General features: G+C 37.5%; 4 protein-coding genes across 12 annotated transcripts; 3 read left to right on the plus strand and 1 right to left on the minus strand.

The window, feature by feature from the left end:
- Window positions 1-5,067: 5,067 nt before the first annotated feature.
- On the plus strand, window positions 5,068-49,295 carry LOC580458 (sushi domain-containing protein 2). 8 transcript variants are annotated; one of them, XM_030977979.1, is made up of 23 exons: window positions 5,068-5,520; window positions 11,828-11,946; window positions 14,377-14,469; window positions 15,172-15,411; window positions 16,095-16,244; window positions 17,702-17,870; window positions 18,345-18,608; window positions 20,179-20,488; window positions 21,223-21,364; window positions 22,115-22,263; window positions 23,016-23,290; window positions 24,261-24,425; window positions 24,936-25,112; window positions 25,526-25,671; window positions 26,634-26,760; window positions 27,790-28,029; window positions 28,663-28,869; window positions 29,881-30,045; window positions 34,342-34,347; window positions 41,151-41,260; window positions 42,832-42,855; window positions 46,074-46,244; window positions 47,776-49,295. In XM_030977979.1, exons 1-23 carry the CDS (start codon window positions 5,433-5,435, stop codon window positions 48,118-48,120), a joined length of 3,882 nt encoding a protein of 1,293 aa, XP_030833839.1. In that variant the 5' UTR covers window positions 5,068-5,432; the 3' UTR covers window positions 48,121-49,295. The 8 variants fall into 8 exon arrangements, with proteins under 8 accessions (XP_030833839.1, XP_030833837.1, XP_030833842.1 ...); XM_030977977.1 differs by lacking the exon at window positions 42,832-42,855 and adding an exon at window positions 42,979-43,008; XM_030977982.1 differs by lacking the exons at window positions 42,832-42,855; window positions 46,074-46,244 and adding an exon at window positions 42,979-43,008.
- Window positions 49,296-55,057: 5,762 nt separating this feature from the next.
- Window positions 55,058-57,385, plus strand: LOC105438647 (toll-like receptor 4). The gene is made up of 2 exons (XM_030978666.1): window positions 55,058-55,484; window positions 56,706-57,385. Exons 1-2 carry the CDS (start codon window positions 55,058-55,060, stop codon window positions 57,383-57,385), a joined length of 1,107 nt encoding a protein of 368 aa, XP_030834526.1.
- A 3,116-nt stretch (window positions 57,386-60,501) lies between these two features.
- On the plus strand, window positions 60,502-89,226 carry LOC583122 (uncharacterized protein K03H1.5). Of its 2 annotated transcripts, XM_030977986.1 has the most exons (17): window positions 60,502-60,747; window positions 62,504-62,628; window positions 65,013-65,102; window positions 65,781-65,914; window positions 66,519-66,615; window positions 67,152-67,289; window positions 68,686-68,851; window positions 69,858-69,904; window positions 70,064-70,280; window positions 70,815-70,952; window positions 72,679-72,838; window positions 74,238-74,385; window positions 75,072-75,235; window positions 76,164-76,429; window positions 76,769-76,920; window positions 77,658-77,813; window positions 78,873-78,905. In XM_030977986.1, exons 1-16 carry the CDS (start codon window positions 60,675-60,677, stop codon window positions 77,697-77,699), a joined length of 2,157 nt encoding a protein of 718 aa, XP_030833846.1. In that variant the 5' UTR covers window positions 60,502-60,674; the 3' UTR covers window positions 77,700-77,813; window positions 78,873-78,905. The 2 variants fall into 2 exon arrangements, with proteins under 2 accessions (XP_030833846.1, XP_030833847.1); XM_030977987.1 differs by lacking the exons at window positions 60,502-60,747; window positions 62,504-62,628; window positions 65,013-65,102; ... (8 more) ...; window positions 74,238-74,385; window positions 75,072-75,235 and adding exons at window positions 79,656-79,782; window positions 80,645-80,908; window positions 81,737-81,937; ... (1 more) ...; window positions 84,860-85,004; window positions 86,877-89,226 and having other exon boundaries at window positions 76,251-76,429; window positions 78,873-79,018.
- Window positions 89,227-90,998: 1,772 nt separating this feature from the next.
- On the minus strand, window positions 90,999-92,546 carry LOC100890854 (helix-loop-helix protein 1). Its single transcript, XM_003729756.2, has one exon. The coding sequence runs from the start codon at window positions 92,240-92,242 to the stop codon at window positions 91,799-91,801; it is 444 nt and encodes a 147-aa protein (XP_003729804.1). The 5' UTR covers window positions 92,243-92,546; the 3' UTR covers window positions 90,999-91,798.
- Window positions 92,547-106,043: the final 13,497 nt, after the last annotated feature.

A 106,043-nucleotide genomic window follows, 5' to 3' on the forward strand; every position in this document is an offset into this window, starting at 1 on the left:
TTAACTACGTTTTATTTCTTGTATTTTATTTTACGAGGGTTGATAAACCGCTGTTAAAGATTAACTTTTAAATACACAAAAGATGACGACGCGGTATGGTATTTGTTTGTTGAGTGGTCTGTGAGTGATCTTTGAATGAATAAGAGTTCGTTCTAAATTGGTCCAAGACCAGGCCTACAGCCTGTGTAGTAATTTTGATTCGTGTACTAAAGCTAGGTGGCGTAGCACGAGTTTACCCATTGATGGGGGCACTCGAACAAAAAAGGGGGCGTCGGTCTTATTTGGGAAATGGGAAAGCGAAATAACAAGGTGATTTAGGAGAGGGTGCGGGAGATGGATAGTGCATGTGTCTTCTTTTCTCGTCATATTCCTTTCACCAATACTTTTTTTTTGGTGCAACCTAACTGATTATATCTCATATCTCTAAATTCCAGGGATCAAAAAGTGATCTTTCACTCGAAGTCTGCAACTATCCTCTTCTGTACAAGTCAATTGACATTATATTGGAATCATATGTTACTTCAATAATTACAAGACTAGTTTTAAAAGCTTTTTTTAACAGGCTTAAATGTATTATACGTTTGGAACGAGAATTCTTCAACGTGCCATGAATTGGTCACAAACATTTTTTTCTTCCAGTGACTATAATTGTTATCACTCTAATAATATCGCCCGTTTCGATTTCATTTTCATCCGGCGTTCCTGGCACTGACTGATGTTTGTCTACCACGATGCTATTGCAAATAAATGTCTAAATACGTCGATTCAATAACAAGCTCATACGAACAAAACAACTTGTTCCCAATATCTGGATGAACTTTAGCATTAATATTTTTTGTATAACTGGCACTGCTCTTGATTTTGTTTAATAACCAAGTCATCCAATAGAGTCTTCTACTACTACTACTAGTACTACTACTACTACTACTACTACTACTACTCCTACTACTCCTACTACTACTACTACTACTACTACTACTACTACTACTACTACTACTACTACGACTACTACGACTACGACTACTACATCTACTACGACTACTACTACTACTACTACTACTACTACTACTACTACGACTACTACTACTATTACTACTACTACGACTACTACGACTACGACTACTACATCTACTACTACTACTACTACTACTACTACTACTTCGACTACGACTTCGACTACTACTACTACTACTACTGCTACTACTACTACTACTAGGGGGTCAACAAAACTATCAGATTAGCTGTACTGGTTCGAATTACATACCGAATGCAGGGAAAAGATAATTTTAAACTTTGGAACCGAAAGACAACAAATTCGCAAATAATTTCGAAAGTCCACTTTAGTAAATTATGCAATTCCACTAGCCTACAAGACCTATTGAAATGAAAGAACGTTAGAATGACTTAATTCGTAATTCGAAATTCAAGTTCAAGATTTTCATAGGATATACAATATGGTATTCAAATTGATATTCAGTTGGTTTCTCGAGAAAAAAAATTACGATTTGATTTGCAGGTACAGCGTCGTAGTGTTAGCCCAATTACCTCTTAGAGAAATTGAATAGTCATTTCTGTTCAGTTCTGCGCTCACGATTTGAGGGGGCTTATTTTTATTTTTTATTCATGCAAAGGGCCATTTTCATAATGTAACAAATTATATACTTAAGTGCTTCGATACGACTTATTCATTCATCTGTTACGAATAATTGTAGTTCAATTATAAAAACTTAATTACATGTATGACCTCTTGTTGGGTAGGCCAAGGCATAATGTTTGTCATTTTGAAAATTTGAATTTTGACTATTGAGAACATATTATACTTATTCGTAACAGGTCAATAAATAATTAGTATCGAGACGCTTCACAAGTGCATTAAGCATACATTGGTTACATTACGAAAATGGCCTGTTAAAGCTTATCAAACACATGTCCGTCATCTGAATCTGAAAGCTTTTTCTTTATCTTTTTATATTAAAAAAGTAACGAAGCGTTGCAAATGACAATACCCCTTTCATTACCTTTTATATAATGTTTGAAAACATATTCACCTATGTTCTATAATGACAGTTAAAGTTACAATAATGACATGACGAACAACATCTAAAACCAATTTCGACAGCTTTGAGTTTGTTTCTATTTCTTAAAATAAGAAAATTATGTATATTTAATCGTTTCCTGATTTCTATCAAACCAAGATAATGGGTGCAATGTCTTAATTAATCCCACGCAATGGTTTCCGTGTTTGCTTTTTGGTGACACACTCACTAGGTTAACAATCCGACATGAGATAGAAACCGGTTTTTGTGGTGCTACATTAAAGGGAGAGTTTGAGTTTTACAATAATAAGGTCATGCGATTAAAGATAGCAAAAAATGAACCGGGTCAATGAAAGTTGAAGAAATATTGTCAAGGATGAAATGGCATAATTCAGGTATTAATAATATTAGAATAATTTGTATACGCTTGAAGATCGCTATATCAAAACATATCGGCAACTATGGAATTAAAAAAAAAGAATCGGTCTCCTTTTGTTTTGTAGTTTGAGATAAACATTAGTCATTTTTTCCATTTTGGTTGGTGACAGAATCTTATTTCAGAAAAGTTTATCCAAAACAAAACCTTGATATTTTCCCAATGATTTTAGTTGTACAATGGTATGATAAAACATTTTCTGGTATAAAGTAAAGAAATTTAGGAAGTTCGTAAAAGCCTAATCGAGAGCAGTTTTGAAATTCAATCGCAACTTTGTTCTTCGAAGGTCACAACTGCCAAAATCACACTTTTTGTACTTAATGATCTTATCAATTCTTTTATTGAATGTAATTATTTCATGTAGGTTTTAGCTTCAAGCCTTATTATCATAATTTGGGGTATTATATGAATCACATTTTCTACAAAACAAAAATTTGACGATATCACCTAGTGATTTATCATCAATGATACTGCGAATTATATTGTAACCGCGATGACGTACATGGTGTATAAACACTTTAAGGAGGTGTGTTATCTTTAAAATCAGCCGAGAATATTTATTGTTTTCCCTATCATTTTCATCTCATCGATTATACCATGCCTTAATTACTTTTTCATAATACTGACAGACATACCGTGTGCTCTGAATCATACTCAGTTTAGATTGTATGACGAGATCCCTGATTTTAGTTCAAGAAATAAAACTTGTTTCGAGTGGACTTGTATATTATAACATTATTATAGGTCATGTTTTTAAATGTTGCGTTCATAATTTGTGGTGACCTAAGGTGAAATATCTGGGGGGGGGGGGAACTTCTGATTGATATATCTTCGTATAGCCCCCGCCCCCCCCCCCCTCTTTCTTCCCTCATTTCATAGAGTTAGATCATTCCCATGGCATGGATAAAGGCCGCACCAAGGATATGCTTTTATTATCAGTTTAAATTTAAAAGTGCTTATCCTTTGGAATCATATCTTATTTCAAAACAAATATCATTCGAAGTCTAGGGGCTACTCTAGACCTTATCGCTGGCATTATCTTAACGACAGGCAGGAAATACTGCAACTACCAACAATTTTGAGTGGAGGCATGTTTTAGATTTTAAATTTTAAAAGACCAAAGACAACAGAGTAAGACTTATGTAATTTCAAATTGCTTCTTAAAGTTTTACCTGTCAAGGAAAATCTTTATAAGTGGAAAATATATATGCGATATGCTTTGTACATAGCGTAATAAATCAGAATCGTTTGTAACAAAATTGCTTAGATGTCGTTAAGTCGCACTCTTTTGGGAAAAAAATAATCGCCTGGTAATGAACTTGTTCTTAAAAGATATTGTGTTGGGAGAAAAACTCATAATAATTGGTTTTAACATTAATGACGCGGAGTCTGTGGTCACGCATGTACTACTTGTTTACGCACCGTATGCAATTTATAAGGTGTATGTGCTTAATCAGCTTAGAAGTAAATCCTTCAATAGTCATTCTATTTTGATGACTTTCAAAAGCGATTTTATGTTTCATGTCAAATGGTAATAGAGAAACCAAGAATCAGTATTAAGTAATATTAAGATGTATCTTCCTTAGTTAAGCCTTTAACGCATTTCTATTCATGCCTTGATCTTTCTCTTCCACGTTCGTTTCGTCTCCCCTATTTTATTTTATCCGTCTGTTGATTTTGTGTATATACTGTTACAACATTCTATAGGCAATGTTGTTAAAATGATATAAAGTGATAAACTGCTTCGTAGGAGGAAAAGAGAAGAATAAATCGCATTGGCAGGCTGAATCAAATGGTTTTCCATAAATATCCTCCTATGTATATTTATATAAATCAACAAAAATTCCTTATACATATAACATATAATGAATTTGTGGAGCATACAATCTAAGACTGTGGAGACTGGTGTCCACTCACATTGGAAAAGGCGACATGGTATGACATAAAGGAAACTGCAAATACAAACAAACATTGCCCCATAAAACAAGGAGAAGAATTTAAATTAAAAAAATAAAGTAATATTAAAAAAGGACGGGAAAGGTGGAGAGGGGGAATGCAAGATGAAAAGTAAGAGCATACGACCCCTCCCTCATTTGATGCCCTTGATCTATCACATGTCATCCTCCTCGTAAAGCCGGTCCCGCCCGCGTCCGCCCCCTCCTCTTAGATAGTAGTGTTCTATCAAAGCCTGGCCCCACGCTAGCCCAAATAATTATGATCTCACTAAAATCTTTATGTAAACCTAAATATGCTGATAGGCCTACATATTGACGTTATATGACATCATATTGATCCGGAAACTGTTTATGCTCGACAGTGCATCATTACATCATTGCTAACGATTTAAAAACATTCTACACAATATCGTGAGTCAGATTCATAAACACAGTCGGCATTCCATAGTTAAGCGTTACTCATATAGGTTACTCATTAACTCAACACGCCCTTGTAAACAAACGCATCCCCATCGCGAACATGGTACGTTCCAAAGTTGAACGCATCTTTAATGAGATATAAGGCATACATGCCCTGTAGCACAGATCCAACAGATAAACCGCCAGTACACACACACCTTACACACTCACCACCGAATCAAACTTATCATCATAAAAATTGATAATTGTTTGCTCAATTACCAAAGTCCGATTTACTTGCCCTCTAACCTTCGTGGAGGCTTGTATTAGCCCGCCATTTTATTTTCGTTCTCCCTCTCAGCACATTTCCTTATGATCGGAGAAGAACCGATCAAATCGCGTCGTCTGTATATTAATCAACGATAATTTTTATTTTGTAGGCGCCAACGAACACTACCCCATCGATTACTTGTTTCGGCGTATGGTGTTTAACACAGGGAACCTTTATCAAGATGTGTTGAAGCAACCAATTGGAATATTTCAACCAGAGACTTTAAATCTATGCATCCGTCTTTGGGAATCTGTCTGAAATTTTAAGCTGACATCATGATTGGGGAGAGGAGAAAGAACTCATTTTGTACTAGCCTTGTTTTAATTTTATGTTTAACCTGGGCTGCCGAGTCTCAAGCTGAATGTGAGTATACTTGATACAATGACATCTGTGTCCATTTAATGTTGAACTGAATCGCAAATTCATCATTTATTTTCACAAATTGAATCATCTCTAAACCTACTCGTAAATCACACGACTTGGTAGACTATGAACCGCAGAACCTTATTACAATTAAGGAAGAGTAAACCAGTTTGTTTCCAAGCAAAATCCGAAATAATTATTTTTAAAATGCTATATCAGGAAATATATGATGAGTATGCACTAACCCCTCATAAGAATGCCCGCAAGATGCTGTAGATAAATACCCAGCAAGCAAAGATGTCAGAATAAGAACAAATTTAGCTGAAAAGATAAATCTATTTGAGCTTTAATAATTTTGAAGTAAACGAGTCGAAGCAAATGAACGTAACATATGGGAAACAAATTATATACTCTTGAAAAATTGGGAAAAACAAGGAGAGGTATGGTTTTCAGTTGTGTGATCTTTACTGTAAAATTGTTACAATTTCACCTAAAGTATTAAGGCCCCCAATGATCCCTTGATTTGCCAACAGTGAAGAAACTACAACGATAGAGTAAAATCATCCAATAATTACATTTCAAAGAAAATCAGAAAATCCTCAACCATATAAACTGAGGAAAAAATGAGTAGAGATAGAAGGGGAGCGGTAGACTGGCATCATAAAATGGTTGACTTAACGGTTTTGTCACATGCACGGCGTTCACTATGAGGTCAGGTAGCTCAATGATTAGTGAATCCAGAATTATACTGAAGTTACTTTCATCATTTCGATTTCGGAGAAGTGAATGATGAAGCCATAAGGTTCTTAAAAGCTGAATATAAAACACTCGCGATCAATTATACCACCCAGATAAATTAAGGCCCACACTCTTTACTGTCACGAATAAATGCGTGAACGTGATTGTGATGTTAACGATCGTAACGACTTCCACCAACTCAACCCAAGGAAATTAAAAAGCCTTAAAGCCTGTCTGCACTAGTTTGGCCAGGAGGGATTAGACCTCCGCTTCTACTGTCACACACCGCGTCCCAGGCCGACGGACCCGGCGTAGCATCAAATCAGCTCTCAATTAACATAAGAAAAAGGGGATCATGGGGGTCCAACGGGTACCGTTTAGGCATTGCTTGCTATATAGAGGGCGCAAGTAGCTACAAGTAGTGCGGTTCTGCTTTAATTGTGCGTCACCTTTCGATTTATGCAAACACTAGAATTGACGACATTATTATTAATATTACAATCTTAATATGATTTATACAGGTAGTTCATTAGGATGTAGACATTGAACCTTGTGTCAAGTTCTTTAAAGGCAGGCTTTACTACTTCAGCCAGAAGGGATTAGACCACCCAGTGAGCCAGCGAGGTCACTGTGACAGGTGGCTATCTCATTAACCCAGCTCTCATTTAACATAAGAAAAAGAGGATCATGGGGGACCAACAGGCACCGATTGGGGAAGTTTTCTATATAGAGGGAGCAAGTAGCTACAAGTATGCAGTGTGCCTTTAAAGGACTAAGGTTCGGCACTTTTAGGACTATTTGTTCAATTTAGTTCAATTCAACGAACATTAATTTCCTTAAAAAACACACACAAATTAAATTATCATGAAATATCTACAATATTTACAGTGTATAAAAGAGGCTACATTTTGTTTTTAAAGATAGGTCTTGAAGTGGGGTCGCCATAACAAAACAGACCTATAATTCATAAGAAGTACATGATAACTATACCATCTACATAAAATACCTTTACAAATCAAGAAATGGAGGAGAAGGGAACAAAAGAAATAATTTAAACAAACGATACCGAAAGAATGTAAAAACAACTTTGATAATATGTGTTACGAATTGTAATTTACAGAAATTATTTTCTTTATAGTAGGAGTGAATGAAGGATGAGATGGGCATATTTTGATAGAACCATTTCAATAGTTTCAGAGTTTGGGTCCAATAAATAGAATATTTTGTTGAAATGAGATTGTTCTGTTATTGCCCAAGCACAAAACATAGGTCATCTAATGCGGGAGATATTTTACTTTCAAAAGTTTATTGATTAAGAAACAAGTATATATCAGTGTATACTGTAAAGAATAAACACTGATATACACCCTTGCCGTTTGTGTTTCGAGAATACTTAAATGGCTACCCTGTATTAATTATTTTACATACTATATCCTCGGCATGAAAAATGGTTAATAGGTGATATTACCCAATTATGAGCATGTTAATGTACTATTAAGCAATTAATAATAATAATAGTAACAGTGATATATAGCACTTACTATCAATGTTTCTATAAGCGCTTTATTATCATTGCCCAAGCAACAGCCGAACGGCCTTGATAAGAAGCTCTAACATTGTAGGGTTTTATTCCTACCGGGTACCCATTTACATCACCCGGGTGGAGAGTGGCAACTGTAGATTAATGTATTGTCCGGTCCAGTGACGTACCCACTAGACTACGACACCTCTATAGTTTTATGCATCTATAGATCCTGCCGGAGTACATGTACTCGACCAATTCTTACTAAAAACATCCTTCATTAAATAGATGGCGCCGCGTGTGTTCAGCCGTTAAGGGGGATTGCTATCATAGGGGAGAGGTGTGGTTGGGGAGGGTGTGGCTGGAGGCAGGGGGCTTACTCGACATATTAGATGCGAATTTGTAAGGCTCGCTGATAGGGCAGGGTGTGCGGGGAGGGGTTCCATCCGCTTCCATTCTCCCATTCTCGTCCCCCCCCCCCCCTCCCTTTCATTTTCTCCCCTTTCTCTTTTCCCCCTTCTTCATTCGATTGAAGAGGCACGTGCCCTGTTGGGCCGTTTCGTTACATTACTGCTATTTTCAATTACATTCATCAGAAATTAATATTCATGTATGGATAACATATCAAAAATTTGGCTTCACATCTGGCCTTGAAAATAAACATGAAAATGACACGAGCCAAACACAATAACAAAGTCACAAAGCACTACTTTCTTATAAATATATATTTAAGAACATTCTTTATTTCTTTCAGTTTTTAAAAGAAAAAGGCTCTAGCTACACTGAGTAGAATTGAAGCATGTTAATATAAGAAGAATGCAAGAAAGAAAGGAAGGAAGGAAGGAAGGACAAAATAAACAAACAAGGAATAAGAGACTTAAAAGGATTCATCAGAATGGAATGCAACGAGAGTTTACAGAATATGTCCAAATTTTAGTGGCTCATAAAAGCGCCGGACACAGAAGTGCATAATTGTCACCGAGGTGAGGTTTTGGTATAGCGCCACAACGTTATTCGTGCGCCAACCATTGTCATATTGCACAGAGATGAACGCTCACTCGCTGGTTCATTTATAATACTTCTCGAAAACGAAAAAAAAAAGGGGGTGAAATACACGGCATTAGGATAAGAGGTAAGGAATGAAGCATACGCAAATGGATATTATTAAATAGTAAACTTTCTTTGATTTAACGTTATGGACACGTCCTTTGGCAAGACGTTAATCTACACTTGCCACACTCCACCCAGGTGAGGTAAATGGGTACCTGGTAGGATTACTCCTTGAAATGCACTGTGTGCTGATAACGGCTACCGGTGCTAAAGCTAGGGTAATGATTTCTAAAGTTCTTTGGAAACGCATAGGGACGTTATATCATAATGTTCTATGCGCTTTACAAGAACGCATTATTTTAATTATCATTATCAGTTTCAAATGAACAACGAAATTATAAGGGTATCAAATTGACAGTGCCTACTGTTCAGCTGTGTGTATAATTTGTGGACTCATTACGTTTTTCTTTTAATGAGATATGCAAATATGATTTCCAGTTTAGTTTGATAGTGTAAATAATTCATAAAAATAGATGCTAAAGGGACGTTTAGTCGGTTTCTCCAAAAGTTTCTCAGAAGTGAGGGGAGCTTTCACATCTCCAGTTATGATCTCATGTGTAACATTTGCCATTAATGTATTACAGCACAATATTTTGAGAGAATATAAACATGTCTGAGTTCTGGTAAATGTGAAAATAACTTTTTTCTTCCAGTATTTTTTGTCTGCATTTTCTTCTATATTTAAAGATAAAGTTGAGTTCTGGTCATGTGATTGCATTATGAAAGAAACGTTGTGGAATCGTTCATAAAATGGTTGCTCATCATTGCATAAAAGTATTGGTGTGTACTGCAAGGCTCTGAAATCATCAAAATGTTAAGAAATTTGGCCCAGTCTTGGTAAATTACCAGCACTGTACACACAAATATGGGACTACACGAATATGTGGCATAAGAATCTGTCCAGATTGTTTTGATGTTACATACCATATTAGGCATTTGATGAGCCATGCTTTTCAGGGAACATTTTTGTATCTGATGTTCTTCCACACTTGCATAATACAATGATAACGCTCACAAATTATTTGTCACTTCTTCCCAGAACTCAACCTTCTCTTCAAGAGTATCATACAATGATAAAAAAATGCTTGGCAGTCAAAATTATGTCTTAAGATATCGTTTAAACATTTGGACCAAATTTTGCTCAAACTGTATGTGTGTAGTGCCACTTACTCATATCTATGTGCGGTTCTCTCAGTGTGTCAGTTTCCTGTTGTGCATGTATCTTTATTCTAATTGGATTCAATCTTATTTTGTTCTTACAGTATCTTTTGCTCTTGTCGTAATGCCATTTAAATCTCGTTATCGCTTTATACAAATTGTATTATTGTTATTATTATCATTATCATTATTAGTAGTATTATCAATATTATTAGTAGTACTATTATTATTATTAGGATTCCGAAACCTCATACCGTAGGTCCATGCGCATACATATCACATATTATGCACTACAAAACGAAAGCTTCAATCACTTAGTAATCGCACCGCCAGTAAGCCTACTAAATTTTATTTTCAATCTTTATCTATAGGCTTGATGAGACAAAAATGTTTGAGCTACTTTTAGCAATGACTATCTTGTTCACGTACGTTAGTGGTCCAATGTCCAGGATCCGTACACATTTTGAATATTTGAATTTGGTACAAAACAAAACTTATCAACAACACGATTGACCTTTGAGCGACCGTTAAGTGTTTATTCTACGTGAATGATTCGAACCCATTTGAATAGATTAATATCAGGCTAAAGTCAACAGTACCACTTAGATTTATATCGATACGAAACGTGTCTTCAATATGGATAGAAATTAAAACATAAATTTCACCACTCCTGCTCTCTTCTTTCCCTGCACGTGCTCATACATTTATTCCAGCGACAATTGCTCAAAGCTTTATTTCATCAAAAGTTAAGGGTCAGCGTTAGAGTGCAATTGGGTTTTAAAGGTACTATGTCCCATTTGCAGCCAACATCAAATTCTGTACAAGTTTGCAGGAATTATGAATATGTCACGCATGTCCTATCTGTATAATTTAAACGTTAGCAGTGTCCTACTACTCACATTTTGCAAGGAAACCCGTTTACTTTTAAGACTTCACTGTCGGACACAATTTAGTGACTGACTTCATTTTTTATGTGGTAATAACATACATAAAATGAGCTGTGAAGGGGACATAAGCATTTGTTTACACCAATAACCCACTTATAGTAAAGGCCAGAATTAAACTGATTGAATCTTTGCGCATCACAAGACGTTCACCACTCGCTACAAGGGTCTAAAAATCAGACTGTTCACTAAAGGATTGCAATCCTTAAAGTAGATTCGTCATTTTCCCACAAAAAGAAGACATTTCAAAGCCATTTTGTTTTGAAGGAACTTCTAAATGTGTATTATCTTTCAAATGCCGTTGGAATTGAACCTTTTCATTTTTTTAAATTTTTTAATTTTTTTTATTTTTTTTTATTTTTTGGAGTGGGGAGGGGGGGGGGGCTGCAAATGGGACATAGGCATAGTACCTGTAAGTGAGGGTCAAGGTTAGCGTTAGGTATAGCGTTTGCTCCAGGGTTGACGTTATGAATACGGTTGACTTAGGAATTTAACGCGGATCAATTGTTGCGGGATAAAATGTCGTACAACCACTAGGTAATTTTGAGGGGTTTTGTTTGTCTGTGGTCATACAGTGGATTAGGGAGTTAGGGTAGCCTTCCGTGTTCCTTATTATTATATTCATATGGAATTCCTTAGCTTTTTCTGCTCTATAAAAGCGTAACAAACGGGGACTTTAAAGCAAAAGTTGAGCTCTGGCAGAGGTAAGAGTAATCGCCCTGTATTAATCTATGGGAATAAGATAAGTGTGGACTCGTGTAGGACGCTTTTTGCGTTTCCTTATTTCATAAAATAAGAAATAATCGTTAGTCATTTCTTTTTTCTTCCTCGCTAGTATACCCTTATGGCACCGGCAATGCTGATACTGCACTCAGCAAACAGAATGACTTTGCACTACGCGTGACATTGGACAGAGCCTTTCCTTTCGGTGGGAAATACTACAGCACATTATATGTAAGTATACCTACTTAAGATTACGACATTTTAACACTTTTTTCTTCCTGTTTGGCCATTGCTCGCCCTCCCCCACTATGGTGCCTGTGGAGTGGACCTGTCAGTTGGCAGCCTCCGAATTAGCCTTCAGAGAAGGCCTCGTGTCTGATAATGATATCTGACGCCGAGCGACTAATAAGAGACTAATCGCGAAAACCCGAGTGAACGCCAGAGCGAGTGGCGTCAACAAAGAGGACTTTAGTAATCTGGTTTAGATTTCTTGTGTTAAATTTTGTTTCCGACTGGGGTTCTCTGCCGAAATGGTAGCGTCCAATCAGTGAACGTATCACCATGGGACGTTAGCATATATTGTCCATCACGCACACAGTAAACTCTACGTAATACGAATGACGTAAGGACTAAAACCACTGACCTCTACATAGAACGAAAACGAGTTGGATTGGTTCATTTTAAATATAGGGAGAGTCCAAGTATCTCACTTTCAATTGTTTGCTTAAGTCATCTAATGCTTCCTATATTTTTGTAATTTGCCTGTAAAATAGATTTGAATGTGATATTTTGTATTTACCATTGATATGCTCATCTCATGCAGAGCAGTAAAAGGCAAAGTCCAAAAGTCCTCGCGGCTATACGCCACTTGATCGCGCGTTCACCCCGGGTCTCTAGATCTCTCTTCTTCGCCGGCTAGACTCATCTCAACCGCTGATTGGGGTGGAAAATAGCCAGAGTCACGAGGCCTTGTCAAAAGGCTACCTCCGAATTAGACCCCACCCCTCTGCTTTGTTAAGAGCTCATTATTGAAATGAACTTGTAACCAGAGTGGAAGTTTCCTTTCCCTCGCCCCCCCCCCAAGCTCAAATGCTATGTACATTTTGATATTTCAAGGAGCAAAATTGTCCCATGCATTAAGGACCACACTGTGTCAGGAGATCCCATGATTTGCCAGATCACCATGACTACAGCTTGCATCAAACATGCACAATCACATTCGTAATTCAACAATACTTGTTTTCTAATCGGATACCAAATGACCACATTCCTTGGTCGTAATTAGTGAATACGGAAAAATTACATGCACCTCATTATTGCCACTGTAGCCAATAATGAATACATAATTATTTTCTTACCTCTTTCCATGAAATGATTGTGACAATATTATTTATTCTTGATTAATAAACTTCTCAGCACGTTATTGAAATTTGAAATTTGAAATTTATTTGATTTCCAGGTACATGTATAAACAAAATAGGAATGACAACACAGAGCATATAACATTAAGAGTAACAAGACAGTGAAAAAGCCACCAGCGGACACCTGAGGATTACCTAAAAGAATTTCCATTCTGTCAAGAGGTTCTCCACATCCACTGGTGTTACATATAAATAGATTTAAGAAGTAACGGTAAAATAACATAACATAATTCAAGGTCATCCATCAAGCATAATAACAAATAGAATGATTGCATGTATGTTGAACTTTGCGGCATGAAGAAAATAACAATCATGTACGGCATGTAACTGTAAAATAAAATAACATAATTCAAGTTCATTCATCAAGCATAATAACTAATAGAAACTAATAGAAGGATTGCATGTATGTTGAACTTTGTGGCATGAAGAAAATAACAATCATGTACGGCATGGAACGGTAAAAGTAAAATTTATCAATATTCTTTGACTATTAAGAATGAGAAATAAAATCTGAAAAGATATAAAATTTATCTTAAACAATAAATCACGTTGTCACAATCGCATTATGAAAAGAGTAACAAAAGTGATTCCAACTTTATGGTCAATAGTCTATCAGTTAATTGTCTTATTGTTTGTATTATATTTTATTGTTTATCAAAAAATTGAGACTTTCAATAACACCATGTGGTAGCCTTACAGAAAAGGCTGCTGATATATTCCCTCGCAAAAAGAAACCGCTTATGGGGTTATAGGCTAAACAGGAATACTGGGAGAAGTATATAGGAAATGGACGGATAGGAAGAGATGATAATGGAATGAAATTTTACTAAACACTTTCACGATACTATTTTTGATACAGAAAACTTTCATTGGTTTGGGGTAATAATAACATGTATGAGCACCACAGCGGATAAGATGATGCCCATACCATTGACTTTGAAACACACTTCTGATCATGAAAGGTGAAATAATCCATCAGGATAAAAAGGAATAATCCTTCCCTGCATGGGAACTCTGGCTATTCAATATTGTCATCTATCTTTGCTCCAGTGATCTCAAGGCAGCAGACAGCAAGAAACTGTGTAAATAATCGCTCGAGAAAGTCCACAAGGGTGGATGAAAGCCCGACTAATAAATTTGGAGGTTGTTAGAAGCAAAGAGATATCATTGCTGGTATCTCCTTGGTACAGGCTTAATATTTTCATGAGACTATTTCTTTTTGTTTTTTGTTTATATTCAGATAGGTGACAATGGAATTATTTCTTTCGATGAAGAAGTTTCCGAAGAGTCGGATGAAGCCAGAAACAGAAATTTGCCGTATTACTACGACGTTGTAAGTAGATCTTCAACTGTTATGCATGTCTATTAAAAACGTTGAAATTAAAAGCTTTTGGAATCAATATTTGTATATTAACGCGACGGAGGAATTTCAAAATTGAAATATTTGTTTATGTATGTATATATCTATATATATATATTTATATGTAACTAAAATGATAATAATGATAATCAAAACAGTTGAAATAAAAAATACTTTAATAACAGTTACATCTTTTACAATTACATCTTTCAATTTATTTCGTCAGATATTGAATTGAAAAGCCATTTTTTGCTTTAAAAAAAACCTCTTGATATGGAATAAATATATTATCCTTTGTCACTTTCGATTTTGTAATACCTCACCTGGTCCAAATACAACCCCACCCACACTCGCACACACAGACACACCATACTGGAAAACAACCTCCGCCATGAAGCGGGGAGCGGGGGGGGGGGGTCGTCTCACATTTCAAGGTGTTTTTTTTTGGTCCAAACAACTCTCTGACAATCAAATAAATAAGAAAAAAATTCTACTTTCCCCCCAATTTGTTGACAAATCTCGACAAATACATACACAAAATATACCGGGCCTATAAATGAATACAAAATTCTACTAAGTTCACGTGTATTGTTAAAGCGTGCCTCTTAATCTCTGACAAGTATAGACAACAAATTATAAACAAGAGAAAACGTTTACCAATTTCTCCTTAAAAAGGACGGCGACGGGCGAATTGAGGACCCGGATACAATCTTTGCATTTTGGGCCGATGTAGATATTACAGGTGACGGAGGTAACGTATATTACCGCGTAACAACCAGCACTACAACACTCAACCAAGCGACTACAGACGTCCAAACTTACTTCCGGAGCAATGTCGACTTTAGCGCTCAAGTCGTCATTGTGGTCACGTGGGACGATGTCTCGTTCTTCGATCAAACAGGTGCCTCGGATCCAGTAAGTTTCATTTCCATTTTTTAAAATAATAAATCAATTTACTTAATGCATTTATTAATCTACTTATTTATTCATTCATTTGGTATCAACTCATGTTTATTTAATCTATTTACCTATTTTAGTTATGAATTAATTAATCTATTTTGTGTATATATTTATTCATGTATTAATCAATTAATTAATTTATTTATTTATTTTTTGCGTGCCAGTCCAAAATCAATTTTTAAGGGCGCACTATTTCCGACAATTTGCGAGGAATGATTTTACCCAGAAAGCTCTTTCCTGTAGGTTACTGGTTTAAGATTTGTTTTCTCAACTTTTTCATACTGCCCTGTTTTATTCCTCAGATAAAGACATTTCAGGAGATTGAATCTAATATTTGTTTTGCTCCCTCTTCTAAAACCACTTTGAAAGATTTAATGATCAAGTGTACAAATTATTCATCGAACGTTTATGTATTAACAATGTTCACATACCCAATAATGCAACAAAATGTAATGCTTTTGAAAATGTAATCTCTTTATGCATATAATAATGATACTCAGCAATTCAGTCTTTTGACTGCTAATGTGAATGATTTTTATTTCGAACTTTTGTTGTGTTTACTCGAATAAATCATTCATTAAATCTCTCAATCTACAGCTCACACTTTCTCTTCTCCCTATCTCGTTCTACCCCTAAAGCGAAATACATTTCAGGCGGTCCTTATTCACGACGGGCAGGAATCTTTCGTCCTGCTTAACTATGGATCTATCACTTGGGTCGTTGGGACAAGGATGGATGGAGATCCCAATACTGGTCTCTACACTGATACACAAATTGGCATTGCAATCGTAAGTAGGCGCTACTAGACGCACTTTTGACTGGAGCATGGTTAAAGCAATTGTTCCCAGGTTATGTCGAAGTTATGCTGGGCCCCGAGACGAAGTCTGTCATTAGGTTTTAATATGTAGAGGAAAAGAAAAAGCAATCAAATAGTGCATGGACATGATGGAGATAACTAGATTTGATTTATATCCGTTTCAATATAAGCATATTCAATAAATATATATATATATATACATTCAATAATTGCTTTAAGACAATGTAATGCGTGTGTTTGTAAAAAAAAAAATGAAAAAGAAATATCGAAGAAGTGAAATTGATGACCTTTAATGGTGGTCCATTCACTTGACTTTCAAACCTAGGGTTGAGGGTTCGAGTCCTAGCCTGGGACTAACGGCTTCGTAAAATCAAGATATCGATAAATATTTACCACTCTACACCAAGGTAAAGTCAACCTAAGGCCATTTCAATGGCACTGTACAACACATTTTGACAGGTGCGAATATTACAATGACATACTATGTAATCCTAACATAATTTCTGTGAGACATACAAAAGAGTATTCCAACTGAACTTGAGTTCGTTTTTTCAAAAGTAGTTGCGATCGTCATGGGTACCTGGCAAGTGCTGGGGTAATAATGACTGCAGAACCCTCAGTAAGAACTAGACCCTGTTTCATAAAACTTGTCCTCAATAACGAATGCTCGATTTCTATGACAAATTTGCTCTCAACGAAGTAAAAGTCACGATTTCAGTAGCTTACAACAGTCATTGTAACTTGTTATTGATAAGAAGACGTTATATGAAACAGGGCCCAGGTTGATCCTGAAGGGGCTTCTCTGGAAAAACAAAAATAGTAGTAAGCAAATAATTACCGTTGGTGAAGGTGATGGGACAAACTATCACTTCCGAGGCGATCTAGATGTAGCTATCTTTCCGAAGCGAAGCTGAGGAAAGATAGCGTATACATTTAGATTGCCGAGGAAGCGATAGTTTGCCATCGCCTGAAACCAAAAGGTGATTATTTGCTTTATATTCCACATCGGAAACATTTCATTTCTTTCGTCATTTTAGACCAACAAGTCACCAATTAATAGCTAGCAAATGGTGTACGATACGCACAGTGCATGCAGCATGGTGGTGTGACCATATTATCGTTTGCGCGTGACCAAAGTTTGCGTACTAACACTAAAAGCGCTTAAAGAGGAGAGCAATACGCAGCGTATACAATTAAAGTGCGTTGCCCTGTGTAGATAGGACTTCTATCTTCAGTGAAAGTGCATTGCCCTGTGTAGATAGTACTAATATCTACACAGTGTAACGAACTTTTTGCTTCTCCCAGCAATGATGGGCGAACTATCTTTCATCACGTGATTTACTTTTGACCAATCGTAGAGCAAGATTCTTAGTATGTGGAATATGATATTAAATAATGCAAACTGGGCGATTTCGGTTTCTTCAATAGGTTGGTTTTCTAATGGGTGACGGTACGATTGTAAAAAACTTCGCCTACGAACAAGATACACTGCGGTCATTGAGCGCAGACAGCAACGTCGAAGTTGAAGGAGTGTATGCCTACAAGGTTGACGGTAATTCGGTTATTGATCCGGTCTGCAATGCTGCACCTGGAGCAGGTAAACCACTGTAGAGATACTACTAGTATACATGTACGACCAATACTACTACTACTACTACTACTCCTACTACTACTACTACTACTACTACTACTATTACTACTACTACTACTACTATTACTACTACCACTTCTACTACTACTACTACAACTGCTACTACTACCACTACCACTACTGCTACTACTACTACTACTACTACTTCGACGTAACTACTACTACTACTACTACTTCTACTAATGATAGTGATAATGATGATAATAATAATAACAACAAATAATGACAATATCATTGATACTACTACTACTACTACTACTACTTCTCATACTGAAAATAGTAATACAAATAAACAAAAAAAATAAAAATGATAATAATAATAGTAATAATAATGATAATAACGTGTCATATGGGGCGGTTGAGACGGATTATACATGGGCATTTACCTATGACAACATATCATTCCTCAACTTCTTCCAGAGTTGTCCATCACACCAGCCCGGTGTGGAATGATGGGAGGCGAGAAAATCTACCTCTACGGACCATGCTGGGCGGTGGAGAAAGTTCAGACCTGTGTCTTCTCTTATGGCGGAGAGATCATTCAGCAAGTCAACGCTACAGTCATCAACACCAATGAAGCCTACTGTGTCCCAGATCCTTTCTTTCTCGTTGGTGAAGTCACCGTCACGGTGTTAGAGGCAGGCGATGAGCTCGCAAACTCGCCCTCAACAATCTACTCCGTCAGTAAGTATCAAATGGAATTCCCAGTGTTGTTCATGGCAGCCACATTATAGTAGTCGTTGTCCATGCGTATTGCATCATAATTCGCTGACACCAGGTTTGCTTGAATTACCAATTGATATGTTTTTGCGTGCACAGGTCTCTCAGACAGCGTCCCTGTTGTCCTACTACAAAAAATACTCAAGCTTTTTGCCTTAAAGGTAAAGACCAGTTATGGTCATGCGATTGCATTGTGAAAGAAACGTTGTGGAATCGATCAGAAAAGGTTGATCATCTAGCATCTAGCATCTGCAAGGTTCTGGAATCATCAAAATGATAAGAAATTTGGCCCATTCTTCGTAAAGTTACAAGCACTATACACAGAAAGATGTATATGGGACTACCCTATATCTCTCACAGACCATGAGAGAGACAAATTTACCAAATATATGAATTAGTAGGCGGTTTCCCGGCAAATTTTTTATCATCATGTATTAGTCAAAACATATTCTTTCACATGATTGGTAATGAGAGCTTCCATTTCATTTTTGAAATTGGGGCGTTTCCAATACTGGTCTTTACCTTTAATCTCTCAAGGGTGGGAAAAACTGTGCTAGGCACAGTGCTTTACACAAGACCTGACGGAAAGTGAAGTCCACTCTTGGTGATTTACAATACCTTTTATAGGGTACACATCCGAATTGTGTCAAATTCCCCATGAAAAACAATTACTATGCGCCTTTAACCCACTGCTTTTACGGGTACCAGGTGATCCCTGTAGTATGGCTACGGGAATTAGGTCTAGAGAGAATTCAATAGAAAACGGTTTAACAAAGCTACAGTCTGACGGGGCAAGTTTAATTCAGGTGAACATGACAAATATTTTTAAAGCTAACTCTTTGTTTCATATTAGCAAAGAAGCAAATGACAAAAGAGGGTTTTCCCCTAAAAAAATGAGTACTCTCCAAAGCTCTCATGCTGAAAAGCTGAACTGTTTGGATCAAACTTTCATAACACATTTGTTGTAGTCTTAGATTTCTGTGCGAAGTGCATTTGACTTTCAGCATGATTTGACTCCATCCCCTTCCAATCTGATCAGAACCTTAAAACGTCCATCAGTATTTACCACCGTACATCAGGAACCTTCCCCGTTAGTTTCCAGACAGTGTTTTCTCAATGCAAAGGAATGACCAGAACTCAACACCTAACTAGCCATTCTGCCTTTCATGTCTTTTCTCTCTTGTTGATTAGTTAGAGGCATTGATTAAACCCGTAGTAGGTTTTGTAAATGAAAACGAAATGAAAGGAAGATCTTGTTAAGGGGTCTTAAATTATATATTAGCAGAAGTTGGGACATTTTTGAAATTTGGAATAGGAAGTTTAAAAACGGAAGCTGTGGGATCAGGATGGTGTTACTTTGACAGACATCTGATAGAAACAGATTGTCTCATCATGCCAACCGAAACTGCCATTTAGGGAGACGTGCACCAACATTTTTGATGAGTTTTCAAATCATCCAGGTTTTGCCACGCGGACACCATCCCAAATTAATCTCCTACAAAGTAACCACATTGTTTCCACCTTTTGTTTCTAGTTGAAAGTGGGAGAGTCACTCCAACTGTCACTAGGCAAAACTCTGGTACTTCCTCGTGGGACAAAGCCGGAAACTCCCTACAAATCACTTGGGACGTAGATCAAGAAAGCTTTGGCCCCTCCGACAGCGCTCTCTCGATAACTGTTCTAGCATACCGCGAGGACAACCCTGGGCCTCGGTGGGTAAACGTATACATGATAACAAACGCCACTGCAGATGATGGCTCGTTTACGTTCATTCCGACGGCACAGGTGGACGTGACAGAGGCGAATGCATTCGGTGTCATTCGAATTACCGGAATGGATAACGGGTAGGTCGTACTATGGAATAACCACAGGTCTACTGTTTGGCCGCACAAAGAGGGAAACCCTTTTGTCCGATGAAGGTCACACTTCCCCACAATCGAAGGTCACCAAAGTAAAATACATATGATGACCTTCATGTAAGGCAATTTACCACCCCCCCCCCCCCCAATTTTTCTGGTTTAGGTCATTCCATTCCTACAATATGGTCTAGGGGAGATTTAAAATATATATATATATATATTTGGTCTAACCAGAAAAGTACCCCTGTGCCCGCACAAAATCGTTCTAACATTGTTGTATTTTTACTCCTCCTCCTTCGAAAATAGAAATGTATGAAAAGCATTTAGTAGTGTGACGAGAACGATCTTAGTTTTCGTTTTGAAAAGTAGCCATTTGAAGGAAAAAAAACACTTTGAGGCTCAAGAACTTATCCATATGAAACGATACAATTCTTTTATAATGATGCAATGTATATGTTCACTATTAAAAAAGTATGTACATCATTTAATGATTGCAATATTTATGTTCTACCGATTTTGGTAATGCACAGTTTGTTTTGTTTATGGTTTATGAAACATGTATATGTGACACGAGAAAATGGAAATAAATTTGAATCATTGATTCATTGAACCATTTAACCATTCATACAAAAGAACAATGTCAATTATAATATTTACCATATTGTGCCCTTTAATCCTCCTGCTGACCGGATATTCCAACTGTTTTTGTTTCCATGTAGTCGTCAACGTGTTCTCTGGAGTGACATACACCCTCTTGGCTACCTTTTGGAACAGTCTTACCAGGACGATTCTGTCCAGTGGGCCACGGAGAAATGCAATGAGTGGATTACAGCAGACATCGCCAAGGGCGCCTTTCTTAGTGTAAGAAATCCAAATTCGTCTCAATTCGTCACTTAGTCTGACAGACCTACAGCTTACGAGATCTAAAGAACCCTCAAAAAAGTTTTCAGAAGGCATACGACACTCACATGTGCGTCGCGTCGGCCTTCGTATTACAATTTATCACTTAGATATGTCGGTATCTTGGGTTGTCGGCCTAATGGGATGTCGGTCGTATGAACCGTATCAGCTTTTACTTTCTTATATGTTCCTTTCATATGTAGTGCCCTATTTAAAATTTGACTTGATCTATAAGAAATATGGACGTATAAGGCGGGAATGGCTGGGGGGAGATGGGCCCTTTTCTAAGAAGTCTTGGGAATGAACGACAACAAATCGGAATTTTTTTCATTTTCTTAATGCCAGTTTGGAAGAATATTATTGGAGCAATGACCCCAATAGGCATGATAAGGATTTCTTCTTAAAAAAACATTTTCAAAATACGTCAAGATGATTTTTCATTTCTGATTTTGTGTATATATTTTTCATCTTTATGGTTGCTATGCCTTTTGCATTCTTTAGTAATCGACAACAGGATTGACAATACCACTTAAAACATTTACTTTTACATTCGTTTTTTCACAAACATTTATTAGTTTTATTTTGTATAAATTATGTAGGCCTATATATAATTTCTGCTTCGTTACCTCGTAATGGATGTATTTTCTGTCCTTTGTTATCTTTAACTTACCCCAATCCTTATGACCATCTTGCTTTATCCTTCCCCCTCAGAACCTACCGGCTTGCCCGTGCACCCTTGACCAGGCTGAGCAGGACGTCGGGAACTTCATCACTGATCCATCATGCTACCCAGAAGGCGGAGTAGACACTTGCGCCGAGAACGAAGGAGCCATACACTGCCTCCTCAGCGCTTATGCAAGGTTAATAAACCATGGGGAATGTTTCACAAAAACTAAGATCAATGTTCAGCTGGACTTAACTATGGCAGGCTATTCATGCCACTATTTTCTCTCACCATTTAATGACATTGGTTTCTCAAGGGACGTACCAATCGTGTTCACAAATCAACAGAATTTTCTTCTTTTTTTGTGTTGATAGTTCATTATTGTAGGCAAAATTATTATCTAAAGACCATAATTGAGAGACCAATGGTGAGAGCAAGTAGTGGCATGAACGGCCTGTCATAGTTAAGTCAAAATTCGATCTTAGTCTTTGTGAAACACTCCTTTGCTTGCCTGTCATCTACTTTAAGCTTTTTATCCCGAATTCCCGATGCTTTACTTTTTTCACTCTTCATTACTTCATTTTCTCCCTTTTCCTTTGTTTACAATTCCTTTGCTTTTCTTCTTCTATTTCCTTTGCATTCCTTACCTTCACTTTTCTTTTCTTTCCTTTCGATCACTATGCCTTCCTTTCGTTTGTCTTTCTTTTCTTTGCTTTCGTCCCTTTTCTACTTTTTCCTTTGCTTACTCATGTTAAGTACCCTGGTCGTCTTATTATTATCGTCATTATTATTAGTATGAATATTATTGTTATCATTATCGTTTAAGTATTATTATTATATTATCATTATCATTTTTTTTATTACTGTTATTCTTATTATTGTGTTATTATTATTATTATTATTATTATTATTATTATTATAATTATTACTATTGTGCTCTGGTCTTAGCCCTAACACTATGTCTGGAACCAAATGCTGCTACGATGCCAACCGTCTCCTGATGAACACCGGGGATACCAGGTATGCCGGTATGGCCGGTCGGTCCCATATTCGCGGTTCCAGTCCCTACATGGCGAGGAACCTAATCCCAGAACTGTCCCATTGGTCTAATGACGTCATCGCCAAACACTTTTGTTGTGATTGGGCCGAGGACAAGGAATGCTTTGACTACATCACATTGAGACCTACCACCGATTGCGCCGCTTACGAACCCCCGAACAATGGTAGGTGACTCTCTCTTAACGGGAGGGGTTGAATTTGAGTTTAATTTTAAAAAATTATTCACGGTTAAAAAGGATGCTTTCATCCGAGACTCACTTTCCAGCAGGGCCTTTAGAATAGCTTGTAAGACATCCTAGTAAACCGAAAATCCGCAAGACCAATGGCTACTAAGATTGACAGCCTACAGGACCAACAGTTTGTGTCACTTACATCTCAGAAAAGCTTTGGAAGATCAATAAGGTCGTCACGTCGGTTGTCGGTCTCGCGGACCATCACAACTACCTTTCCGAAGGCCTGTGAGCCCGACATCGTCTGCCTTCTGAACTACAGCCATCTTGTCAAGTTTACGACTTTTTTCCGTCTGTCCACATGCATTCTCACATGCCCTCCCAACAAGCGGTTGGTCCAAAGCCACAGCCATTGGAAACTATAACCTCCGTAGGCTTTCATGCTTGCTGACATAACGGGAACATAATGCCTTTAGGCCACCGTGTGTCCCAACACATTTTTTACTTTCATGTTTTCCAATCACGCATGATTGGAATCAAATTCGATGTGTATGCTGTAAGATATCTCGGCGTGATATAGAGAAACAACATGGCATCTGAGATATGACTGCAGGGAAATGAAAATTCATTCCTGTTGTATATAACTGAAAACAAAGAAAGCGTTTTAACTACGGCCGCCGCCAAAAATATTGAAACAATCAAAGGGACAGTGTTAATATATATACCAAAGGCAAAAGGTGGTTTTAAAACTCCTTCCAGTGCAAGATTACCCTTTGCAGGAGTTAACATGATTCATGGAGCCAATTAAACCGGAAATGGGTAATTATGCAAAGCCATTGTGTTGCACAAAGTAATTCTTCCGTCAATTGGTTCCTATCATTTTGTGAAAATGTGCACGTGTGTCAAACGAGCGACCGTGCAGAGAGGGCAATCAAAGTGTTAAATTGTTTCCTTTCTTTTAAAGCATTATCGTTTGGAGATCCCCACTTCATCACGATGGATAGGTACAACTATACATTCAATGGTTTAGGCGAGTTCACCCTTCTCCGTTACGCTACAAGTGGGACTGAGACCGGTGCTTCTGACTTTGAGCTTCAAGCAAGGCAGATAAAGACTATGGATAGTAATGGTAAGAGGATAGTGTATTAATGCAAATGGAATGATATTAATATGATGCTTTTTTCTTCAGGGTAGACACATCAGTAGTAATACAAATAGATTAAATTTAGTGTCTTTATTTTCAACATCACCAGCTTTCCATGAACACCATTTATTTTTTGGGCTACTTTCGGCATTAACATGATCAGTGGAATCATATAATAATTTCCTTGATTTATAAAAACTACGCAGAAACAATTGCTTCTTTCTTATTCAAAGCCCTATAGACAAAAGGCTAGGCCATCAGTTCACCAATACATCTCAGTCACATCACAGAAAGTGCGATGGCTCAGTGGTAGAACAGTGGTCTCTTTACAGGGAGGTTCCGGGTTCGAAACCCAGTCGATGCTATCATGCCCTTTGGTAAGGCATGATATTAATCCTCAATATCAAGTCAAACTAAACCAATACTACAATCAAATCATTCCAATCACATCCGCATAAATTAATATTTTCTTTTCATTTCAAATCAAATCACCAGGTCAACAGGTGGACGTTACACAGCTGTCGTCGGTAGCAATGAAGGACAGCGGCTCGGACAGTATCTTCGTTGAGGCGAGCGCAACCAGCGGAATGGACGTCTACAGGAGGAGCATGGATGAAAACGACGAATGGCAATCGGTGTACTTCTCACAGCAGACCTTCACCGATTTACAAGGTGAGGAGGAGATCGAGAACCTTTCTAGAACTTTGATGATCGAGTCTTCTTCATGCAGGCATTATGAAAGATTTGTGGGGAAGCATTACTGATAGAAGGCCTAGATCTGGAATACCCTCAAAAGCTTTCTCTTTTGTCTCCATAAAGCTCAATCTAAGTTTATCAAGTTAACGCCACATTTTATCTTATTTATACATGATAGGCCTATTTAAACAAATCACAGGTACCCATTGGAAGATACTTCTGACTTCCTAAGGAAATAATTTTCCTATTTCAAAAAAATCGTCAAAAGTAAAAGATAAATGATCAATCATTTGTTTTCTTCATGTGTAAAAGCGCCATGAGCGTCAGAACCTGGCGGATACTGGCGCCATATAAATAACCATAATATTATTATTATTCATATTTTTCAGGATGTGCCGTGGGTGTCACGAGCTTTGAGAACGAAGTCGAAATCCACGGTGTGGTCGTCATGTTTAAAGAAACCAGCATTGGTGTTCACGTAACCTATGGCTATGGAATGCTTGCTGTACGACCGATCCTTCCGTCAACGTTAAATGTAAGCATAATAATGGTCTCAGTCGTGTCAGAACAACTATGGGGTTGTCGGGGGTACAATGGTTTAGTCACTTGACTATTAATCCAAGGGTTCAAGGTTCGAACCCCTGCCCGGCACTAATGTCTTTTGGCAAGATATTGATCACGTTTGCCACTATCCACCTGGTATAAAAGGGTTCCTGGGTAATAATAATTGCAGGGCCCGCATGAAGAGCGGTAATAATAGTGATCTGGCTAAACCGAAGAAAAAAAAGGATCGGAAAGTCTTAAATAATTGGAAAACTTGAACTACCTGAAAAACTTACTCTATCAGAATCCAACCCTCGAATACTCTAGCAACTCTAGCAAAATGTGTCCCTTAGGTCAAGTATCTCTAGACGACTACCTCTTGGTCAAGTACAGAATAGTTTATCCCCTGACAACTATTCCCGGAAAAATACCCCCTTGAAATTGTCCAACTGAAACCATCCCAAAGCAACTAACAAGGGGGTAATTGAAGTAAGTATCTGTAACTTACAAGCATAGCTTTCTTTATAGCTAGGCCCTTTCATATTTCACCTTTCTTTGTAGTTCAGTCTTTTGCATTTGAACAATTGATATGAGGTACTCACTTTCTGTTTTGTTTTGTCTAACAAAATCCACGTTTATTTGTATCATTTACTTTGTGAAAAAAAAATCATCGCAAATGTTAAAATATGAGAAATATTAAACAATAATTCTGAATCTTAAGGGCAAATGTCATGGGTGATAGTACAGAAGGTAGTTCTCCTAAAACAGATCTCGAGGTAGCGAGCACTCATTTGGTCAAAATTAATACGTCACTTAGCACTTGTCCAAAAAGAATTCAGCAAATTCCTTCGAGGACTGACTTTAAATAAACATACAACAGACTTTCTCAAAGTATGCATTTGACTTCATGTGGTAACTCTTTATTAATTCGTAACAAATATTTTTCTTTCGTAGAGCGATCATCTGTCTGGGTTGCTAGGCAACATGGATGGTGACCCTAGCAACGACCTGATGAGTAGAAACAATAACAACCCTCTTGATGACCCGACCGATGAAGAGATATTCCAGTTCGGTCAAACATGTAAGATTTATTAGATTGCATTCAATCGAACAATGGTGTAATTTATTGATCACGATTTTGATGGAAACCCTGACATAAATGTATTGATATTGTCAGTAATATACCAATGGATATATGTAGACCCCTTTAGACATGAAAAGCTAGACCATTAAAACGATATAAGAGAGAGAGAGAGAGAGAGAGAAAGAGAAAGAGAGAGAGAGACAACGTTTAAAAGGCTGAAATTTCTTTTCCTTTTACGGTGTGAAATCCTCGAATGTAAAGATTGTGTAACAACATTTTTCAATATTTGACAAAGTTTTTGGATTAAACAGGGTTGATTGTTAACAGTGTTTATACTAAAAACAATGAAAAAAATATAACACTTGAATGAATGGGACACGTTTCGTGGTTTCATCCTCCATCCTCGTCATAAATTGTACAACAGAATTGAACCTTTATGTATACATACTCTCTGATTACAAGGAACTTTGAATCATCAGATTATTAAAGCTTGGGTATATGTCATTAAAGATAAACTTGAGTTCTGGCAATGCGATTGCATTATGAAAGAAAAGGTGTGGAATGGATCAGAGAAGTTGATCATATAGCATGTAAGTAATGGTGTGTAATGCAAGGTTCTGGAGTCATCAAAATCATCATAAATTTGACAGAGTCTTGGTAAAGTAACAATCACTTACACAGAAAGATGTATATGGGACAACACACATGGTGTCGGGGCTAGTACTACCCTGATGTCCTTATCTTTCTATGCTCATTACTCAGCCAGTATATATTTTCTTTCAAAATTGTTTGGCACATGACATTTATTTGTAATCTTGAACATTCAGTGTAAGTTTCGTTACATTCTGCGAGAATTCATTTTCTTTTTTTTACCAGTACTCAAGTTTATCTTTAATTGTGAAATAGGGTGGAGGACTTGTCTGGTAAAGGATCTAAGTGAACACTGTTGTCCACCTAGATCCGTGACCAGTAAGGTCCAGACATGTATATGATGGGGATCTACCACTTTGTTCTTCAACCTTCCAGGGGAGATCGAAACTGAATACAGCCTTTTCCGTTATGTGTCTGGCCGCACCCACGTCGATTACCACAACTCGACCTTCGTACCCCTTATGAACGTCAACCTCCCGACACTTTACCCAGCCTGTAACGAGGTCAGCCAGTGTCTGTTCGACTACGAGGTGTCTAACGATGACACAGACCTTGCCATGGCTACGCTGGGTGCCTTCGAAGCCTTCGAGAGCAGCTCTGAAAATATTAGGAAAAGTGAGTGGATGTCTTTTGAAATATGCAAGGAAATGTAGTGCAACTGCACAAAGACATCAAATCTTACCTTATAAGTAATGGGAGATAAATTTGAAATCGCACCGTGTCTCTCTAAATACGAGGTGTCCAACGATTACCAAGAGCTTGCCATGGGCACGCTGGGGGCTTTCGAAGCCTCCAACCGCAGCTCTGAAAATATTAGAACAAATGAGTTGAGAGAGAAATGATGGAAAGTGTTGGTGATGCACTGAGAATTAATGCGGACCTTTATAATAAAGGCAAGTAATGAACAAATCCCAAATTTAAGACGCTTGTAGTCCTGTAAAAGACTGTGTAGGAAATCGAAATTTATGAAATGAAGTGTCATTTATACCAAGTACAACCATTTTATTTTGGCATTTCAATGAATGGCGATCTTTTTTCCTCTCCCACAGTTGTCTATATTCGATTCCCCCCCCCCCCCCCCTACAACGTCACTCAGACAAACTCGTCAGACCCGAAAAAAAACTTCGAAACGTTCTAAACATAATTCCACAACTCTGGCCTTTCTTGTAGAAAATATAAAGATGAAAAACCTATTTTATATCTTATTTTTTGTTGCATTTCTATTGATTACGTTTGCTTTTTCCCCAGTCGACGCATGTCCAAATCAAATTACACCCTATAATGGTACGAAGACGTACTCTTCAGATGCGAATAGATACTTCGAGGACGCCGAGGTCTCATTCACCTGTGACGAGGGTTTGATTATGGTCGGGTCATCCTACAAGCGATGTGCGTACAGCGCAGAGGAGGGAAGCTTGATGTGGACCGGATCAACAGGCGATAACGCATGCATTGGTAAGAGTGATTAGCGTATGATGATGACAAATACTGGCAGAAAGAAGGCGAGATTTTTCAGTGGTGGAGCAGTGGTCTCGTAAGCGGGAGGACCCGGGTTCGAGACCAATTCGATGTCCTTTGATAAAGCATTAATCCTCATTACCAAGTCCCTTTGGAAAGGATTTATAGCCGTTATCCCACTGGTTGCTTATCCACAAGCATTCGTATCCTTTCTTAGCAGTCAGGTAAAACTAACCAACCAAACAACCGAAGCAACATTAGGTAATTTCAGTAGCTTCGATCATCGCTCTCGAAATTTGGGAGCATTGCATTGGCATAAATATTCCATCATCCGTAGCGGAGGTAGGCAATGCAAAAGGGTTTTGCGATTGCACTTGAGTTGTTTTCCCGAAGTCTGTGTTATCATCTTACAAGCTAGAACTCCGGCTAGAACCGGCCAAACCCAGTTGCGCGCTACGCCATTTACTAACGCAGGAGTGCGTCAGTGTATTGTAGTTTTTGATGATTAATGTAAGGTGGCACTGTACATCAAGTCAGTACTACTTTGTGCCAGGTGGTTGCGCAAACTTTTCGTCCCTTTAATGCCGCATAAATTGATTGACGAACTTAAGGTAATGAGACGATTGAAACAATGACATGATTTTTAGATTTTGAGGACAGTCTGTGTTGCTTGTCATGGGAAAATCGTGGCATCCACTTGTCTGTACGGCGTATCATGTTGTTTGTTATGAGCTATAAGGATTATCTTTTCGTTAACTATCTTCAGTGACGTAAGTATATAATTCCTGCAAACAAAGGATTCAGATTTTACATATTAAACATTGAGTGACTGCTTTAGAAAAAGGTGGTAATAATGATGTTAGTACGTAGTTACTCGTATATGTATGATACTGATAGAACAAGGCATTAAATGAGGTTTCTGTATAAATTGAGGGAATACGTCATCCTGTCACCCCTGTGTCATGGAAGATACAACATTTACAAATACTTGTTCGCTTTTATTTGCAGAATCTTCATGCGGCTTCCTGGACACACCATCCAATGGCTCGATCTCTCTCAGCGAAGATGGCCTAACAGCGACATTTGAATGCCAGGAAGGGTTTACCATGAGCGGCGGAAGTGAATCGTTATGCCAAAACGCGGTATGGAGCAACGGCGCCCCGACTTGCACCGGTGAGTATTATCCCCCCCCCCCTCCCCATGTCGCGCTTACACCCTTTGTGTGGTCGTACCCGTGACGAGCATTCAGCGCGGAATAATCATCTGTAAACCAGTCCATTTGAAGGGAAAATATTAACAGACTTGAACTCCAAGACATTGGGTCGATGCTTTTAAGCTGCTGGATTCGTTTGCATATTTACAGCTATCTATTTCGTATGATCGTGCATCATTTACATAAGTACATTAACACAGAATCGATTTCGAAGAATGATGTGCGTGAGTGTGTTTGTGTGTTTAGGTGTTTACCGGTGTGCGTGATGGTACGTTGTGTGTACAACAGTGTAACAGATCCGAGAGTGGAACATTTAGAGAAATATAGATTGAGAAAGGAAAAGTAAGGGACAGAGAAAGAAAGAACCATCCAGTTATACACATTTATCAATGATAAAAGAGAATACAAAACTTAATTTGCCTTTATGCTAAAGTATGACACATCAAAACGTCTTCATCTAGAAAACAAAAATCTGATCAGTAGAAAGTGTCATTTAAGTTTGAGGGGACTATTCAAACAGGAAAGTAGAGGGGGACGGAAAAAGGGATTTAAATCATACAGAAAAGGGAAAATATTTTCTTGGGACTTGTAACATAACTCACAGTTAAATCAAAATACAATAAACTCGGTTGAAAAACTAGGCGGTCGAATCGTTTGAAATAACCTCACTTTCAACTTATCCCAATCATCAACCAACCCCACCATGCTCAGTTTGATAACACCACCCGGTTGATTCTAGCCTTTCTCTGTCCCCCTTTCTCTGCCCTGCCGCTGACCCAGACAACGATCTCATCTCCGGCGACAATAACGCCGTCGTCATCGCCCTCAGTGTGGTCTTTTCCATTATCTTTATCGTACTCCTCGTCGTCGGCATCTTCGTGTTCATGCGATATTGGCAATCGGGCACGTTCAATACCGACAAACAAGAGTGAGTCCATTTTCTTTTTATTTTACTCAGTATTAACGTCAGGTTGTACCCCATTTTCGGGGACATTGAAAGTCCTCCGTTATTGATATGTTTGGAGGCTTGCAATTTAAGATGGATTTGTAAACGGCCAAATTTCCAAACAGGCTTTATACACCTCCTGAGCTTAATGAAGCCAATTGATTTGGTGAAGGAGAACTCAATATGTCCCTAAGATCACGACAATAATTAACTTTACCCAGGGAATCTCAAACGTTTTAAAGAGTTAAATACATAGATGTAGTGCAATGAAAGTGCATTTGGAAGAATTTAACACTTTTGAAAATATCACTAAATGAAGCAAATGAAAACAGTTTGAAAACGGTAGTTTTGTATAGGTTAGTGAAATTTCTCCGGTATAATAAGAATATCTATTATTTAAGTGACACGTTTTAACGTAAATATTACATATTTAATAAACTTGATGTCGACTTGTATTTCCAATTTGAAGAATTCGTATTTATTCAATTAGTAGCAACTGCACTTTTGCTTCATTTTCCATCGCCTTTCTCTGCAACTCCCACAACATTTTATCTTCCCCTTTCCTCTTCCATTCCCTCATCGTACCACGCTTCGACCACGAAACAGGCCTAAGATTTCCACCAAGGGAGCGGAGGTCAACTGGGGAATGGAGGATGACACCGGCAATCTCGAGCATGTCTATACTGCAGACGTGCCATCGAAAACACCCCAGCCATCGAGCGAAACACCCTATTTATAGTTTTTATTATGAAGACCCCCCTTTTCCAACGAAGATACACGTACTCTCCTTTTGAGCAACTGGGTGCACTTAACTTGCTAAGGACACTGTAATAGATATTCAAATGTTTTTATAGTCAAATTATTTCTCTGTGAAAGAAATGTCCGATGACCGTTGCACACGAGGCATCATTTTCCTGACGTAGGAGTGCGTCAAAGACTGACGCAATCTTGCGCTATTTGAGAGTGTCAAAATTCAAGATTTATTTTTAAAAAAGAAACTTTTCACACACTTCGTTGAATCACGAGCGTAAGGGTTGATTTTTTTTTCTTGCGGAGGTATGTCGCCTCGCGTGCAACGATTATAAATAATACATACCGGATAAGTGACGTCTAGGCAGCAAATGTATTCACCGAAGCTCTCATCCTGTTTTTGTTTTGAACAGTGCGCACTCGTAATTATCAAATCATAACAAGAACAAGAACTAATGCAAAACTAGTCGAAAATCGTGAAGAAATAATTCTGATTGAAGTAATGTCACAACTTGGGGAAGTTTGTAACTTTGAATCTTGAAAATGCATTCTGGAACTTGCGTTATCGTGAGTTCGTTCGGCTTTGTACAGACGATTGGCATTAACAATGGTGTAAAAATGAGTGCCCACGATGACTATGTAGTCACTCTCGAAATGAGTGTCTGGCTCGCAAAAGCCCAAGGGAAGAAATCTAAATTTAAAAAATGGTATTCAATTTCACTCGAAGATTATCTACCAAAGTTCATCAGGTACTCGGGTATGATTCGGAAAATATTACGAACACTTTCAGTGTATTTTCAAAGAAAAAAACAGAACGTTTTGTATATTTAATAAATGAAATCGTTTATAATTCAGGTTTGCCACGTATGACTTATAAAATGCAATGTTTGTTATAGTTATTTTGATATGTATCATTAATTTTATAAGTTCGATTGTTTTGTTAATGCATCAGTATTGCCTTGATTATCAGAAGAAAACAAAATATCAATAGATAGGAGACGTTAAAAAGGAGTTATACATATTTACATAAACATTCCAGTTTTACCAAAGATTTTTCCAAATAGGTTTAGGCCATTAGTGTTGTGCCTTAGAACGTGCTATATATTCTAACCTTCTTTCATGTATCAGTAATGGCCAGTTTCTTCTTTCACTTTTCTTCAGTATCAGTAGTCCTATTACCTGAAAATAAGACGCTTTTGTAGAAGTGCTTTTCATCATTTCTCAAGGATGTCTTTTTAATCGCAGGTTTTGAGGAAAGTAGTTGTTATTGCTTGTCATTAATTTAAAGAAGTAGTCCATTGCAATATCTCTCTTCAGCCATGAATGGAATAGGGAAGATTAGTTTGCATTTAAGAAAAATCTTAAAAGTGTAACCGTAATGGTCATAGTATATTCTGCATGTTCTGTTCACTCCAAGGGTATCTTGATTATGTGGCTCAAGAAACGTTAGATATGATACGTCAGTCATACCACTACGTCTATAGACCGACTCCAAAACCGACCAAATTTTGGCCATTCGAGATAAGATGTAACTTTTGGTCGGTCTGTTGTTGGTGTGGATTAAATTATCAATGTATCTAGAGAGATTTGACATTTAGTATGTATATTTGCAGTCACTTTTCACATGTGATGATTTCACCTGATTTTTTGCAACTATTTGAAGAAATAGATGATAGGCAAGCTGCATTCTATTTCCTTTCCAAGCTCATATTTTCTTATATAATATATACTGAAACATAATATACTTGTATATACTTACATTTTCCTACATTCGTATTTCAGCTAATTAATTAATCAGATTTAAGTATTGCAAAATTACAGCCTTTGTACATGTAAGTAGGTAGCTCCCAAGGGTATGAGTCTACTGCTATAGTGTAGAATTAAAACATTTGAAGCAGTTACGCTATGATTTGTTTTGAAAAAGAGATATATTTCTTTAAATATTATCTGTAGATAGATTAGCAAAAGAGTATACAAAATAATCACACCGTATCACGACCCTTGCCATGAATAATGTCAATCACATGTTATACTGATTTGGAAAAGCACTAATAAATTTGATGGATTTTTCTATTGAAAACAAGAAATACTCAGTTTTCTTTGTCTTTACAATCTTATTCTAATATGATGAGCCTGATGGTTACATTTTAAAGAGGCTCGATACTCTTTTACTTTTCGCAACTTTTCGCTTTCTTTTCATTGATGTTTTTATTTTCATCCTTTGATTTGGATTGTATTTAATGTTACCTCTTTAACGAGCCTTCCAAGTTTTTCAACTCCCTCCCCTGCCATGACTAGTCTTAACTTTAATATGTATTGTCTTTTTATGTACATAATAATGATGACAATTCTTATATTTGGAACAGTTGAGAGGAATAAGATTTTTTTGTTATCGTTTCCATCAAAGTTACGTTTAAAGTTTGTATACGACAATCAAATCTAGCAGTAATTCATGTTAAAAATGTTTTACCTCGATTTCTATGTTTCAAGAAAATATTCACCGTTTTTCTTTTCCTTCTCTGTTTGTATTTGTCTTGTTGTTAATTTGTATTTGTTACAGACTCAGGTAATTAATTAATTTGCTTTTTTAATAACCGATGATAACATTAAAGTCAGACTATATCCTATTTCGCTTTCATAGACTGAACAGAATATAGCCAAATTCTTCATGTGTGTCAGTCGTTCATACATAAAAGCGACAAATTTTTACACAAGCTATATTGGAAGGGACCTTTTCCGGGAATACAAATATAATGTAATAATGGATTTTCATTTAACATATGAATTATTACACAAATTAATTACACATTTATCTTACAAAAATGTATATGAGAATATTATGTTGCAAATAATGAAGAATAATTCCTTAATACATACATGTACATGTACATGTGACTTGTTTTTTTCTGTTTGTATGCCTTTATATAGCTATATTTCATTTCACATCATTTAACATGAATTTTGGGTTATATGGGGACATTCCTGTAGACCTACAATGCACGAGGCCAGCAGCCCACGAGACCGACATCAACAAAAGGGACACTTTACTGATAGCCCTTGAGAGGGTTACAAAACATAAAATAAATCAAGAAAATGTAGAAATTAGAAGAAAGTTCGCTATTTTTGTCCCGAGATCGGCGGTCCAAGAGATCGACAACATATAATGGGACTGACAAATATAATAGATATATAGATAAATATATAAAAAGATATATTGGTCTTATGGACTGTCGAATTCGTGGGTTGTTGGTCTGTTGAACAGTTTAAAGGTGTTATAAGAAATTGAAACTTACATTGTCGGTTTGGTGGGCCGTCGGGCTCGCGGGCTGCAGGCGGGTAACGCATTTCCACTGCAATCAGGCTGCATGTTTTAGTTTATACCATTTGATTCAGGATAGTGCACAGCAATGCCTCTTTATATACTCATACACACTTTTATTCTTTTAAATGCTCATCACATTGCTTAAAGTACTACATTACAATATTACATATAAATGGATATTATATTAGTCTGAACAGTCGGTCGGCAACCCCGAAAAAACACGGCTAGTTTATCCAAGTCCTCGCGAGCGTGACCTCGATTTGACCTCAGAAGTCGCGAAAGAAGACTCGTTTTGAAATGCTTGTAGCTCCGTTATAAAATAAGATTTTTAAATGATTGTTTTTGTTTTGAAGAGTTGAAAGTTAAAATCACGGGAAAAGCAACTTTATATTTTCAGACAAGAGCAAACAAACCATGAATTCGGTAGTTAGAACGGTGACGTACTTTCGGTAATTTGAATTTGTGATTTTCGCCTTAAATTCCTCAATATTTCCCGAAGGCCCCCAAAGTAGCTGGAAATTATGAAAGGAAATTTGTTAAGCTGTAAAGATATGGTAAAATAGTAACTTGATGACTTTTAGATGGGTCAGCAGCCAGCTAAACACATACCGATGTCGATTTTAATTGGAGGGGAGTCGCACAGAGCGTTCGTACGGTCGGAATCTCTATCCGTACAAAATGGCGTCATCTTACATTTAGCAATATTCGTATTTGTCCTTAAAACGTCCTCTAATCCTTACAATTCGGGTAGATCCCCTTAAATTAGTTTGGATACGATCACTTCTCAATGCTCTTTTATTATATTTACACAAGTGCGATAATAAGTCGTCATTCCTTGTCCCTAAATATACATCGGTCCCAGGTGTTCAATTTCATTGATACATTACCTCTGCCCATTGTTCCACGTCCACCTACACGTCGCTCATAATTGTCTCGCACTCTCTCTTCCCTCTCTTTCCCTTTTTTGTTTTAAATCGCTCGCTCTTTCCCGTTTATGTAATATATATATTTCCCTTTTATCTCCCACTATCTCAATGTCGTACGCAGCATAGAGGTAGGGGTGGCAATTGCCCCCAGAAATTTTCAAACCTTTTTATGTTTTCGTTCAAAAGTTCAAATATCAGTTGGCCCCCAGAAATGTTCAAAACCTTTTTCTTTTTTCGTTCAAAAATTCAAATAGCGTTCAATTTCAATCTTTTTTAAATGCATTCTTGTCCCCCTCCCCCCCCCCGGAGTTCGAGCCTTGCTCTCTCTCTCTCTCTCTCTCTATGACTTCTCTTTGTCTGTCTGGCTTTCTTTTTATTAAACTGTCTTACTTTCTCAATCTCTCTCTCTCTCTACCGACTTCACTCTCTCTCTCTCTGTATGGCTCTCTTATAAAAAAAAAAAAAGGGTTTCTCTCTCTCTCTCTTTAAATTCTCCTTTTCTCCAAATTACTTGCTTTGAGTTTTCTCCTTCAGTCAGATGCATAAATTATCTTAAACTTACTCACTTGTAACTCATTTGATCCAGGATTATTCAGTCTTTAGACTGTTGTCCCTATCCATGGTTTCCTTTGGTTGGGGGTTGTCGTCATATTTATCTGGGGCATCTTTCCACCATTTCTCAAGTCCAGATTTCAAATGATTGATAGTGGTACTCTCCACAACATCGCCTGGAAGACCATTCCGCACGTTGATTATTCTCTGACTGAATGAGTTTTTCCTTGGTGTCTTCCGGCATTTTAGCTTGTAAAGCCCAAGTGAGTGACCACGGGTGTGACTGCACTTTGTTCTGCTGAAGAAGTGTTGTTCTTGAAGATTGTCAAACTGGTGCACTATTCTGAACCTTAAATCATATCAGATCGTTTCCGTCTGAACTGTAGAAAGGGGATTTTCAGCGCTTTGAGTCTCTCTGAGTAGTTTAAGTGTCTCACACTTTTGACAAGTTTTGTAGCCTTCCTCTGCACCTTTTCCAACTTATCCTTGTCCTTATTCAAAAGATGGTTCCATACTGTTTAGCAGTACTCTTAAACGTTTGTCGTACCAGGGTTATATACAGGAGAACTAATGACTTGCCATCAAGATGATGACATTTTCTCTCGAGGAGCCCAAGGATGGAATTGGCCATGGCTGTAGTTTTTCCGACATGCAGGCTAAATTTCAAGGATGGGTCAAAGGTGACTCCCAGGTCTTCTTCCTCAGTTACGTTTTTTATCATAGAGTTTGTCTCTTTGTTGATGGAATATCTTGCTCTTGGGTTTTTGTGTCCATATACGATAACCTTGCACTTGGATTCGTTGAAAGGTACCTGCCATCTTTTTGACCATTCCATCAGAGCATCAATATCATGTTGCAATTTGTTGACATCTGCAGCACCCTATACCGGTCCAAATAATTTGGTGTCATCGGCACATACCTACTACATCTGCATCAAGGCATACCTCATATTTCCATCTTTCAACACTTTCAGTAACTGCACAGAGACACCAACAAAGCCAACAACTTAAGTTTGTTTTAAAGTAGATATACATCCATGTATATTTATTAATAGTACCAAGTTACATGGCAAGGTCAATAACATCAACTTCATAGGGGAAGCTACTGTATAGAATGCTAAGACATAACATTTGTACGCAAGTATCTTCAAGTTCCATGTACAACTAAACTTACGTAATGGTGCCCTGTAGTACGTGAAATATACACACATCTCTCAAGCCTTCTTCTGCATAGCTTGAGAAGAAATATCAATATGTATATTGGTTTTTAAAAGAAGCAGATGAGGTAAAACCAGTTGAAGAAGCAGATGAGATAGAAGCAGTTGAAGAAGCAGTCGCAGAAACAGATGAGGTAGAAGCAGTTGAAAAAGAAGCGGACGGCAGAGAAGCAGGTGCAGTAGAAAGAGGCATATTTATCTTCTGTTTTTTGCGTCCAGTTGTCAACAACATCTTGAGTTCCGAAGGAACATACTTGCTAGCATATGTTTGACGTCGCACATGTATACATTTGATTATTGCAGCGTTGACATTCTCTGACAAAATCTTCTTTGCGAAGAAATTGAGATGTGGTCCAGCATGCAAAAACAGGTCACTGTATGTACAATAGCTTGAAGTCAGATCAACAAAATAAAAGTTAGAGAATATAAAGTGGTGAGAGAATGAAGCTTAAAGGTATCGTTTATCAATGTTACATCTGAGATGCATGGCCCTGCATGTTATAAGTATGTAATATTGAAGCGCATTTTAGGGCTTCAATATTACACCATATCACAGACACTGATAACACGTAGGGCAATGCATCTCAGATTTAACATTGTTAAACGATGCTTTTTAAGATTATAGAAAACACTGGCTTCGTACAGAAGCTGACATTCTCAGTGAGATAAAAGAATTCTCCCTAACTGTAAAGTATAAATCTATGTAGGCACTGCTATCCCAATCTTAGACACTCGTAGACAAATTGCTGGTTCCAACGTGGATAAAAACAACTTCAAAATCTTCAATAGTTACAAATATTCCATCTGATATATGATCTCAAGGACTGAAGGCACGTTACGGCCAGTAACAAAAAAACTGTTTCTGTTCACTCTGCAGTTCCAAATTGTCCTAAAGACCATGAAGAATTGAATTCCCTTACACATGCACTTTCCCAAAAAGTAAAGATGTGTCTTGGGGATACCTGTAACGTGTCATGATATAAAATAGAAAGAAAATTAGAAAAATGTAAAAAATGAAATCTAGCTAATTTTTAAAGATTTGACCATGGTTGAGTAAATTCAAGTTTTATCAGTACGCTAGAACAATGCAGGTAAGGACAAGTGTGGTACACGATGTACATCTTCATTGCCATAATAATAATCAACGGAATTGGTTGTATGAGTTCACGCCAGAAAGACAAGACCCCTGTTTATAAAAAATATTAAATTGCAAAGTAGTGTAGATTTAGGAGAAAAATTTATAGCCCAAGTCACAGGAAAAAAAAATTGACCAAATTCTATAATCTATATTCAGAGAAAGGAATGAATGAAAATTTAAATTGATATATGAATTATTCATAAATAAGGTAATACTCTGATTTTAGGTGGAGTTGTGAACCTTCAATACGTCAAATTGTGCTTAACTACGTGTAAGATTATTTTTGTGAATGTCCGGTGGATTTGTATTCAAATCACCGAACGTGAGATCAAGAAAAACTAACACAGATTTATACATGTGGGACTGTTTTGTTTTTTGTTTACCACGTACCGCACCGATTGCAAACATCCGCGCATTTACGGCCCAAAATAACTCCTTATCCCCAAAACTCGACCACGTGACCGTCCTAGCACCCAAGAAAAACATAATCGACCTCAAAATATGCAATTTTTAAGCCTAATTTTAAATAAGTTATAGTCCAAAGGCACCTTAAAATCTAGTGTCTTTGGTAAGGCCGGAGTCTGGAGAATACGAGGGAAAAAAAACCAATTATTTGCGTTTTTAGATGGGTCAGCAGCCACTTACAAACTCAGGTATGTTGAAATAAGAAAAAATATACTAATGCCACTTCCAGACACATTTTCAGTGGTAAAAAATACTCATTTTAAACGGGAAAAAATACATTTTCAATCACGAGAATGTAGTCATGAATTCAGCTGTGTATTATCTCGCAAACGGCGAGACCCGAACAAAGCCCGAGAGACGTACGAGACGACTTGGATAAATATTACGCATGTGCTCATTATCATACGGACTTGCCGACTGACTGTGAAAATCAACTATATATATTAAAAAATAATACATTATCACACTACCACACGATATATTTCTGTATTAAATGCATGCAAAGTATTTGGTAAAAGGATGAAGGCCAGCACAATATAAACGTAAAGAACATTTATCAATAAACTGCATGTTAGCCTGGGTGAACTTCACTTCTATATAACGAATTTTTATTTGTGGTTCGAATACGTCACATTCAAATACAAATGAACATTGAAAATTCAAATAAATCTCTTTTTTAGATCAGATAAGGATGCTATGTCAATATACTTAGGATATACATAATTTTTGTCTATGAAATGAATATATAGGGGTGTTGCATTAATATTTTTCAAAATTGTAAAATAGTTTGATGGTAACATTGGAGAACTAATTGAATTTCTTTTCAGCCTCATACCTAGTCGTCGTCATCCCCTTTAGTCAATGTGTGTGCTATATAGAACTATTAGTCATCTTTTAATATCTATAATCATGGAACATAAACATCATCAAGTTATCTTTATATATACGAGTTTAGTCGGACTAGAAATGGGATTCCGGGTAAACTAATTTGGTTTTAATGATTTAAACAGGAGAGAACGATAACATCATATTCAATATTGATATTTTACTTCAACAGTAGGAATTTTACTTCAACAAAAATATCAAAATCATCTATTAGTTGGGATATTTTAGATTGTGTGTTTTGTTAATTACTGGTTTATGACACAGCTAAGCCCAAAACTTTTGTGTTGGCCATTCAAACTACCTCTGATCGAGAAGACCAGTTATTCCCAAAACAGTGATTAATGGAATATCTAAATTTATGATATAATAATAAAAGCATGTTCATTATTATCACTCTTACCAATTCAGTATAAACATACAACGTCTTTTGGCAAGATATTATCCTACATTTGCCACTCTCCACCCAGGTGAGGTCAATGGGTACCCGGCATAGGAAAACATTCCTTGAATTCTTGAGCTCCTTTTCGTGGTAGCTTGGCTTAAGCCATTGTAATCATATAATCGCAGAGCCTTGATGTTATTATCAGTAAAATTATTATTCATATTATTATTAGCAGTAGTATTACTTGGCCTAATATTATTATCATTATTCTATCATATTAAAAAATATAATATTAAAGTCTTAAATTCATGCTTGCAGGAGAATATATTTTGTTTGAAACGTGAAGTACATGTAGTATATGCATGCCATTATTCTATAATTGCTATCAGTGCTGTTAATGTTAATGTTAATGACGATCATACCTTTTGCCATTGTCATACCATAAATTGACTTTGTTTCTTGTTTTTCTACCGTGGTCATCAGCTGGAAGCGAGATCAACGTCGTGGGCATCGCAGTTGGAGTCACGTTTGCCATCATCATCATCGTTCTCATAGTCGTCCTTGGCATCTTATACTACATGAAAACCAAAAAGGTAGGTTTCTAAAAAGAAATATTACAAAATATGGGTTTTACACGATCGCAAAGAACTTTTAAAAAGTTATAACCTTGTGGGACACCCTAAAATATATGAACTTTATAATCATCATGACTTCTAAAGGTAATACAATAGGTTAGTTAAATTGCCCCTTAATTTTATTTATTAAAAATCTTTGCGATCGTGTTTTAAATACCACCCCCTCCCCCACCCCCTCCCCCTGACTAAAGAAAATACTTCCTGTAACTTCCTGAATCACTCGTAGCCGCGAACAATTCCTTTTGACCTCTTTTGATCCCCAATTTTCATTCTGTTACGAACTATGTTTAGAATTGCACACATTTTTCAGAATGTCATTTATATAATTCCAATCCTTTCCTTCCGTTTGTCTCTATTATTATCATGATAATGCCTTTTACAATACGCACGGAGATTACAGTACTTGTGTAATAGGCATACATGAGGATTTCCGTGAATTCCCTAAAGTTGAAGAGCTAATGCAGGCTTTTGGTCTTCCCCTGTTGCCTATTCTTTTAATTTCATGATATAAAATCAAATACATCATTGCACGATGGCACGATAGCACGATAGCACGTTCGTTAGAGGCGTTCTACATAATTATATTGCATGGTGCATGGCTTTGTAGTCAATATCATATACTTGATTTTGTAGTTCCATTTGTCATTGCAGTGGTAGTATCAATATTACCATTATTATTTACTTCTAGTGGTGTATCATCAGCAGCATAAACATTGATTTAGTAGTGATCGTTTTGTTCATAGCATTTTTCCCTTCAACTATTTATTCACCATGAACCCTAAGTGCATGAAACATCTTCCAGTAGAAAAAAAAGAGCTTGAAGAGATGATGATATCCCAAACTATTTCATTTCAGATCTATGTCATGTAGGATTCAATGTTTATTGTGATGATTTCAACCATGTAATGGAGTGTAGTATTTTACGCATCCGATTGATTTTCAGTAGTTTCTACCAGTCATATTACACTTAAAAAGAGTTGAGTTAAAAATGTTCAGGATACATTTTTACTCAATATGGTTCAAGTGATATTTACTAGAAAACAAAAGCATGCTCCTCTTTTTTTCCTAATATTCGGTATAAATGTAAAAAAATTATTAAAGCTGCATGTCTAGAATCTTTAGTTTGTTGCAGGATTTGTAATTGATTCTAACGCTGCGGTACATCATTTGGCAAGCTATGAATCTACATGTGTCGCTCTACACCCAAGTGTAGTAAAAGGGTACCCGGTAGGAAGCAATTCCTTGGATGCTTGAGCGTTCTCTCGTGGTAGATCGGCTAAAGCCAAAGTTATAATATGATTGCAGGAACCTCGGGGAAACAATATCAATATTGCTGAGGCCACCATGGGAAAAGAAGACATACTATTATTATCATTATATGTATTATTATTATTAGTGTTATTATTATTATTATCATTATCATTATTCAAATATATTTCATTTTTTGTCGAGGGCAAATGGTATTCATTGTCCATCATATTCTGAGTATTGTATTCATCGATATATTATTACTACTAATCGCTTCACAGAAAACCAATAGCAGCTACCCAAGGGTAAGTTATCGACGTTGTTAACAATTAAAACAAAATAAATAGTGAATACAATTATACAAACCGCTTATGTCAGTATCCATTCATATGTGTTCGATTTATTTATTATCATAACTCAATACGCAGGGCACGAAAGGGCGTTACGCTGTTAAAAACGTAAGTAATAGTTATAGAGAAACAACAAAACATGTGCAGAAAGCAATTGACAGCATGAAGTCATCAATATTTAGCGTGATAAGTTATCTGCAGCCATCTGCAGGGTGCGAAATAAAGGGAAATCACAAGTTAGATAATTGTTAGTCAGTTGTGAGTCTCGTATTTTCTTGCATTAGACAATAAATGTATTCGGACTTGCAGCAGGTATAAATATGAATTGTTGGCATAATTAACAATAATGTCTCTTGTTCTGGCAAAACTGAGCTAGACATGCAAAGAAAGAAGGAATAGCGTCACGCTCACGCATACTTTTCAATCTGAAAAGGAAATTGGCCAATACTTGCAATTTCTGTTTGCGAGCGTTAAAAAAATCATCAAAGAACAAAAACAAAAAACAAAACAGTAGCAAGATAATGATTTTAATTGATCCTTTTTTTTTCTACTTCAAATATACTGTTTTAAAGTAGTTACGATCTATGGTTAAATCGCTTTAATCGGTTTCTGGAAAGACAGTAGTTCATTGATTGAGCAATTATTTTCTCCCTAAAAGAGTGTTGATTGCATTATTATGCATACAAAAAAAGACATAAAAATCTGCTTTGTTTTGGGGGAAACTGTATACACTAGTAGTGAACAGATTGATAAATAGTTGCATCTGTTTCAAAATAATTACTTATTCATGACTCAGAAAATTAAATGAAGGAAATGGTTTAGGAGTCTCTTTAACAAACAATTTCACGAAAAATAATGAGAATTGAGGGGGGGGGCGCTGCTCCGCTATCATCCTCTTCCCAAATAAAAAAAATCATGACTTCATTCTTTTCATTTCATTTGCGGTCGGAAAGTCTTTTTTCCATTGCATGTGACAAACTGACCACCATATTTTCTTTCAAAATTCGCCAACAAAATAGAAATCCTTCGAGGTCGCTAAATAATTTGTAAGAATCCATGGCTCTCATTTTTCTCCATCGCAGCCATCCGTTGTTTTATGAAATAATTTACAAATCGGTCAAAGAAGAAGACAGGCCTAAAACAAACTAATTGTAGTGAAGGGGAAGAGAAAGTGAGAGAGATGGGAGGGGGTCGGGAGAAAGAGAGAGAGAGAGTGTGTGTGTGTGTGTGTGTGTGTGTGAGTGCGTGTGTGTGTGTGTATTTTCTTAATTTAAAAACGCATAGTAGTGAGGTGTTGTCAATCACTAGGATTCGCTTTCAGTCTTATGACCAATATGCTGTATGTAATGCTTTGCATTTTCCACCCATTCCTCATTATATTGTGCAGACTTGTACACCGATTAAAGGTATTTTCAACACGTCTGGGGTCAGCAAATTAGGGTCATCTGCACATGGCCACTGACGATCGACCCTCTTCATTTATCTTCATTATTCATGCTTGCTTACCGCGAATCTATCACTGTTTGTTCGTTCGTTTGAGTTGATTTGAGGGCTTTGTCGTTCATATTTCTATTGACATTTCACCGTACATGCCATGAGGGGGGAAAGGGTCATGTTAGGACCAATATTGTGGTCACTAATTCTTTTGTAATCATCACCCCATTTCGTGTTAAAGACCAAAGAGCATGTCGTCGTACATATATCCATCCTAACTATTAATATCACCACCAGCGGTTTGTCTAACCTTTAGATTCATTTGTTTATCATAATTGCCTCCATTTAAAAGCAATAACTAAGTAAACCCTTGTATGTGTACAGTTAAAGTTTAAATAATTGCTTTTTGTCGAGAAGAATATTATTGCTAACCTTCCCCAGCTAAATCACCAAAATCTTACTTTGTATTTGTTTACTTTTAAAATTCGAAGGAAGTAGTTAATAAAGCAGGAGAGGGAGGGGGAGTTTTTAAGTGATGGAAATGGGTTTGTTCGCATGTGCTTCTTTGAAAGTCAATTTCAAACGTTCTGTATAATATCAATGATAGTATATAGTATTTGCTATTTACGCTAATGAAATGGGAGTGGAGATTCATAACTGATATTTTAAAGCAAGAAGTTAAAACATGTTTGATTTTAATATCCTATTAGAGGCCGAACAATTACTCATTATAAGTAAGGGAATATCCCGATTTTCACAGACATTGAGAATCCCTGTTTATCGAGACATTTTGCCAGTTTTTAACTGTCCATGACCATGCCCTTGGGTCGACCCACCTTACATTAGAGAGGCACTAAGTATTTTCCTACAGGCCTAATCATAGTTATTCTAACCCTTCCGTCACTTATAAAATATAATATTAACAATGAAAACGTATTTTATACGTTAACGTGATAAAGGTTTAAGCTATGGTATTGTTCTCACAATGGTGCCGCACTATGGAACCAACTTCTATTTTGTCTTCGACAGGCCTAGTTAAAACAGTCATTTGCAAATCTGTTCTGGAGAACACTTAACTGTAATAATTTTCCAACAGCTAGTGAAACAAAATTATCCAAGAGTTTGTCCAAAACAAAAACAATTATTCGTCTTTCCTGATTTATTTTTGTATTTATGTTTTAAAAGCTGGTCAAATAATTCCTTTTTTTCTCGTGTTTATATCATGGTGTATGAAAACAAAAGCAAAAACAAATAATTCCTGATTTGGTATGTATTCAAACTTTGTTCAAATTCCTCTATATTTGTAACTTATAATTTGTCCAGGACTTTTCAGGATACCAGTTACAGTACTGAAAACGTAAAACGAATAAATAAATATTATATACAAAAATCTTGGACTTAGTGATTAGAATTTATGATGGGGGTAGTTGACACCATTATTCTTTTTTACCCAAACGTTTGCATTTCAAAGGGGAACCCAAAACGACCAAGAAACAGGGAAAATTTAAGGGGGCTCGTGACTCATAACCCCCGAAACGCCCAAAAGAGCCCCACAAATATGCATAGAATTCAATGCAAAACAAATTGAAGAGTGTTATTTTCATGCAAGCCCCGGAAATTGTATATTATTTTTTGTTCCTGCCAAGAAATCATGGCCTAGAGATCATGGGGATGTCTTAGGGTGGCTGTGACCTTTACCAATAGAGTGCATGACCTTTGACCTCCAATTAATCTCACAGAAATCGAAAAAGCCCAAGACCACTGACGACCGGGACGCCGAGCTCTCCATACCTCTGAATAAGAACCCGACCGAAGTGCGAGCGTCCACCAGATCGTCGTCCTCCCAAAAGTCCAACGAGGGGAACACGGGCCCGTCCGCTCAAATCTTCAAACCCACCGCGATCTCCCAGGTAGTTCGACTCAAAATATTTGGTTTTGCAAAGATTCCTGTATTTTTCAAAACATCGGTAGTTCGACTCAAAATATTTGGTTTTGCAGAGATTCCTGTATTTTTTTAAACATCGGTAGTTCGAGTCAAAATAGGTGGTTTTGCAGATATTCATGTATTTTTCAAAACATCGGTAGCTCGGCTCAAAATATTTTGTTTTGCAAAGATTCATATATTTTTCAAAACATCGTTAGCTCGACTCAAAATATTTGGTTTTGCAAAGATTCATGTATTTTTCAAAACATGGGAAGTTCGACTCAAAATATGTAGTTTTGCAAAGATTCATGTATTTTTCAAAACATGGGAAGTTCGACTCAAAATATGTGGTTTTGCAGAGATTCATTTGCTTTTCAAAACATCGGTAGTTTGACTCAAAACATTTGGTTTTGCAAAGATTCATGTATTTTTTCAAAAACATCGTGTTTTGGGGGGTGATCAATACAAACACTGTTTTTCAATCACCTGTTATTAATTGGGTTTGGTCGTTTTAATATGTTAATTCAGGTTAGGCCTATGTTTTATTTAACTGGGTTTTAAAACCCTCAAAATCAGAATCACTACAAATAATTGATTTTCCACTTTCGTTTTAAGTTTGATTCGTGATTGGTCATGTACATAAATAATCATACATGTTGGTACAAGACAAAAATTGCTTCCTGGCTTTGTCTAGCTGTAACGGTAAAGATGAAACAATACTCGTTAAAAGATTGATATGAAATATGTCAAATAAAACATCCATGATAATATCATTCAATTTCACTTGTACCATCTGTTTGCCAGTTATTTGGATGATAAAAATAATTAACATTGATACAGCTTACCAAACGTCATGAACAAGTTACAAAACGCAATATAACCAGCGACAATCAGGTTACAAATGATTACTGTTTAGAGCATGTCGTGCATTATCTTCTTCACTACCAAACATTCTCTGTTGCTTTCACGCACGCTTCCTATTATATATCACTCATGCACTTTTTTCCTTCATGTGGCACTGTTCTTAATGCGACCCTTAGAACTTTCGTAGTTTATGCATATCCAAATTGTTCAATAAACCGTTCCTTGCATTAATCGCTTTCAAAATACCTTGGAATAAAATGGTGTTTTCTTCAACAATATACCAATCTTGTCCTACCTTTCATGCTAAATGTATACCTCCTGACAATCATGCGAAAGCACATGGACGCCCTCATTCGTTCACTTACACCATTGAGTTATCTAATTGTTTTTAAGTATGATAATCTACGATCTCTCAATCCAAGATATTAAAAAAATATATGAATGTATTTAGAACGCAAATCTATACTGTAATAGTGGAGGATATCGTTAATGTTTGATTTGGGTGATTGGTTTTTTTTGATAACATGTAGAGGTGAAATCACGAACATTATTTTTTATTTTTATCTGGACCGATTGTTCAAAGTTGAACTATTGTAGTTGTGGTTAAATTACATGTGACATGGATTTTGTTTGGCTTCTTCTCTTACTTACAGGCAAGCACGAAAGGTAACTCTAAGAAGCCGAGCTCAAAGCCACCCAAACCAGTCAAGAAGGAAACGAAACCGGAACCGAAGCCCGCCCAACCGACTCCAGTAACGGAAGATATCCCGATCAAGCTGGAGCTTGCAACGGCAGAGAATTCTGCCCCACCACCGGTGTCGGTGCGGGGAGATACAAGCCTTTACGACTCTGCGGATGGCAGCCAAGCTGGTAGCCACGCTGGTAGCACAGCGCCCTCTGTTACCTACAAGACACCCTCACGCGACCAGACCGATGTAGTAAAGGGAACTGGTTTGCTACAAAACACTACCATCAAAGGTACTGGTGGGTGGATTTAGAGTGGCAAATTATTGTTTTCGTCAAAATTTCAAAGAAAAGGAACGGCACTGATGTTAGAATCGATTGCATGTCACGTGTGCCGCCTTTATTCTATTGACCAATCAGGATTAGGCTTTTAAGTTTGACAAATGCGAAGAGCCGTATGTTGATTGGCCAATAGCATTTTGGTTTAACTTTTAGAATCAATTGCATATCACGTGTGCCGCCTTTCTTTTATTGGCCAATCAGGATTAGGTTTTTAAGTTTGACAAATGTTAAGTGCCGTATGTTGATTGGCTAATAGCACTTTAGTGTAAATATTAGAATCGATTGCATGTCACGTGTGCCACCTTTCTTCTATTGACCAATCATGATCAGGCTTTTAAGAATGACATATGTTAAGAGCCGTATGTTGATTGGCTTATAGATGAATATTTAGCTATTTGGTGTAAATGTTCATAAACAGGCCAAAGATCCTGTAAGCAGTATATATATTTTCAATGTCAAAATAACCATAACAATAATTGGACACTGGAACCCATTATTACAGAGAAAAACAATACGTAGACTGCAACCTAACATTCATTAAGGCGTCTAATTCACTGTTGTATAAGCCTAATAAAATGATAATAGTGATACAAATCATATCACCTAAATGGTTTAGTTTGATTTAAAAAAAAAGAATATGTTAATTTTTGGGCAAGTCTAAGGATTCGAGACGCAAAATTAATTTCGAGGGATTAAATGAATAAAAAGAAAGGAAATAATTATGTCCCTGATCAAGGGGAAGTTTGATCACATATGATCACGACAGATGGTTCTAGCGTGGACTGCAATATTTAGATAATTAGCTGTGTGTGAAACAGATCATTTTGCTTTCTTTGTAACTTTCCGCTTCATCGTTCTTTCAAAACTAAACTTGTTTCTTATAATATAGTCTTTAGAAAGTCTATATATTGTTAATAATTGTGCTCACCTATGATTTGTATGTGATATGCTGTCTTTAGTTGCATGTATATCTTCACTCGTTGCTTCTTCTTTAGCAAAAATTTGATGTCATGCCTATTTTATTTGTCTTACAAAAGATACATGAACATGATAATAAATGTAATGTAGCTTATTGAACCGAAGAAAATGTGAAGAAAAAAAAACGAAAGTATATTCATTGTTATTTTTTCTTCCTATATATAGAAAATACATAACACAACATTAAAGGCACACTGCCATACTTGTAGCTCCTTGCTCCCTCTATATAGAAAACTTCCCCAATCGGTGCCTGTTGGTCCCCCATGATCCTCTTTTTCTTATGTTAAATGAGAGCTGAGTTAATGAGATAGCCACCTGTCACAGTGACCTCGATGGCTCTCTGTGTGGTCTAATCCCTTCTGGCCCAGTAGTGGTGACGGTCTTTAAACTCTTACAGCATTGTTTATTCAGACGCATAAACAAATCATGTATATAGTTTTGGTAGTGTAAGAAAATTGTATTTTTGAGAGATTTTTCAAAAAAAGCATCGAGTATAATTCAAATCAATTCAATTCAAGGTTGATTAAAACATGTCTGTACAGCCGGATGGCGAAATCGTGCAAATGTTTTAAAGAAAATAATAGTTTTTTAGAAAAAGATGAACAATATACGAAATTGAATAATAATGAATGTATACATAAACGGCCACATAAACACAATTTCGTTTAAAAAATATTGTAAAACTGTTATTACTCTGTACTGTTGAATATTTTTTAAATCTTGACATGTTGCGTGTACAAAGCACTATAACAATTGCGTGCATGCAGCCTTATGGCAGGCTATGAGTTTTAAAGCCTCATTGAATAATTTTTCTACTACGCTTATACTTCATGTTAGAAACGATTGTGTTTCTACTTATGTCGACTTTTCACATTGGACATTAATTACATATTACTCTATTAGGTACTTGCCTTCGTGTTGTCAAGTATGAGATTGCTATTGCTATGAGACCGACAATGTTGTGAATCTTCCTCATAAGAATATAGCTCATAAGAAGGAAGGCCGACGAGACCGTCAATTTTAGTCTAATGGTTTTGTTATAGCTTAACTGAGGGACGGAGATCCAATGAGACCTAGGTCTTGTGACAACTTTTTAAAGCGTCCATCAGAACGATTGTTAGAATCGTACGTGAGCTTTCGTTCTCGCGGCCTGTTAGACTACTTGGAATGTCACGGAGTGTGGAAATTTGCGCCAGATTTCTTGCATGAGAACAATTTAGTTTTAACAAAATATAATTTTCTTTTATAATTGTATAAGATAACTTTTACATATGTCTGATTATGACAGGCCTGATAATTCATTTTTAATCATTGATATACCGAGCAGGGCTTAGAACATTATTTTGATTTTTAAAAGATTCCGAAATATTTGTTTAGCTATGATGTTGTCGTTGTAGTCTTTTATAGTTAAACTTTAATAATTTGAGAGATGAAATAAACCAACAAGTTAAATTTGTTGCCTTGCTCGTTGTGCTTGCAAAGTCCAATCAAGAAAAATATATGTTTGTTTTCTATCATTACATTTATAAACTTTGTGGGAAGAATTATTGTATCGATTTAGCCTTATGAAATAAATATTCAAATTTACGTTAGCCTTATCACTTTTGAATTTGAATGAATAGAATTGAAATGTATGTGGAAATGAACTTTCTTAACCACAAATTTGTCTCTTTGCAGTAGACATAATAAACATTTTTAGAAAATAAATTATTGATGTTGTGTCCTATTGTTGTGTTTCGTGTTATACAACCCCCCCCCCCCCCCCGTAACGCAAAGGTTTTGCAATCAACTGCACATTTCTTAACATCTATTCTAAATGCTTAATGGTCAGCCTCTTGGAAAACATGTGCATGCGACCATGAGCGGATCCACCGGGGGAGGGGGGGGGCCGACGGGCCCGGACCCCCCCCCCCCTGTTTTTTCTTTAAAAGGCCTAATTTAATATATATATATATATATATATATATAACATTTTTTAAGTAAGTGAACACACAACACACCCCTCCCCCCCCCCCCCCCCCCAATGAGCGAAATATCGGTCGGCGCGATTTTCAAATTTTAGGCCCCCCCCCCTCCCCCCCCCCCCCCCCCTCCTTATCGGCAAATCCTGGATCCGCCACTGCATGCAACGGTGATCTAAATTGGTCATTGCGATTTTGCGATTGATTGCAGACCTATGTCTAACGGAGCCCTGAATAATCAAGGATACTTGGGAGCCCCTTAAAGGGATCCGGTAACTTTATCTCAGATTCTGAAACAACATTCTGGATTTAGCTCATGATGCAATGATAATTATAAACCTTTAGGTAAGTCAGGAACCCCATGACTTTTACAAGCCGATCGCCTGTCTGAATATCAAGATATTTATGATTCGAATTACAAATTTTGAAAACCGTTCGCCTGACGGTTTTCATAACACTACAGTCTATTGGGGAAAACGAGTATGGTAAAAACCGGTCACTCAATGATTTTTACTTTTTTGAGGCACTTCTTGATCATTTTGAAGCGCAATTTTTCTAGGGCTTTTAATATTACACCATATCACAGACACTGATAACACGTAGGGCCGTGTATCTCAGATTTAACATTGTTAAACGATCCCTTTAACTCTTAGATTTACCAAACATGTCGACCAGAAAAACCAATATGCAATAATGAAATTTAGCAATTGGATAAACCAATTGTGTTGTAAATGCAAATCCTAATATATCTTTTGCTTTTTTAACCCCTGTTATCTAATTATATCATAATGCTTAAAATATTTGTTTGAACTGTTCCAGAGCAGGTGATCTTGCAAATAAAGACTTAAATAAGAGGTGTGAAATTTAAGCCAATGGGGTTCAAGACGTTTAGTTGTTGTTGTTTATAAGTGGTTTTAGGAGCTACAATAAATAAGGGGAAGAGATATCAAAGTGCATTTCAAAATAAAGTTTTCAGCAATAATCATGCACTCAATGTGATCTATTGTTAGCCAGGGAATATCTTCAATTAGAGTCAAATAAACATATTCAAGGCAATCCTAATTCCCTTGCTTGGGATACAGTGATTGTTTAAATTAACTTTCAAAAATTGTTGCACAATATGACGTGAACCGTGTGTTCAACCAACCTTTTGGGAACAAGGCACTAATTTTTGCAAAAGTTAGTCAAACGCACCCTATAGTGTAATACTGCAAGTTTTTTCTGCTATTTTGAAATGTTCAAATTAAGTAAAGGTTTACCAAATAAATCACGCACAGAATCAGGTCATTTCCTCGGGCAGATTTTGATGGTATCATTTAATGTTTAATAGGTATGTAAAATAATGCATTCATATATCAACACAATGAGTGCAAATACATAATTAAGTTCCACTCTAGCAGGGGTATTTACTTGTAAGATTAGTACACTAACAGCAAAGTGAAAGTTAAAATATAAAATTTAATTTCTGGTACAGATGAAAACATAATTTGTAGGCTTCCCCCATTTTGTTTACGAAATTTTGGAAGAATATCATTGTAGAAATGTCCCATATACAGATTCCTCTTCAAATGTTCTCATACTCGAGATATGACGATACGTATCTAAATTTTGTAAACCAAAATATCATGGCACAGCTGCGTGTAGTCCCATGAATTAATTCTCGTGTGCAATACATGTGACTTCCAGGAGCACGATTGAGTCAATGTTTTTACAGTTTGATTCTTGCAAAACCTCATAATATACCCCGAATTCTTATGTTCTGGCAAATCACCCCTTTTAAAATCTCTTCCAGACCATTGTATATCATTATCATCATTTTTTTTAAATTGTCGTTATTTTCATTATTATTATTATTAATATCATTATCATTATCGATATTCATTATGATGGTTATTTATGTGGCAAAGATAAAATCAAGAAACAGTGAATGCGAAACAACGATAAGATATGACATCAATCACACGGATGCCGGGAAAAGAAGAAAGATTAGTTTAATATTATTAACCTGAAGGACTTCTAATCCTATCAATGCGAATTTACATCCGCAAATAGCACGGTATTGCAAAAGCAACATATAATCAATTGTATGTATATAAAAGCAGATAATAATTAGGTAAGAAAAAACAATCAATGTCGCATTATGTACGTGTCTTTAAAAAAAGATTATCACATGACGAGTACTCGAGTTTTGTTTCATAGATACTGGAATGAAAAATGGCTGAAACCAATTCATCCATTATAAAAATTAACACCCACACGCAATCCTAATCTAGGTCAAAAGTTATTAGTTACTTGCATTGCTAAAGCAAAAGAAAGTTCATGCGTTCGGTAGCTAGCTAATGACAGATTGCTGAAACTAAATTTATGATAGCTAAATAAGTAGAAGTCATTAAAGACCATATACGAACTGATAAATGAAATGGATGAATTATATATCAAAGGAAAGCTTATAAGCCATAGATTACAATACTACTTGGTGACATCATCTTATGGAGTACGCATACTCACAATGACTTTGCATTAATTAAGCACGGCTCATCGCCTCAGCTATATAGCTGAACCTATGGGGTCCACATGTTATATCGTCACTGTAACTTTGGCAAACTCGACCCCTGTTGACCCGTCATTTAGAGGGTGTGAAAAATGAGATTTCATTTTGCGTTTGTGCAATGATGAAAGGGTAAATACTTTTTATTCCTTTATACATGGTTATTTGTATTCTACAGTCATTTAGTTTTCCATTTATATCAAGTTGATTTTCATCGGATAAGGTCTTTAAACATCCTATGCTAAGATAATTGATGGTAATAAAAACAGCTGAGTTGGTTTAGTTTCATATTGCAGACATTTATGATACGAACATATTGCTCGTTCTAGGCTTCTAGGTCCAGCCAGAAGAAGACATTCAGACAGTCGCAGTCATTGCGTTTATCCATAACGTTGTTGTTGGGTACATCAAATTTTAGTGGCATATTTACAACCGCTATCCACAGATTTGACGTCTGCTTTACTTCGTAATTAGCAATCATAAAGTTAACATTCAATGAAGGTAAGATATTAATTTATTTCTTTTTCCTTACCTTTAGTTGGGTCGGTCGTGAATATTTTTAGGGGCGCGAAATGAAATCGATATACTGCAATGAGAATGTGCGATTTATTATTTTAAATAATTTTTGTATTCATTTTGACATGTTTCATACGGTAGGATCAATTTGGATTTAATTTTTTTTTTGGAAGCAATTTAAAACAGAGTTAAAAGATGAAACCATGCCTATGTTTGCATTAATTTGGTGTCTAGTTGCCTTAAGTATGAACCCCCGAGTTGAAAATAAGGGAACTGTGTTACATGTGTTATTCCTAATAGAGAAATAAGTTTGCAATAGGGTATCTTGATATTCCGTGATAAATTTATTGAAAATTTTAACAAATCATAATTATTAACTTTCTACAAAAGTATTATATTATGTCATTGTTGTTGGAAAGGTGGAGCAAAGCCTCATGGGGCATTCATTGATAAGTTTGAAAGTAGAAAGATAAAATAAATAATTTGTTCCCCTTTTTCCAACAGAAATCGTTCGTTATGGCTTACAAACACCGAATGCTTCTGGACCCTTTGTTTTTCCTGGTAATCATAAGCTTTTCGCAAGCACTTCCTGCAGATACGGCAGCCTTGCCCTACACTCTAGGAGATATCGAAACCTCTTTCGAGGGTTGTACATTTGAAATTAAATCGTATACTGCTTTTTGCGAGAGACTCGGGTTAACTCACGTTCCCAGAGAGCTCCCAGAGGTTGTTGAAATCCTGAGGATCGGTGACAACAGTATTAAGTCTCTCTTGAACTCCTCGTTTGAAAGGTACCCGTATGTCACCTACCTAGACGTCTCCCAAAACGACATCAGAGTGATAGAAACCGCAACTTTCTATCCCCTTAAAGAATTAGCCCTCCTACGTATATCCTTGAACCGGCGTATGGTACTTCCGGCTAAAGGTCTACTCAGATGGAACACCAAGTTGTCCTACCTTGATGTGTCCGGGTCAAGCTTGAAATCACTTCCGGGTGACATTCTAAGATGGAACCTATTGTTAGATACGGTATTTCTCAGCGGCAACAAGCTGTCCTCTGTGCATATCACCCAGTGTGGCACGGTGCGTGTCGTCGACTTGTCTAGTAACAATATTGACCAGCTCACAAATGATACTTTTACCTTCACTTGTCAAACGGATGTACTCTACCTCACATACAATCCCATCCGAACAGTTGATCCTGGTGTAATTGCATCACTACAAGTCCGAGCATTAGTGCTAGGAGGAAACAAACTGACTGTAGAGGTGGTTAAAGATATCTTTACTGGCATCTCTGGATCGACGATCGAGAACCTCGCAATCATAGCAGCAGGCCTTGGCAGCTCTGGGGAAATTCCTAGGCATTTATTTGATCCACTGCGGAATCGCACTCTTTCAACACTTGACTTGTCCAAAAATCCTATGAAACTTCATTCTTCCATATTCTCGAGTTTGAAAAGGGTCTCCAGGTTAATTCTCAATAGTAACAACATAGACAGAATCGAACCTGATTTCTTTGAAGGTATGCAAGAAATAAGAGTCTTGAACTTGGAATCCAATCGAATAGGAACCATCAACACAAATGGTTCTACATGGGAAAGTGACTTGGTTGAGATGCACTTATCTGACAATTCTTTAACCAAAATTTCACCTTCCACATTCCGCGGTTTGTGGAATTTGAGGCTTTTAGACCTGACGAATAATCAAGCCCTCGCAATACTAGAACTGACATCCTTTTCGGGACTAAAACGAATCGAGACCATTAAACTTTCCTATAGCAATCTTGTAAAATTTGGTTTGTTAACCCCTAGCTTAAGATCTCTTTCCTTGGACAGTTTCGGCTTCCCTCTAATTTTGATGCCTGAATCGTCGTTCCAAAATTTAAGTTCTCTTGAATATTTGAGAATTACGGATTCTTGGGTTTCCAATTATAACCTGTGGGATCGGAGAGTGAATGTTTCTCTCTTTGATGGGTTGTTTAATCTTACGAATTTGAATCTGAGTAAAAATCCCAAGATGTCGGCAATTTTCAAGGAGTCACAACCGCGAATCTTTCGATCTCTCTCGGCTCTACAAACCCTTCGTCTCGAACACTGCAACATCTCAACGATTTATTCATCAGCCTTCGCAGGATTGGAATCGCTCCAAGTGCTGAATTTAAAAGGGAACATAATTCAACAACTTCATTTTGATTTACTGAAGGGCTTAGGTCAACTACTTAGTATAAGTCTTGCTGACAATCGCATAGCATACCTCGACAAGGAAGTGTTTTCCAATAACCATAGATTGAAAACTCTTCTCTTGTCAAACAACGAATTAACGCTCTTAAACCAAAGTACTTTTAAACCAATTGAGTCTTCGCTTTCCTCTATCGATCTTTCGTTGAATAAAATAATATGTGACTGTGATTTAAGTTGGCTTCTCGATTGGATCGGTCGTTCAAGAACATTCGTCAACGAGAGTACAACTCTCCTCAACGAGAATACCACTCTCTGTTCGCCAGCCTCTTTAAAGCCGTTACAAAACAAACCTCTCCTTGATTTTAATCCCTCAGAGCTTTGTAGCCTCAGCTTCCCCCTCGTCTGTTTGCTTCCCCTCGCTGTCATTAGCCTGGTGGTCATTGTCGTGCTCGTTTACCACTATCGATGGCAGTTGAGGCACAGGCTCTTTCTCCTGAGACTGGCCGCCATTGGGTACAAGGAGATACAAGACGCCCGGGAACACGATGATTACGAGTTCGACTTGAACATCATTTTCTACGACGATGACGAAGAATGGGTCCGTGAACACCTTCGGTTAGCCATCAGAGACCGGCTCCCGCAGTACCAGAGGAACGTCTTTGGTGATGAGGACCTCGTCTTGGGTATGCACTACTTGGAGTCGGTCGACTATGTGGTGAGGGGTAGTTACAAGACCGTTGTGCTGCTCAGCAGGGCCGCTGTCGGTGATCGCTGGTTCATGCTCAAGTTCCGTACGGCCATGGACCAAGTGAGTGATACCCAGACCGAGTTTGTCCTCGTAATTTTCCTGGAAGACATCCCTGACGAAGAACTACCCTTCTTGGCAAGGTTGTACCTAAGTGATGGCAGACCCTATCTGCATTGGCCTGAAGACGTTAGGGGACAGGAATATTTCCTTGATGAACTGACCAAGAACCTGACCATTAATCTAAAGACGAACGATTTGATTCCTAACGCTTTGTATCCGTTTCCACGATGTTACACGACGGAGTAAAAGAAACCTTCTAATAGCCCGTGGTCGTTTTTTCACTATTGAAGACAAACCTGGGCCCTTTTTCATAAACCTGCTATCAGTTACAAATTGCAATAACTGTCATAAGTTACCGCGAGATCATTGCATTTGATTGGCTGAGAGCACATTTGTCATTGAATTTAAAGGTATAGACCAGTTTTGGAAGCGCCCTCTCTCAAAAATATGTAATGGAAGCTTTTATTACCAATCATTTGAAAGAATATCTCTCCCTCTTTCTCTCCTTTGAATAGTACTCGATTCTAGGGAATAGCTGGTACCCCTTTATATTTTCTCCTTTTTCTATTACCTCAGTTTATTCAAACCCAAATAAATTAAAGGACATGTATTGTCTGCCAGTAAAGATTCCTATGTTGAGGAATGCAACATGGCGTATATGCTTTTGTTTTGTACTTGCCCAACCAAGCAGATTACGCATTTACGGTTATTGTAACAAATTAGAAACGGGTTGGCCCAACTCTGTGAATTGATGGCTCCCAGTGCATTGGTCGAAGGTTACACGATAGGTGGCGCTCTTTTGTTATATTTCAAGGTTCATTTTTCAAGGTTCATTTTATTTCTTTCTTTCACAACATTTTTACATATAATAATAGAACAAAAAACAGCATAAGAAAAAACAATTATTTATGCGCAAGAAGAGTATTTTAGTCAAGCACAACGTTTTTATATGCGACCCGATATGTGAGCTTATTGTAAGTTTTCATAGAAATCGTTGAAAGAAAATACATATTACAAGCAGGTTTCGATTCAGTATCTTATCTGGGCACATCGTTGGTTCAAACACAAGTTAGGGAACCAGCGAGAGAGAGAGAGAGAGAGAGAGAGAGAGAGAGAGAGAGGGGCAGAGAGAGAAGGATGATTCGCAAAAACAAGGATAGATATAGTTAGAGCTTGCTGGAGAAGGAGGGGGTGAAGTGAGATAGAGAAAGAAAATAAAGAGATAGAGAGGATAAGAGTGTGTGTAAGAGAGACAGAGACAGAGACAGAGAGACAGAGACAGACAGAGACAGACAGAGATAGACAGAGACAAAGAGAAACAGACAGACAGACAGAATACATAGAGAGAGAGATGGGGAGAGGGAATGGCAGAGTAGACAGACAGACAGTCGAAGCAGAAAGAGAGAGGTGGGGCAGCTAGGAAAGTAGAGTCCAATCTCATCCTATCCTTTACAAATTGCTACGTGCGGCGTTCCATAGGTAGACTATAACTAACATGTCAATATGCCTTCTGCACAAACCGTCCACTTGAGACCACAATAGGCTTACATGATCATCAAAGTTAAATGCATTTCCTACTGCTGACAAAACGTACACTGGTACATGGAAGACTGTCTTATCGCAACTTTGCCCCCACGCCGTTAATACTTTACTAGATGGTAAACACTTTGTTTTTTCCTCAAACAACACGGACAAGTGTCAATACATTCCTTTGCTATTACAAATCTGTTTGCTCTATTAGAGCTATCGCGTACGTGAATGAGTAATCAAAGTTTGTTCATTGACTGTTCAAGTGAATCAGATATGCGACGGCAGATTTTTTTACACTTTATGGTCAAACTTCTTTTCGTTTTTTTCGTTTTGGGCTTGAGTTAAATTGATGTTATTTCGTACTGAAACGCAGACTGTATTTTATCACCTCATGACATCCTCTGAATATATCATTATTTCTTTTAATCTTCAATATGATATGTCAAATGTGATTGTTTTAAATTCATGTACAGTTGACAACTAAACTATTCATATCCTTACCAAATTTTGTAATTTGTTAAATATATGACAAATTGATTGCCCCTGATTTCATATTTTTTGAGAATGTGACATATGTAAGTTTACCTCTAAAAGTATTCACAAAACATCTAATTTACAAGGGGTATAAGTCGTTTATTTGTTAACTGCATTTTTTACATTTACCTTATATCTTGCTTTAAAATGTACATGTTCAGTCTAAATTGATATAATTCATATTTACAATTGTCCCACTACCGGATTTGTTTTTCTTCTAAATTTCTAAAGTAAAATAGAAAAAATATACCATTAAAGTTTGTAATACTTTAAATAACATGTCTGAAAATTAATCTAACTTTGACGATTTAAGAATTTAAGACCATTGCTAAAATCTGGGATCTACAATTTAACTCTTTTGTCATTTCTGGGATAACAGTTACACTTTAAGAGGGCATGGGAATTGTATTCTAGTAAGGCAGCTTTAAGACAATTAATAAATTTGAGATGAACATTGTGAACTGCACCTTAAATTGTCACCGTACCATGATCCTCGCCAAAACTGTTTGAATTATAAGATAAATTGTACGTAGTGATCCATATTAGTATTTCTCTAAACAATTCTGCGGAAGAAAAGAATAATATTTTGTGTTGCTAACGATTATACGATTGGTTCATTTTCGCAGAAGCATAATAAAACATTCGTGCTCGAAAGTTATATTTCAATGAAAATTGAATAGCCCTTGTATTGTTATGTTTTTATGTCACGCATTAAAAATGGATCGTTTCGAAACAGAATGAATACTTGGTCATGAAAGAAAAATATGTTGTTAATTTTCAGCATAACCTCAGCCAAAACAAGAGTAACATCTCAGCCCGGCATCATGTTTGTTCGTTAAAAAACCAATGACATTGTTTGCTCCCTAGTTAATCTTTACCAAGGTCACGTGATGTCTGTAAATCATAATTATGCGTGCATCATCTTTTATCCTCAACCCCCCCCCCCTCCCTCCCCTAATCGCCATCTTGGTTTTAGATGTTAATGCTAATAATATGAATATTGTATTACAGGGGGAAGAAAAAATCTCATCATATTGAGGGCATAAATTGACTAGAGAGCCATTTTAAGAGTCAAACAAATTGTAAAGCAGGGAACAATTTTAAGGTATTTGCACCCTCCAAGAACAATGGAATTGTCCTTGCGGGCGCACCCTTTGCCTGGTACAGCGTTATGCATCATCATGTTAATCTTTAACTATCTATTGACAAAAGCCCTGCAATAATTTTGTTTGCACATTTCCAATACATCGGGGTCAAAGGTCACCACCCAAGATGCATTGCGAGCATTTTTTCTGTTCATCACGTCTGTGCAGTAACACACCCAAGCGGTACAGAGATATAATAGTATACGAATAATACACATACATTTAGGCGGGAAGTGTAGACAATGATATAAACTGCTGGAAAGATTTTAATATTTTTCGAGGAGGATTTACGGTGATTTTTCTTGGTGCAATATTTCCAAACCAAGATGGCTAAAGGGACCCTGGTTCTGTTATGCTGCTTGCTTTGTGCGATGCAAGCCTATGCAGTAAATCAAGAAAGTGAGTATATTTTCTTCACCAATATTTCTCTTACAAAAGGTGCTGCTTTTTGTCGGTAACGGATGCACTTTGTTGACTCGGTGAAGGCTGAAATCCAAAATGGCGCTCTTTAATGTGCCTGCAAATGTGGAACTTAATCTGGCATATTTTCGTTTCTTTTTATTAGTTATTCTGAATGTTTTCCTTAAAAACATCACATTTTGAATGTATCGACAACCACTACAATTCTTTGGGCATTAAACATGAGCATTATTCATTATTAATGTAACTATATGGTATCATGTAAATGGATCAATATGTATAAACTTGTTTCGAGAACAGGATATTTCAATTTGTTTCGATGTCGGCTTATTGACTTTTTATCAAATGTTGTACGCCTGTTTTATACCTCATTCTCTATTTTAATGATATAAATTGATCATCAATTTGATGACGTTTCGCAATAGCCGAGGTATGATAATTTCCAAAGCTCTATGGAAGCACGTAGTGACGTTAGATCATAACGTTATATGCGCTTACAAGAATGGCATATTATTATTGTCATTATTAAATTCTAGAACATTTTTTTTTGTTGGTTTTGTTACCATTCTTTATTGCTACTGTAATCCTGTGTAGAATGTCGTATATACTTGTTATCTCTATCTGGTAACGAGTTGTTAAGACCATTCGAATAAAAGAATCATATGCATTTGTATGTTAAAGGAACTTTAATACTCACCAAATATCAGTTACTTTTTTACCGACATCTACTGTATAAGTCCGAATTAATTACCTATTTTGGTCTTAATTACATGCTTTTATAAGGGTACTTTATATATCATTTATCAGCATGACGTATTAATAAATCTATTTGAGACAACCGTACAAATTATTGCATACACTACTTTGATTTTCCAAGTTATGATTGCTACTCATGTTTGTCATTTAACAACAAAATCGACATGTTCTCACAAAGCATTCGATGACATACTGAAACGAGCTTACAAAATGAGTTTGAAATTATTTTCCTTGGACAAAATATTTATTATGTATTCAAAAGGGTTTCGACACTGCTAATTCGCGAGATCTAATAAAGAAAATAGGTAGGATTAGTGACATGTAAACGCATACAATGACAATGCAGGTAGTGATTTACAGTATTGGTTTCATTGCCAAATGAATATCTTGCACGATTTTATTAAAAGGAAATCGTGTTATTTGTTCTTTACACTTTTTATAGGGTGAACAACTTTCTGGCTTCTAATGATGACAATTCAATTGTTTTTGTTAATGTAGCACGAACGTTGTTGTTATCTTTAAAACAATAATGTTTAAATGAGGAAAAAAAATGATGATGATCATGATGATGATAATGATGATGATTAGAACAATGATGATTATGATGATAACATAACAACAATGACACTAACAAGGATATGATACGAAATTCTAATAATTCAATATGATTATATTATTGTTATTATTACTATCATCATTATCATTATTAATATTATTATTATCATCGAGATTGTCATTATAATTGTTATTATTTTTTAAGTAGTAGTATTATTATCGTTATTATTATTATTATTATTATTATTATTATTATTATCATTATTATTATTATTATCATATATTGTCAATGTTATTATCATCATTATCATCATCATCATCAGTCATCATCATTATCATTATTCTTTCTGTACGAGAACTAACGAACATTTTTAGTCTGAATATTTGATCCTAGCCTTCTTTCTTGATTCTCTCTGATCTCCAGACTTCTATCCCTTCGGTGAGGGTAATCGTGATGATTTCCTGAGACAAGACAACGACGTCGCCTCCCCTGCCATCGACTTGAGATGGGGCATCCCTTTCTACAACAAGAAATACTGGAAGATTTTCGTACGTAGTCATTTTTTCTTTATTTGTTTAATATTTGTCATTTTTATGAAGATCTTCGTGATGGTGGTGGTGGTGATGATGATGGTGGTGGTTGTGGTACACAGTTAAAATTTTTGTGAACAAGTTGTTTAAAAGTTTAAACAACCTCGGATTAACGGGTGACCTGATCTGAGAGTTGCTTAAAATGTTAAGCATCTCGAGTTGTTTAAAATTTAAACACTTAGTTAATCAACATTTTGAACAACTTGTTTAAAATCACAATTTAAACAACCGGTGTTGTTTAAAGACGGTTGTTTAAAAAAGAGCTGTTGTTCAGTGGGGGCTGTTTACACCAACTGTGTTGTTTAAAGAAAGTTGTTTAAAAAGGAGCTGTTGTTCAGTGGGGGTTGTTTACACCAACTGAGTTATTTAAAGAAAGTTGTTTAAAAAGGAGCTGTTGTTCAGTGGGGGTTGTTTACAACAAAAGGGTTGTACATTGGGGTAGAATTTGGGTTTGATACTCTGAATAAGTGCACCACTACTTCTGGGTATCTATATAGGTTTATAAAGACTAACAATATGGTACGGTAATTCTGCAATTCATGAATTAGCGCCAAAACAGTGCCCATTTTGCATGAGCGCATGCACGCACGTATAAACTGCATATATAGGGGTGCATGCAATTTCTATGGCAAGGATTTTAGCACACGTTATAACCGAGTGCGCGATCAGTGCCGCACTGCATGACGCGACGATTTTAAGTCTACCTATGTTCTGACATTTGCGTACAGATACTGACAAGTTTAACTGTAGTGATTTCATATTTCAAACAATCATAACTTTCTTTTTGTTGGTCCCATATATTTCAAACTTTCGCCGTTTTGTTTCTCTGAAAATTACTACTTTCATTCAAATGAACTTATTACAAGGGTTTAAATGCCCTTTGTATTTAATTTTTGTCTCAGTTTTTCTTCTTGATCTTCTTCTTTTCAGTGTATTTCCATTCAGTTCTTAATTCAGTTGATTCCTTTTAACATTGCTGTTAAGCTTATTTCAGTTTAGTGTACTTAGTTAATTATGTAAGTCAAGTTTACTTTCGTTTAGGCAAACCGTGCCACTTCCAGATGATGAATAGTTCGCATAAAATGTTTAAGTCTAACAAAGGGTAAAACGTGCGACTGAAAGCGACGGTTTCAATTTCTACATTCGATTTCCCAAGGTCGATTAACGTATCTTTCGCAGTATTTTTTGTTATTCAAAGAAACTCTACATTTTTTATTTTCAGTGTAGCCTACACAGTCAAAGATCAATTGGATAATGTATGTTTAGTTGACTCAATGTTTGAACAATATAAACACATACATATGTGAAACCGAAACAGTTCTCTTAAACAGTACAAAGTAAAACAAAGATTTATTAATGGATATTTATCAAAGCGCATGTTTTTCTTCTTCAGATAACGGTGCTCCGACATATCAGGCTTCGGTAGCAATTGCTCCGCGCAATTATAGTTCCACCAGTAGAGACTTTGCGCTCTGTGTGGGACGTAAGGGAGGGAAAAATGATGATTGAAGAAGGGAAATTCTGTAAAAACGGACAGAATCTGGACTAACTAGATATATATGTAAGAGATTGACTTACGCATACACATCTAGGGCTGGTGAATCAATAAGTTAAATTTGTGTGTGGGGGGGGGGGGGGGGGTGCACGCGCCCGCACTAAAAGGAAAGGTGATAAAAATTGACCAGAATCTGGACTACGCCCCCTACCCTCCCCCCTCCCTTTCGTTTTTGTTGTTGCTTTGAAACCTGATTTTTTATTTATTTTTTTTACTTTACGCATAAAGTCACTGATTTCGAGTGTATAACTTTCCATCTGCCTCGAGTGTTGATTGGGCGCTGCGCTGATCGGCACAAATTTCGTTTCATTTCATTTATTGGTTCAACCATTTTTTTAAAGGCATATGCAAATATCCCTGTATATTACATTAGTTTGTGGAACAGTCCGAAGTTGGACGTGTCGTGGTCGTCGTTTATTCACTTGACTCGCAATCCAAGGGTCTAGATACCAGGGCAGCGTCTCACGAAACCGTCATAAGAACAAGTTCAACGACATCCCATTGAAATGCGTGTATCATGGTTAACACGCGTTTCAATGAGATGTCGGTGAACTTGTATTAATGATGGTTTTGTGAGTCCCAACCCTGGCAACTGCTGGGATAATTATAATTGTAGGGCCCTCAGGAGGAACAGCATTAATTCCCTGGGGGAAATATATTATTATCATTATAACCATGAATATTATTATTTCATTGTTTTATTATTATTACAAATGTATGCAGTTATTCCCCCCCCCCCCCCCTCCTTCCCCCTCTCTCATCCTCTCTTGTCTTCTTTTTTCAACAGGTAAACGATAACGGAGTGCTCTCCTTCGAAAATAAATACACGATATACACCGAGGCACAACCTGTGTTTCCCATTGGACCTAATCTTGAAGTAAGTTCACTATTTTCTCGCATTATATTGATTTAATTTCTTTATTTCAACTCAAGACTGTTATTTAAAAGCCTATCTGCACTAGTTTGACCAAGAGGGGTAAGAGCACCCTGCAAGGTCACTGGCAGGTGGTTATTTCGTTAAAATCAGCTCTCGATTGAAATAAGAAAAAGGGTACCATGGGGGACCAACATGAACCGCTTTAGACCGACATTTCTGTCTCTTTCGTTCGTCAGCCTCTGATGTGGGTAGGGTCGGCTCAAGGAGGAGTCGACCCTACCTAAATCAGAGGGCTAACGAACGAAAGAGACAGAAATTGTTGGTTTAGAACCGCTTAGGCATTGCTGGCTATATAGAGGGTGCAAGTAGCTAGAAGTAGTGCAGTCCAGCTCTTTAATAAGGTCCGAAATCCTAACATTGTTTATGAATACCAAACACTATATGATCGCAAGAACATACACATTTGACAAAGGTATGCGCATAAATCTTTGAAAAGTAATCCCAATGCTACCGTGTGGAATCTGTATACATTTTATCTGTCCGTTCCTACAATGGAGCGTAATGGAGCCAAGTTATATTCAAGCATCATTGAATTTGGCATGGATGAACATTATTACATTTTAGCTTTTAAGCAGGTCCACTAAAATAAAATATAATTCTACGTATTTTATCGTATAGGAAACGACGGACAGGGAGAGAATTCTGATAGCTCCATTCTGGGGTAACGTGGACATGACACAGCGTGGCTATGTTTACTACCGCCAAACCACCGAGCAAGATCTGCTGGACAGAGCTTCGGGAGAAATACACAAGTAGGTCTTCTGGACCCGATAATGGTGGATGTGGTGGTGGTGGTGGTGGTAGTGACGGTTGTGTTGGTGGTATTGGTGGTGGTCATGGTGATGATGATCATGATATTTATGATGTTGAAGAGAAAGATGATGATGATGATGATGATGATGATGACGATGATGATGATGTTGAAGATGATGATAATGATGATGTTGAAGATGATGATGATGGTGATGATACTGTAGTGATGATGATGATGATGATGATGATGATGACGACGCTGCTGATGATGATGATGACGAAGACGAAGATGACGATGATGATGATGATGATGAAAAAGATGATGATGATGATGATGATGAGGATGATGATGATGATGATGAAGATGATGATGATGATGATGATGAGAAAGATGATTTTAATGATGATGATGATGATGATGATGATGATGCTGATGCTGCTGCTGATGGTGATGACGATGATGTTGATGATGCTTGTAGGAGAAAATGACGGTGATGATGATGGGGATGGCCTTCGTTTCTTTCCTCTGAATATGATATAACTTTTGGGCACTAACTGCATTTCTTTCTTCTTCTTTTGTTGTAATTGTTTTTTCCTTCAAAGGGGTTTCGTGGAATGGGACGATTTTCAGGCTAAAGTTCTCATCATTGCTACTTGGATGGAGGTCGGTTTCTTCGGAATTGCTGACGGATACAATTTGGTAAGTAATAGCCGGTTACAGCATGCATAGCATAGAAAGTGATAGCACACATGTACCAAGGTCACATTGACATGACCGATACAGAACCGACAACAGACTGAACGAATAACCGCGGATATGAACTCTGATTCAAATCAAATAAAATCTGTACTTCCCGCACTTTAATACCTCACTTCTACCTTCTACGTAATTCCATTAAATATCTTCAGCACAACTATCGCATTCAATCGCTCTATTTACCATCTTCCCCTTTCATGTTCTTATACACCTTTTTCACTCACATCCCCAAAACAATTTTTGTTTGTAGGAATTAACAAATGTATAAAGGATTACCACGCCTTCAATATTATGTGGCGATCCTTCGTCATGATTATTTTATGTTAGTATTACAATTCAATTAGTTCACGTTGATGGTGTATTAACTAGAGAATTTGTTAATCATCATGACATGTGTTGTAATTATTTAGTAACTTTGGAAAAATACCATGAATTAAAAGAAATATATCAAATGGTTTAACGTTTGCTTTACACACCAGAAAAACACGTTCCAATGCATTATCGCCAGTGACGAATTCGAAACGTTCGCTATCTTCATCTACGACCAATTGGACTGGACAACGGGTACGGAGAGTAACGGAGGTGCCGACAACGGTATCGGCGGAACACCGGCACAGGTGGGATGTTGTTTTTTATTTCGTTATTCTCTTCCCTTTTCTTCTCCTCCTTTTTCTGCTTCGTCTTCGTCTTCTCATTCTGCTTCCTCTTCTTTTTTTTCTTTGTTTTCTTCTGCTCCCTCTTCTTCTTTTTTTCTTCTTCTTCTTCTTCTTCTTCTTCTTCTTCTTCGTCTCTTTTTTTTCTTTTTCTTCTTCTTCTTCTTCTTCTTCTTCGTCTTCGTCTTTTCATTGTGCTTCTTCTTTTTTTTCTTTTTCTTCTTCTGCTTCTACTTCTTCTTCTTCTTCTTCTTCTTCTTCTTCTTCTTCTCCTCCTCTATCTTCCTCTTCCTCTTCTTCTTCTTCTTCTTCTTCTTCTTTTTCTTCTTTTTGTTGTTGTTGTTGTTCTTCTTCTTCTTATTCTTCGTCTTCTTCGTCTTCGCCGTCGTCTTCTTCCTCGTCTTCTTCATTTACTTCTTCGTCTTCTTTTTCCTCTTCTTCTTCTTCTTCTTCTTCCTCTTCTTCTTCTTCGCCGTCGTCTTTACTTCCTCTTCTTTTTCGTCTTCTTTTTCTTCTGCAATAATTTTTCAATAATTTATTGCATTTTGCCCCGACCCCCAACATAAAACAAATCTTCTATGTGGGCATGCCTTGAATCATAATGCATGGCCCTACAGAGGAATTTTTCCTGTTGGGGACTGGGGGAAAAATGCAATGAATTATTGAAAATTTATTGCATTTTCTTTGTGTGTTTTTTTTGTGTGGGGGCGTCGACGTACCCTAGCGCCCGCTTCGTACAGTTATGATTCATTGGCTAAGCAATGGCCTCGTTACTTTGAGCCCCCAGGATCAAAAACGTGTCGATGTGCTATATTAGTGCCCTTTTATGAGGCATTAATCCCCATTACTGTCAGTTATGACTTAAGGACGTAGGTCCCCTAGTTGATTAGCATAGTAGCACACACATGATTTAGCAGTCACGCAAAACAAACACTCCCCAATTGTCTTTCAATAAAATCTGAGAATGTATACTATTATCTAGACCTATTAGGAATAAATCATTGTCAAAATCATTCAATAAATTGGGGTAAAAATAATTATTCCACCATTATGACCAACAGTGTATATTTGGTAAATTATCATATCTATCCGGACTGGATAGATATCGCGTAGTCCCATATAGGCTATATATTTCTATGTACAGTGCTTGTAACGTTACCAAGACTGGGCAAAATTTCTTATCATGTTGATGATTCCAGAACCTTGTAGTACACACCAATACTTATACACTAGATGATCAACCTTCTCTTATCGATTCCACAACGTTTCTTTCACAATGCAATCGCATGACCAAAATTGGTCTATACCTTTAAACTAAAATAATATGACCCTGTCCCTGTCTGTCGTCACTCATAATCAGGTCGGTTTCAACGCTGGCGATGGTTCGAAGTCGATGTCCCATCAGTACTCCCGTGACGGTACTTTCTTGGGAGGCCTCGTCACCGAATCCAACATCGAAATCGCCGGACTCTGGGCCTACTACATTAGTTCCGTGAGCGTTGACATTGGCGGCTGCACTACAGCAGGTGAGTTTCGACATCACTAGGGCTAACGGGTTCCAATCACTAACGTGATATGTTGTGTTGTATTGGAATTACATATGTCATAATGCTGTATTGAAGAAAATAAATATGTTTGATCATTCCAATTCAAATTCTAAATTTAAATTTCATTTCAAATTCAACTTAATTTTCAATTTTAATTCCAACTTCAAACTCAATTTCAATTTTAATTCTAAATTTTACTTAATTGACGAAAAGACAAACCTCGCTACGAGACCATGTTTAGCAATCAGTCCAATGCTCTTGTTTGAATCCCGATTCCAACTCCAATTTCTGTTTTGAATCTTTCTTGCTGAGGTACAGACATTCCCACGCTTTTACTCATTGGTCGGCTACCAGTCCCTATATACATCAAATGCTCTTGTTGCAATTTCAAGTTCAATTCCAATCCCAATTTCAAATTTAAATTTCGCTTAGATGAGGGAAAGATATTTCACGCTACGACTCCATGCTTGGCCACCAACCCCTTTACAGCCAATACTCTTGTTTCAATTCCAACTCCAATTCCAATTTCAATTTCATTTGTTCTCATTTTTCGTGGTGAGGTTAAGACATTCCCATTCTTTGACTCAATGCTTGGCGAACAGTTCCTTTACATCCGATGCTTCTGTTTCAATTTCAATTCCAATTTCAATTCCAATTCCAATTATAAATTTTACATAGGTGAGGTAAAGACGTTCCTGCGCTACGACTCAATGCTTGGCCAACAATTCCTTTACATCCAATGCTCCTGTTTCAATTTAAATTCCACTTTCGATTTAAATTCCAATTGCAATTCCAAATTTCCATTCCGATTATAAATTTTGCTTAGGTGAGGTAAAGACGTTCCCGCGCTACGATTCAATGCTCGGCCACCAGTTCCTTTACAGCCAAGGCCCATGTTTCAATTCAAATTCCAATTCCACTTCCTATTTCGATTGCAATTCCGATTGCAATTCCAATTTCAATTCCGATTACAAATTTTGCTTAGGTGAGGTAAAGACGTTCCCGCGGTACGATTCAATGCTCGGCCACCAGTTCCTTTACAGCCAAGGCCCATGTTTCAATTCAAATTCCAATTCCACTTCCAATTTCGATTTCAATTCCGATTGCAATTCCAATTTCAATTCCGATTACAAATTTTGCTTAGGTGAGGTAAAGACGTTCCCGCGCTACGATTCAATGCTCGGCCACCAGTTCCTATACATCCAAGGCCCCTGTTTCACCCTTGAAGACGACATCTGGCTCCAGTTTGGACCGGCTGATGACCCCATCGCTCTCACTAACTGTACCTGGATGAGTGCACAGCGAGCTTGGTGCGTCGTACCTACGTTCTTCCAAGTTGGTCGTATCGAGACGCGTGTGTCGAACAACGATGCTATTACGTTTCCGTTCACCGGGACATTTGATATAGGTATGGATGAAAATGAAATGTCTTTCTTTACTTTTATCGTATTCTTAGTTCATTTTAATCTTCACACTTTCTCTATTCTTATTTCCTTTTCATGCCCTTGGTACTTATCCTCCTTTACTTCTTCTTCTTTTTCTTCAATTTTCTACTTCTTTTCCCACTTTTTTCACTCTTTGTTTCTCTCTTCCTCCTGCTGTTGGTCCCCGATTTCTACTGCTAGTTCTTCTAATTCTTCTTTCCTTGTTATGCTACAATGTCGCTCTTCGTGTTCTACTTTTTCATCACATTAATCATCAGGTGTGATGTTTTTCTTCCGCTAGGAATCCACCCCCCCCCCCCCGAGTTCTTTTCCACCTCCTTCATCATCGTCATCTTCCTCAAGCCTCCTCCTCCTGTTCTTGTTCTTCATTCTTGTCTGCCTTCCTTCTTTCTTGCCTTCGTTCCTCCTCTCGTCACTCGTTCGTATTCTACTACTCATTCTTTCCCATTTTTGTCTCCCTCTTATTTATCAACATTATGGTATGTTTCCCTTCTCAGTTGACGTCGGAGACGTCCCTGCTGGAATCCAGAGAATAAACCCCCACAGCGAGGCCTGGATGTTGGCTGATAGGCCCGTAGCCATTGAATGGGATGCCAGCCTGATAAACTACACGCAGATAAACATTGATTTATTAAGTGAGTGATTACCGGTTATGATTTATTGGATCTGGATTTTTGACCTCAATAACCACATGACCCCCATTTGACCCCACCCATGCTTATAAAGAATGATTATGCGACAAGAATGTTTTCCTGTAAATAAAAGAAATATTTGTTACTATCATTATTATTATTATTAGTAGTAGTAGTAGTAGTAGTAGTAGTAGTAGTAGTATTGGTAGTAGTAGTAGTAGTAGTAGTAGTAGTGTAGTAGAATTAGTAGTATAGTAGTAGTAATAGTAGTAGTAGTAGTAGAAGTAGTAGTAGTAGTAGAATAGCAGTAGTAGTAGTAGTAGTAGTAGTAGTAGAATAACAGTAGTATTATTATTATTATTAGTAGTAGTAGTAGTAGTAGTAGTAGTAGTAGTAGTAGTAGTAGAATAGCAGTATTAATATTATTATTATTATTTGTAGTAGTAGTAGTAGTAGTAGTAGAATAGCAGTATTATTATTATTATTAGTAGTAGTAGTAGTAGTAGTAGAAGTAGTAGTAGTAATAGGAGTATATGCATGCATCTTTATGTCTTCATTACCACTTGAAATACGATCGGAAAGACTTTCAAGAAATAATTAACTCAAGGTCAATTCCAATACATATGATACGTCATTGAATGTTAATAGGGACTTTAAGATTTGCGTTGACTAATACGTGTGACGTCCATTCAAGGCAGTGCATTAAAAGGACGTCGATCGTAGCAATCCACGTTGTCGTTGTGCAAACCTAAAAGTCCCTACTAATGTGATGGACTGGGCCAGTGAAATGTAATCAATAAATAGTCACTGCAATAATCTAGTTAATGATGATCAAAAGTGGTCTATCGATACATTGGTGAGGGGATTGCCTTGGGATGCCTTCCCAATTTAAGGCATCGTTTAAAAATGTTAAAGCTGAGATGCACGGCCCTACGTGTTATCAGTGTCTGTGATATGGTGTAATATTGAAGCCCTACAAAAATTGCGCTTCAAAATGATCAAGAAGTGCCTCAAAAAAGTAAACATCTTTGAGTGACCGGTTTTAACATACACGTTTTCCCCAATATACTGTAGTGTAATGAAAACCGTTTGGCAAACGGTTTTCAAAATTTGTAATTCCAATCATAAATATCTTGATAACCAGTCAGGCGATCGGCTTGTAAAATTCTTGGAGTTCCTGACTGACCTAAAGGTTTATAATTAGCATTGCAGCAAGAGCTAAATCCAGGATTTTGTTTTAGAATCTGAGACAAAGTTACCGGATCCTTTTAAAAATAAATTATGCGGCCATCCCTTTTTTGTATAGAATAGTAGAGAAGACGGACTGGGGTGTGCAAGGTGGATGGGCTGGTCAGTGGGTTGTCGTTTTTAAACAGTAGCCACGTCTACTTCATCTATGAAACTCGTTTCAAGTATCCTTCATAGTTCTAGGCGTCTACGTATGAAGAAGAAGAAGAACAAATGACCATGACGTAACAATGTCTGCAGCGACATTTTATCCAGGTTTTGTTTTGTCATAGACTTATGGTAATATAATTATTCATGGTAATTGTTTAGGTAAAGGACAGGGTTGTGGTTCGAATGAGGTATAGCGTTTGGCTCCGGTAACAAGTTAGGAATTGGATCAGTGGACGAAATTTACGGTAGGGTAATACCCCCCTCAGAGTGTGAGACTGTGTAGCAAATTGTCAATTCAATCGTGTTGCATTGTCCCTTTCGACATCGACAGCGTATAGTGAGACGGACGGAGTTCCGAGCTGGGAGGAGCAGGAAGACATTGAACATGACGCGCCAAACACTGGACGTTATGAATGGATACCTTCCGCCATAGGTGGCATCACGCCAGACAACGCCGTTGGCGTTCTCAGAATCACTCGAAGATACAAGAGGTTGGTAATTTTTTTTTTTTTTTCTTCTTCTTCTTCTTCTCCGTTTCAGTTTCATTTATTTCTCCTCAGGAGATCAACAGATCAAAATACATATATTATTTTTTTTATTTTTTTATTTAGGTTTTATTTCCACATTAACTGCATATGAAAAGAATTTACAAAGTAAGGCATATACAAGGTAACAAAACATGTACATAATATTCGATTGATACAACAGTAATAAAAACAATGTAATGGCAAGTCATTAATTACATATGATGCTAACAATTATCTGTAGTAATGAGGAGGAAACCTTGGAAGCATAATGCTTGTAATTAAGGTTCCCTTTACATAATACATTTGTTACATAATATATGAAACAAAAAAACAAAACAAAAGAACAAAAACGGGTGTGTGGTGCAGCCAGCCAACAAGTGTTGATAATACCGATGGTCTCTATCATGATGACCTTACTCATGTTCATACTGGAGTAGAAGTTTATGTTTCAAGTGATATTTAAAAGTAGCTGGCAGCTGTTTGAGCGAAATGTCTAACGAGTTCCAGTACACAGGACCAGTATAAATCAAAGTTTTTTGTTTTAGTATATAAACAGACATAGGCGTACATGTAAATATTCTAAAAAAGAATGAAACGCAGATAAAACCAAACAACAACAATAAAAAGCGAGGAAGTCAGTGGCCAGAGAGGAAACAAACCTTGTAAGAGGCCAACCCTTTAAGTAAACAAGATATACATTATACAGTAGGCTTGCGGGTGCACCATGTGAGAGAGAGAGGGGGGGTTGAGGAGTCCTGGAAAGGACTACTAGTCTACTGTATATCTACATCACCATGCAAGCCGACACTTACAAGCAGCATCTAAGATATACAATATGTAACATAAAAACACATGAAAATCGTGACTTTTTGTTGATTCCCCCTTTTTTTTTAAGTGCATGAAGAATGACCAACAGTTCAGGAGAAGACGGCCACTAACTCACTATTCAAAGTAATAACATGAAACAAAGTCAATTGACATCATATATTAAACAGGTTTTAAACAGCATATGTCAGAGAAACGGTTACAAATCTACCTATTATAACCAGAGTTATTGTAAATCTAAAGTACTGCATATCGCAATTTCTTTCTTTTCTTTCTTTTTCTTTTTTCTTTTATATGTGAGAGCGAGTGAACCTTGGTCGGTTGTTCGTTCCCTTGGCTAGTCTTGCTATGGATTTTCTGCACTTTTTTTTATTTTAAATTTGTATGATAAATCAGAATCAATTGACGTACCCCAGAGATTAAGTCTGTGATGCCTGATTGTGAGTAAATATTTATGTTATATGGCCCAGATGATTCCATGAAGCACCAATAATTCGAAGAAGTAAAAATTTATATATATTTTCCCCTTTCCCTGCAGATCACTCTTTGCTATATGGAGCGACGTCCATTGGCTGGGGTATATGATGAACGATAAATTTCAACGGTCGCCCGCTACCTACTCGAATCAGCAATGCGAGATCTGGAACGAAAAGATGAACAATGAACCGGTCTGGAATTATGACCAGGTTTGTCATACTCTATATTTCATTCAAAAAAGGATACATCTTTTATTCAGTATTTTTTTCCGTACAGCTGTATAATGACTGAATTGTTTAGAGCGATTGTCTCGAGATAAAGGTTTATTATGGAATGAAAATATGCTATGGCAGGGAATAACAAATATTAAACGCGATCGCAAGTAAAATCAATTAAAGCCCCACTGTCCTACTTGTAGCTACTTGCTCCCTCTATATAGAAAACAATGCCTAATCGGTGACTATTGGTCCCCCATGATCCTCTTTTTCTTATGTTAATCGAGAGCTGAGTTGATGAGAAAGTTACATGTCAGTGACCCCATGGGGTGGTCTAATCCCGCCTAGGCAAACTAGTACAGACGGCCTTTAAAGGCAACTCCAATTGAAACGTGCGAAAGGAAAATAACGTGTTACACGTAATCCGTACATGATTTATGTTTTAACTCTCCCCCCCCCCCCAGAAAAAAAGGACACACACACACACGATTTTACAATTCAGTTTGACTGATAACCATGAATGTATAAATGTAGATCTTGTATACAATAACATTTCAGTTCCTTGGTACGCTTCCTTAATTCATTGTCACTGAGTTTGTGTCTTCATTTCCTTAATACCTCATCACTCAGAGTCATTATATGCATGTGCAAACGTTTTCCTTCTCTGAAATCTCTTCTAGGATTTGAACCCGTGTCCTTGTGACTTGAGCCAGGCCCTGGCGGACCGCGCCCGTTTCCGGCCCGTCGACTTCTGCGACATGTCGACGGCGGGCTTCGATGACAATGAAGACTACTGCTTCCTCCGTGAGGGTATCAAGCACTGTGTCATCAATATCATCAACAGGTATGGAGAAAAGAGAGGGAGAGAGAGAGAGAGAGAGGGAGAGAGAGAGAGATAGGGGCGAGAAGGAAAGAAAGGAAGGAATGCAACACTTAAAACGATTTCGTTACATCCACCGGCGTATAGAGTGGTGAAGTGTGACGTCATCAACAATCTATTTTTAGAATTTCTCAATTTTTTCTTCATATTCCAAAAGAACATCAAAAATAATGTCCAAATGTCGAAAAACCAATTGAATATGTTGAGTATTGGCTGAGATATGACCATCTGAATGAATATATGTCCTATGGGAACTCAGTGTTATATGCTCTGGCTCCTAACCATTAGGAGCCAGAGCATATAACACTGAGTTCCTATGGGCAGTATATTTATTCAGATGGTCATATCTCAGCCATTACTTAACATATTCAATTGGTTTTTCGACATTTGGACATTATTTTCGATGTTCTTTCGGAATATGAAGACAAAATTGAGAAATTCTAAAAATAGATTTTTATGACGTCACAGCTTCGGTACTCTATTGGCAAAATCGCTGGAGAGGCGGGGAGTGGGGAGGTGGGGGGGGGGGAAGCTGGCATGTCTTGCTTGGATATTCATTTTGCGGTTTCCAAATTTTGCAATAGAGAGAAGCAAACTAGTAAAAAAAAAAATAAGATTGCACTAGAAATATTAAGATGTAAAGAGTTTTAAAGATCACGCTACTGCCCAAATATGACGTGACTGGTAACTGAGTATTGGTTGGCAGCTGCCTTTGATATTAATGGTAATGTCAAAATATTGGGAGAGGGGGAGGAGAGACTGCTCCCTTCGCCCTTTACCCCACCTTGTACGCCCATAATAACAATAAAATGAAGAAGATATTAGATGCAATAATAGTAACGACAATAAACGGAAGAAACGTGAATATTATGCTGTACGTTATTTTCATTAGCCCCCAGAACGCTGATTCAGTTTGTTGCTATGACTACGAGGAAAACCTGGTTTATGCAGGCGACAGTTTCTCGGGCAGCTTCTCCCACCGAACGACCGTCAACGGAGTGCCGCCCTACAACGCCCCCAAAGCTGTCCCGGTGCTTTCCACCTGGATAAACGACATCATACCCTACTATTCGTGCTGTGTGTGGGGTGATCTCTGCGAGTACTACCAGGTGCACCGCCCCACCAGGGACTGCCGCTGGTACGACTCGCCGAGAATGGGTAGGTTTCGGACATCTCAGAAAACAAGAAGACAATTATGAAATAATAAAATATTGATAATCATAATAATCTTTGTATGTTTTTTGTGTTTCCTATCGTCATTATATTTTCAAGTGGCTATGGTAATATTCTGTTTATTGTAAATTTTTCACTCTTTGAATAGAATTTCTGTATTTGTTTGGTCTATTCAGGGAGAGTGTAAGTTCCCCCTGGTCTATTTATATTGTTTTTATTTTAACTCTAAACTCAGACCAAAAACATGAATCATCCAAACTATACTGCATTTGCATATCCATAGCATTGCCAAAACCCAATCTTTTATATTTTGCTATGTAACAGCCGTGGTTTTTGGAGATCCGCACTTCGTAACTTTCGACGGCGTGGAATACTCCTTCAACGGCAAGGGGAATGGACACTCATGCGGTCTACGACGGGAGCCCAGAACCGGTTCTTACTGCAGGGTAGGACCGAACAGATGCCGGATTGGGAAGGTGAGAAAACCGCCTTTGAGATCGGATGGGTTATTCTGCGTTCATACTAGCGATTTAATCGGGGTTAGATTAGATTAAGGAGCGGTGGAAGGGGGAGGTGAACTGTAATCAAAGTGTGATTGACGCCTAAGATGAAAAGGGATTTTTCGATTTCCTTTTCCCGTGAAAAGGTTATCTAGAAAGCAGGCACGTAGCCAGAGTTCGATGTTTGGGGGGGGGGGGGCACATACATGTAATCGATCGAGGTAAAAATAAAGGGTCTAAAAAAGTTCAACCGATCTTGGAAATTTTAGGGGGCACGTGCTTTTTCACAACAGTTTTCATAACACCAGGCCCGTAGCCAGAATTTGATTGGGGGGGGGGGCACATACATGTAATTGATCGACGTCCTGGGGAGGGGTGTCAAAAAGTTCAACCGATCTTGGAAAGAAAATTGGGGGCACGTGCCCCCGTGGCTACGTGCCTGCATAACACTACGGTCTATTGGGGAAAACGAGTATGGTAAATCCGGTCACTTAAAGATTTTTACTTTTTTTAGGCACTTCTTGATAAATTTGAAGCGATTTTTTTTTGTTTAGGGCTTCAATATTAAACCATATCACAGACACTGATAACACGTTGGGCCGTGCATCTCAGATTTAACATTGTTAAACGATGCCTTTAAAACCAATTTGATATCAGGCTGGATTTCCCCTTTAAATACAACTGACTTAATTTCTATTTCTCCTATTCTGCAGGAAATAGGGTCCAAGCCACTCGACTCACCTCCGTGGCCATGAAGGAAGAGGATCGGAGCAACATTGAGATCCAGCACAGCTCGAAGACAGTTCTTCAGATCGTTTACCAGGGAAAATATCTCAAGATAGATTCGCAGACCAGACTTGCTTTGGATGGTAAGTTTAAAGGGGCTGTAGCATGGGAAATACTGGTTGACGCCATCTATGTCTTCTTTTGGACAACTGCGCGTTAACGAATGGACTTGATTAACTGGGTCAGCGCGCGCTAGCGCTCGCGAAGCAGACCGAAGTTCTCCTCACGCTTCGGTTTCGCGTATGTTGCACGCACATGAACACGTAGGCCTCATGTGGTCGCGTCGTCCGTAGTTGTATTCTACCCGATTTTCCCCGAGTGGGCCTCAGGAAAGACGCATAGTCTCGTCATTTTTAGATCAGTGCCCCGTCTGACAAAAAGTTGATAGTAATCGCAACTATGTACATAAAAGAAAGGAGCATGCCAATTTGCGTTTGATTGGAGGAATTGCGATTGATTTGGATCAATCGCAACGTTTTATGAGACGGGGCCCTAGTAACGTAAAGGAAGTTTTAACAAAATTGTATAATATACGATATCTCATATTGTATCAAACGTGCAAAAATTTAATGACGAAGGTACCATTTTAAATGATAATCTTCGCCGAAATTGGAGTGTCAGCTAAATTCAATGAGTTTTTAAGAAATCAAATCGAAACCCCCCCCCCCACCCCCCTCCCCCCCCCCCCCCAAAAAAAAAACGAAATCGGTGGGGGAAATCTTCATCTTCCCAACACAGAGGGTAAATATTATATCTTTCTAAGCTGAAGGTAACCTCATCGCGTTCTCACTGACGGGATCACAGTGGCCATTTAGTATAATATATGTCGCACGGGGCCATTGAAAAATAAGGGTAGCATTGAAGACAGGGTAAAGATTGTAAAAGCAATCGCAAAAAACTTTTGAAGAAAACAAAATCAACTATTTTATTCCCATATTGTATTGGCTATAGAAATTGTGTTTGGATAACGTCATATATCATTCTCATTTCCGGTTAATATGTCAATGGGTGACGCACACGGCTACTGAAAATAACCGGAGATGCTTTTTGACAGTCTTCACGATCGCCTCGTAAGCAATTTTTCAAAAAAATTAGAAAAGCTGATCTGTTTTTACCTTCTTTTATTTTCTTCTCTATGTCAGGGTTCTACCTCTCCTTCCCGAAGAAGTACGAAGGCGGCAACGTGACCCAGGTCATTATCACCTTCCAGGATTCGGAAATGGGCGTGGTCGTCAACGGCACCGCCGAGGGCATGTTCATCCAAGTTGTCATCCCCGATGAATTCAAGGTATAGAATTGACCGTAATCGTGGTGGCAGACCTGCCTCATATGGCGGGCCCCACATGCCATCAAGTTCAATCAATAAAAAAGACCAACCTTTTTGTTTTTGTTGTTGCTGTTGTTCCTGTTATAGTTGGTGTTGTTGATATAAATAATAATATATATCAATAAAGTTGTGGGGTTTTTTAGGGGCGGGGGCTTTAATGGGCAGTAATGACCAATCGAAGAGAGCGAAAGCTCTAACGAAGGCTTTTACCCTCTGCGTCTCTGTTCTGAATTTATTGCAATCGAAACCCACTATTGGGCATCAACTTTTGTTCAAAATTGATGTCAACGAAGGATAATTTGTATCATTGCCACAATGCCATTGTTAAACGGGCTCTTATGATCCAAGGTCGGGTTTAACTTATACTTTTATAATAATACGGGCCCTTCTCTTTTCACCTTCGACCTATGGAATCCTATGTTATTGTTTCTGCCTTCGTCTTCTAACCCCCCCCCCCCCCTTTTTTTCCTATTCCGCTCTCTCTCTCTCTTCCCCCCCCCCCCTCTCCTCTCTCTTGTAACTCTTTCTCTATAAGTAAACCCCACCCCCTCTTCCCGATTCTTCCCTGATGCATGATGTTATGGTATATCTTATCTAGGGCTACGTCGAGGGGTTGCTAGGCAACTGGGATGAGGTGCCAGACAACGACTTGACCTCTAATGGAGGAACATCCGTTGACCCCAACGCGACCGCGGAAGTAATCTATAACCAGTTTGGCAAATCATGTAAGTTTTGTATTATTTGTTTTATTAATTCTATGATTTTGTGGAAATTGTGGAAAAATTCGCAAATAGATTTACCAAGCCATATAAGCTCGGAATTAGCTACGGTAGTTTTAAATGTATAAATTATGGTTTACGCTGCTAAATTTTCTAGATCGCAATGTCCCCAATTTAATCATAACTTTGTAAAAAGAAATCAGAGGAAAAGGGAGATGTTTAAAGCTTATCTGTACTAGTTTTCAGGAGGGATTATACCACACTGCAAGGTCACTGGACAGGTGGTTATCTCATCAACTCAGCTCTCAATTAACATAAGAAAAAGAGGATCATGGGGGGGGGGGTCAATGGTCACCGATTAGGCATTGTGTGTTATATAGAGGGCGCAAGTAGCTACAAGTAGTGCAGTGGACCTTTAAGGCCATGTGAACATATTAGAAAGGTGTTCTGGGATTTGATTCTGGGACCTGCAATACCCTCTGGAATTTGGTGTCTGCTAAGGAAATTGAAAAGGATTTCAAAAAGAATAGCTGACTAAATAACGAAAGAAAAATCCCACGATTATGATGAAAGGATCTTTAATTCATTTGGTACGCTTAAAGCCCGTCTGCTCTAGTTTGGCCTGGGGGATTAGACCTCCCTGCAAGGTCACTAACAGGTGGTTATCTCATCAAATCAGCTCTCAATTAACATAGGAAAAAAGGATCATGGGGGATCAACAGGCACCGATTAAGCATTGTTTGCTACATAGATGGCGCAAGTAGCATTAAGTTGTGCAGTGAGGATTTAAGAGATGATTTAATCATTCAAATCAACTGATTTCAGTCAAGTCAAACTAAGTCAAAGAAATATTCAAATATCTCACCAGGGGAGATCAACCCGGTGGACAGTTTATTCCTCTACGACCAGGGCCAAAACCACGATTACTTCCAGGACAACGACTTCGTACCTGACTTCACTGCTCCTGATGGCAACCTGCCGACGTACCTCGACTCCCAGACCGTCGTCGATACGTGCGACGGCAACACGTACTGCATCTACGACATCCAGTCGACAGGGTTACTACAGCTGGGCAAGGCGACCAAGAAGGCGTACGACGACTATAAGCAAGCGCAGAGGGCGCTGCGTGATCGTGAGTATACTATGAAAGACACAACACGATCGCAAACACCAGAGAGAGAGAGAGCTCAGGACCCGGTTTCATCAAACTTGATATCAATAACAAGTTACAAGCTACTGTTATAAGCTACTGAAATCATGGCATCTGATTGGCTGAGAGCAGTTTTGTTATAGAAATTTAGCATTTGTTATAGATAAAATGTTTTATGAAACGGGGCCTTGAATCAACCAAAGTCAATATCAATTAACCTGTCCATGAACTTGTGAAAGGTGCGAATGTAGCAAAGTCCTATCAAGAAATTCCGGTGTGAAATATACTGGACAACAATTATATGTTACACAAATTGAGCTTAGTCCTTCACGATCAACTTACAGATCGGTTTTCCACTTATTCCACGCACGGACTAAAGATATGTTAATCAGAAGGAAAAAAATTGATCTAGGTGTTACTTTGGGGGGGGGGGGTCACTCAACCCGACTGTTCTGCTTATATTCTCCCTTAGTTTATTGATTAATCAAAGAGTTTTTTTTTTTTTAGATGGTAGGGGTCAGTATCGTTTATGCAGCCGATTATATACAGCAAAAACGACGGTTCTCCTCTATAAGTAGGGAATCATGAAAGAAGAGGAAAATGTACCGGTTCTGGAAATAAATGTAATCCATTCTCTTCCTCCTCCTCGTCTTCTATCTTTGTTTCTTTCTTTCATTCTTAGTTGATTGATTTGTTTATTTATTCATCCATCTATTATTCGTCCACTCATATTTTATCTGCTTTAATGTCTTGTTTTCCCCCCCCCCCCCCCCCCCCCCCTCTGTCTGTCTCTCTCTCTCTCTCTCTCAGTCACCACGTGCCAGTACATCATGACCCCCAAGAACGGCACCAAGACTTTCCTGCGTGAGAAGAACCACTTGGTCGGTTCGGAGCTTGAGTTCCGATGCGATGACGACTTCATTCCGATCGGTCCCGAGTACAGGGTGTGTCAGTCGACCGGGGATTGGAGCGGAGGCGCGCAGGAAGACGACATCGTCAACGAATGCCTGGGTAAGATACAGGAGCCCGGGGGGTGTTTCACAAAGATCCTAAGTTAAACTTATCCCTAAGTTGGACTTAAAATTTATGGAAAGCCGTTAGCATCTTTGAAAAAAATTTGTCTAAGTTATTTTAAAAGGCATAACATGTTGATTCAAATCATTCATATTTTCTAGTATTATCAAGGAGATTTCACGTTCTTAATGTGGAATTTATAAAAAGTCTTAATACTTCAATTTTGCTTTTGAATATATTTTATTTTAAGGCTACAAATGGCTCTCCATCATATTTAAGTCCAACTTAGAGTTAAGTTTCGACTTAGGATCTTTATGAAACAACTCCCTGATCGCAAAGACTTTCGAGAAACCTATCAGTAAAAGAGTACCATATAGCCCATAGAAATCCTGTCAGGATTGTGTAGTGTCGCATTGTCGTGTTCGCCTTTTTATAGTGCATGTAGGTAATGTGCAAGGCTATTTTAACATGCTTTAGGTGGAATTTTCTTTTTCAATTTCAATTAATTTATGTTTCCAACAAAACATTACAAATCAGTTATAAACATATATAACATATTATGTCGAAATAAATATTGGAAACAGAGGGGTCCACTAAAAAGCAATGCTTGTACGAGTGTGAACACCTCAAATGAGTAATTGTTTTAACAAGTCCGTAACTTTTAATTGGTTGCGATTGTGATGTGGACGATTCGCGAGAGAGCGAGGTCGTACCATCTTCTCTTGACACTGTCTTCTCCCACCCCCCCCCCCCGAAAGGGGGGGGGGGAGGGGGTGACAAACTTTGCTCCTGTATTCACATTTTCCCGATCCTGATACGATTTGGAATTTTCCTCAATTCGCATGTGGAAGAGCTACGAAGTCTCGCAGTATCAATATTCTACTCATGTGACCAATCGAATACGTTAGGGATGAATATCTCATTCGTGTTTCAACTTACATGGGGCTCATAACCGGTTCATAAATGATGTTTGTTTTCTTATACCTCCCGAATAATCAAATCAAACGTAATTTCCATTTACAAATGTTCTTCTGCAGAGAGTCTGCTATGCGGCGGCTTGGAGACGCCCATTCACGGGTCCATCTCGGCGGTTGACCGCGCTCCAGAGCGTATCGAGGTGGCATACAGTTGCGACATCGGGTACGAACGGTACGGTAACCAGTACAGACATTGCCGCCAAGAGTATGAGCATTGGACCGGCTATAAACCAGGCTGCTACCGTAAGTATCTAGGACGCCATTTTGGAAATAAAGTTCAGTATCGAGTTTAACAGCGAAGAGTCTTTTAATATGAGACATTGAAATAGGCCATTCTCGTAATGTAACCATGATGCACACGTCTTTCTGAAGTGCCTCGAACAAATTAATTTATTCACTTGTTAAGAATAATTGTATTTCAATAGCCAGAATGCAAACTGTATATACTATTTGTTGTGACAAATGCTACCGTAAGTATCGAGGACGGCATTTTGAAATTGAAGTTTAGTATCGAGTGAACTAAGAGTCTTTTTATGAGACATTGAAAAAGGACATTCTCGTAATGTAATCAAGTTTAATGCATACGTCTTTGTGCCTCGAACAAATTTTTGTATTCCGAATACAATTCCGGCATTCTTAACAAGTGAGTCACTTGTTAAGAATGCCGGAGTGTTGGCTCAGTCAGTAGAGCGCCCGCCTCACAACCGGGAGGTCGTGGGTTCGAACCCCGGCCGCGTCATACCAAAAGACGTTAACAGATGGGAGTTGTTGCTACCTTGTTTGGCGTTCAACAATAAGGGATAGAGCAACGTCGATCTGGCGCTGCTCAGTGGCTGCCGGGCTCACGATCAATTGGGCAAAAAGAATTTCCGTTTCGGTTTAATAAAATTTGGAGAGGACTATTAGGCTATTATTATTATTATTTCAATAGCCAAAATGCAAATTGTTTATACTATTTGTTGTTACAAATGTAGGTAGGGCACGCCATGATGCTTGTACTACCTACCTAGCGACATAAACTGTATGCAATTCGCAATTCTGATTATTGAGATGCAAATATTTGTATGAAGGCACTTCACTAAGACATATACATTAAAGGTTACTACATTTAATAAATGTAGTAACATTAATTAAATAAACAGAATGAACACGTTTGATTGAAGCATACAACAAATTACTCGGTGAAACCTGGGCCCTGTTTCATAAAACTTGATATCAATAACAAGTTACAGGCTACTGTTATAAGCTACTGAAATCATGGCATCTGATTGGCTGAGAGCAAATTTGCCATAGAGATTTAGCATTTGTTAAAGATAACGAGTTTTATGAAACAGGCCCCCCGGCCAGGCTAGTGTTTCATGAAACAATCGTACGTACAAGTTTGCCGATAATTCATTGAGATGTGTGTATTAAGTTTAACACTCGTTTCAATGGGATGTCTGTGATGTTGTTTCTATGGCAGTTTCTTGAAACGGTGTCATTTTGAAATAAATCACAGCTTCTCTTATTGTTTTCCTTCAGTTGAATCGATTAAGTTTAATTATTCAAGTTTATTGCACGCTATTAACCTGGATTATTCATTTTTAAATTATGAATCTATTACACTCGAAATTCATTCCGAATTTACAGTGTTAGGAGAATCTTAAAGCTTATCAGTACTAGTTTACAGGAGGGATAAGACCTCCCTGCAAGGTCACTGGACAGCTGGTTATCTCATCAACTCAGCTCTCAGTTAACATAAGAAAAGGAGGATCATGGGGGACCAATAGTCACCGATTAGGCATTGTTTGTTATATAGAGGGCGCAAGTAGCTACAAGTAGTGCAGTGTGCCTTAACAGAGACGATAATTAGTTGTTGCACTCATGGCTCAAAATAGTTGGGTTATAGGATGGGATAAGTTGGTTCCGCGACTATGGTTTTCTCTTCTTCTTTTTTTGGCAGAACAACTGAACCCGTTGGAGTTGGCCATGGCTATCGTCGGCGGGGTGGTCGGCGCCATACTTCTCGTCGCTGCCGCTATCTTCATCTTCCTGTGGGCAGCTAAGAAAGACAGGAAGGATGACAGGCTCAAGCGAGAAAAAGAGATGTAAGGAACATTATCCATGCTGCCATGGGCGTAAATCCTTACGTAATACCTATTGTTCAGGGGGATGATCTATTCATTCACCCCCCCCCCCCTGAACAATATGTATTACGTAAGGATTTACGCCTATGCATGCTGCTGCTGCTGCTGATGATGATGCTCATAAAGATGATCATCGTCGTCCTTATAATCATGAACATGATTGGTGATAAGGTCATGATGGTTATGATGATGGTTACGGTGTTGGCGTTGGTGTTAGTCATGAAGATGATGATGATAGGATTGATGGTGGTGTTTAACTCTTATCCTGCCATAATGAATACAGCCCAGTGCCACAGGGCTAATCCCCATAGTGCCAAGCCACAAATCCCCCTGTGCCAAGTTTATTTTGAGATAAGCTGATAATCTGATGGTGCAATCAATAGCGCGTGAGAAGCACTCAGCACAGTACAATGAGCATGAACAATAACTGCTATTACGAAGCGAGCATGCATGCATAAAGCAGCTAAACTGTGGCGTGAATTAAGCAGCAATTTGATAGCGTGCTCGCGTGTACAAAGCACTATAACGGTGCACGCGGCCTTATGGCAGGATATGAGTTTAAGTGGTTACAATATTTAAAAGGGAAAAGAAAGTGAGAAAAGTTAAAGGGAGGGGAAACAGTGAAGAAGGTTGTGTACTTGAGGCGAATATGATGATGATAATGGTGATGGTGACGATGATGATGATGATGACGATGATGATGATGAAGAAACAAATAAATATGATGATAATGATGGCAATGGTGGTGCGGGGGAGAGAATGAGGAAATGGTGAAATGATGAAATAACGATGGTGATGGTGGTGTCGCCGCCGTTATCTGCATCTTCTCGTGGGCGGTATATAGGAAATTAGACAGAAAGAATAGGCTAATAGAATTGAAGGAGAAAGAAATCTAAAGGCATTACCAGCTGTGGTAATGATGATGATGCAGATAAAGATGATGCGGAGGAGCAGGAGGAGCAGGGGGCGTTTCACAAAACCTTTTTTCATTGACAAATAACAAAAACCAGTGACAAATCTGTTGATAACCAATCAGAAGCAAGTATTTCAGTAGCTTATAACACAAATTGTCATTTGTCACTAGTGACAAGTTTTGTGAAACGCCTCCCCAGGAGCAGTATCAGGAGGAGGATGAGGATCATCATCATTATCATCATGTTGATGGTCATGGTGTTTGGTGGTGCTGAAGGTGATCGTGACACGGGGATGATGGTTAGAGGCAGGCGCGGATCCAGGATTTCTTAGGGGTGGGGGCCCAATTTCTTTTCTTTTTGCTCCCGAAAATTTGAAAAGCGCACCGGCCGAAAATTTGCTCAGTTGGGGGTGGGGGAGGGGGTAGTGATCATTTTTTTTTTCCTCGCGAAAATTTGAAAATCGCGCCGGCCGAAAATTTGCTCACTGGATCCGCCACTGAGGAACAATGATGACAGTGACGATAATGGTGATGTTTAGAAAGAAAGGAGCAGGATTTATACAAAGCAATAGGTGGTCATAATGACTGTCATGATGATGATAATGGTGATGCTGATAATATTCACGATGCGCATGATTATAATAATAAGAGTATTGATGATAAGAGGAGATGGGAATAAGAAGATGTGATGATTATAAAGGGGTGTCTGTGATGATTATGAAGATAATGATGGGAGAGAAGATGATAATGATCAGTATTTGACGAGTATCAGATCATTAATACAAAATCCTTGCAATGTATGAAAGCAATATGAAAGAAATAAAAGCAATGCAAAATTTAAAATACATTAACAAAAATGATATCTATAACAGTCTGCTTTAATAATTATCATTTCTCCTTTTCTTCTCGGCACTGACCAGGTTCTCGGACATCGAGATGAAGACAACACCAGCGACTCAGTCGGGATATCACCGCGGTCCTCCTCCATCTCAAGAGAAACCCGGCCTCAGCTACGGCACCGGAGCGAGCCGTGAACCTTCACCCTACCGGGCTACCCCCGACCCCGTCTCGTACCGCCCCGTACCCCAGCATCAGACGACCCCATATCCCCCCGCTGGGGGCCACCCAGCTCACCCACCGGCAGCGGCCAACTACCCGCCTCCAGCCCCCGTACACCAGGCGGACGTGGAGCAAGAGAACAAGGGGTACGCTTCGGAGAGTTGGGCTTAAACGCGATGAAACCCCGATTGGAAAGAACGTAGTATCCTGCATTGTTGGTCAGAACTATATCGGTTTCCCTCTATCCCTAAAAAGTAGCTTGTTACCGCTATTGTTCGCGTAATGACGATAGAGGGCGCACACGCACGACATGCCACCATGCGTTGTAGGTATGAAGAAATTGCCTTATCTTAGAATGTCTCTAAGGAAAAAATTGTATTGATATTTTAATATGGTATGTGACATAATTATAATTGATATTTTCTAGCCGTTCAGACGAAAGGCAATTGAATGATCAATGTAAGATATAACATATTTGTGTAGCAATAACATTGCAATTCCCTCATTTTCTGAACACGTAAAGCGCATGCGCTCCATATACCTTGCTCATGCAAATAAAATAACGACAAAGCACTAATTTAGGAAATGGTGGAAAACCGATAGTAGTCCTGACTGAATGTAGAAGTTATGTGAACACGATGTTTTCACATGATAGATTCTATGTTCCGAATCCATGTTGTGTTTACACTGTCGCTATATGCGAGTATTTGCGAAATTGTAGTTTATCACACTCAGTCACAATGCGTGAAAATGGTGAGAAACGGGGGGGGGGGGGGAATTTTCGTAGTCAATATGCTGTGTCACTGATTAAAAGAATAAACTTTACACGGAGAGGAGAGAGAAAGAGTAGAAATGTGGCCTTTAGCAAACCTTGAAGCATTATATTACAATAAACAACATTATAATAAAAATCAATAACTACATAACATTCTATAATTATACTTATTGATCCATCCATAATGACTATGTCTTTCAATCTATATACAGCATTGTACATGATATGCCTATAACTGCTAATAATTTACAAAGTTTCAAATATCATGAGACATCATGCATTTTCAAGGACAATGTTTTGTTTCAATTATAATGACGATGATTTATTGTATACAGTAGTTGATAAGTACCTAAGATGGTCGCTCATAAGTGCTTTAATATGTGTGTATGTTTTAGAACAAGAGAGTGAGTGGAGGATAGAATCTATGAATTAAACTAAGAAATGTTTCAAGGCCTGTTGTGTTTGGCGCTTTTAGTGGTATTGAAATATAAAAATGTACCCTTCTTTTTTGCTTAGACCTACTGTATATTATGGGTTTTGCTTTTGTACATTTTTTCAGCTCTCTTTCCATACTGCTTTAGAATTAGTTTTACAAAATATTCCATGTTACATCTTTTGTTTTTAACATTTTCATCTTCATTACTTGTTATTCAAAGCAAAGAAGTACTTTTTACGCAAAGAGATATTGCTTATCCTTGCCTTTTTGCATTTTTAAGTACATAATTATGTAAACTGATTATGATATGAATATTGATTTGATTGCAAAGCGCGTTTCCTTATCTTTTTAAAGCCAATCCATAGTGCCTCGAAAACATAAAAACATAATTAAAACAATAATCTTCAGCTTTTTTGCCGTGGTTTACAGCGCCGTATCTGAACAAGCCTTTTTGCTATACAGTAGGTTTGTTTTCATTGTTGCTATTTCTGCGTTTTTGTTTTGTTTTCTTTTTTTGCACTTGTAAATACATGAACAGTGTTAGGTAGTGGTTATGGTAATTAGATGTACAGATTTTACACAATGATTACACAGAGATGGAAAGTTAATGCCAATGATAAAGCTTGTCTTAAACATGAAAATAGTGTTAAATTTAGGACGCATATAGTTTCGGATTGACGCTAAACACAATCAACTGTACAATGAAAATATTAACTCCTTATTAATTAAAGTCTTGCGATTGGATGTACGGTAGTTAATGTGATTGTCTTAATGACTGAAAGTAATGATTTTAACGAGCTTGGATGTAACTCTATAGAGTAAATGTATCTATCAATGAATTACATACTCAATAATTAAGGACAGCCTTCGCTTTTATATTTAAGATGCATAGACATATTTTTAATCGACTATTCAAAATATTTTAATCTATTTGATCAAATTTTGTAGTGTTTGCTATATAGATACGGATCAGCAATAAATGATTAATTTTGTAACTCTTTACAGCTGCGTGATTATTAATGAGAAAAAGTGTGAATGGTTCTAAACCAGCCGGAGAGGATAATGCGAGCAAAAACAGTTGATAGCAGAGAAATAACCAGGGAGGGACGGAGGATAGAGAGAGAGAAAGAGAGAGAGAGAGAGAGGGGGTGGAGAGAAGGGGATATGGATAGATAGAGAGAGGAAGATGGATATATATAGAGAGGGAGAGATGGATAGATAGAGAGAGAGAGAGAGTGAGAGGGAGATGGATAGATAGAGAGAGAGAGAGTGAGAGGGAGATGGATAGATAGAGAGAGGAAGATAGATATATATATATATATAGAGAGAGAGAGAGAGAGAGAGAGGGAGATGGATAGATAGATAGAGAGAGAGAGAGAGGGGGAGATGGATAGATAGAAAGAGAGAGAGAGAGAGAGAGAGAGAGAGGGGAGATGGACAGAGAGAGGGGAGATGGACAGAGAGAGAGAGAGAGAGAGAGAGATGTATAGAGGGAGAAAGACCTAGAGATGTAGAGAGAGAGAGAGAGAGAAAGGGAGAGAGGGTGGGGTGAAGGTTGGCGAAGACAAAGCGGGATTTAATTATAGAGCTTTAGAGAGAAGAAGAGAAAGAAAGAAAGAAGTTAAGAATTTGATTGTTTGATTGGTTGAATATATTTAGCTGTATGTATAAAATGCAAATTAAAGGGAGTGTAGCCTGACGAGAATACGTGTCTTTCCCCGTGGCCTGACTCGGGACCAATCGGGTATAATACGACTTCAGACGACGAAACCGAAGCAATCGCGTGCGTGCAACATACGCGAAACAGAAGCGTGAGGAGAACTTCGGTCTGTTTCGCGAACGATGATTATGTAGAGATTAATTAAGTCGCTGACAACCGTTAATCAAGTCCATTCGTTTACTTGAAGTTTTCCAAAAGAAGACGTAGATGGCGTATTTGCGAAGCTACACTCCCTTTGAAATCGAATCACAAGTAGGTTACATAGAAAAAAAATATTATTCTCAGAGTAGTCTCATTCGCAATATTGACCGTTGGTCATATTCATTTTATTTACATCTTGTGTTCCCCCATAACGGTGTACAAAAAGAAAACAATACGTACATTAACGAACTCAATCACACGATATTGTTGTATATAACATAATCTTAAAATGAGATTGCACACCCCCAGTATCAAATTAAATACACCTAGATAATCGTGATATTTCAGAAACATCTTTGCCATCTACTATCATGTATATAAAGCAAAAATTGACATCCCAAATAATAATTATTACCAATTCATTTTAGACAATTCGTTTGAATGATAAGTTATGATCTAGAAGAAAACGGTCGGCTTAAGAATAAATGAAATTGCATATTTTGTTACTGACATAAAGGTTTAAGGGACATGAAAGAAAATCATGATTGTAAAAATCCGATTTGTAGTGCCGAAACTGACTCAGTAGAGGTAGAGGTGTCGTGAACGAGTGGATATGTCACCGGACTGTGGATCACAAGGTCCGCGTTTCAAGTCCCACCGCGGCCCTAATGTCCTTTGGCAAGACATTGATCTACATTTGCCACTCTCCACCCAGGTGTTAAATGGGTACCCGGTAGGATGCGAAATTAATGTGCTTAGGTTAGCAAGTGTGCGCTTGTAAAAATGATGCCTGGTTGGAATGCTCCCCAGGGAGTGAAGAATGTGCATACATTGTGTGCAGGTAAGCCTGAATCCGATGACCGGGGTAATAATATATATTTCTGTAAAGCGCTTTGAGAGGGCCTTCGGTCCTGAAAAGCGCTATATAAAAACTAGCTTTTATTATTATTAGACTAAACATGCTGAAGGGAGCTGTCAAAGCCTGCCATAGGTCATCACATGTTCTAATAATTCATGCAACTGACGAAGTCTTTCAAGGAAAATGACCATCGTACAAAAATATCACGAAATATTCAATGGTCAATCCTGAAGAAAAAAAAGGGGCATTCACATTTTCAGGTGTCGCACTCTTAATTATGTACTCACGTTCACATTCTCCCAGTAACTGTAATGATCTGTTAAAACATGAATATGTTACACACAATACAACAACAAAAATGTGTAAAGGGTTGTTCAGATGATAACTTGATCCTGTATCATATCATCACTGCAATGTGGACTTATCTTTGTGCTAAACCGTGTTTCAAAACGCAAAGCATAATGGGAACACGCTATTGAACAGTGTGGACATAATGTGTTCATATTGCCAACAGTGCAAGGAGAGTGAATTCATCTTTGCGGTCACTATATACCCAACACAGTTATACATAATTATATGTATAATATATTCGACAGTTTTGAAGATAAATCAATTCCAACTAAAGGCAATGCTATGATGAACACACACTTTTGCTCGGCTTCTTCTTGCTTATAAAAATGACAGCATATTACGTTCCTTAATTAATGATGACCTTCTAGTCGTTTCTCTCAGAACAAAGAGAGGCAATCCATGTTCTTTCTTTCACTGCTAGACAAAGGTGACGTAGTCGTAAATGCTTTAGTAAAAAATGCCAATTCTATGGCGAAGACAACAGTTATGGAGGTCCTTTTTTTATGCATCTAGTACGTGATTTAGATAAGCGATGTAACAGATGGCGAGTCGGAGAATCTCTATCTTGGAGAGCTTCTTGTCCGGGGGCAGCGTCGGCAGCAATTTCCTCAGCTCCGTAAAGGCCACGTTGAAAGCCTCGACACGTATCCGCTCCCGCGTCGCGTGCGCAGTTCGGTATTTCGCCGTTGCGCGTCGTCTCCGGCGGCGCTCTTCGCGACTCAGTTGCGCTTCGCTCCTTGGCGGTCGCATGTCGGTGTTCTGATAACGGTTCGCGCAAGGGGCGCCACCTACGACGTTACCTGCTATGTGCGAGTCCTTGCTTATGTTGGTTATCTGAGGGATGAAGTTTCCGCTTCCGGGTTGCATCTGTTTGACAGGGGTGAGGTTGGTGAGTTGGATGCTTGACCTATGACCTCTGGTGTCTAAATCGCAAGGTAGCACCATGATTGGTCGAACGGATTCTCCAAAGATTCTGGAAGATTGACCCAAAATGAGTGTTCGTTGCACCCTTTACCGCATACGCATCAGTGGCTAGTATCTCGTCTCGCAATCTGTGTCACTGATGCATGCATACAAAACGGCGATGACGGTATTGATGATAACGATGGTGATTATAGTGATGACGATGACAATGTTGCTTGTCGGGATGGTGGTGATTATAATGTTGTTAATTGTGATTACACCTCTATGTCATATTTCAATTAAAACGACTCCAATGTTGTGTAGAGCGTAGATGACATTCCGAGTAGAAGATCTATAAAGGAAAGACAGAGAAAGAAAAAGAGGGATTAATACAAATCAATAAATTACAGGCAACTACCTTGATTGTAATGAATAGCACGTTCAAGATAGCAAGATGTACCTAATGTGTAACTGTATTGGTATACCCCTACCCCCCCCCCCTGCCCCCTCAACTAAATGGAAAGAATTTGAAAAGACTTTCGAGATATCAACCAATGGGCAATTTTGATACCCTAATTTACATCCCATACAAATCATGTTCGCATTATATGATATGTCAGTGTAATTTTTCGCACATTCCAAACAATAATAATGATTAATAAAAATGATGATAATTAATGACCACAATTCCCCTGTTCTACAGACACGTGACTCAAGTCTCTATAGAAGAGACAACAAAATTCCATCCTTGAATTAACGGAGAGTCGGCTCATGAATATTCATGAGTATCCAAAACCGTCGGTTTTCACACGGCCTCAAGTTGTCGCCTCGCCATAAAAACGAAGTGACAGCCTCATTACCGGCTCGAGGGAGGCGAGATGTTAACTTATTGGCTGGATTGTGGCATTGTAGGGGTCGCAATCTGTCAAAACCTACATCAGGCCAGTGGCGGGTGTAGTATCATTTCCCAAAGGGGGGGGGGGCGGGGATATATATTTTCAAAATCTCTGACACGCCTGCAAAAGGGGGGGGGGGGGTATCAAGAAATAAAAATCCGAGGAGGGTAAGTAGGCCTATATGTCTAAACAACATCTATGTAAATATAATGATAAGAGCAACAACAAAGTCTTTTAAGAGCAACCTTAAATCCTATTTGTTCAATTTTGCGTTTTGCAGACAGACATTCATTCATTTTTGTATTTTTGTATTTTTCTTTCTTATGTAAATGTACATGATTCATTTGTCATGATGTAATGTGTTCCCTAATATTTTTAAAGCGCCTTGATCATTTAATTAGAATGGATAATGGCGCTATATAAATCTCATGTATTATTATTTACAACAATAACAATAATAATAATGATAACAATAATTATAATGATGATAATAATAATACAAGTAATAATAATGATATTGATAATAATAATAATGACATTAATGACAATATTAATTATATTTATAATGATAACAGCAATACAACACAAAAAGGTCAATAAATAACTATACCGTATAAGTTCTATCGGGCAAGGTGAATACATACACCTGTACATAAAATGTCATGGACAATCTTGAAGGGGCGCTTATCCATTCATTTAGAGGGGAGTAAATCTTGATAACTAATAGGAGAATCAATTTTTTTTGTTTGTGAAAACGAGGAATAAAAGGCCAGACATATCACTGTAATAATATTTTATTGGATGTTGTATACTTTTGTACTTCTTTTCTGCAGAAAAGAAATAAAGGAATTTTCAAAGGCAAACACGGCCTAAAAAGAATTTTAAAAATGAATTTAGCTTGCTATTACATCAATTGAAAGAGGACCACTTTTCTGACAGAATGATTTTATTGTTTTGATGATGTATGTAGTCCGAGAGTGTTTTTCCACTATCGCCATAAGTAGTGGTTTCTAGCTATTGCCTGACTACGATCGAAGGGAGTGCATGATTATTTTAGCTTTAAGAAAATCTCTCTAGATTGAATTAACGGGGTTTTTTTTTTTGGGGGGGGGGGGTTCTTGTTTTCTGTCCATGAATTGTTTGTTTGTTTGTTTTTCTTTGCATTTGCTAGGCCTTTTGAATAAATCTCCCATCGCTGTTTATTTATTCCCGTGATCTGCAATAAGCTAGGATAATAGAAAATTGATAGTTTACCTGAACCTTGTATCGGTAGTCATATAATTGGAGAAATCGATTTCACAATGGCAAACTGTGCATTTCAGTATAAGTCACATTATCATATGCACGGTTTTCACAATCTTAAATTACATGTACTATATTAACCCGGAAAATTGTTTCCCTTTAGAGCAGGAAACAACTTTAATATCATAAGACTGCAGACCTAAGGATAAAGGACTTATCTGTAAAATATTGTGATTTCTTTTGATTTACCAATAAATAAATTTAAAGATAAGGGACTTATAATGTAACTCAGAGATTACGCGTTCAGAAAATGACATGCAATATTTATTTTCTTTATCGCAATAAACTTAAACCCACTTCTTTCTATCTTATTTAAGCCATTGAAATGCTAGGGCTGTAAAGAATGAATTTTAAAATGCATAGGGCAAGGTTTGTTCTCTCCGGTGTCACACAATAATCAAAGTTAAAAGGGAAATAACAATTAATGCAAATTGTTGGATTTAGTTTGCGTTGAAATGTGTGCGACTAAGGATATTTCGACGCGTTTTTTGGCCAAAGGAAAACAATTTCTAGTTTCTCGTCCCCTACTCCTATCTTTTATTTTCCTCTTTCTTTTTATTTTCTCTCTCTATATAAACTTTCCTTTTCCTTTTGTTTGATATGATATTGTTGTGTCCTAAATCTAATAAAATGATTCAATCTGATACAATCTAGACATACATGACAGTAGGTAACTAAAATCGTTAATATAATGCAATTTCTCCATATTTTAGTCTCTACACTGCATATAAAAATTCAAATTCAAATTCAAATTCAATTTATTTCACATCTCTTTAAAAACACATCAAAAGATATACAAACAAATCAGTAAATTAAACAATATAAATATAAAAACAATGCATTGACATGGAACTGTGGAAGAAGGATGAAGGGTGGTGGATGCGAGGGATCAACAAAGGCCATCGGCCTGTCAAGGTTGATCCCCAAATAACATTTGAATTGACAATATTCGTGTTAAAATTTACCCAAAGGCATATCAATGTACAGTAAAATATCAAATTTCAAATAACATGGAGCCCCCTCAAATTATCAAATCAAATAAGATGGAGTCCTCTCCGACTCGTTAAAAAAAAAAAATATATATATATATATATGGACGAGAAACTAAGAATCAGTTTTACATGGCCTTAGTTGGAAAGTATACAAATATTGACGGGTAGGATTCTACATGGACAAATCAGGATTAGCTGAAAGGATAAGCTAAGTCCCATAAACTACCTACTCGAAGCTCTAAGCTCTTTTCTAAAGCGGATTTTAAGGATAGGCATTTTGTTGGTGTTTTTTTTAAGTTAGTTTGAATGTTTTATTAGGGTACTGCAATTGATTACGATTCACCTTTAAAAAAAAGAGTTATTTAACCAGGTTCAAATTGTCTCTTCCTGTCTCAAAGCTTAATATTTATCCCTTTATTATACCCCCCCCCCTCTCCATCTCTCTCTCTCTCTCTTTCTTTCTCTCTCTCTCTCTCTCTCTCTCTCCTTCCCTCTCTCTATAATTATCTACATCTGTCCCTATCTCTATCTCTATCTTTTCCTATTTCTCATGCACATTGCCACCCCCTCCCCCTCTCTCTCTCTCTCTCTCTCTCTCTCTCTCCTTCCCTCTCTATGTATCTACATCATTCTATCTCTATCTCTATTTTTTCCTATTTCTCATGCACATTGCCACCCCTCCCTCTCTCTCTCTCTCTCTCTCTCCTTCCCTCTCTATGTATCTACATCATTCTATCTCTATCTCTATTTTTTCCTATTTCTCATGCACATTGCCATCCCCCTCCCTCTCTCTCGCTCTCTCTCTCTCTCTCTCTTTCTCTCTCCTTCTTTCTCTCTCCTTCTTTCTCTCTCTCTCTTTCTCTCTCTTTCTCTCTCTCTCTCTCTCTCTCTCTTTTAATTTATACATCCCTCACGCTCTATTAGTTTCGTATTTCGCTGCCAGTGTTCCCTTTGGTTTTAGTTTTTTCCTCTCCCTTTCTTTCTCACTTTGCTTTTGCAATCTCCCCTTCTTTTAATCCCTCCTCTTCAACAGTTTCAGGAAAGGGGGAGAGACAAGGAGATTGGTAAAATAAAGGGGACAGAAAAGGGAAGAGTCACAGAGAAAGAGAGAGAGAGAGAGGGGGGTGGTGATGCGGGGTACACAGGTAATACATATAAATAGTACATCACATGCACGTTTAGATAATGGCCTAATTAGACATCATTATTTCAAAGAAGGCACACGGGACCAGGAAATCATTAAAAATAATTGGTATTATCATTTCTAAGTAGGATTATGAGAGCCTTCATTCATGGAGCATAATACTTATGAGCAGCGAACGTTTTAAACGGTGCGCTATGGGGATTATGATGGGGATTATAGAAACTAAAGTGCCGTAACACGTAAACTCTTCTTATTTTGACATCTTCGTTTCTTCAGGGACCGCTGATTTTAATACTTTAAAGGTAAAGACCAGTTTTGGAAACGCCCCAATTTCAAAAAATGAAATGGAAGCTCTCATTACCAATCATGTGAAAGAATATGTTTTGACTAATACATGATGATAAAAAATTTGCCGGGAAACCGCCTACTAATTCATATATTTGGTAAATTTGTTTCTCTCATGGTCTGTGAGAGATATAGGGTAGTCCCATATACATCTTTCTGTGTATAGTGCTTGTAACTTTACGAAGAATGGGCCAAATTTCTTATCATTTTGATGATTCCAGAACCTTGCAGATGCTAGGTGCTAGATGATCAACCTTTTTCTGATCGATTCCACAACGTTTCTTTCACAATGCAATCGCATGACCATAACTGGTCTTTACCTTTAAGTTTTAGATCTTATTTGATCATCTACATGTATATTCTGTAGCTTGTTATGGTTTTCTCACAGCAATTATAGACTATTCGTCTTCCTGTTTAGTTTCTTTTTCTTCTTCTTTTTTTTTGTTAGTGTTTCTTTTTAATTGAATGAATCTGTCGATAGTTTGACAATTCTGGTGTAATGGCAATTTTTAATTTAAAAACAAATAGCTTCTTTTTTATTTGAAGTTTCCAGAAATATATGTAACAATTTTGTTTGCTAAGTCACAGGCCCAGTTTTATACTTTATAATAGAGTAATAGATCCAAACGGTATAACTTTGATAATTAGGGCAACTGCTTTAATATATTGTCACAACTCAAAATGCAAAGGACAATACCCCCCCCCCCTCCCGCCCCTGCTAAAGTAGACGAAACTGCTCAAAATTATGCATGAAAAGCAATTTCAAACTTTATCAGGGACATGCATTCTACCTCCATCTTAAGATATCGCTGCGCTTGTTTTATTATAATACAATGCATGCGTATTGCACCGAGGGACTACGCATGCTTATGCATTATGAAAGCGTTACAGTTTATATTGAGGTGTCGCAATGCTCTCGGGTCTTTACCGAACAAGCACCGGGGGACTTCGGGGCTGAGGCACTGTCAGCGTCCCGCTGAATGGCGGTCGGGGGTTATATCGTCGCTGCGCTACGACGAAAGTCGAGGCGCAGTGGACGATGCATTATTGAGTGAGCTCGTGTTCGGAGGGTAAACAACCGGGGCGATATCAAACTCAGAATAACCGAGTGTCGTGGCAGTTTAATCCCCCTGCGATTGGGTAGTGTAGACGATAGCGAGATTATGAGTTAATACGCCAACAGACAATAGGTGATACGAGTACATATCGCTGTAATTGCTTTGTTCCACTCAGAAAGTCACATTATAAAGCCCTTTTATATAGTTATAGCTGTAGCCGATATTATGGTGTAAGGTTTCTTAATCATCAAAAATGTAACACCCCTCAATTTCCCGACATTTGCATTTTAATTTCCTGACATTTGCATTTTGTCACGTTTAATTGGAGTCACTTTGGCTTCGACTTTATACCCATTCCTGTTTAATATAGGGCCTATACAAAAATGTATATATACAGTGTATATACATTTATTTCTTATCTGTTTATTTATCTATTTATTCATTTATTTATTTATTTATTTATTTATTTATATTGTCTATTGCATAGGACGCCTCTAACATTAGTATCTACTATATTCTCAAATTACTAAAAACGTTTTCTCTAGAAATGTTTTATTTAAACGGCTAAATGTTGAGCCCTTTTAATATCGCTTTTCTATTTATCGGCATCTTTACTTTGGCAGCCCAAACCCCCGCAATACGAGAAAGAAAAAAACAGCAAAAAAAAAAAGGAGGGAAGTAGTTTTTTAGTTTTATCTGTAAATACACTAACCATCTTATTTAGTATTCTAATGGCCTCCCTCTTTTTCTACTTTCTAATCATTAAAATGTATAGTTTCACAAGTTCCTTCTTCCTTCTGCTCTCATAATATTCACTATAGTCAACTTTGATGTTTGTTTGTTTGTTTAGTTTATTTCCGTATTTAATCCGAAACATAAACAAAATGCTTAACAGAAACTAAGATTCAGATGCGACGGATAGCTGGAGTCATTATTAATACAAAATAAGATATCTAAGAAACATTAACAAACAACAACAAGCAAACAAACAAACAAACAAAAGTCGAATACAAATATCATAATGTAAAGTATAACAATAAATATTTTCTATATCGGAATATATATCTCCCTAATTTCTTTGAGTGTTGTGGTTTTCTATAAGATTAAGGTTGCGTTTAATATCTACCATAGATCATGCAACACCTCGTCGTAATATCTTATTTTCATACAATTCTCATTGTTTACATTTATTGTAGCCATGGTGATTTGCGTGAAAGCAATTCTACCCTAACCACTGGACGAGTGAAATCAAATTTGCACCCAATCGTCCCAATTAACCAAAATAAACAAATCGGCGTGTCTGCGCGTTTTCCCGACCCCGCTTTGCACGTCTTCATTCGGCTTCGATAACCGATCACTTCGATCCCGACATTTTTCGCCCACCAATGTCACATCGTCGGGATATCGAATGTCATCGTATCGCACCATTGAGCTAATTACGTTTACAAGAAATTTAATCAAATGTAAGCTATCGTCCGGGGAATCATTTCGTCGGCTGATTGCAATTTGTTAAAGAAAACAAGCGGTTTGGGCCAGAAATGCAGCTATCTGTCTTGGGCGTTGTGAAACTCGATCGTTGTGTATGTTTATTTTCGATATGAAAATGCGAATTCAACACCCCGGTCGGATTTAATTTGTCACAATAAAGAAATCAAACTCTGGTTCATGTCTTTTCATTTATCAAACTCAAAAAGAAATGGTGCATGATTTTTCTTTCCAAGAAATGATTTGGGTTAAAGCAGAGGCACGTGTGAAGTACTACAGTATAATATACATCTTCATTTTGTTTCGTTTACTTATAGTGTAATTTTTGTTATTTATAGTGGTAGTATAAATAGTTCAAATTGGCTTTCATTATTTGATATGATAGCCGAATGATGACGTAAAAGGTGACATCACATAATTTATGTGATTATTAATACGTTAACTTGGCTCCGCTTTCAGCTAGCGATAACGAGCCAAATTAAGAGCCTCTGAGCATGGTGAGACACTTTTATAACAAAAAGGGAGCAAAACTTAATGCAAAGTTTATTTCTCAACGAATTTATTTGCGAAAAAGAAGAGATTGCCTTGATGGTAGTAATAAATCAAATCACAGTCTCTTATAAATGACCTGTACTATAGCATAGGAAGAAATTATGTACACTAACCTTTAACCCCAAACTGGGTGAAATTCACCCAATGATTTTTTTTGTATAACTACAATCATGGATGAAATCTCTCTCTCTCTGTTTTATGTCTTTCCTCCTCCATCCGCCCCGCCCCTTCCCTATTAAAGTCAAGACCCTTCACCGCTTTGATTTCACATTTCCATAACTTCGTTCGATTTTGAAAGATCTAATCTTTGCCAACAAAACAATCACCATTTAATAGCGGATTCTCAATACACGCAAAATAAATGTCCGTCTAGACATGGAAGCGAAAACAAAGCTATTTCAGAAAGAAATACATCTGACTTTTCTGGCATCACAAGTAACAATGAATGGTGTGATAATTACCTTTCGTCGCATCTTCAATCAATAAAACAAGCTAATTATTTGGAATGGAAGATACGTAGGGTATTTTCCGAATCTTAACTCGGAGACAACCTTGCTGAAAAATACCCATTCTTAGTATTGAATGATTTAATTATTTATTTGATGTCCTAAGTGGTAAGTATGTCATGCGCCATCCTATTTGCTAACCGAGGCCAATTATAACGAGTGTGAATAAATTATTCTCCGTTTTGCCTCGCCTAATCGAATTACGAACAATATTCACACAATGTCATAATACTGATATGAATGCAACGAAGGTAATTATTGCCGTTGTTACATTAAAAGGAAAATTGTAAGCGTAACCGGGCAGACAATTTTTAGTAAGTATTTTGCTTTAAACAAGATGAATACATTTTGGGCGATTAATTGTAATGATGACTATGGTGTGATTGTAAATTGATTTTCCTTTTCTTTTCTTCTTTTTTTTCCAGACAAGTGATTCAGACCAAGAGTGTCTATTCATCTTTTGAATCGAAAGTCTATCTTAAGTTGAAGAATTAGAAATAGAAAAGGGTAGATGAATAAGGTTAGAACATAAATGGGTCACATGGAAGACAAAAGCGGAATTAAAAAGGAAATAAAGAGGGAGGGGTTAGGGGTCACTGGAGAAATAGGGCAATAAACACGAGACTGAAAAACTCAAAAGGTATCTTAAAGATAAACTTGAGTTCTGGTAAAAAAAAAAATAATAATTCTCACAGAATCAAACGAAACTTACACTGAATGTTCAAAATTACAAATGAATGACATGTGCCAAACAATTTTGGAAGAAAATGTATACTGGCTGAGTAATGAGCATAGAAAGACAAGGAAATCAAGGTAGTAACAGCCCCGACACCATGTGAGTTGTCCCATATATAGCTTTCTTTGTACAGATCTTGTTACTTTACCAAGACTCGGTCAAATTTATTATGATTTTAATGACTCTAGAACCTTGCAGTGCACACCAATACTTACATGCTACATGATCAACTGTATCTGATCCTTTCCACACCTTTTCTTTCACACTGCAATCGCATTGCCAGTACTAAAGTTTATCTTTAATACTAGTATTGAGCGAAGCGCTTATTAATATAAGTATTGATTATTGTGTAATAATATGAAACTATCCACAATATTTTTCACCATGGTCACGGGGAGAGTGAGGAAAGAGTTTACGCTCCCTCCCTCTTATTAGTCCTTTATGCTTGTTTCTTCTTCTTCGTCTTCTTCTTCTTATTGTTATTGTTGTTGTTGTTGTGCTCCTTCTTCTTCTTCTTCTTCTTCTTCTTCTTCTTCTTCTTCTTCTTCTTCTTCTTCTAACTCTCCTCCTCCTCCTTAATCTTCTTTTTCTTCTTCTTGTTCTTCTTCCCATTTATTCATCATTTCTTTTTTTGGTTATTTGTGTTTTATTCCATTTTCTGTTATTCGATTTGCTGGAGGCAAGTACCCCCCCCCCCCCCCCCCCCTCCTTTTATCTACATCACTATAGCTATAATAATGATACTACATACCGATTAATCGTTAATACAACTTCAAGTAATAAAGATGATATTAGAACGAAAAAATATTTACTTTACAAAATCTGCTACGGGCTCATTAATATAAGAATGAACAGAGAGAAGAAACGGATTAAGAGAGTTTTGTTCATTACACACTGATTTGAAATAAGAAGAACAAGATAGCACTGACGGTACACGGTAGAGAACCATTATTATTTATGACTATTATTTTGTCATCACCAAGATGTATCCATGTTTTGTATCATATTTCTGATTTTTGTAAACCTTATCTGGGCATTTATTTTACACGTGAGCAAACCAAATATGCATGTTTAATGACATTGGACAAAAATATGTTGGATTGAATTGAATGAATGTCATATAGATCTACGAATGTTTTGGTTGGTGCTGTTTTGATTCCGAATGAACATTATGAAATGAAAGTATTGCAGATATGGACAAAATAAATATAATAAGGAGAAAAGGAAATCCAGAGTAGCAGTAGGCAATTCCGTGTGGTGGTATAAAAGGAAGGTACATGTAGATAGGTTTGATCATTATTTTGATTTTTTTTTTTATTGATTTGTTGTCTTTATATTTTTGTATTGCCCCTTTTGAAATAGTTTATATGTCAAATTGAAATAACGCATTCAATTATGGAATCAATAAATATACCGTACTTTGAGTACATTGTACATTATTCCGTGTTCCGTGAATTGTTATTATGACAAGGAACGTTATAACATTTTCCCGTAAATATCAAGAACTAATCTTGATTTGCTATCATGTTCGTCTCTGTTACTAAACTAATTTCATCAGGATGGTTGTCATGGTAATTTCAAGAGTTCTTTTATCACATCCAAAAGGAAAATGTACCTATTGTCTAGTTATCGAAACTGTTACAGGTAAGTTTTTCTTTTGGGTGTGATAAAAGAACACTAAAACCATAAACTTGTTTGAATTGTATATTGAATGAATTGCATGGATTTATGATACAAAAATTTATTGAATTCCAATGTTTCAAGTCCATAATGCTTTTCAAATGTGTTGCTTTACCAGAAACACAACCTTGGTCAAATATGATATATGAGGCAATATCATGTATAATGTTAACGATTGAATTGAGAATGCTAATAACAGGATTCAAAAAGTGCATTGGCCTTATTCCTGAAGATACATCAGTAAATATATACATTATCGTATATTTGCTACAAAAAAGCGACAATCAAAGAAACTTACCTTATTTCATTTAAAGATTAAGGGTGACTTCCATTTCGAAATCCCATTGAAAAAAATGGGTCGATCGGTAGGCGCACTATGTTCCGTGTTCGTCCCGTCGGCCGCCTGCGTCAACTCGTCGTCGTGCTCGCTGTCATCAACCGATCAATGGAGGTCGCAAGAAAGAAAGAAACAAATTACTCTGTCTGAGGTTTTCTGGAACCGAATGTATCTTACGACCCCACGCCTCCTAGTTGTCCGCGTTCATATTTCCCCTCACAATATTCTTGAAAGATCGATAATTAGTTTTCACACCCCACAATAACGGAGTGTCTCGCATCTACAAAATGCTTCAAAAACGAGGAGAAGAAATTTCACAATGATGAAAAAGACAATGATGACAATTTGTCAACCCTTCACCGTAAACAAAAAGGAAGTATGTTTTATGTTTAAATGTTGAACTTGGCATGATGTTTTACGACCAGCGTTCTAATTTATTTATAATAAAACATATAATAGGACGTCCGCTAAAATTTGAACCAGGATCGAACAACGTCGCGATGTACTTTTGAAGCGAGGGATACGTCTCATGCGTTAAGGTATGACTGACATGTACTGTCAATGGACGAACTCGCGTGGAGCCGGAACTAACGAAAAAAGAATGTGTCTTGTAGATTGAAGAAACCTCCTCCCGCCAAAATACGTCTGAAAAATTGATGCGGCAGTTGAACGCTCCTACGCTTTTTTTTACTACACGACCTCTCTTTCTTTTTGTAAATGCCCACCCCCTATTTCTCTCCTCTTACTCTCTCTCTCTCTCTCTCTCTCTCTCTCTCTCTCTCTCTCTATTTCTCTCTCTCTCTCTCTCTCTCTCTATCTATCTTTAGCTCTCTTAATATCTACCTATCTATCTATTATCTCTATCTCCCTTTCTTTTCTTTTTTTAAGGTTTTTCCACTCTCTCCCTCCCTCCCCCTCTCTCTCTCTCTCGCTCTCTCTCTCTCTCTCTCTCTCTATCTCCCCCTCTCTCTCTCTTTCTTCCTCTAATCTATCCCTCTATCATGCTTATCGTTTCCATATTTATCTCTGTCTTTATTATTCATCTCTCCCTCCCTATCCCTCTGTCTTTTCCCATACCTCTTTCCATTTCACCCATCTTATGTCTGTCTATATTTCTCCCTCTCTCTCTCTCTCTCTCTCTCTCTCTCTCTCTCTCTCTCTCTCTCTCTCTCTCTCTCTCTCGATCTTCCTCTAATGGTTCTGCTTGAAGAGTTCGTATAATGACTAATTAGTGCACGCGCGCATTTGACAGATCGTATCAGCACGAAAAACAGATAGAACGCATTTTTTTTTTTTTCCTGTTCTTTCCTCCCCAATTCTCTATCTCTCCGCCACTCCGCCGTCTGTTACAAAAAGGTGTTACTGTAATTCTCCAAGGGCCGTCTCTGATTGGTCGGTTCTTTCGCTACGTCATCGCTCGCAATTAATGGCCATTTGATTAGACATCTGTTCAGTTTTCTGTGTGCACATCTTAGTTGTTTTAGTGAATCTTCAATTTTGCAATTGAGTAAATTGGTAGATTGGGGATATTCCGATCGTCTTGATAATTGAATTTCATGTTGTAGGTCTTCTCCAAGATAAAGTATGATTTTTGTCCGTTAAGTTTTTCCTCGGGCATTTTCCTTCCGCCTTAGAAATGAAATGGAAAATATGGTTTGATTTGTTATTTTTGTGGAAGAACGATTACAATTGCTTTTAAAAACATTACTAACACAACAAAAGAAAGAGTACAATTATGCAACTTCTGTTCTTGAGAAATAGAGGTTGAGCAGACAGTACCTTATTCATATTCGTGGGTTTTGTATTGTGTTTGTTTTTGGGGGGCAATCTTGTTTTACTCTTTTCCACCACTATCTCTCTATTCTCCTTCTCTCTCTTTCTCTATCTCTCTCTCCCTCTCTCTCTCTCTCTCTCTCTCTCTCTCACTTTTAATTTTTCTCTTTCTGTATCGCCTCTCACATCATTTTTCCCTCCTTCCCCCTCTCTCTGTCTCTCTGTCTCTCTGTCTTTCCCTTCCCTCATCTCATTTTCTCTCTCTCTCTCCCTCTCTCTCTCTTTTCTCCATCTCACTCTTACTCTTCATCTCTATCTGACGTTCTACCTCGGCTTCTCTTCCTTTCTCAATTTCCATTTCACCCCCCCCCCACACACACGCACACACACACATCTCTCTCTCTCTCTCTCTCTCTTTCTCTCTCTCTTTCTTTTTCTCTTTCTCCCTCTCTCTCTCACTTTCTCTCTCTCTCTCTCTCTCTCTCTCTCTCTCTCTATCCCTGGCTATCTCTCTTTCCCTAACTTACTATTATTTTGTCAATATCTATACAGGTACTGACGAAGGTCTTTTTTTTGGGGGGGGGGGGGTTATCTCAAGTTTGCTCAATTTGATCAATGTGATCAAATATCTGTAAACATTAATAAATAAATGTATAAGAAACGAGAAATAAATAACGACTCATATAAAACGTGTGCTTAGTGTGCTATAATAGTGTTCTTCCGTTTCCCTTTCCTTGTACTGTGGAATATAGACAAATGAAAACTAGATTACATTTGGTATTTTTAAAGAGCACTTCTTTAAACAGTGGGGGTAAATTTCATTAAATAGGTAACTCTATGATAACAAAAGTAATGATTACATTCACAACTTAACATTGTAAGAATTCTCATTTTAAATTGGCGAACCAATGGCAATGCATTCTGTTTTGTATAAATGTTGTACTTTTGAAAATATTAATCCTAAACAAACCTGCAATCAGACACCTTAACAGGAAAGTAAACTAACTCGCAAAAAGCATTTTATCAAATGTAAGTCA

The sequence above is a fragment of the Strongylocentrotus purpuratus genome, unplaced genomic scaffold (genome assembly GCF_000002235.5).
Source record: "Strongylocentrotus purpuratus isolate Spur 01 unplaced genomic scaffold, Spur_5.0 spur5_scaffold_1, whole genome shotgun sequence".
Classification (NCBI taxonomy): Eukaryota; Metazoa; Echinodermata; class Echinoidea; order Camarodonta; family Strongylocentrotidae; genus Strongylocentrotus; species Strongylocentrotus purpuratus.

Excerpts from the sequence above, each read along its gene's own strand:
- LOC580458 (XM_030977977.1), top strand. The coding sequence starts at position 5,433 with ATGATTGGGGAGAGGAGAAAGAACTCATTTTGTACTAGCCTTGTTTTA. Across the intron at positions 16,245-17,701 it reads CACAAATTGGCATTGCAATC|GTTGGTTTTCTAATGGGTGA; the intron begins GTAAGTAGGCGC and ends TTTCTTCAATAG. Across the intron at positions 28,030-28,662 it reads CTCTGAAAATATTAGGAAAA|TCGACGCATGTCCAAATCAA; the intron begins GTGAGTGGATGT and ends CTTTTTCCCCAG.
- LOC105438647 (XM_030978666.1), top strand. The coding sequence starts at position 55,058 with ATGGTACTTCCGGCTAAAGGTCTACTCAGATGGAACACCAAGTTGTCC. Across the intron at positions 55,485-56,705 it reads CCTCGCAATCATAGCAGCAG|AGCTTTGTAGCCTCAGCTTC; the intron begins GCCTTGGCAGCT and ends TTAATCCCTCAG.
- LOC583122 (XM_030977986.1), top strand. The coding sequence starts at position 60,675 with ATGGCTAAAGGGACCCTGGTTCTGTTATGCTGCTTGCTTTGTGCGATG. Across the intron at positions 74,386-75,071 it reads CGGTCTGGAATTATGACCAG|GATTTGAACCCGTGTCCTTG; the intron begins GTTTGTCATACT and ends AATCTCTTCTAG. Across the intron at positions 76,921-77,657 it reads ACAGATGCCGGATTGGGAAG|GAAATAGGGTCCAAGCCACT; the intron begins GTGAGAAAACCG and ends CCTATTCTGCAG.
- LOC100890854 (XM_003729756.2), bottom strand. The coding sequence starts at position 92,242 with ATGGTGCTACCTTGCGATTTAGACACCAGAGGTCATAGGTCAAGCATC.